Below are 130,083 nucleotides of genomic sequence, written 5' to 3'. Positions count from 1 at the left end.
AAGGCGAGGTGAAACGTTTCATGCCGCAGGCAGCTGCGGCTCACGATAGTCGAGCAAGTTTTGCTACACCTACGTCAGTGTCTGGTAAGACCGTGACAGCAAGATTGATTTCGATGTCAGTAATACGATTAATGATTAATACCCTTGTGTTTAAGGGGAGACGGCGGCAGTCTTGCACTGATATTTTTGTAAATCCATATCTTTGCCATTTTTTGTTCAGTCTCATTGAAATTTTGCATACTTATGTATAGAGATCTAAAATGATTTTTAAAAAATCATAATTTTTAATAAAAATCTAATGCAGTGAGATAATTGTGAATTTTTATTGCATTATTATTTTAAGATACACTTTTTCATAATTTCGAGGCAACTTTGTCAAATTTTTTTAATGGTAAAATAATGTACACTAATAGGTGTACAATTAAGTGCAGTAACTTTTTGGTAAATTAATGCTATTATTTTCTTTGATATTTTGGATTCGAACATTTTTTACAAGCAAACTTTTCAATATATTATCAACTACAAAACTGTGTATAATATCTCGATTAAAATTTTGTTCCACTTACATATTGCTTCAAAGTAAAAGAATAGGTGTGCCAAATTTCATTGCAATCCTTCCAGTAGTTTCTGATATATGTGTTCCTGAAAGCAGAAAACCCTAAGTTGCACAAAAATCATGTTAAAGTTTGGATGAAATGTAAAAAAAAAAATCTATCATACCTTAGCTAAAACTGCCCATAGCCATATTCCATTTCTTCCTCGTCATCCTCTACAGCCCTTTTAGCTTCTCTGCTCTTTTGCGTAGCAATTTTTTGTATGTTCTGGACTGAAGTCTCCACCTTCGCGATTCTTTGCTTATCGATGATCTGCAGTATCTGCTCAGTGAAGACTCCAGGTGTAAAGTCCAACTTGTTGACGATGTGAAGTCTTGCCACAGTCCCATCATTAAACACTGCTCCAGCTTCTAAAGCAGAAATCTTCACCACCAAATTGGAAAAAAACACAGTCTTTGGACATCTCTTCCAAATAAGAGCATTGAAACTTTCATTTGGGTTCTGTGTTTTCCCATGCAGACATTTTTCTAGCAGTTCTGGTGAAGCCAGTGCTCTAAAAGTTGGTTTAATAGCCATTGAAAGCTCATAAGGAAGGTTATTTTTATGGGTATAAGCTTCCCCACTTTCCTTACTTTCACCTTACTTTGCACCATTCATTAGAACAGAGGCCATGTTGAGATGTAGTGTCTATCGACAAGTAATGAAACCAAATGGCCCATACTGCTTTCCTCATACTGTCCTAGCTTGTGAGGTTACTTCTAATTGCAGCACCAGAATAGACTTGTAGGTTGTCATTTCTATTCTTTGTTAATCTGTTTTTACCTCCCAGTGGCGTCCCATCCTCTAGTACCTTGCCTTTATTGTCTGCAGCAAGTCTTCGGAGTTGTCCACCCATCCTCTTCTGAATACGGCCTAAGCACTCAGTTTCTCAATAGTGCAATCTTTTCCATGGGGCTGACTTTCAACTACATTCTTGAAAGCACTAGAGTCCCCATCTCCTAAATACTGTACGTATCTTACACCATACTTTTGCAAATATCTATGGAAAATGAATTTCATAGCTGCAGCTTCCATCCCACCACTGGAGCCTGCATAATTTCTGCTACAAACAGCTTTATGGGCTTCTTGCCATTCTGTTTCTTTACCTGCATCAATATATTTCTTGTGCAAGGAGCATGCAGAACAATATTTAGACATCACCTATAAGTTTAATATTTTCCAGTGTCGACACTAATGCTTGTTGAAGCACCCTGCAGTGAAGTATGCCCCCTCTTCATCCAGGAACTGTCACAGGAAACTGCTATATCGTTGCTATAAGCTGCTTCACAATTTTCTTGAATTGCCCCCAAGGACTGCCATTTTCATGCTCTCTTCACTTACTTCTGCAACTGCATTGAGGAGAGCAGTATTCATTGCAGAAAATTTTAGGGGATCACCAGGCATGTTCATAATGCCACATAAAAGGTTTCCACCATATCTTCCAATCCCTATACATCTTACAAGGGAAGGCCGCCAATTGTGAAATTCAGATTCGATTCATACTGTGCACAATAAAAGCTCATGGCCAGAGATGTAATGTGGCAAAGCACCAAGATGCACTTCTCAGCCGTTGTCGAGAAAATCGACAGTTAAAAGAAACCGTTGCGATGAAATACTCTCTACGATTTACAACTTCCTACAGTGTCGTGGGGCAGCGGTAGCTCGGTCGGGTTCGTAATCCGACGGTCGCCGGATCGAATCTCGCGCCATGCAACCTTTTTTTTAGTATTTGTTTTTTGTAATTAATATATATATATATATATATATATATATATATATATATATATATATGTGTGTGTGTGTGTGTGTGTGTGTGTGTGTGTGTGTGTATGTATGTATATATATCGTCGGGTCTCTACTCTAATTCGATCGTTTGACTTACACTATACGAATTCGTTTCGGAATATCGTTTCTACGTCTTCTGTTAACTACACGTGTAAACATTACCAAGACAATTAATAACATTTGTGAAATACAACTTTGTTTGTGGAAAACATAATCATGTTCGAAGTCGCCAGTTTTTCCACGACAAATGACTTTCAACAACTTATTATATGCACAATTGTTGCAACTGATTGTGGGGAATTTTATATATATATAATAATATATATATATATATATATATATATATATATAACTTTTTTTAGTATTTGTTTTTGTAATTCAAATATATATATATATATATATATATATATATATATATATATATATGAATTACAAAAAACAAATACTAAAAAAAAAGTTCCATGGTGCAATATTCGATCTGGCGACCTTTTGGTTACGAACCCGAGCGCTTACCGCTGCGCCACGACGCTGTAGGAAATTGTAAATCGTAGAGAGTATTTCACTGCAAAGGTTCCTTTTATCTGTCGATTTTCTCGACAACGGCTGAGAAGTGCATCTTGGTGCTTTGCCACATGACACCTCTGGCCATGAGCTTTTATTATGCGCAGTATGAATCGAATCTGAATTTCACAATTGGCGGCCTCCCCTTGTTAGTCCATAAGCAAATCTCATATTGGCTTCATAGATCCTATTACTGACCTTTGATGTCTTGAATGGTCTGTCAGCATCACAGTTTTGACACAAAATGTGCAATGTGCAAACCAAACCTTCTCTCTTTCCATCATCAACCAAATCCACATTTCCTCCACAAACAGAGCACTTGCAGGCTTTTCTAAGTTCTTCTGCCACCATTTCCAGATCCACAAATCTGAAACCTATATTTCTATCATGATTTGTTTCTTCTGACACAATCCGTGTGACAAGTTTTATTTTAGATGCACTTGGAGACAAGCTAATATTTCTATCTGCAGGCCTGACCCTAACCTCAATGTCAGTTTTTCGCTTATATTGGAAACATGGGACTTACGATATTTTTAAATACTTTACCAGGCCTAGGCATTGTAAAAAAGGATCAACAGATTCAACCTCGCACAAAGAATGGCACAATAAATCAAGCGCCACTCGAATTCCACTGAACAGCATGAAAATTGTTTACAACACTCCACAGCCTTGTATACCACACTGATTCAACCAGAAAATAGCTCCACAGCCTTCTTTACAACACTGCTGTTATGTGCAATGTGCAAACCAATCAAACAAAAAAATCACAGCCTTCTAAAGCTTTATTTTCTAAGTTCACAGGCCAAATTCTGCAATACAATTTTTCCTCCATTTGACACATTGAAAAGCGGGCTTGGAGCATTAGACTACTTAGGTTTTAATTTTTTTATGTCATTTATAGTTCGAATTTCAAGGAAAAAATTTGGGATAATAATCTCAATTATATTTACTATCAGATAAGCAAATTAAAATAATTTGTAAATTTTTCATTCTTTCTGCCACCGACTCCACTTAAGTTATAGAAGGCATTCCATTTAGAGGAATTGGTTGTGAATCCATACGTATTACGAAAATGTACACTACTGGCCATTAAAATTGCTGCACCATGAAGATGACGTGCTACAGACGCGAAATTTAACCGAGAGGAAAGATTAGCTTTTCACAGCATTCACACAAGGTTGGCGCTGGTGGCGACATCTACAACGTGCTGACATGAGGAAAGTTTCCAACCGTTTTCTCATATACAAACAACAGTTGACCGGCGTTGTCGGGTGAAACGTTGTTGTGATGCCTAGTGTAAGGAGGAGAAATGCGTACCATCACGTTTCCGACTTTGATAAATGTCGGATTGTAGCCTATCGCCATTGCGGTTTATCGTATCGCGACACCGCTGCCCGCGTTGGCCGAGATCCAATGACTGTTAGCAGAATGTGGAATCGGTGGGTTCAGGAGGGTAATACGAAACCCCGTGCTGGATCCCAACGGCCTCGTATCAATAGCAGTCGAGATGACAGGCATCTCATCCGCATGGCTGTAACATATCGAGCAGCCACGTCTCGATCCCTGAGTCAACAGATGGGGACGTTTGCAAGACAACAACACAAAACGGTATAGGCATGCGTATTCAAATACAGAAGTACGTAAACAGGTAGAATACGGCACTGCTGTTGGCAACGCTTATATACGGCGCAGTTGCTAGGTCGGTTACTGCGGCTACAATGGCAGGTTATCAAGATTGAAGCCAGTTTGAACGTGGTGTGATAGTTGGAGCACGAGCGATGGGACACGGCATCTCCGAGGTAGCGACAATGTAGGGATTTTCCCCTACGACCATTTCACAAGTGTACCGTGAATATCAGGAATGCTGTAAAACATTAAATCTCCGACATCGCTGCTGCCGGAAAAAGATCTAGCAAGAACGGGACCGACGACAACTGAAAGGAATCGTTCAACGTGACAGAAGTGCATCCCTTCCGCAAATTGTTGCAGATTTCAGTGTTTGGTAATCAACAAGTGTCAGCGTGCGAGCCATCATCGATATGAGCTTTCGAAAACGAAGGCCCACTCGTGTACGCTTGATGAATGTACGTCTCGGCCCGTCAACGCTGACATTGGACTGTTAATCACTGGAAACATGTTGCCTGGCCGGAGGAGTCTCGTTTCGAATTGTATCGAGCAGATGGACTTGTATGGGTATGGAAACAGCCTCATGAATCCACGGACCTGCATGTCAGCAGCGGACTGTTCAAGCTGGTGGAGGCTTTGTAATGATGTAGGGCGCGTGAAGCTGGCGTGATATGGGACTCCTGATTCGTCCAGATAGGACTCTGACAAATGATACGTACGTAAGCATCCAGTCGGACCACCTGCCTCTATTCATGTCTATTGCGTATTCCGACGGACGTGGGCAGATTCAGCAGGACAATGCGACGCCCCACGTCCACAATTGCTACATAGTAGCCCCAGGGACACTACCCAGAGTTTAAGCACTTCCGCTGGCCACGAAACTCCCCAGATATGAAAATTATTGAACATATCTGGGATGCCTTGCAACGTGCTGTTCAGAAGAGATCTCCACCCCTCGTACTTTTACGGATATAAGGACAGGCCTGCAGGATTCCCCCAGAAGTGCTTCAGACATTAGTCGAGTCTATGCCACGTCGTGTTGCGGCATTTCCGCGTGCTCCCGAGGAGCCTTGTTCGATATTAGACGGGTGTACCAATTTCTTCGGCTCTTCAGAGCATACACAGGCGCGGCCATGCTTGAAAAGCTCATCCTAAACCCCTGGAACGATTTGAGCGAAATTTGGTACCGACATTAGTTACAATCTGGAACAGGTAAGCGTGGCAACGTGGAGAGAGAAGGGGAGAGGAGGAGATGGACCAAAAGAGGGTGGAGAAGATGGGGAGATGGACAGAGTGAGGGAGAAAAAGGAGATGGACTATTAGAACACTGAAAAAATACATACTCAAGCAACCACTTACTCACTAGTCTACGTATAATGGGCATGTAAATGAAAGAGGAGACAGAGAGAAAAATAGTAACTAACTGTTTATTCTTTGTAAAGTGATCGCCATAATTGTTAATACATTTATCTCATTTGCGACAATAAACATAAGGGTGAAATTTGGCTCATAGATGCGTACAACGTTCCTTTGTAGTGGTGGACAACGGTGCCGTCCTGCGACGTTATATAAATGATATGCCCTCTAGTATTACTGGTAACTCTAAAATATTTATGTTTGCTGATGACACTACTAGCTTGGTACTAAAGGATGCTGTGTGCAACATTGGCTCGGTTTCAAATAGTGCAGTACGTGACCTAAGTTCATGGCTTGTAGAAAATAAATTAACGCTAAATCACAGTAAGACTCAATTTTTACAGTTTCTAACACACAATTCAACAAAACCTGACGTTTTAATTTCACATAACGGGCAAATGATTAGTGAAGCTCAACAGTTCAAATTTCTAGGTGTTCAGATAGATAGTAAGGTGTCGTGGAAAGCCCACGATCAGGATCTTATTCAAAGATTTAATACTGGCATTTTTACTATTCAAACGGTATCAGAAGTGAGTGATAGTTCGACACGAAAATTAGTCTATTTTCATTCGCTATTGTCGTACAGTATTATATTTTAGGGTAACTCTTCTCATTCTAAAAGATTATTTTTCGCTCACTAACGAGTGGTTCGGGCAATAAGTGGTGTTAGTTCACGAACCTCTTGTCAACCTCTGTTCTCGAGTCTGGGTATTTTGCCATTGGCCTCTGAATACGTATATTCCTTATTGTCGTTTCTTGTTATCAATATTGCCGGCCGGTGTGGCCGAGCGGTTTTAGGTGCTTCAGTCTGGAACCGCGCGTCCGTTACGCTCGCAGGTTCGAATCCTGCCTCCGGCATGGATGTGTGTGATGTCCTTAGGTTAGTTAGGTTTAAGTAGTTCTAAGTTATAGGGGACTGATAACGTCAGATGTTGAGTCCCACAGTGCTCAGAGCCATTTGAACCATTTTTTTGTTACCAAGATTAGTTTATCCCCAAGAACAAGCAGCTTTCACTCGGTTAATACTCGGCAGAAATCAAACCTGCATTTGGATCGGACTGACTTAACTCTTGTGCAGGAAGGTCTGCACTATACCACTGCATCCATTTTCAGTAACCTACCGCTTGAATTCAAAAGCTTAGCAGTAATCCACACGCTTTCAAATCAAAACTTAAGAGTTTCCTCAAAGGTCACTCCTTCTATTCTGTCGAGGAGTTCCTTGAAAAATAAAGCTGATTTTTATTGTATTGGTGATAGCGTTTACTTAAACTTATGGACTGACATTTTAAGGTTCATGAACATTTATTTTTATCTGTTATTACGTTTATGTTGTAATTTCATGTACTGACAGGTTCCATGACCTTGCAGATTTGCTCCTCAATTTGGTCCTACGGAACTTGACGAGTAAATGAAATACATAAAAAAATTACAGTAAAAGTCACCGTTCGCAGTCAGTAAACAAAACAAACACAAAAAATATAAATTACCAAAATACTATAAATACTTCTGTAAAACAATTTATAGGAGCCGCGATACAGACCACAGCTACTTAAAACAGTTAGTACACTGGCTCACAACGTCGGGAATGTCAAAATATGACATATTTCAGAAACTAAACATAAGTTGCAGTCACAGTATCATCAGCTATCAGTCGTAAAATTCGTACATTATTTGGACCATTTCCAACAACATACTTTACTCTGATTGGTCGAAATCGACAACCCGTACGAATGTCATGAAACGCACGAAAAATCTGTAACAACATTTCTGAATACATAAATGCCGTAGCTGATTTCCGGTCAATACATTTCAAATCACCCAATACAAACAAAATTTGTTGCTTGACATTTATTTGTTTTCTGATATTTTTATCATGAGTTCCCGATAGATAGTCACAAAAATCTATTTGAAAAAAATTTATAAGCCATAGTTTCTTTCTGATATCATTTTTAAAATGGCGGCTAGCACATTTTAATGAAAAACGTGCTTTTCGGAAAGTTTGCCAAGTTATTTTAAAAGATATCAGAATAATTAAAAACCAGGGCATTGAGCATGAAATGAACTTCAAGCAGACATTTTTTTAAAAATTTTCTATCATCCAAGAGAAGCTACCAGGATAGCTTTTTGGTCGAAGTACATTCGAAAAAGATCATTAATTAGCGAGAAAAACTTAGAAGGTGTTGCAGTTTGTGAAAAACATAGAAATAGCGCTTAATGAAAGCAAAAAAAGAAAAATCTCTGCAGGCCCCAGTCTATACGAGTGAAGCAGCATGCGCTAGGCTAGTGTTTCTATATTTGCTTTTGCTTCGTACAAAACGGAAGCTGGTCTCGTCTAATGGCAATGTGTTATTGCTTACTAACCTGTGGGGGAACTGCACGATTTAAATGAATTTAAGTATAAGGCTTTCATTCTACTTTACTTTTCTTTGGACACGTATTACGCTTTCTCGCATTTAACGCCGAACTTGTTATTAGCAGATTTTCACAGTACTGTTCTTCAGCTTCATTATATCTTGCCACGGAGAGGATATGTAACTCTGCTTTCAAAGATGTTGCTTCTTGCCACTTACTATCATACATTTCACAGTCGCTTGCGGAGGAATGATGAGGATGTAGTTGAGTACGCTTTGTAGTCTTTGTAACTAGATCTTTATTCCTTGCAAATGCTAAAAATGCGACTGTAGTTACGCACGCGTTTACACACAATATCCTCGTCATAGAAAGCAGGCTCCTGTACTTTCGGCCAGTTATCTGCACAGGTCTGCAGCTCGTTGTCTGTGGAAAAATTTTGTCTTCATAGCCAGCGGTTCTTCTGAGCAGAGATGAGACTCAGGGGGAGCCAATTACGGACTGTATCGGAAACGCTGCAGGAGCTTCTTCATTGCCCCTGCAGTGTGCGACAGAGAATTGGCATGAAGAAGGAAGCAGAGAATTGGCATGAAGAAGAAACTGCTCGACAGTTGTGTTATGTGGGCTGCATGACATAGGCGAAATCTCTAACCACGCCCTCATAGTTGGCCGGAGACGCTATTCCCTACGCACTTTTACGTGCTCACTGTTCACTCAAAACTGAAAAGAGCGACGCGATACGATCGATGGGCATATTAGAGACACTGCACAACACATCTGTGCGAAGCTTTACCCGATTTTCCCAGTGGTTTCCATTTCGCAACCGATCGGGACTTATTTTCTGGACAACCCTCGTATAGGTAGAACATAGATTTGGCAATGGAAAGCTAATTTAAAATATTTTTGTTTAGCGATTGAGTGTGTCTTTTGTTGTTACGCTAGAAGCAACTTTTAATACGACGAACTTAGGTCACAGAACACCGAAATATCAAAACGGCAAGGCCCACGTTACAATACAGAAACACAGACCGTCAGTAGCGCTCTGAGTGGCCCAGAAGTGAACTTAAAATTTGGGAAAATAGGCCCGATAATTCATGTTCCTGCTTAGCGAAATAAGAATACTAGATGTCAACATTTCTTATTTCTGCTTCATGGGGGAGGTGTCTAGTAGCCTGGTGGTAAAGCGTATTTATTTGTAAAACCCAATATTGCAATTCCGACAGTGTGACTGTTACCAAGTGACCTTCTTGTGTGTATTGCACCCTTTGACTTGCATTGTAAATACACTCCTGGAAATGGAAAAAAAACACATTGACACCGGTGTGTCAGACCCACCATACTTGCTCCGGACACTGCGAGAGGGCTGTACAAGCAATGATCACACGCACGGCACAACGGACACACCAGGAACCGCGGTGTTGGCCGTCGAATGGCGCTAGCTGCGCAGCATTTGTGCACCGCCGCCGTCAGTGTCAGCCAGTTTGCCGTGGCATACGGAGCTCCATCGCAGTCTTTAACACTGGTAGCATGCCGCGACAGCGTGGACGTGAACCGTATGTGCAGTTGACGGACTTTGAGCGAGGGCGTATAATGGGCATGCGGGAGGCCGGGTGGACGTACCGCCGAATTGCTCAACACGTGGGGCGTGAGGTCTCCACAGTACATCGATATTGTCGCCAGTGGTCGGCGGAAGGTGCACGTGCCCGTCGACCTGGGACCGGACCGCAGCGACGCACGGATGCACGCCAAGACCGTAGGATCCTACGCAGTGTCGTAGGGGACCGCACCGCCACTTCCCAGCAAATTAGGGACACTGTTGCTCCTGGGGTATCGGCGAGGACCATTCGCAACCGTCTCCATGAAGCTGGGCTACGGTCCCGCACACCGTTAGGCCGTCTTCCGCTCACGCCCCAACATCGTGCAGCCCGCCTCCAGTGGTGTCGCGACAGGCGTGAATGGAGGGACGAATGGAGACGTGTCGTCTTCAGCGATGAGAGTCGCTTCTGCCTTGGTGCCAATGATGGTCGTATGCGTGTTTGGCGCCGTGCAGATGAGCGCCACAATCAGGACTGCATACGACCGAGGCACACAGGGCCAACACCCGGCATCATGGTGTGGGGAGCGATCTCCTACACTGGCCGTACACCACTGGTGATCATCGAGGGGACACTGAATAGTGCACGGTACATCCAAACCGTCATCGAACCCATCGTTCTACCATTCCTAGACCGGCAAGGGAACTTGCTGTTCCAACAGGACAATGCACGTCCGCAATGATCCCGTGCCACCCAACGTGCTCTATAAGGTGTAAGTCAACTACCCTGGCCAGCAAGATCTCCGGATCTGTCCCCCATTGAGCATGTTTGGGACTGGATGAAGCGTCGTCTCACGCGGTCTGCACGTCCAGCACGAACGCTGGTCCAACTGAGGCGCCAGGTGGAAATGGCATGGCAAGCCGTTCCACAGGACTACATCCAGCATCTCTATGATCGTCTCCATGGGAGAATAGCAGCCTGCATTGCTGCGAAAGGTGGATATACACTGTACTAGTGCCGACATTGTGCATGCTCTGTTGCCTGTGTCTATGTGCCTGTGGTTCTGTCAGTGTGATCATGTAATGTATCTGACCCCAGGAATGTGTCAATAAAGTTTCCCCTTCCTGGGACAATGAATTCACGGTGTTCTTATTTCAATTTCCAGGAGTGTATGTCACTCGTATCCTGTTTAGTTTTTGCTCTCATCCGTGATATTGAGTGGCGTAAGTGACTTCATATTTTTGTTTCACCTTAAACGGAAACTAGTTTCGTCGCATGGTATTCTGTGGACCCATGTATATACTTACTGTTCACAGATCTATGAGTGAACTGCTATCTTTAAATGTATTGCTCCTATACTTTTGTTCCCACCCATTTTTCGTAATCTCGCATTTAATGGCGGCGACCGAAATTTTCATTGATTTCTGCTAACATACTCACATTGTAGTAACTGTTAATAATGTGTGTAAACGTGCGCGTAACTACAGTCGCATTTTTAGCATTTGCAACGAATAAAGATGCATCTAGAATGAAATTTTCATTCCACCGTGGAGTGTGCACTGATATGAAACTTCCTGGCCGATTAAAACTGAGTGCCGGACCGAGACTCGAAGTCGGGAGCTTTGCCTTCCACGGGCAAGTGCTCTACTAACTGAGCTACGCAAGCCCGACTCACGCCCCGCGATAGGAAAAGGTCCTGAGTTCGGGTCTCGGTCCGGCACACAGTTTTTATCTGCCAGGTAGTTTCAATAAAGATCTAGTCACAAAGACTACAAAGCGTACTCATCTACATCCTCATCGATACTCTGCAACCGACTGTCAAATGCATTGCACTCAGTGGCTAGGACAACATTACTGAAACCAGAATTACATATTTTCTCAGTTGGCAAGATATAATGAAGCTGAATACCAGTACTGTCAAAATCTGCTAATATCAAGTTCTGCACTTACAGTGAGAAAGTGAGTTAAACGGGCGCATAGAAATATGAAGTAGAATGATAGCGGTATACTTAAATGGATTTAAATCGAGCAGTTCCCGCACAGGTTAGTAAGCAATAACACATAGAAGCCTAGAGATCGCCAGTGGACGAGACCAGCTTCCGTTTTGTATGGAGCAAAACCAAATATAGAAACACTAGCCTAGCGCATGCTCCTTCACTCGTATAGACGGGGGCCTGCAGAGATTTTTTTTTTTTTTTGTTTTATTTGATCCTACCTGTTATGTTTTTTCACAAATTGCAACACCTTCTAAGCTTTCTTCGCTAATTAAATCCAAATAAGCATTGTCTTTTCCGAATGTACCTCTGACCGAAGAACTATCCTAGCAGCTACAGTCCAAAGTTTTTGTTAATGACGCCTTTTGCGTTCTTGTGGAGATATTCTTATAGCAACTTTCATCCCCTAACAATTATTTCCACATATCTAACCGATAGCCGCGCGGAGTGTCCGCGCGGTTAGAGGCACCATGTCGCGGATTGTGCGGACCCTCCCGCAGGAGGTTCGAGTTCTTCCTCGAGTATGGGTGTGTGTTGTTCTTAGCTTGAGTTAGATTAAGTTAGTTTAAGTAGTGTACAAGTCTAGGGACCGATGAGCTCAGCAGTTTGGTCCCTTAGGAAATCAAACAAATTCCAAAAATTCCAACCGAGAAGTAAAATACGAATTTTCGTAAATTTAGCTTTAAAATTTTTTTAATGTAGCAAAATACTTTCTAAAAAATTTTCATTCCCTATTGCACTCCCTTAGTGATCGAATTTCCAGAAACACTGGAACAAGTATCTTTTTATTTCTGAGAAGTCAAATACCAGTTGTCATAGATACAGCCTCATAAATACTTTAGTAGTACTTTAGTAATTATTTATTTGCATTCTCAGGACTAAAACTTATGCTGCAGATAGTTATATAAGTACTCGACACAGAAAACACATATTATTTGTGAGTCTCTCTCTTTCTTGATAAAAAATTATGGTCTTCAAAAGTAACGATTGATAAATTTTTTCAGACTTTACAGAAAGAGTTTGACTGATTCTCTTGGATGATAGAAAAATTTAAAAAAATGTATGACTGGAGTTCATTTCATGCTGAACGCACTGTTTTTTAATTATTCTGATATCTTTTAAAATAACTTAGAAAACTTTCCGCAGACCACGCTTTCCATTAAAATATGCGAAGCCGCCATTTTAAATATGACTGCCAGAATAAAGACTATGGCTTATAAATTTTATTCAAACAAATTTTTGTGACTGTCTACCTATGGGGAACTCATGATAAAAATATCAGGGAACAGAAAAATGTTAAATAACAAATTTTGTTTGTATTGGGTGATTTTAAATGTATTGACCCGAAATCTGCTACGGCATATATGTCTTCAGAAATGTTGTTAGAGATTTTTAAGTGCGTTTCATGACATTCGTGCGGGTTGTCCGAATACGACCTATCAGGGTAAAGTATGTTGTTTGTAACTGGTTCATGGTCAAAATAATGTAGGAATTTTACGACTGATAGCTGATAATACTGTGACAGCAACTTATGTTTAGCTTCTGAAATATGTTCCTCGCAGTCAGTTTTACAATTAACAGAAAACAGGAATCTTGTATTTATGGTTTACAATTAAGATAGCACTACGGCATCTGAATCTCGTCCAAAACTTTGTAATCCTGCCCGTTCGCAGACAAGACTATGCGAAATACTGTCACTGAAGCTAATACCCTCATAGATCCAGCAGCAGCTGAAGTCCCTCATATCCAGAGTGCCAATGATCGCAACTGATTTACTCCTTTATTTTAAAGGAATTCAGTTACAAATCCAGGTTACGACATCAATAACAATAAACTAGGTTCAAGGGAGGGGGGAAGTGGCATAGAGGCGGGGAAGAAGTAGAACGACAGAAGGAGGAGGAGGAGAAGGTGGAGAGAGAGGGTGGGGGAGAGGAGACGATGGACAGAGACGTGGGGGGGGGGGGGGGGGTAAGAGATTGGGATGTATATCTAACTGCCATACATGTTTACCAGTGTCGTGTCATTGACGGGTTCGCTAGTTTACGAAAAAAAAGTAGATCGTTGTTACATTAAAGATGCAGGAAAGGATAACTGATGGTAATGAGGTCGGAATCTCGAAGTCCTTGTTTTGTCCGTGAGCAATAAATTGTAGATTGTGACGTCAACCGAGGCACAGTAAACTGGTAACGTGTGCCTGCGGCTAAAACCGGCAGGTGACGACATCCCCGAAGCTCTTGGACGGATGTACAATTTCACCTTTATTAGCGGCTGTGAACGCAGCGTGCAACGTTTTACTTTCGAGCGTTACTTTAGTCAGTAGAATAATGGCAGCTCAGAGACGCTGAAACAGACTGTCTTCGCTGTGAAACTGACAAAAAATGGTGTAACGCGCAAGGCCTTGTTATCTGTTTAAGTAGCGCTGTGGAGAAGAACAGTAGACAGTCGAGGCGCACGTGTGCCATAAACAATTTTACGGTCTGCTAGGAGGTGTTAATGATAGAAGAAGAGCACGAAATGGAGGACGGCGGAAATAAACTACAGACAAAAGCCATGTGCTTGATAGTAAGTTGTTTACAGATTATAAGTCAAAACTTAGTGGGACAAAGATTATATTTCGACTTTTCAGACAATGTCTATGAGTAAGTAAATAAATGTACGTTAAGTATAGCTACACGTTTCCAAGCTACACTTTTTTTATCGTACATACACATTTTCAACTCAGCTATTGTAGCACTCTTGCAGTATTTTAACATTTTACTTGTAGGTTATGCATCGTTCTGCTTCAGGCAGTTTCTCGCTCAATATTTGTATTACCTACAGTTTCTGTCGTTTGCTTTTACGCTTGAGAAACTATTCATTTATCTACAGAGCAATAATTACTTGTCAGCACAGGGCACTACCCATATTGTCGCTTTTTTTCGTGTTATATGTTTTGTACCGCCTGTAGTGTTGCCAGATGTAGTCTGTACTTCATTGGTGCCTATGGTCCATGTTACAGGTGTAGAGTGTGTGTGTGTGTGTGTGTGTGTGTGTGTGTGTGTGTGTGTGTGTGTGCGTGTGTGTATGTGTATGTGTGTGTGTGTGCATGTGTGTGTGTGTGTGTGTGTGTGTGTGTGTTTGATACATCGATTACTCTTGGTATGACGTTCTGGACGAGGTAATTCTACTGCACAGGTGGAGATACTGATTGTTCTGATAACTTCCATGTCTTGTTCTGTAGTTATTGGGTGATGAATACGTCGTCTCAAACGATTTCCAAAAACTGACTAATTTCTGTCATACATACAACATGTGATGTGTTAGTAAAATAATGGTATAATTTACACAGTAGTTACTTTTACTTATAAGGCGCATCGTAATTGCGACGTACTGCTTGTCTGACGCCATGGGAATGACGAGACAAGCTGCTAGTATTTCCAAATAAACTCCACCATGGCTACAACTTGGTGTAAGCTTGCTTCTTGGAATTAATCTCTTCTGGATTTTGAATCGTTTAAATATGGAATTTATGTAGCACGATCTGTTTCCTTTTTCTTTTGGAGTCTGTGTTGTGTTTGTTTGTGATATGTTCCTACATGTTTATCTTTCGCATGTTCTTTGCATTTACTTTATTCAGTCAGTCTACTATCCGTATGAGTTAACCATCGTTCACTACAGTTTAGCAGATCAACGATAGTTGAGAAACAGATGCTGAAACAGTGCTGGAGATACTTTACACAGCTGTCCGTCGTCAAAGGCATTCTCCTCTAGAACAAGAGGCGTCCTGCTATGTGTGCATCATGAAAACCGCCTAAAATTGCTTGGCAGATGGTGCTTTTTCTTGTGCTACACACCCAATTTCCTTACCGTCCCTTTAGTAGGTGAAGTATCAGAAGAATCATTGGATACGTTTTAAAATACCTATCAACCACAAAACTCACGACATATTTTACAAATATTTTGTTTCTTCTTGCCAATAATGGTTTTATAACATTTTGTTCAATATTAGAAGGCCGCACTGCATTTACTGGACGAAGTATTAAATACTATTTGAATGTTGCCGGCCCTACAGCGAAAAATAATTTTAAAATGACAAACATTCGAAATCTAGAATAAATCTAGAAATTTAGAACAAATTCAAGCTAATTCAATAGAATAAATGTGTTTCTCGTGTACCTACAATGAAAATGCGCCACTTATTTCTGAAATTATAATTTTCGTATAGAGTGAAATATATTGCCGATACTATTATCGCGGCATTGCGAGTTATTTCAGCACAATCATGAATTTTGGAACGAGATAAACGGGATGTGGACAGTCAACATCTTTTTCTTCTAAAATGTACAGTGGTTCACCAGCTGGACCTAAATACGGAACAGACTAGTATCACATTATCGTCATGTGTTTTGTGATGAACTGACACCACAGGGAGATGCTTCAAAGCACGTTAGGCGCCAGATCCAGGTCGTAATTTAACATAATTACACAGTTGCGACACTTCCGTGTTATGCAGTGCGATGGTAGCGCGACGAGCGGCTGATAATCCACACTGCTGAGTATGATATATGATACGTCTAATGGTTATCGTTTATACTGAGATCTAGAATAATTTTTTTTTGAAAAAAAGTGAGGGTATGTAGTGCAATAAATTACACCAAAAATATCAGTTATTAAGTTTCCAAAGATATGAAACGTTACATTACCTGACTGTTTAGTTATACGCATCTCTTATACACTGTGGCGACGAAATTCATGGGATCATCCCTAACATCGTGTAGGACTCCCTTTTGCCTGCAGCTCGACCTGGCATGCACTCAACACGTCATAGGATGTCCCCCGCAGAAATACGGAGCCATGCTGCCCCTATAGCGTCCCTAATTGCAAAAGTCGGCAATGCTGAATTTTGTGGACAAACTGGCCTCTCGATTATGTCTCATAAATGATCGATGGTATTCATGTTGGGCGATGAGGGTTGCGAAATCTTTCTCTTGAACTGTCCAGAATATTGTTTAGACCAGTCACGAACAACCGTGGCCCGGTGGCAGGGCGCAGTGTCATCCATAAAAATTTCATTGTTGTTTGGGAACCTGAAGCCCATGTATGGTTGCAGAAGGTCTCCAAGTAGCTGAACATAACAAATTCCAGTCAGTAATCGATTCACCTGGACCGTAGGACCCAGTCCATTCCATGTAAACACAGCCCACACCTGTACGGAGCTACCACCAGCTTGCACAGTGCCTTGTCGACAACTTGTGTCCATACCTTGTTGGGGTCAGCGCCACACTCGAACCGTACTATCAGCTCTTGCTAACTGAAATCGAGACTCACCTGACCAGGATGTCGTTTTCCAGAGGTCTAGGGTCCAACTGATTTGGTCACGAGCCCAGGATGGACGCTGAAGGCGATGTCGTGCAGTTAGCAAAGGCTGAAAGCGATGTCGTGCTGTTAGCAAAGGCATTCGCGTCGGTAGCCCATTAACACCAAATTGCGCCGCAATGTGATAACCGATACGTTTGTCGCATGATTGATTCATGCTGTTATTTCACGCAATATTGCTTGTCTGTTAGTACTGACAACTTTACGCAAATGCCGCTGCTCTCGGACATTAAGTGAAGACCGTCGGCCACTGCGTTGCCTATGGTGAGAGGTGATGCCTAAAATTTGGTATTCTCACCTCACTCTTGACACTGTGGATCTCGGAATACAGAATTCCTTAACTATTTCCGAAATGGAAAGTCCCGTGGGTTAAGCTACAACTATCATTAGGCGTTCAATATCTGGTAATCCCCGTCGTGCAGCCATTATTATGTCGGAAACCTTTTTACATGATTCACCTGAGTACAAATAACAGCTCCGCGAGTGCACTGCCCTTCATACCTTCAATATGTGATAGTACCGCCCTGTGTACGAGGATGAGTCAAATGAAAACTTTAAATATTTTTTTAAATATTATTTATTGTGCACAAGTGGCACAAAGCTGTATCACTTTTCAACATAATCTCCGTCAAGCTCAATGCAAGTCCTCCAGCGCTTACAAAGTGCATAAATTCTTTTAGAAAAAAAATCTTTTGGTAGTCTGCGCAACCACTCATGCACCGCGTGGCGTACCTCTCCATCAGAACGGAACTTCTTTCCTCTCATTGCGTCTTTGAGTGGCCTAAACACATGGAAATCACTTGGGGCAATGTCTGGTGACTATTGTAGGTGAGGAAGGCACTCAAAATGCGTGTCTGTGATTGTTGCAACTGTTGTACGGGCAGTGTGGGGCCTTGCATTGTCATGTTGTAAAAGGACACCTGCTGACAGCAATTCACGTCGCTTTGATTTGATTGCAGGCCACAGATGAATTTTTAGGGGATCTGTATATGAAGCATTGATGACAGTGGTCCCTCAAGGCATCTAACGCTCCAAAATGACGCCTTTTTCGTCCCAAAAGAGTGTCAGCATAACCTTCCCTGCTGATGGTTCTGTTCGAAATTTCTTTCGTTTTGGTGATAAGGAATGGCGCCATACCTTGCTTTCTCTCTTCATTTCCGGTTTGTGGAAGTGAACCCAGGTTTCGTCCCCAGTAACGATTCTTGCAAGGTAGCTATCACCTTCTCGTTCAAAGGGCCGAAGAAGTTCTTCACAAGCATCAACATGTCGTTCTCTCATTTCAGGAGTTAGCTGCCGTGGCACCCATCTTGCAGACACTTTGTGAAGCTGGAGCACATCATGGACAGTGTGGTGTGCTGACCCATGACTAATCTGTAAACATGCTGCAATGTCATTCAGTGTCACTCGGCGGTTTTCCTTCACTATGGCTTCAACTGCTGCAATGTTCTGTGCAAACTCGTTGAGCTTGACCTGGACGAGGAGCATCTTCCACTGAAGTCACACTATTTGCGAACTTCCTACTCCATTCGTAGACTTGCTGCTGTGACAAACATTCATCACCGTACTGAACCTTCATTCGTCGATGAATTTTAATAGGTTCCACACCTTCACTACTCAAAAATCGAATAACATAACGCTGTTTTTCCCTGGTGCAAGTCGCAGGTGGGGCGGCCATCTTTACTGATACTGCGACGATATATGTGCATCTGCACTATGCTGCCACCTACAGGCCATTGTGCACGCTGTTACTAGCACGCTTACCAACTTATAGGATAACGGCGTGAAATTTCGATTTGTTATTACAAATTTAAGGTTTTCATTTGACTCACCCTCGTACATGTGCATATCGCTGTCGTGTGACTTTGGTCACCTCAGTGTGCGTTTGTGTGTGTGTGTGTGTGTGTGTGTGTGTGTGTGTGTGTGTGTGTGTGTGTGTGTGTGTATGTGTGTGTATGTGTGTGTGTGTGTGTGTGTGTGTGTAGTCGAATGGCATTGAAACCTCACTTGGGGAAGTTCTGCAGCAGCGTTACAAGTCTTTGCAGTTGACGCCACATTGGGCTACTTGCGTGTCCATGATGATGAAATAATGGATGATGATGAGGACAACATAACACCCACTGCCCGAGTGGCGAAAATCTCTGACCGGTCTGGGAACTGAACACGGACCCGCTATGTGGAAGTTATAAGTGCTGACTATTCAGATAAGGAGGTGTAACACACATGTACAGACATTTAGTGAAGATTCTTTTTAGGAGTAAGAAATAGTTACTATACAGTAGAATATTTCTCAGAATAATGTCGTGTAACTAAGCAGTAACGTGTTTTCGTCGCTACATTTTGCCCTAATGAATGAATGAGGTAACAAAAAAAATTTTTTTTAATGAAACGCAATACGCACATTATTTAATGTAGCAAATAAGCCGCCGCAACTGTTGCTGAAGACAAAACTGCCACACATGCGTGACAACAAAACGGAAAAACCGTCAAACTATTTCCCGACGCAGAAACTATCAGTTCCACAATTTTTGTTACATCACATCCACAAACTTCAGAGCCGTCAACGCAGACGTCTTTCAATATGAAGAAGTTAGATTAAATAAAGACGACATTATGATAATGATAGATTGCTACTCACCGTAAAGTGGAGATACTGAGGCAGGCACAACAGAAAGATTGCCAAGCAAATAAGCTTTCGGCCAATAGGTCTTCTTCTGAGTTAGATAACATACACACATACGCAAACACAACTAACATGCCGGCCGGAGGGGCCGAGCGGTTCTAGGTAGAGATGGGTAAAACTGTTCTTTTCAGAGATTGGGTCAGAACTGTTCACTCCCTGAAATGAATTAGCTCTTTTTCATGACTCACCACTCATTTACAATAGAAAATAAATGGAAGGCACATTGCCCTTTAAACTTGGTTTATTCCAGTACTATACCTGTATTTTGATCTTATTTTATCCTATTTTGAAGTAACACAGATAATGAGTAAGAATTTTGTATTGTTTATTAAAATTTCCCCGATATGACAAAGTTTTTGATTATTGGTTTATTTTGCACTATCGTGGTTTTTTGGGTGATCGGAAAATGTTGTAACTTGAGATTTACATTAACAATATATTTGGCTATAATGTATTAAAATTTCATTAACCTCATACAAATACATCGCAAGCCATATATTTTTAAAGTGAACGTTTCCTTCCGAAGACGCCTGAAATCGCAAAATCCGTACCAGAATAAGAAGAAAAAATATAAATTTGACTGTAAAACGAAAGTGCTGCATATAGAATAAAACAAGGAAAATATTGGTGTATCACATTTTGCGATACGTTTATCAGTTCCCTCGTAATTAAAGCGAAAATTCGAGTGTCCATACTAAAAATCCTATAGTAAGAGGAGTCATCAGGAACCTAATCTAATCAGTTTAAACAAATAAAAATAAAATAAAAACAATTGATGTATACATAACATAATAATGTAATATACATAGCGGTATTACTACGAAGAACAATATCCAGTAGGGACGAACTCCGATGCAGAGGCGCTGAGTCGAGCAGGTCGAGCCGCGAGCTGTATTACTGCGTGAGCTGAGACCGCAGAGAGCAGAGTGACACCTGAGTCGCTTTGCTCAACGCTCTGGCTAGAGTCGAGACGGTGGGGTGAGCGTTGAGCGGGCGAGTTCCAAGAGTGGGGGGAGCGGTGAACTCACCCGCTCCGAGACAAATCTTCCGTTCCCTTGCGAGCAGGTTGTTGCAAGTAGGTCCTATGTTATCCGCTAGGTGGTTCTCTGCCCTGTTGCTCGCATCAACTGCCCAGAGGGCAGGACGTGCGACTGAAATGATCGCCGACAGAGTGTGATGCTAAGTTAAGCTGCGCCAGACACTGCACGCGGCAGACGACGCACAGAGACGGCACGGCATATGTGAAACACAAAATCCAATGGGGCACTGCACAATGCAGGCAGCCAAGGTAGAAGCAGGGCAGAGGCCGGCGCTGGCTGTGTTGTGTGGCGTGCACTGTGCTCTGAGCAGCAGAGGCGCTGCTGATATGCTCCGTCTCTCTCTCTCTCTCTCTCTCTCTCTCTCTCTCTGCCGTGGGAGACGTTTGGAGCTACCGTTCTTTTTTACTGAATCACTGATTGTTCACTCCTTTGAAAGATTCAACTCTATGAATTAGTTCAAGAGCGGATCCCCCATCTCTAGTTCTAGGTGCTACAGTCTAGAACCGCCCATTCGCTACGGTCGCAGGTTCGAATCCTGCTCCGAGCATGGAAGTGTGTGATGTCCTTAGGTTGGTTAGGTTTAAGTAGTTCTAAGTTCTAGGGGACTGATGACCCAAAAGCTAAGTCCCATAGTGCTCAGAGCCATTTGAACCAACAACTAACACACACTTGATCACTGTCTCAGGCTGTCGAGGCCAGATTTAATAAAATTTTAAAATAAAATTGTTAAAATTATTAAATAAAATTATTCGTTTGTTGGAGAATCAAATGAATTATAAGAATGTGTAAATCATTAAACTCCATGCAACATCTTTGCGTGACAATCACAGTAATAATAAAAGAAAGCAAGAAATGTAACAGAAACAAAGTGAAAAATGACATGCGTACTTTAAAAAAAATTAAATCCAGGCCTTGAAAAAGATGAAGCTGGCCCGTATGGGCGACTAATTTATTAGGTGCATATATAATTTGTTTCTGTTGCCGACTTCCTTTCTTTCTTAACACAAGATGCACGCCCCTTTTTTGCAGGTCATTATTCAATGAGTGAGAAATATTAACATACTATGTACATTTACGTTAATTATAACGTAAGTTTTTTATCATAAAAAAAGTTTTGCGTCATATTTCTATATTTAATAATAGGACGTAATTTCTATTTCTGGCAACGGGCGTCGTAATGATTACAGAGCACAACAAAACATCAAATCGTATGTCAACCCCTTCTACACGTGGAAGTGAATATATCACCTCTTATGAGCGATACACTTTTGTTTATATTCTCTTTCTTTAGTGGGTAAGGCGCATGCAATTCACTAGTTTTCCATACTAACTACATCAATTTTACTATCATTCATGACACTTGATGTTATCCTGCAACTTGGGACGCAAAAATGTGCTAACTATTCGGTATTTTATGTAGAAAAAGAATTAGAGGCTAACGTAATTCTTACGGCAAATATGACTTTAATAAACGGCGGTCTTTCTTACAGCTAGATGCGCTGTCGTCGTTGCATCTGTCAGGTGACAACAGATTTCACAGCAGTGAGTCCCACGACCGCTGGTGTTAGTCGTGGACAGCTTAATAGAGATATCAACAATGTCGATAGGTTGACGACAATGGCACAGATATGACGCAGTGTGATTAAACATACATGAAAAGTACGATATATTTACCAGTACGCTATGATGCAAGCTACGGAGGTCATTTCAAAAGCCCTGCACACTTCAAATGTGCGACCCTTACGGTGGCGTGATCAATTTGGAATTGTCATTTTGTAAGGTTTCAGGCAAATCCAACACCTTCCATGAAAACCCTGACGTGATAAGCAAATCCAGTAGTATGTCACATAGCTCCGAATAAATCGTGACATTAAATTTACCAAAGTAATACGAGTAACGAGTGAGCAAATGGAATACCACAGACTAACACAAGAATGCCTAAATGCATGTCATACTTTCCCACCGTGAGACACATGCAGTTCCGAGGGGAGAAAAGAGAACAGAAGCTGAGAGCAGAACCGTGTTAACCTAGAAGGCCCTACGATAAGGGACGGACACCCACGTCACCAGCTAACTGCTAGGACCGCCCCCCACCCCATGTTAAAAGATAGAGCCCTCCAGAAGAACAGTATCGATCTTACGATAACACTAAAAGGGCCACCCCAGCCGCAAGTTTTAGCGTGAGACTTTTTCGCGTCTCTGTTACATCAGGACCACCCCCCAGCCCATGTTAAAAGATAGAGACCTCCAGAAGAACAGTATAGACCTTACAATAACACTAAAAGGGCCACACCAGCTGCAAGTTTTTGCGTGAGACTTTTTCGCGTCTCTGTTACGCTGCAAACTTTAAAAACATTGCCCCACCACGAAAATTATAACGTTTCTCATTGGATAGACAGAATTTTTGTAGGCGGAGCTTAAGGTTAACATTGAGACCCTGATTTGTCAGATGAAAACACAGCCAGATAGTTTTTTTTAAACCAACTTCGGTAAATTGTAGTAAGGAGAAGTTAGGAAAGAGTTGCTTCCGAGAAGGCGAGGTGAGTGGAGCTGTGCTGTCCGCCGCCCCCTGACGAACACCGACAAGGTAATGAACGCACGCGATGCCGCATAACAGCGCATAAAGCTTCACTCAGAACTGCAGAAGTCTCATCTTTTACACCCCCTTTTTGCGTAATATTAGTATCGATCGTCAATTAAAAAGCTCATGGTGTTCACATTTGCCACTAGAAGTAAAAATCTGAAACACGATGATTTTTCTGTTATATAGTTATTGAGAAGCCACATCAGCCACTGTAATTTACGACAAGTAAGATAAGTAATTAAAGATAATTGAGGGTCACTGTAGACCATTTTGATTGTTTTCTCTTTTGTGAAACTTAATTTAAACCTAGATTATAGATGTGATACGGCATAGGTTATCCTTCGATACATTGTAGAACTTGGAAACCCATTCAGGGAATATTCGTTCGCATTTTTGTTGAACGCAGTTGGTTTTCACCGTCCTGTATTAAAACATTTCCTTTTATCAATAGTGCAATTTATAAACAACATTTTTTGAGTAGAATAAAATTTCCAGTGGTAAACTTAACTGCTTTTTTGACGTTGTTTTACTAGCTAACTAAAAATAGGAAAGCCTTGAACCCCTTCCACTAAATTTAGTTAGTATTAAGATTCTTTTACAGGGAGTGCAATGGAGCTGACGCTGAAATCATTAAGTATTTGGTTATATCATCGCTAGTCTCACTGAACTCTTCTGAACTCTACATGTCATGTATGGTCTGGCGTCTCCTTACCAGCAACAGGTCCCAGGTTCAAACTAGTCAATTCCCTAAAAAACACGCTCAGAGCGTCGTTGCGCGAAAGTGGTAGGGAGACACGATATAGAACAAACAGAGACCACGTAGAATGTTAGAAAATTGCGACCCTGCCAGGATGGTAAAATACCATGATTGAAGGTCGACCACATGCCTAACTAGGTCAGAAAAATATCCTGTTAAAAAGTTTTCATAATAAGAAAAATTTTTTTTGAAAGACCTAAATAGTTGATAACAGTAGCTGCAGCGATAGATAGTGAGACATTATAGCTGAGACAATAACATAATTAAGTTATGAATTTTAAAAATTGTTAGAATTAAGTTTTCTCCTCAATGCAAGTGCACAGGTGGCGGATACATCGTTGTCAAGTTGGTTCTGACCCAACAAGTAAGTGAATGAATTGTCAGTCTTGGGTATAATAAGTGTCAAGTTTTCTGAACAAAAAGTTTATGAAACGCGTGAGATCGTATGAGCGGATGTTGACTCGAAGTACGGCGCGTGAATTGCTTTTAAAACAGAAAATAAGGGATTCGGAAAGATTAGCAATGGCAAATCGAGACCTTGACCGAATTGAGGTAGAGACCCAGCATGAAAATGGACAGAGAATAGCGGACAGTACAACAGACGATGAAGTATCGCGAGAAAAAGGACATATAACGCACCATAACTAGTATAATGTACGTCAAGGCATAGAAAACGTAAGTTAGCATAAGACAGAGGAGCAGGAAAGTAGAGAGACAGTCGATGAGGATTCTAACTTGCGTCTTGAATACGTAGAACCCATAGTACAAGTAATCAGAGCTCCCTCACCACAGAGTACAAGGAATGCGAGCAGAAACGTGTCACAGCACAGTTCAATGCAATCGGTTGCGAACCAACACTTGGGCGAAAACACAGAGCGTAGGACGTCGGAAGAAAACGCAATAGGACCCACCAATCTGGCAGAATTATTACAACAAATTACGGAAACCATGACAAGGCAAAATAAAGACACAGCGAACCAAATTCAAATTCAGAATGCAGAAACAACGAGACAAATGCGTGCGATTAAAGATCAAAACAAAAAAATTCAGTTACACCTAAGTCATATTGAAGACGAGGCAAAAGAATCTCGAGAAGTGATAGGAAACTTAATAACAGGTCACAATCAATTGAGAATAGACATTGACAAGGTACAAGCGGACGTACAAACATTGCGTAATGACATTCAGGACGAGATCAAAACATTACATAATAACACCCAGGGAGAAGTCAACAAACTAGAGAAACAGATAAACGTAATTACTAGACAAGCAGCAGGTACAGCGCGTGAAATTGTTGAAAACAGTGTGTTACACAAACGTATCACAAAAGCAGCGCTGAAAAGATATGATAACCGCATAGTCAAAATGAAGCGCAAACGAAGCGACAATTTCAGAAATTGCGAACAGAGTTGTTGCAAACCATTGAAGAGTGTAGTGAACACGATCGAACAAGCACAGAGTCTGCAACCACATCCGTATCTGTAACAGCACCGGTAAAACAAGCAATTAACGAAGATATTACGCATTTGCGATTCCAATCACAGGCGGAAAGTAACATACGTGAAATCAGACAGCCTGCACAGCAACAAACACGTTTCGAAATTCTTGATCAACAAACGTCATCACAAACACATGCGGAACCACAAATGTATGTTTCAAGACAGTTGGGATCGTGCAATGAAGCAGCAAGGTTAGCCAGACAAGATACCGAACCAATACCTGACAATGGAAAGCCAGGTCGCGAAGAGTACAGTGCAATGCATTCAGCTACACGTTCACAACCGATGGAAGAAAATTATTGCGTACCACTCCAACGATACTACGCAAGGGTAGGCGAAAGTCACAGTGGACAATATCCAATGGATCTACCACAACCGGAAAGAACGACGGGAGAAATGACCAGAAACAAAAGTGGCGAAGAATCGCGAATTTCATATGGAACTATGACGAAGTACGACAACGATCATTTCCTCACAGTCAGAAAATTTCACCACTTTCGAGAAGGAAACTCATTACATCCACGAACTTTTATTGATCAATTCCGAGTAGGATTACCAGAACACTGGACGCTAGCACACAAATTAGACTTTATATGTGCACACATGTCAGGAACAGTCGCAGAAACCATGCAGAATGTTGCAGCGACATGCCGATCGTACGAAGATTTCAGAGAGAAGTTTCTCTCACGATATTGGTCCAGCGAAGCACAGAACAGAGTGAAGTACGAATTATTACAGAACCCATATTTTGAAAATTCAGGAGAGAAGATCCCCGTGAAATTTTTCGAATTAATGGCAAAGAAAAATCAGTGCTTAGATGTACCATACAGTGACGGAGAGCTGATTAAATTATGCGCGATGAAGCTACCATTGAAATACCAGCAATCATTAGTAGGCCGCGGAGGTATGACGTCGAAGCATTTAAAGGTATTCTAAGGGAACTAGAGTTCATATTTTCGGAAGATGACGCAAGAAAAAGGCGAAGCGCACTTGAAAACGAAAGCAAAAAGCGGTTTAGGAGTTGTTTTATTCCAAGAATACGAACAGGCAGGGCTAAGATCATATAGAACAATTGCATTTGCCAGTCGGGTACTCACAAAAAGCGAGAAAAACTATTCAGTCACGGAGCTGGAAGCATTGGTCATTGTATGGGGCTTCCAACGCTTTCGATGCTTCCTATTCGGAAGAAAAACAAAAGTAACCACTGACCACAAAGCTTTAGAATTTCTGTTATCCACCAAACTAACTCATGGGAGGTTAGCCAGATGGATGTTAATACTACAAGAATTTGACTTCACTATTACACACATACTAGGACCAGCGAATGTATTAGCAGATGCTTTATCACGATGTCCACAGGGTGCATCCAGTAACATAGGTTTGGAAGCAGCAGAAGACCAGTTTACAATGTACTATATGAAACAAGTACCTTTTGAAAACTACATTACGACAGCATTGAAAAACATAGGACAAGGATCCCAAAATACTAGGAATCACACACAAGTGGAGAAGTAAGGTTTTTCCAGACATTCGACAGCACTATCTCGTAAAAAACAATGTTTTATTTTGTAGACGAAATGTTGCAATGAATGAATGGTTAATTTATATCCCAGATGAACTAATTAAGAAGTACATATGGTATACACATTTAAGTAATGGCCACTTTGGACCAAAGAAACGCTTTTTAAAAATAAAACAAACAAGCCATTTTCCTAGTATGGAAAGACGAATTAGAACAGTATTAGTCAAATGCTAAAAATGTATGAGGGCTAAACACGTCACTTTCCAAACCAAACCACCTATGTTTCCAATAATCCCTAAAAGATTAAAACAAATAGCTGCAACAGATTTGATGAGGCCCCTCCCACGCACAAAAAATGGATATATTTTCATATTTGTCGTTTTGGAACTTACTTCTAAATATGTTACCTTGACACCATTAAAACGGGCAACAGGTCTTACTATATGTAAAGCATTTAGACAATATTTTCTCACACAAGTAGGTCGAGTGGAACGAATAATTTCGGATAATGGCCCACAATACAAGTCAGTGCAATGGCAGAACACGTTAAAACAACACAAAATAAAACCCATCTACATATCTAAGTACAAACCTAGCGTAAATCCAGCAGAACGATCTATGAAGGACATAGGCACTTTATGCTGATTATATGCAGGCAAAAGACACAACACTTGGGATATATACCTTAAAGATTTTCAAGAAGTAATAAATGAAATCCCACGTAGCACTACACTACTACCTCCAGTTACTGTACTTAAAAATATTGAACCCCCAAACATAACCAGAGAAAATGTTAGATTTCCTATTGTACCACGTAGACAGCACAAACAAATCATAGCAACAGCACTCTCCAACATCAGAAAAGCAGCCATTAAAAGAAAAGAAAGAGGAGATAGAACATCAATTAAAAGAACATTCTCAGTAGGCCAGAATGTATTTGTAAAAACACACCATCTCTCCAGCAAACAGAAACGCAAAACACGTAAGTTTTACACTGCATACAAAGGACCTGTCATAATTAGCTGAATTGCTCATGATAATGCTGTGGAACTAATGAACCCAAAAACAGGCAAAACCTTAGGACTTCACCATGTGAGCTATATCAAAAAGTTCGAAGATTGATTTTATTACTGGTAAATAATCAGCACAATATTTCAAGATTATGTTGCAGATAAGATCGTCAGGCAGAAGACGAATGAGGGGAGAGGAAGGTGGGAAAAAGAAAGTAGTTTCAATAAAAACAAAAACAAAACTAACACCAATAGTACCATAGATTAAGGTGAAGGGATAGTCTAACAGCATGAAGTACTAAAATGCGATACTACACAAAAATAAGAAACGAATTTGAGGATTCTTGTAGATGTTAAGACTCAAAATACCTTAGAATTGTAACATGGAAAGGGCGCCAAAATTTGTAAAGCTTTTAAGAAGGCATAAAACAATGTAGATACTAGACATATGTTAGATGATTGTAAGTAAAACTTTTTGTAAGATCCATTATAAAAACTCCAGCAAGGACGAGATGCAAGACCCACAAGTTGCAACGCAAGAAGTATCAAGAAAGAAAAGGACGTAATTAGCAAGACATGATTCCTATAAGGCAGAAGTGTCGAGAGCAGGGAAAGGACAGCGACACCAACAGAAGGTCCTTGTAGCCAAAGTGGGCAGTAAATAAATCTGCTGCCAAGCTGAACCACAGGGTGGCGGAACGCTGCTGGGACAGAACACAGAACCACACAGTGACGGAACCCTGCAGAGACACAACAGGACACCGAATGCCAGAACGGTCTCCGAACGCCCAGACTCAGCGGAGCGAGCAAAAAACGGCCTCACAAGAAGACCACTTGGGCAAGCCACCACTGGCAAAAAAAAAATGTGTAAAAGTCACACTACTGCTATTAAACAGCACGCTGATGTGCGAAACTGAAGAAAACTTCCACAAAGTAAAAATGACATGCCCAAACAATTTATCAAACTGTTACTAAGAGGAGAACTTCAAAGCGACTAGCTATTGATAAATATTTCCATATCTTGCCCAGAGAAGAACCAAGAAGCAAGTAAGAAGCAGAGAAAAAGCAGGAAGAACAGAACTTGAAGATTCGCAAGATTGACACCAAGAAAGAAGATGAGTGAAGAATAGACGACATACCTTCCCAAATCCCTATCCTATTGTAAACTAGTCGTCTGTGAAGTATTTCAACGAAAAACGACCGCTTTCAGCTACACATAACGATGACTTTCACACATACAAAGCCAGTAAACCATGAGATTCTGCACTCACAGCTCCATTCCATTATGGGACCTCCACAACAGCAACACACTTGCAAAGCCAACAAGGAACGACGAACGAAGCTGTACATCAAATACTTGCCCACATCCATCTCGCTCAAGTCCATCACCTTCATGCAAAAAACATTCGCCAACCTCATGCTTAAACATTCATATGATTGTGCGAATGTGAGAAATAAAATTATGTGATGTATGAATTGTGCAAAAGAAATGTGTGAAAAACTAAATAAGCTAAGCACACCAGACAGCTAATAAACTACAAAATAACAGTCAATGACTATGGACTTAAGTAAAAAATAGACTATCGATAAAAATAAGTCATTAGTTCTGAAATGGGCAGTATATAAAGAACAAAAATAAGGCATAATAAACACTGAAACTATATGCCACTTATTTTCTACTCATAAAAATAAAAGAATAACTATATTTTACTTATTTTCTCCTTATAAAAACAAAGAATAAAAAATTAGCTTGTTGGATGTTTTCCCTTTTTTTAACATTTGTAGCATTTGTTAGGATAATATCTCAATACTTCTGTATGTATCTTTCTTTGTCAAAGCAATTCTTGGAAATAATTCGTATTTGTTAGTGTAACAATGTTGAAATGAGTGTCTAGAAACAAAAACATTTTGCTTGTACATGACATTTAGAAAATGTGTTAGGAATAGATTTTACTTAATTACTACATTTATAAAAACAATATTTCTAAGAAAATCGAAGTGAAACACTCCTCACTTTCGATAACAGACTTCTTGAAAAACAAACTTCACAATTAAATAAAGAAAGAAAATAATTAAAAAATAATGATTATAATAGAATAAAAATATTCTTCCCTTGTCAATATAAACATATTTTTGATAATAATGTGGAAGAATACGAAAATATAAATTAGTAATACAAACTAGCATAGAACAGAATAACGTGGCTGAACAGTAGGCAACAAAATTTAGATAGAGAAATAATTTTTGACTGGCTTCGACAACGATTCAATCATTGCCTAACTTCAGTGCAAAAATTAAGTTCGAAGGGTGGTGATACGTAAGGTTTCAGGCAAATCCAACACCTTCCATGAAAACCCTGACATGACAAGCAAATCCAGTAGTATGTCACGTAGCTCCGAATAAATTGTGACATTAAATTTACCAAAGTAATATGAGTAACGAGTGAGCAAATGGAATACCACAGACTAACACAAGAATGCCTAAATGCATGTCATACCTTCGCACCGTGAGACACATGCAGTTCCGAGGGGAGAAACGAGAACAGAAGCTGAGAGCAGAACTGTGTTAACCTAGAAGGCCCTACGATAAGGGGCGGACACCCACGTCCCCAGCTAACTGCTAATTCCACCCCCCAGCCCATGTTAAAAGATAGAGCCCTCCAGAAGAACAGTATAGATCTCACGATAACACTAAAAGGGCCACACCAGCAGCAAGTCCTAGCGTGAGACTTTTTCGCGTCTCTGTTACGTCAGGACCACCCCCCAGCCCATGTTAAAAGATAGAGACCTCCAGAAGAACAGTATAGACCTTACAATAACACTAAAAGGGCCACACCAGCTGCAAGTTTTTGCGTGAGACTTTTTCGCGTCTCTGTTACGTTGCAAACTTTAAAAACATTGCCCCACCACGAAAAGTATAACGTTTCTCATTGGATAGACAGAATTTTTGTAGGCGGAGCTTAAGGTTAACATTGAGACCCTGATTGGTCAGATGAAAACACAGCCATATAGTTTTTTTTTATACCAACTTCGGTAAATTGTAGTAAGGTGAAGTTAGGAATGAAATGCTCTCGAGACGGCGAGGTGAGTGGAGCTGTGCTGTCCGCCGCCCCCTGACGAACACCGACAAGGTAATGAACGCACGCGATGCCGCATAACAGCACATAAAGCTTCACTCAGAACTGCGGAAGTCTCATCTGTTACACCCCCTTTTTGTGTAATACTAGTGTCGATCGTCAATTAAAAAGCTCATGGTGTTCACATTTGCCACTTGAAGTAAAAATCTGAAATGTGATGATTTTTCTGTTATATAGTTATTGACAAGTTAGATAAGTAATTAAAGATAATTGAGGGTCACTGTAGACCATTTTGATAGTTTTGTGAAACTTAATTTAAACCTAGATTATAGATGTGATATGGCATAGGTCATCCTTCGATCCATTGTAGAACTTGGAAACCCTTTCAGGGAATATTCGTTCGCATTTTTGTTGAACGCAGTTGGTTTTTACCATCCTGTATTAAAACATTTCCTTTTATCAATAGTGCAATTTATAAACAATGCTTCGTGAGTAGAATAAAATTTCCAATGGTTAACTTAACTGCTTTTTCGACGTTATTTTTTGACGTTGTTTTACCAGCTAACTAAAAATAGGAAAGCCTTGAACCCCTTCCACTAAATTTAGTTAGTATTAAGATTCTTTTACAGGGAGTGCAGTGAAGCTGACGCTGAAATCGTTAAGTATTTGGTTATATCATCGCTAGTCTCACTGAACTCTTCTGAACTCTACATGTCATGTGTGGTCTGGCGTCTCCTTACCAGCAACAGGTCCCAGGTTCAAACTAGTCAATTCCCTAAAAAAACACGCTCAGAGCGTCGTTGCGCGAAAGTGGTAGGGAGACACGATATAGAACAAACAGACACCACGCAGAATGTCAGAATTTGTGAGCGAGGCTTTAGGCGAGACGGTCGTACATGTGTTTGCTGATTCGCGTGGCTGTGTGGTGAGTTGAGTGATTCAAAGTGGAAGCTGAAACAGAGTCAGTGTTCCTACATCAAAATCAAATTCCTACGTCGAAAGAACCCAACGAAAATTAACAGTGCTTTCAGAGAAGAGTGTGGGAATAGTGTAGTGTAGGGGATCGTACCACAGTATCATGGTGGTCTGCTCATCTCCGTGGAGGTTGGGTAAGCACTGAGGATAACCCAAGAAGCGGAAGACTATCAACTGCAACAAATTCCACTTCTCAGGTTATTGTTAATGACATTGAGAGAGGATCGACGAAAAGCATGTGAGGAAATTCCTTATGAGGCAGAGTACCTGTCTCTTCGGTTTAAAGAATCACAACTGAAAAGTTAAACGTGAGTTTCGTGTGAAAAGCGTAAAGTAGGTCGCAAAAGAATCGCTCAAGAATTCCTTCAGCGTTATGGAACAGATGGGAAACAGTTTATGAAATGGATTGTTGCACTTGATGAAACCTGGATACGAGCTTTTGAGCCAGAACTGAAGTCACAGTCGTCACAGTTGATAACTTCCGACTCCCCACGCCTGAAAGAATTCGACCACGAACAGTCAAAGTTGAAACTGATTATCTTAGCGTATGACATGGGTAGAATAATAACTGCAAATAGAGCGCCCTAAGGCACGTCTGGAACAGGTGCGTACTACAAGTTTTGTGTTCGGAAATTCGTGAAAGAAGGCCTGATATGGTTATAGCTGGTGTCCTCATTTTGCACGATAATGCAAGACCGCGTACTGCACTGCCGCCGAGACAAAGGCTGGACATATATGGATGAGACATAGTTCCCCACCCACCTTACATTCCTGTTACGAACCCACCACACTTCGATTTGTTTTCCAGATTGATGGAACAACTCCTTAGAAAACTAGAAAAGTTTTTATGTAACTGATGAAGCTTGCAGAGAGGTGACCCAAGTAATCAGGCAACTGAACAATAAAAGTTCCCTATCCAGACTACAGAAGTTGCCAGAAAGTTGAGAAGCTCCCATAAGCAAGGGAGGAAATTATACTAAAGGCCTGTATAGGTATTTTGTAAAATACATTATTTTCTTCAATTCTATCGTACAATGTGAAATTACCAACGTACACTTCTGGAAATGGAAAAAAGAACACATTGACAACGGTGTGTCAGACCCACCATACTTGCTCCGGACACTGCGAGAGGGCTGTACAAGCAATGATCACACGCACGGCACAGCGGACACACCAGGAACCGCGGTGTTGGCCGTCGAATGGCGCTAGCTGCGCAGCATTTGTGCACCGCCGCCGTCAGTGTCAGCCAGTTTGCCGTGGCATACGGAGCTCCATCGCAGTCTTTAACACTGGTAGCATGCCGCGACAGCGTGGACGTGAACCGTATGTGCAGTTGACGGACTTTGAGCGAGGGCGTATAGTGGGCATGCGGGAGGCCGGGTGGACGTACCGCCGAATTGCTCAACACGTGGGGCGTGAGGTCTCCACAGTACATCGATGTTGTCGCCAGTGGTCGGCGGAAGGTGCACGTGCCCGTCGACCTGGGACCGGACCGCAGCGACGCACGGATGCACGCCAAGACCGTAGGATCCTACGCAGTGCCGTAGGGGACCGCACCGCCACTTCCCAGCAAATTAGGGACACTGTTGCTCCTGGGGTATCGGCGAGGACCATTCGCAACCGTCTCCATGAAGCTGGGCTACGGTCCCGCACACCGTTAGGCCGTCTTCCGCTCACGCCCCAACATCGTGCAGCCCGCCTCCAGTGGTGTCGCGACAGGCGTGAATGGAGGGACGAATGGAGACGTGTCGTCTTCAGCGATGAGAGTCGCTTCTGCCTTGGTGCCAATGATGGTCGTATGCGTGTTTGGCGCCGTGCAGGTGAGCGCCACAATCAGGACTGCATACGACCGAAGCACACAGGGCCAACACCCGGCATCATGGTGTGCGGAGCGATCTCCTACACTGGCCGTACAACACTGGTGATCGTCGAGGGGACACTAAATAGTGCACGGTACATCCAAACCGTCATCGAACCCATCGTTCTACCATTCCTAGACCGGCAAGGGAACTTGCTGTTCCAACAGGACAATGCACGTCCGCATGTATCCCGTGCCACCCAACGTGCTCTAGAAGGTGTGAGTCAACTACCCTGGCCAGCAAGATCTCCGGATCTGTCCCCCATTGAGCATGTTTGGGACTGGATGAAGCGTCGTCTCACGCGGTCTGCACGTCCAGCACGAACGCTGGTCCAACTGAGGCGCCAGGTGGAAATGGCATGGCAAGCCGTTCCACAGGACTACATCCAGCATCTCTACGATCGTCTCCATGGGAGAATAGCAGCCTGCATTGCTGCGAAAGGTGGATGTACACTGTACTAGTGCCGACATTGTGCATGCTCTGTTGCCTGTGTCTATGTGCCTGTGGTTCTGTCAGTGTGATCATGTGATGTATCTGACCCCAGGAATGTGTCAATAAAGTTTCCCCTTCCTGGGACAATGAATTCACGGTGTTCTTATTTCAATTTCCAGGAGTGTATAAATAAAACACTCAGTTGTGTGTCGTCTTAACTGTACTATTTTAGTATTATCATTTAAACGTCACTGTTCCAATAGGCAAAATCGTATTGTCGCGACAATGCCTGCAGTGACGTTCACGACTTTAGCTCGCATTAATAAAGCTACAACCTTTCGCCTTCTACCACGGCAGTAATGTAGCGCTCGGATTTACTTTCATTATGATATTGCGCCAGAAGCAGTACCATAAAGTGCATCATATACGAGTGATGGATCATAACGATTCGTCGCCCGTCCCGCTCGATCTGTCTGTAGATTGCTAGTTTGTGGGAAATCGCAGACGACAACGATCAGTCGCTGATTGATGTTAGTTTTCTAACAAGTCGCCGAATTGTTGGCGATCGTGTGTGACAATAAGGCTGACTGGTGAGCTACCATCCATTTAGCTAGGTACTGCGCCTATTTCTCTAGATATTAACCGTGACTGTATAGTTTTGTTTCCTTTCTCTGCGACAGTGTAGATAACACACACATTAATATTATAGAGTTATTCAATGATGCAAACGACACTGAGAACGGAATTTAAAGTAGGGGTTGTCACTTTAAGAAGGAACATAAAGTATTGATACCCCTCCCCCCCTCCTCCCTTCACCCTCCAAATTATTTTGTAACTAGAATTTGGAAGGTTTGTTTTAGAACTAGAAATTCACTGAAAATTAAGAATAACGATCGCAGTTCATGAAACAGCTTCATGCTTTATTAAACTTTTAATATTTAGACTGAATGAGACAATATGAAGCGGAATTTTAATTTTACGTTTCTGGGCATTCCTATTCTTGAGCTATAGTTATGTGTCCTGCCATTTCCTACAATTTATGTCTCCCTCATACAAATGGTTCCTGGAGAGGAGCTGCAGCCTTTCCAGCAGATGGGAGACAACAGTCTGGAGAATGGCCTGATCTGGCCTTGTCACATTATCTGACACTGTCTTCCTGCGCTGGTACTGCAAACGACTAATAGAAAGAGGAAATAACATCCGTTATTTTTCCCGAGGACATGCATCTGCACTGTGTGGTTAAATTATGATGGCAACCACTTGGGTAAATATCACAGAGGTAAAATGGTCCCTTAATCGGATTTCCAGTGAGGGTCTACTCAGGAGAATGTCGTCGTTTGGATAAACAAAGCTGTCATTCTAAGGATTGGAGTGTGTAATGTTGGATTCCTCAGTCGGCTAGGTAGATCACAGAATTTAAAAAAAGAATGAAATTAAATATAGAGCTCAGTGACAAGACGAATAAGTAGTCAGGTGAGTACAGGTCTACAAAGACAAAATCAGGTAGGGGTAATGCAGGAGAAGGTCTAATAATGAATAAAAAATACGAAGGCAGGTAGGCTGTTACGGACAGTATCGTGAATGCATTATCGTGTCTAAGACAGACATGAAGAAGACACGCACTACAGAAGTACAAGATTATACAATAACTAGGTCCGCTTAAGATGAAGAACATGAAAAAACTTGTGATGAGATAAAAGAAATTACTCCGATAGTTAAGGGAGAGCACTGTGATGATGGGAGATTGGAATCCGATACCAGGAAAAGGAAGAAAAGGAAAAACAGTAGGTGGGGGAAAGAAATGAAATAAGAAACCGCCTGTGAAGTATTTCCCACCAACGATCGCCTAACACTTGGTTTAAGAATAATGAAAGAGGGTTGTGTACGTGAAGTGACTAGGAGACTCCGCAAGCTTCATATTCATTATATAATGGTACGACCGAGGTTACGGAACCAAATTTTAAATGGTAAGACATTTCCAGGGGCGGATGTGGACTCTAACCACAATTTATTGATTAATTGTAAAAGGGTAGATAATTAAAGAGGTAGCACCTTGAAATGTTAAGAGAACCATAGGTTATTGAGAGTTTCAGAGGGAGCATTAGGCAACGATTTACTACAGCACAGAGGAAAGGATTACAGTAGAAGACGAATGGGTAGCTTTGAGAGATGAAATAGCGAAGGCAGTAGAGGATGAAATACGCAAAAAGACAAGGCTTAGTAGAAATCGTCGTATATCATCCAAGATACTGAATTTAATTAATGAAAAAAAGAAAATATAAAAAATGGAGCAAATGAGGCTGGAGAAAGGGAATACAAACGTTTAAAAAATGAGATTGACAGGAACTGCAAAATGACTGAGCAAGAATTTATAGATGACAAATCTAAGGATTTACAAGCGTATTTCACTGTGGCAACGATAGATAGCGCCTATAGGAAAATTAAAGGCACGTTTCGAGAAAAGAGTAGCAGCTGTATGAATGTTAAGAGCTCAGACAGAAAACCAGTGCTAAGCAAAGAAGGAGAAGCTGAAAGGTGGAAGGAGTGTACACAAAGGCTACAAAAGAGAAAAGAATTTGAAGGGAATGTTACAGGAAGGAAATGGGACGTAGGTGAAGATGAGATAGGAGATATAATACAGCGAGGAGAATTTGACAGAGGACTGAAAGACTTAAGTCGAAGCAAGGCTCCTTGAACAGGCGAAGTTCCCTCAGAAACACTGAAATGCCTAGAAGAGTCAGCCATAATGAAACTTTTCCATCTGTTGTGCAAGCTGTATGAGACTGGCGAAATAGCTCGCAGACTTCAAGGCGAATGTAATAATTCCAATAGCAGAAAAAGTAGGTGCTGACAGGTGCGATTATTACACAACTATCAGTTTAATAAGTCGTGCAAAGTTTGAGAAAGATTAGTTTGGGTTCTGATTGAATGTAAGAAAACAGTACTGTCCCTGCGAGCTTAGCTTACAAGACAGACTGGATTTAGAGAAAGCTTTTGATAGTACACTCTTTGAAATTTTAGAGATAGCAGGGATGAACCCAGTTGTAAGACTAGGACATGAAAGGGCGCTATTAGCTCAGAAGGGAGTGGGACGGGTTTGCAGCCTACTGCCGATACTATTCAGTCTGTAGAGTGAGCAACCAACGAAGGCAACAAAGCCGCAATTGAGAAAGTAGATTAATGATTGGGATGATGACATTATAATTGTATTAGAACCAGCACAGGACTACGAAAATCTTTAGAACAGAATGAATAGTGTCTCCAAAAGGTGTTTTTCGGCAAAGGACTTGGAAGAGAAGTTGAATCGAATTGACATTGTCTTGAAAAGAGGCAATAAAATGAACAATTACACAAATGAAACAAAGGTAATGGAATGTAGTTGAATTAAATCAGGCAATTTTGAGGGAATTAGATTAGAAAATGAGACAATAAAAACAGTAAGTGAGTTTTGCAAACTGTAAGAAAAATATCCGATGTTGGTCAAGGTAGCGAAGATATAAATGAAGATTAACTACTCGTATAAGAAGGAAGGCATTTCTGTAAAAGAGGAATTTGTTTGCATCTAATTTAAATCTATGCTTTGGCAGTTAACTCAGAAACGGCGCAACGTATCGAAATTTTTCTTAATAATTATTTCTCGTCCCAACCTCTCCTGCAACACGCCTACTATCTTGTCAGACTGTTTCTGTCCTACCTGTTTATTAGCATAATACTCGTGGACGGCAGTGTCAAAACCGGCGTGAATAATAATAGTTCTTAGGTCTTAAACTTGATCCATTTGGTGAATATCATGATAACCGAGCTCTGAGTTTGATGAAAAGTGGGTACTCCAGTATGATCCCGGACAAGTAAAATTCATTTCGTGATAAACAGAGCCCAAGACAAAAGTCAAAGGTAATACTGCGATGTTTTTAGTAAGGGCCTAGTTTTATGTAAATGTTGTAGAAGTGTAATGGTCTGTTCTCACTTTAAACAGGATCTTTAACTTTTACAAATTAATGAACACAAACACAAAGAAATAGGATTACAAACTAATCAAGGGATAAACACTCAGAACTAAATTTGTTATAACAAACTTGACTACTGCAATAAGTAATAGTACATCATGGCAATTGATATTCAATCAGTTATCCTCTTTAAGCTATTGTAAGAAAGAAGTGCAAGAAATGAACCTCAACGATCACAAAGAGTGACAGAGATTGAAAAGTACAAGATGATGTTTTGACTGAGGGAAATGGGAGATTCATCAATGGATCCGTTCCCGCAGTTAATAAAACTTTCAGCAATTGTCCACACGCCTGAGACATTTCTCCGGTAAGTGCGACAAGACCAATATTCTAGCTTTTGTGAACTAGAAATATTTCCTTTACTCTGATAATGTCAGCTTTAGCGTATCTGATGGACTTTCTAACACGTCCTTCAATATTTTGTCACATGTTTCAATACTTTAGAACCGACTTACAGCAAAAAACTACGGAATCTACGACAATATCACATAACAAGATAGTAGATAACAAGAAACAATTATTCTTACAACAGCGAATATTACGTTCTTATAGACAATAAATGACTGACCGACTGCTGCATTTACATTCTGGTTTATCATCTTTGAAGTTAACAACATTTTGCTGAATAATGTATATACGAAGTGGTCGGCGGCTTGCGGCGTTCAAAGGAGACGTCACACCACCTCTGACTGTCAGCACGGTGGCCATTGTCACAACTCCCATTGAAGCAATCAAGCTGCTGACAAAAAGAATATACATATGATTGGAAAAGAAAATTCCAGATCTTTTTAATGCTGATTGGTTTGGTTTTGGAGAAATAATACAAGGGATGCCATTTTCAGATAATGGAGGCAAAACTACAGAAAAATGGACACTCTCCTAGAATTTTTTGAGAACTAGAAAAATTGTTCGACAGCGTAATATAAACTATAGGGAAATGCAAGTAACGTACAATATCTACAATAACCAAGAGGGATAAAAAACGACGAAACACTTACACGGAATTGCTCGGATTAAAAGTGTTGTAAGGTATGGATGATCAAACTACACGTCAAGGACCTCCTGGACTAAATAAAAGATAGCTCCAGGAATGGGATTAAAATTTTAGAATGATAGGATATCAAGATTCGCTGATGGCATTGTTGTTCTCTGTGAATGTGACAACGATTTGCGAGTCCTGTAGAATGAAATAAACTGTCTAATGAGCACATACGGTAGACATTAATGATGAAGAGTTGTTGTTGTTGTCTGTTGTGGTCTTCAGTCCTGAGACTGGTTTGATGCAGCTCTCCATGCTACTCTATTCCGTGCAAGCTTCTTCATCTCCCAGTACCTACTACAACCTACATCCTTCTGAATATGCTTAGTGTATTCACCTCTTGGTCTCCCTCTACGACTTTTACCCTCCACGCTGCTCTCCAATACTAAAATGGTGATCCCTTGATGCCTCAGAACATGTCCTACCAACCGACCCCTTCTCCTAGTCAAGTTGTGCCACGAACTCCCCCCCAATTCTCTTCAATACCTCCTCATTAGTTATGTGATCTATCCATCTAATCTTCAGCATTCTTCTGTAGCACCACATTTCGAAAGTTTCTATTCTCTTCTTGTCTAAACTATTTATCGTCCATGTTTCACATGGCTACACTTCATATAAATACTTTCAGAAACGACTTCCTGACACTTAAATCTATACTCGATGTTAACAAATTTCTCTTCTTCAGAAACGCTTTCTCTGCCATTACCTTTCTACATTTTACATCCTCTCTACTTCGACCATCATCAGTTATTTTGTTCCACAAATAGCAAAACTCCTTTACTACTTTAAGTGATGAAGAGTAGCAGAAATAAAATTTGCAATAATTTTAACATAGAAATTAGGGGACCACACAGTAGACGAAGTACAGAAATTCCGCCTCGCAAGAAAGTGAACAAGACATTCCTGAGGATGTAAGTCTGGAGCACAGCATTATCAGGGAAAGAAGAGGTGTGAAGCGTGTGATGTGTGGTGTTAAAAAATGACCGCGAAAATTACAGAAGAAATGACAAAGTTTTGCACAGAGTGAAGGTATATTTCCAAATCACTGACTAGATGAAGATCTACAATGATGGGGAGCTTTAGAGGGGAAAAACTGTAAGAGAAGACAGAGACTGGAATGCTTCGGACAAACAACCGAGGACGCCGTGCCTAAGTACTACTCTTGAGATAAAGAGGCAGACACAGGAGAGCAGGGCGAGGCGGGACGCATCAAACCAGTTTGAAGACTTACGAAATAAAGAAGTATATATTACAAGACAAACTGAACGAATAAAATAAGCGATTAAGACAGAGAGATTGGTTTACGGAGGCATAGCCATTTTCCTCCCGGTCAGTATGCTAAATGATATTGGCACGAAATAACCTCTGAGACGCAATGCACTATACTGCGTCAAATGTGCACGTGCCCTCCGCTTCGGAATTCAGAGGTCATCAGTAAACACAGAATTATCGCTGGGTCGACACAGCTGTCAGATAGTCGGTCGTGGCTCGGCAGCTGTTAGGTCCAGGCGTCTTCAACACTAGCAGTATAGCAGCCATGAACACCACAGCCTCCGTATTAGTCCTCCTTTTATTGGCGCTGGGGTCTCTGGTGGATGCTGAGAAAGGTACAGTAGATATTGCTAAAGTAGTGTGTAGATAATGCATACATCAACACACCTTTCATACTGTCTCTTGCGCTGAATGTTGCCTCCTACTGCTTCACAACGTATTACAATCTTCCATGGGGAGAAAGTTCAGTCAACATCTACATTCGTACTCCGGAAGGCACCTTAGGGCTGTCGCAGAAGGGCAGTTTGTATAGCACTATCATTCTAACCCAACCCCCTTCTCACCCTCCTCCCCCCCCCCCCCCTTCCACTTTCATTTTCCTGTGCTACTCGCGTACGACTAACTCACCAGATAAGCTTCAGTTTCTGTTATTTTTGTGTCGTGATAATTTCGCCACATGCGTGTGGGGCGGAAGTAATTTGTTGCCAGCCTCCTCTGGGAACATATACTCCCGGAATTTTAACAATAAATCTTTCAGTGAAGGACAGGAGTCTCTTGAAGCGTCTACTAGTGGAACATGATGTGAACATCCTTAGTGCTACCCCACTTACTACTTGTCAACCATATCCTGTTTAACCCACCCACAATAAACCAAAAAACGTCACAGCCTCGGTCGTAGGAGATCTGAAAGAATTCATTACAGCAAATCGATTTTTGTCACTGTGTTACCATCTTCAGTGCTACAAAACTATTGGCCATAAAATTAGATATGAAGACCGTCTTATGTCACAGTGCCCAATTTTTGCAAACAACCCATTACACTGGATATATTTCATTAAAAAGGGTACCAAGATTTTACAGATAAGAACCAATTAAAAACGCAGTCTCTGTAACCCGAGAAATCAATAATATAAATAATACAAAAATATATCAATACTAGAAATTACGCTCTCAGTTGTACGGAGCTTTGCTGCACGCTATTGTAAGCTGCTAGCTCAGTTCGAAATTTGTTTATTAGCTGCTATGTTCTTCTGTATTGACGCCCTGTTGAAGTTGCAATATGTGTTTTTATTGCGTGAAACTTCAAGACTTAATTTTTTGTATATGCTGTATGTTATAACTGTAATATATTCGACGTGACGTATGCCTACGTTACATAATACGATCTTCATGTCTACTTTCATGTCTTAGAATATCACCGAAGATCGTCACAGAGTGGCTGAAATCGATTTGCTGTATCAAATGATTTCAGACCTCTTACGATGGAGGCTGACATTTTCTTTACAGTACTAATATTGCCGTCGCTGAGCACGTGGTTCCCAATGGAATCTAACGTCAAGGAGTTTTTTCTTCTACATCACAGAGCACGTCACATTTCACGAACTAGCTTCGACAGTGTAAGGAGATAAGTAGAAAGTGTATTTTACACATGCGAGCAATTTAGTGGGCCTGAACTACAAGTTAATACTTTGAAACACAAACGTATTGGCGCGTTCTTGTTTTTCGACGCTGGTTCATATAACATTTTTATTGTGTGGTGGTAATTTCCTGGCTTCTTCTTCTTTAGAGAAGTTATGTACGATATTAATTTTTTAGTTCAGCAGAGACCAAACGTGGTTAGTCAATGAGTAGCAACTGCTTTGTGTTCACATATCTACGAGGGCGCTTCAAATAGGAAGATATAAATTATTACAGCTGGCGGGCTATGTTTTATTGAATGCTGCACCACACTTGAAAGTGACACAGACACATTACACTATTTTTCGTCATTGTCATCAAGCCTCTGTAAATAATGGACAGAAGGTTCTGCCAATCGTTCAGGTCCTCGACATAGAAATCCGTTCCTTGGTCAACAGAGCCATTCGAGAACCGCTGTGTGAGCGACCTCATGGTTGGAAAATCTCTTCCCACCACCTATTCTTTCAGCTTGCAGGAAGGATGGAAATCCCCTGAAGAATAATGTGGAATTCCCTATCAGCAACACAGATGTATGCGCGGCCTTGGCAACATTTCACAACGGCCAGAGGCTACTTTGCCTTTTATAGATACAGGGCCTGAATTTCACCCAAAAAGGGCAAAAATTTCAGGCTGAATCTGTGTGCAGTTTAGATGTTTTGCCCACAAGAACTGTACTGTCCCGCGTTCTTCAACTCTTCCGGTTGCCACGCCGTTTCAGTGGTCTGAGGTGAAACGACATGAGTAACTTACTTTCTAAAGTCCATAAAGTACATATTGCACCGCAATAGTGTTTGGTGGCACCGTAATGACTCCAAACATAATGAGTATGCCAAACTGAAGTTTCTCTCCAAGTAACTGGAATGCATACACAACAGTTGTCATCAGAAACACTACATCTGTGGAATAAAACGTCGTTTTTAATTTTGTGATGCTGTAAAATTTATTAAGGTGGGTTTTGTGTAAGGAGAGTTTCTATTTTATGCCGCCTTGGCTCTGCATCTTACACATCTTTACACATACCAAAACAGTATTGTCTGTGCTGTGTGTCTTTCATTAGTAAAATTCTGTAGTCAGTTATCTGTCCTGTTAAATCCGAAAGATCAGTCAGTCATTGCGGTAGGCACGACAAAGCGTCAGCCACAACATTAGTCTTACATTTTATACACATTTTGTCGAAAATGTATTCCTGTATGAAAGCTGTCCACCTCGTAATCATAGAATGTAGTAGCCAACAGGTCTACAAAAAGCTCAGAATGTGGTGATCACAAAATACCTAACGTGTTATAACTGAACTTCTTAAATGCCCATATTATGGCCAGAGCTTGTAACTGAGTAGCACTCTGAAAGGGTTCTCCTAGCAAAACTAATTGTATTAACTTCTGTCCTTTTCAGACGTTTGAAATGGACATGCACCAATTCACAAAATCGATGCGTCAGTGGCAACGCAAAATTCTACGTTCATGCCAACATGACATAGGATTTCAGAATTAGTTAAAGCATTCTTTACAGCGTTGAAAGCTATTTGATATTTTACTGACCATTTTCATCGGACATTCTTTTTTAATAGTCTCAATAGTGGTAGACTGTTAAGCGGTTGTCCAGGAAAAAAACGATGAAAAAACGATTTATTGGTCAAGAAAAGCTTCAAAATGCCGTTTTGTGTACGGAGCTGAAAAATTCATCACTGTACTTATCAGGATTAGGACTTACTCCTGAAGGAGATACCACATGCCCCAAAAATTTTATTTTCTCACGACCTAACTTTGACTTCTGCAAGTTAAGTGAGACTCCAGTCTGTGAAATTTCACGAAATGTTCCTGTATAACAGCTAAAATCAAGAGATAATCAACATATAGTGTTACTTTGTCTAGGAGATCTGGTCTGAGAGCAGTATCTAGTGCCATAGTTAATAAACCAGAAATTACGCTAAGTCCAAATGGTAAAACACACAAAACTGATAACTTCTACCAGCATAGACAAAAGCATTTCCTAGACTCATCTAACAATAAGACCTCCCAACAGGAGCAGGAGAGATCTACCCTTGTCAAGTTATGTACTACATGAAATTCCACTAACTGCTCTTCTAGATTTTCTGGTTATTTGCAGACTGTTATAATTATTTCATTGATACCAGGCACATCCAGAATGAGACGTACTTGGCTATTATGTTTATTTACCGCTAATAATGGACTGCAGTATTGTGAATGTTATGATTCAATTATTTTTCACTGAACAGTTGACCATATTTCTCGAGCAGGAGCGTCTCGTTTCATTCACGGAATGGAGTAAGATTTATAGCACAATTTGTCCTATGGAATCATGTCCACATCTATTTCTTACGCCAGGTTTCGCCTCAACAACATGTAAGTATTTCAAAAGTATGTTTCTTAAATCTAATTACAGTTGTGTACCCAGATAAGAAGATTCTATTGTCTTACCTTGTAAATAAGCTATTTTATTGTCATTTTTACCATGGTGAGTTGAGAAACAATCTTGTAGAACACTCTTGGGCTTTAAAACTTTTACTTTAATCCCCTGGTAGTACATATCATGCACCATTGCTGATTGTATTAAAAGTTGCTTTGATAACATTGCCCTCGATTCGTAAGTAGAACTGTAGAACTTACCCAAATAAAAGTCTAATTTTACAGAAAAACTCCATACCCAGCAAGCAGTCGACAACAAGACTTTTTGCAATCAGGAACAGGATAAGACCTCTCCATTTCCAACGACGACATTTACTTTTGTCTGAGGTTGCAACCTATCACCTAGAGCTCTCACAATTTTGTACCAGCTAGATTGGTACTTTGTCTACTACTTTAATCTTTTTTAAACAAGTTATGTGGTAAAACCTAAATAGAGGACAAGTGTCTAGATTTTTGTAGGAATTTTTCCCACTATGGCAGATACCGAGGCTAGCATTAAACCCCATGATTTCTTACTGTGCAGAAGCTGATCCAAAGTAAACTTGCCTCTAATATCGGTACCGTCGTCATACCTTAAGAGATTGACATGATTGTCTTGAGAGCCCGTACATCATGATACATCTGTCATCAGAGGGCTTAATGAGGTCGAAATTAGTTTGATTAAGCTTCTGTGGAGATAGCTGGTGGTGCTTCATTGGTGACTTCCTCGGTCTTTAGCAAATGACTTTGATTTTGCCAACTGCTAACAGGCGCACCCTGTGGTATACAGCTATTTTGCTGATAAGTATTGTCTTCACTTCCTTGTCTCTGGGCTTCATAATTGAATTCCAAAACCTGCTATCGTTCTTTCTGGAATTTTGTCTGCCTATTTCCCTGGTACCCGGCGTCTTGCAAGCTAATTTTCAAACCTTCCTCTGTAACTATTATCCGAATACCGTACCTGTGCCATTGTGCAGCATACATCACACTTGTATGACGTAGAAAGTGACGTCATAGGAGCACCACAGTGCTCTTTAAGATTACCCGTGTTATATCCTGCGCGCCTGGCTGACCTCAATGCAGCGTGCTAGTCTGGCCGATATGGTTTCAGTTATAGACCTTCATATCCTCGTCAATAAGACCAGTAGAATCTAGAACAGACATAAAAATGTTCTAAATCCTCTTCTGGTACGTGTACAAGTTTCTCACGAATATCGAAGGAGAACTTTGACTTCAGAATTCTTAAAACACCTTTGTGAGAAATCCGTTCGTCCCATTAACAAGTTTTGTTTAAATATTTCTCACAGTACCTGCGAAGAATATCCTGGAGTTTAGCATTGTCTGTGGCCCAAGGAGCTCCATGGCTTTCTATGTAGTCTGTGGTTAAACGGATGTTTTGATGCTCAGTCCAAGACAGTGGTAACACTCCTCTGGAAGCTAGTATAAACACGATTCTACGCGGAATATTTTTCTGTGGTATAAAGACTTTGACTTGTCTATGATTGAGCAGATTATCCTCAAGCAAAACAGATGAGAGTGATGATGCAGTTATTACCACATATGGTACATGAACTACCGACTGGTTATTATACTTTGTGTCTTTATTGTATGTTGTACTATTTGTTGCAGTAGGACCAGTGTAATAATCGCATACTTTATAGACTGTCGGTAGTGTACATGGAACCACGCAGCTGACTGTAGACAATTCCTGTTATGCGGTCGTGATTAAGCAACTACTTGGTCATGGCATTCTAGCAGAACTTTGTTTAAACTAGCTTTTATTTGTTGAGATTAGGATTTTATAGATTTTCCAGCGTTGTCTAATTCGGACATAGCGGCTGTGACCGTTTCTTCTACGACTCGCTATAGTTCTGAATTTATCTCTCATACTTTTGCAAAAACGATTGAGGAAAACCATTCACAATGTGTTTGCACTGTTCACTGAATTGTTTTTGAGCCTTCACGCTTTATTCTTCAATGAAAGTATCGACTTTTTTTATAACTGCACAACGGCATTTTTAATTGTTTTTGATCTTCATATAACGTCCGTAGATCTTCCGGAAGGCCTTGACAAGCATTCATCATTTGCTAGAATATCTTACTGTAATGACAATATGTTGAAATTAGCAATCAGTTACTCTTTGTTATTAGATTTTTTTTTTTTCAAATAAGTAGACTGTGTCGCAATTCTTTGTACTGGTTTCGTAATTCTTTGGATTGGTTTTGTAATCATTTAGATTGATTCCCTAACTATGTGATTATGTCACCTCAAAATTTTCTAATAATAGGGCAATGAGGTCATTTGGTTGACCGGCTGTTTGCATTTTCGTTTCACGTGAAGTATTGCCACCATGAATACTTACTTCAAGTGAAACTTATCATCCGATTTATGAATTACGCTACTCGAAAGATCACCTAAATTAGTGTCATTTTCACACAACGAATTATTTGTCATAATATGGGGATTAGTTTCAGAGCACTTTTACACTCAGGTTCCGAAACTCGTGTGTGTTCAACTTCCGAGTTAGCAGACTAGTTCTGTTCAAAGTTAATATCTTCCTATATAGTCATTTTAGGAATCTTACCTAATTTTACCATAACATTAATGTAAATCAAAAATATTTTTGCAAAAATGTTTAATGAATACAATCTGAAAAACATCTACAAGGTAAAATATCCAGCTCAGGAATGCCATGACAGATAAAAAGTTACGTAGACAGTCATCTTGTGACTTACATTCCTGTAATCTCATTGACAGTGCCAAGCGTTATTAAATGACTTGGATGAAAATTTCAGTATAACTTTTTTAAATTTTTTTTCTGATTGGTTTGATGCGGCCTGCCACGAATTCCTCTCCAGCGCCTACCTCCGTTACAGAGGACCACTCACACCCTATGACCTCAGTTACTTGCTGCATGTATTTCACTTTTTGTTTACCTCCAGAGTTTTTGCGCCCTACGCGTCATATGTTAATAGGTGTCCTAAAATCCCGCCCCTTCTTCTTGACAACGTTTCCCATACATTTCTTTTTCCGGAGAACCTCCTCTTTCTTAACCTTATCAGTCCACCCAATTTTCAACATTCTTCTGTAGCACCACATCTCAAATGCTTCGCTTCTCTTCTTTTCCGGTTTTCCCTCAGTCTGTTTCCTTACCGTACAACACTGTTCTACAGTCGTACGTTCTCAGAAATTTCTTCTTTAAATTAAGACCTATGTTTGATCAGCAGACTTCTCTCGGTCAGGAATGCCCTTCTCGTCGTTGATAGTCGGTTTTTTTGTCCTCCTTTCTCTGTCCGTCGTGGACTGTTTTGCTGCCTAGGTAGCAGAACCCCTTAACTTCTCCTACGTCGTGATAAAAAATCCTGATGTTCAGTTTCTCGCTTTTCTCATTTCTGATATTTCTCATTACTTCCGTCTTTCTTTGATTTACTCTCAATTCATATCCTGCACTCATTAGACTTTTCATTCCATTTAGCAGATCCTGAGAATAGCAATGTCGTCACCGAATCTTATCACTGTTATTCTTCTACAATGAACGTTAATTCCACTCTTGAAACTTGCTTTTGTTTCCGTCATTGCTTCTTCGATCTATAGATTGAACAATAGAAGTGAAAGACTACATCCCTCTCTCACAATCTTTTCAATCCGAGCACTTCGTTCTTGGTCTTCCACTCTTATTGTTCCCTCTTGGCTTTTGTACGTTGTAACCTCCCCACAGAAAAAATAATAAATAATATGAATAATATTCTAATTTAGTGTAACCTCAAAACAGAAAAATTCCTGAACTTCTCAACAGTAAAAATTATAATTATGCCGTTCACATTCAGTGTAACGTCCCAAAAAAAAAGAAAAATTCAGTAACCTGGTAATAATACAATGTAACTAACCTCTCAATTAAATTGTCGCTCACTTATAACTTTTCAATGATTGACTGTGAATTTAACCTGGTAGATTTTGGACGTCAGCAGTGCTGCGTCATGGCCCTGAAAGATCATTCTGAATAAAAAAGAGAAATATTGTTACCTCAATGAAGTCGCCGGATAACGCATATATATCTGCTCTTACAATAAATTATTCTGGGACAAGCCTGTGCAATGCTGGCCGATAGATTTGTCATTTATGAAAAGAAACAACTGATTTTTCTTTTGCAATAATCGGGATGATCATGGATTGGAGAAATTAGTAAATTCTTTAAATTGAAGTGAATGGTTGTTTAAAGTTACTTTTTATGAGAAAGATTACTATTAGGACATTTTTTAAAACATTTACATGGGACTTGAGATAACAATACTACATATGCGCGAGGCTGCTTTTACCTTATACAATAATGCTCAGGCTCCGGCATCGCTGCACCACAACCGGCCCAGCCAACACGATACACCAGACCAGACTGCTCGCAATCAACAACTTACTCCTACAGCTACACAGTTCCTACTGCAGTCAACACTGCTCTCTGGTCTGAGATTCTCTTATACCTTACACATCGCAGGCAGCGCGTGAGCAATATATCGAAATTACATCTGCTCGGACCTCTTACATGATCCTCCACTGGGGGGTCAAAAATTTGGCAGCGATGGTGAGTCAATTGGACTTTCCATGAGCAACAAATTTTTCTAAAATCTATTTAGTTACTAAGTCTACAGTCACAGAGTATATACATTATTGATAAGTGCAGAACATATTAAGTAATGAAATAGAGTGCACACGCACTGAGTACAGAATATATCAAGAAATGACAAAAAGTATACGCAATGAGTACAAAAGATATTAACAAATGACAAAGTGCACATGCACTGTATAAGTCTTTAGGAATTTTTACATAACATATCATGGAGTGAAATAAAGTGCACACGCACTGAATACAAAATATATTAACAAATTATATAAAGTGCACATGCACTGTAGAAGTCTTTAGCATTTTTACAACATATCATGGAGTGAAATAAAGTGCACACGCACTGAGTACAAAATATATTAACCAATGACATAAAGTGCACACGCACTGTAGAATTCTTAGGATATTTAGAACGACTGCTCATATTAACAACTGAAATGAAGTGCACATGCACTGTAAAAATCTTTAGCGTTTTACAAGAACTAGGAAAGGAATGGGAAGGATTACATCATGGTTGTAGCACAGTAGGTTGCACATAGTTGCACCGAAAGTCCATATCTTTCTACAGAAGCACAACACCAAGTGAGACTATCTGAAGTTCTCTTCCCTGAAGTATTTATCAGTGTAGCCAAGACACTGAAATGTTGTATTAATATTCAGTGTTATCATTTTGGTAGTACATTAGGTACACCAAACAGTAGGACCATAATAACATCTCCATCGTTCAAGGTGGTGGACAGCTTGGTATGTCAACACCACATTCTTGTAGAATCCATGCTCTTTCACCAACGTAGAATTAATGCAAAAACCAAATATAGTGCTCCATGATCACGAGCATTGACAGCTCAAACGAATATTGCAGTAATTTCTGGTAATTAGGTCAGAAGGTGAAGGACATTAAGTCTTATGCTAGTCATAATTGAGAATTACACTAGTCTGTCAACCGATTTGAGTAATTACTGGCATTCATCGGCTATTTACACACCATTTAAGTAATATGTATGGAGTATTACAGAACATTATTCGTAAGTCATCTCAATATAGTAATTATTGGCACTCATTGGCCAGTTACAAAGCATTGTTTTATGCATTATTCAGAAGTCATCATTCAAAATGAGTTAATTATTGGCATAGCATTTATACATAATTCATGTAATTATAGTAATCATTGGCATTCATTGGCCAGTCACTAAACATGTAGCAAGTATTGAATATTACAAAACACTATTCATAACTCATCTGATTGCGGTAATTATTGGCACTCATTGGCCAGTTACAAAGTATTCATATAGTTTTACAAAACTTTATTCAGATTTATTCAGAAGTCATCATTCAAAACAAGAGTTAATTATTGGCATAGCATTCATAGAGTATAACAAAAACATTATTTACAGAAATTATGGGCATAGCATTTATGCATTATTACAAAACATCATTCAGTATTACTCAGAACTCATCATTCAGATGACATAGGACATATTTAAAATGTAACACACTGTAACTATTACTCAAGGTCTGTGGGCCAATAATACATACATATAATGGATTCAGTACAACAGAGAAATTTGTATTACATTTAGAACTAGAAATATATTTTAACTGGTGGCATTATTTGGTTGTATACTGGTAATAGTTGGGACTGGTAATAATTTCTCTTTTTTTGTGTTAGCAATGCATTGCGTTGGGATCGATAATTGCTGAGGGCATGAAAATATATGCTTTTGACTTATTGCTGGAAATACGGATTAATAACGTCATTCGCCATGAGTCAGCTGTAGGAAGGTTATGAAAGAAGTAGAGTATATGTGATCACATTCATGAATGATACACACAATGGATAAAAAAATGCAAGTACTAGAACAGGTTTAATGAATAACTGCTGCTAGCACATTAATTTCATGAATAGCTTCTCCTGGAAAAAATACAAAATGGATTATTGAGCTGAAAGAAGAAACGCATATTATGTTGAAAAGTAGTGAACTTCAAATTAACAGGTAATGAAACGTGTACTCAATATGTATGTACTCTAGCTGTCTTTTCCAAAACATTCAGTCATTATACCATGCAACATAAGACATACTGTCAAAAGGAACTGCAACAAATACTTAAATAACTACATAGCATTTCTTAACTAATATTAAATATATAAACTTCATCATTCTCATCTGCAAAGAAAAACTTCATTATTCATATTACCATAACTTCATCACTATCATAACCTGCAATGAAAAACTTTATTATTCATATTACCATATTCTTCATATAACTATTCATCATCATTTATTATCATCTGCAAAAAAGGACACTTCATTATTCATTATTCATTTTTCCATTTACTTCATATGATTATTCATACTATAGAGTTTCTTATTTCTAGCATATTTCATCACTAAAACTAAAATGTGTAGTTCTGTCTGACAGCCTGCATCAATCGCCTCGTATTCTGAAAGAAAAATAATTAGTCAAGACTGCTATCATACGATGTGTATAGTATATTCTGGTTAATGCTTGTTAATTCTGAGCCATTTACTCTTCATGAAAAGATATTGCATTTTCTTTTGTTCATTCCGAAGGAGAAATTCCCATTTCATAGTAAGCCACTGTGGATTGTTTAATTTATTTCTTTTACACATTATTGCTTTCTGAAAATGATGAATAAGGATTAATATCTTGCCTTTAAATCATATACTCATAAGATAAAAACTCGTTTCTAGTGATACAACTAAGCATACAACATAGCATGACAGAAAACGTATTATGTCAAAAACATAGACAGTTTTCAAGTGCAAAAAATGTATACACAGTATCATAATGCAGTAGCAAAAAAATGTAGAATAGTCAATATATTGAGATGATATAAGGAAAAAATGTCAAAGTCAACTGGTGTTTGTTATATCTTAAAGATTACATAGTGCATACAGACAAAAATTCTACTTTCGATAGGAAAACGACATACATACACAAAAAATGAAAAATGTTCACGGTCTGATATATAACGACAAGAAAAGCGACCTGCAAACCTTACCTTGCCGGGCTCTTGCCAAGAAAAAATATGATAATCATCAGTAAATAGTCACATAGATAGAATTGCATAAGTGGTCATATAATATGTAAGTTTATCTGGAAAAATGAGCACAGTCTGATGTGTAACGACAAGAAAAGCGACCTGCTAACCTTACCTTGCCGGGCACTTGCCAAGAAAAAAATATGATAATCATCAATAAGTGATCATATAAATATAATTGCATAAGTGGTCATAAAAAATTAAAGGAAATGGCATTACAGTGTGATAAATCATAAAGTATGTTATTTCAATAAAGGGTATAATATTGGAGACATGGTGATTGCCATTACTTTTTCTGGTTCAACGAGATGTAGGAAAGGATACTAATTCTTTAATTTTGTTGGGTGGTTCAACATTTTTCAATATAACAGTCGGAGATAGCATAGTAGATTCATTTGGTATGGAGTTAATTACGTCCTGGAATGAGAGTATGTGTGTGTCCCAATCAATATGTTTTTTATGGCAGTATATTCTACATAGTTTACCGATTTCTTTCATTAGACGTTCACAAGGGTTCGAAGAAGCGTGACACTTGGATTTATAGAACGGGGAAATGTTCCTTGCTCGTAACATACGGATCCATATTGCAGATCGAAATTGTGGTCCATTGTCGGAAATTACTTTCAGTACATGCCCTACATGAAATAGAAAATGTTTTACAAATGCGTTCGAAACAGATTTAGATAACCTTTTCGTAACGGAGTGAAGGTAACAAATTTCGAAGTGAGTTCAACAGCGACAAAGATGTAGCAAAAACCTCTATTAGATCTGGGAATCGGACCAAAAATGTCTACAGCGGCCATGTGTCTCAATTTAACGGGTACAATGGGATGTAACGGAGGAATATGTGAAGTCGTGTCTGATTTAGCTTTCTGGCAGATTTTACATGACGCTAAAACTCGTCGGATAAGTTTCTCCATGTTGGCAAAATAACAGTTCTGTCTAAGTATAAGAAAACATTTCCTGGTTCCATAATGTGCGTAACTTAAATGAGTGCACCAAATTAATTTGTTAACAAGCTCGTCAGAAATACATATTAACCAATTGTTGCTGTCAGGGTGAGAGCGGCGAAACAGAATGTTATTGCGTACAGTGTAATGGTAACATTATTCGTATCTTGCCAAAGGCGTTTAATTTCTTTCCATACATTGTCTTTGCTCTGCTCCTGTGCTATGTCTCGTAATGATGACGAAATAAAATTTTCGAAAGCAACTTGTTGAATATACATGACCCTAAAATTTGCTTGGCAGAAGTTGGTTGCGATGTCTTGCTGATTGTTGCTGAGAGAAATGGATAGTGCGCCTTCTACAACATTTTGTGTACTTGGAATGTGAACAATTGTAAAATTAAATTCCTGTAAATAAAGTTTCCATCTGCTTAATCTGTCATGTGAAAATTTTGCGGAAAGTAAAAACTGTATAGCTCTATGATCTGTGTAAACGTTAGTATGTCTTCCATAAAGAAAATGCCTAAATCTCGTAAATGCCCGTACAACACATAATGTTTCAAGTTCTGTAACAGAATAATTGCGTTCAGCAGGTGACAGAATGCGACTTGCAAAGGCGATGTTTTTAATTACTGTATGACCGTCTTCTTCAATTTCCTGAAAAATGTGTACGCCTAAAGCTGTGTTAGAACTGTGGATGGCAATGGAGAAATTTGTAGTATGATCTGGGTGTGATAAAAGAGGTGCATTCAGCAAGGCATGTTTCAAATTAACAAATTCAGACTGTGCTTGGCTATCCCAGGACCAAATAGCGTTTTTACCCGTCAATTGGCATAATCTAGGGGTGTCTAAAGCAGAGTAATGAATAAATTTACGGAAAAAGTTAATTAAACCCAGAAAGCTGCGTAGTTATTTCTTCGTCGTTGGAACAGTAACGTCACGTAAGGTTTGAAGTTTTTCCGTGTCAGGCGCAATGCCTTCTGCTGATATTACATGTCAAAGAAATTTTGTGGAAGTTTTACAAAAGTGCGATTTGCTAAGATTAATTGTGAGTCCTTGTGCACGAAAAGTTTGTAACAGTTGTTCAAGAATCAGATTGTGTTCAGACCAGTTAGCTTCTGCAATGAGAATGTCGTCTACATGCATTGTGATTCTGTCTTTAAGTTCTGTCGGAAGTATACAATTCAAACCGCGAATAAATGCTGCTGACGAAATAGTTAAACCGAAGGGTAATTTGCAAAATTGATAATTGAATTTGCCAAAATGCCGATTTCAAATCTAATGTGGAATAAATAGCAGTACCATGAAATTTCTGTAGAAGTTCTTCTAGTGTTTGTGGGCGATCTGTTTCATTAATAATAATGTCATTGATGTGGCGCGAATCAAGTACAAGCCGAAGTGAGCCATCCCTTTTCTTAACAATATGGAGCGGGTTTATGTACGGACTAACTGCCGGTTCAATAATTCCTTGGTCAAGTATAGCTTGCAATTCTTTCTTAACTTGTTCTCTGTGAATATAAGGAATGGGATAATGTTTGGCTTTAAATGTGTCGTGCTGTTTGACTTGAAATTCATACATAAAACCGGACATAGTACCAGGGATGTTGTCAAAAACTGGAGCTTGCTGTAAAAGAATATTGCATAGTTCAGTACGTTCGTTGTCTGTATTTGCACTCCTTTGTTTTACTTTATCAGAAATCATTTGCATAACGTCATAGTCGGCTTCGTCTGGTGTATTGTAGTTGCGTATGTTCGTATCTGTGAACAATGTGGAATGACAGTCTGTATTACGCGATGTCGAAATGACCTCTGTCCGATTAATTGTTTGTTCTTCTGCAGATAAAGCGTGCTGAAATTCTAATGCCAGTTGTACATTCTCATCCTTTAACATTAAACAGGAATTTTGAAAGTCAAAAACTGCGTTGTGTTGTACCAAAAAACTCGTACCTAGAATAGCGTCTGTTGTCAATAAGGGAACAATCCAAAAATTTGAGTGGAACGTATGACCTGCAATACAAAATGATAAGTGTGTCTGTAATTTTACATCTACTCCTTTACTAGATACTGCTCCTTTTACTTTAGTTTTGCCTAATGGTACCGTAGGATAGGTATTCTTTTTGTTACATTCGTTGAAAGTTTCCTCATTTATAACTGACATAGGTGATCCAGAATCGATTACTGCTGAAAATTTGGATGATCCAATCTTTACTTCAATGACACGGTGGGAAATGGTTTTTTGAATAACTGGTTTTTCCTGCAAAAGAGTGTCTCGGATGTCGTCAAAAGTAATAACATTTTCGTGAACAACATTCTACGTGTCAAAAGTATTGCTTACGTTGCTGAAAGATTCAGTCTGTACTCTACCTAGTCAAATTATTTCTGACGTGTTGTTATTTGCGCGAGGATGCTGTGGCATTTCGACTGTTTGTACTGTTCTGTTATTTTGTCCTGACGTATTAGGTTCGGGATGATACCGACTGTCTGGTTCATTCATGATAATCTGTTGTTGTGGTTGATTCTACTGCTGGTAAGACCGACTGTTATTAAATGTACGCTGAAAATAGTGCTCATTACTTTTACGTCTGTCATGATAGTCATTGCTATACGGCGCGTTGCGATAGGAATTGAAATGATATGTTTTCTGTACGTAGTTATTTCCTTGTTGCTGTGCATTACTATTTGGTGTAGCCGACGCTATACGTGTAGGCGGCGAAACATTAAAGTTTGGTTGACCTTGCACATTACATTGTTGGTTGGGTATGCTAACCAGCTGGTTTTGTTGCTGTTGTTGGGAACAACCTCTATTGTTACCAAAATGTGGTTCTTGTTGCTGATAATTTTGACGATACTGATAATTAAAATTTTGTCTGTTATTAAAGTTCTGGTGGTTGTCGTTCCTGGAGCGTTTATTATCTTTGCTATTGAAATAGCGTGGCTGATCGTAATTACTGTATGTTGGTTGGCCTTGGTTATAATGTGAAAAATTTTTCTTTATGAAGGAATAATCTGATTGCTGAACTTCCAAAAGCTGTAACAGATCTCTGAATGCCGAAATATTTTCTTTCTGCTGACCTGTCAAAAGTGATACTCTTAATGATCGTGGTAATTTAGAAATACATAATTGGATAAGTGCAGATTCACTGTATGGTTCACTTAAGTACTGGTTTTGTTGGACCATGTGTTCAAAAAATTGCGTGACAGTGGGAAAATTTGAGTTCTCATAATTCGGTAAACTAATTAATTGATCCTTGATTCCACGCTGTGTCGTCTTCGACCAATACGCTGACAGAAAAGCGTTCTGAAATTCTTCTACCGAGTAGCTTTGTCTCGCGATCGGTCTCATACGAGTTGCCGGTTCGCCTTTCAAAAAACTGCAAATAAATTCAAGTTTGTGTGTTACGGGCGAGGTTGGTGGAAAAGCAAAGCTAAATTGTTGTATCCAATCCAAGGGGTGAATCCGTGTTCTGTCATTTTTAAATACCTTCAATTTTCTCACGGATAGAAAGTGCTTATAATCAAAATTATCGTCTCTGTATGTATGAACAGGTTCAGGGTTGAATGATAATCTGTTTGTCTGTGACTGTTCGGATTCTAAGTCACGTAGTCTCTGCAAATTACCTAAATTATACTGGCTATGTGAGTGTGAGAAATGTTCGGAATGTGGCGTATGCTGTGCCGTGTTAGAGGTTGAAACATTTTTCATCTCTGTCACTTCTTGCTGTATCGATGACAATTTTCTACGTAATGTATTATTGGACGAACCTATCTCACTGATCGTCTGCTGCAAATTTTGGAATTCGGGTGTTTGGTTAAACGAAACTGGTGACGTAACGTCTGATTTGGTGTCATTATTATTTTCGATAACATCAATACGACTGGCCAATTCATCACACTTTTCAGTCAGTGCTTTTACCTCATCATCGTTTTTAGTATCACAAGCATTAATTTGTTTTTGTATTTTACGTGTGGTTTTGTTCAATTTCTTAACGTCTGCTTTGATGGCATCGGGATCCTGTATTAATTCCAACTTTTCAAGTCTGTTGGTCATTGTCTGAAAGTCTAATGTGTGTGTGTCTGTTTTTGTTCTAAAATCGGAGATTTCATCATGCAATTCGGTGTTCAACTGTTTGATTTCGTCTGATACTGTAGCGATATTGTTGTCTACGTATGTTTTTGCTTTCATAAACAGTTTACGCTTTTCTTCCTGTCTCTGTGCAGTAGTTGTTTCCATGACTTGTTGCTTTACTTTATTCTCTTCCTGTATAAATTTACGGTAACGCGTTTCACTGATTTGCAGGTGGTGATTAAAACGTTCGTCAATTAGGCTGTTTTGCTGTTCAAATTTCTTGTCGAATTTCGCATCCAGTGTGCGTGAAAGTTCTGCTGACATTAATTTAAACTCGTCGCGTAACTGTGTTGCGTTTTCGGAACATTGTTTAGCGACTGCACTAATTTCATCTCTAAGTAATTTAGTTGTGGCTGCATGTGTATTACTTAATTCTTGTGCCACAGATCTAATTTCTTCACTACTATTCCTGGCACAAGCATTAATTTCCTCACGTAATTGTTCTTTAGTATCATGACGTTGCACGGCAACGGCTGTAATCTGTTCACTAAGTTGTTTGTTCGGTTCTTTAAGTTGTTTGAAATTGTTGTCTTGTTTTTCATTCGACTGTTTGAGATTTTCATTAAGTTGTAGCAATAATGCCATAACTCGATCCGTGTCAAAATTAGCTGCTGTACTGCACTGACACCCTTTGTTTCCTGTTAGCGAGGTATGACTTGAACCATTTTGCAGAACTGCCCGTCACACCATAGAATTCCAATTTATTTAAAAGGATGTTGTGGTTCACACAATAAAATGCCTTTGACAAACCACAGAAAATACCCGCTGCTTGTAATTTTTCACTGTAGGTGTAAATAGCCTACTCGATAGCAGAACCCTTCAGAAATCCAAACTGTGTTCTTGATAATATGTTATTTGTGGGCAGATGGTTGAGAAGCAGCCTGCACATTACTTTGTCTAAATTTTTACGATTCCAGTCGCACGATGATGTGCAACAGGCGGTTGCGGACTTCTTTATACAACAGGATATTGTGTTTTACCAAACGAGTGTATCTTCAACCTGGTTGTGGGGTGATTGCCTCAGTGCTCAGGGCGATTTTATATGATTGGCTTACCGATTCAGGAGCGTATGGCATTAGAACGGAAACGTTTCGATCGCCCCTTGTAAAAGTTGCTTTGTTCCACACACTAAGCAGGCGTTTGCAGTGCAGCAGTTCACATTTCAGGCCGATGAATGGGATTTGGAATGGCGTACAGGCTATACTGATATCCAGAATAGGAAGAACAATCTGTATGGAATACAACCTTTCGGTCCCTACAGGTCTAATGGGCTGCTGCGTTACATTTTTTCACAATGCGCTGGAACTGCTAAGCTCCGTCAGTAAATCTACATCTACATCTACATTTATACTCCGCAAGCCAGCCAACGGTGTGTGGCGGAGGGCACTTTACGTGCCACTGTCATTACCTCCCTTTCCTGTTCCAGTCGCGTATAGTTCGCGGGAAGAACAACTGCCGGAAAGCCTCCGTGTGCTCTCGAATCTCTCTAATTTTACATTCGTGATTTCCTCTGGAGGTATAAGTAGGGGTAACTAATATATTCGATACCTCATCCAGAAATGCACCCTCTCGAAACCTGGACAGCAAGAGCTCCTCTCTTGGTGAGTCTGCCACTTGAGTTTGCTACACATGTCTGTAACGCTATCACGCTTACCAAATAACCCTGTGACGAAATGCGCCGCTCTCCTTTGGATCTTCTCTATCTCCTCTGTCAACCCGACCTGGTAAGGATCCCACACTGATGAGCAATACTCAAGTATAGGTCGAACGAGTGTTTTGTAAGCCACCTCCTTTGTTGATGGACTACATTTTCTAAGGGCTCTCCCAATGAATCTCAACCTGCCACCCGCCTTACCAACAATTAATTTTATATGATCATTCCACTTCAAATCGTTCCGTAAAGGTCTAAGAGATTTTTACCTTCTTCGCGGAGGATTGTGCACACTTTAAGGTGGCTGCACTGAAGGAGGTGGGTTGATAGGGCTTTCCAGCCTACATAGCTCCTCCTACCCCGTGGCCCTCTATATGGAGGAGGGGGGAGGGGGGGCTGGGGGCTTACATCGCACGCACCCCACAGCACCCTCTGGCAGCAGCGCCAGCTTAGGAGTTAACTGAAAGGGTGAACAATCGCGAAGGAGGAGGAGATTAGTGTTTAACGTCCCGTCGACGACAAGGTCATTAGAGCCGGAGCACAAGCTCAGATTAGGGAAGGATGGAGAGGAAAAACGGCCACCCCTTTCGAAGATGGCCGGACATGGTTTGAACTGTCGTCCTCGCGAATGCGCGTCCAGTGTACTAACAACTGCGCTACCCTGCTCGATGTGAACAGTCCTAACAATGATGCTGTTTTTCAGAATGCACTCCTGGCGAGACGAAGCAACTGGACTGCAACACATGCTTCTGCACCAATTCCGGCTTGTGGGGATGCACGCTCATGGCGTGCCGCCCTTATACTCTGCAGCCAGGTCTGTATTAGTGGCTTTACATCTCATGTTGCTCAGCGACTTAGCTTTAAGTGGAAGTTTTGTGGTAAAAACCAAGAAGATACTATCAATTGATTCGAAATGTTCTGTGTTTTCGTATCATTATACTTATATGTGAAACAATAGAGGGCAAAAATCCAACGACTGACTCAAGCTTTTCGACTAGACGCGAAGTTTAGCATCCTCTTTGTTTTTCAAACGGTTCAAGTTATCGAAAAGATGTTTCCTGCCAATGACAGTACACAGTGGGGCATGTAACTCTATGGGGCAGTGGAAAGAAAACGAGACACATGGAAAAAAGTAAAGAAACTATTTATTATTTCAAAAGTAATCACCATAATTGTTAATATATTTATCCCACTGTGACACAAGATGGCCAGTTTCTTCAATGGAACAATATTTGGGGTGTCTACGGAACCATGATTGCGCCCAAGCGTGCACCTCTTTGTCTGAAGCAAATCAGCGGCCACGAAAGTTTTTCTTCAGGGCTCCAAAATCGTAAAAACCTCAAGGGTAGAGATAGGAACTGTATGGACGATGTGTAAGAGCTTCCCAGAGAAGTTTCTGCAAAGTAGTCGACACAGCGAGACCTTCAGAGGTAGTGGTCCGGATTGCTGTACACACCGGCATCTCTAATACCCAGCAACACGTTCCCTTGCACTGATGAATGCCTGTAATCATCGTGGCATACTATAGACAAGTTCATCAAGGCACCGTTGGTCTAGATTGTCCCACTCCTCAACGCGATTCGGCGTAGATCTCTCACAACGTTTGGTGAGTCACGTAGTCCATAAATATCCCTTTTAATGTACCCCACGCATGTTCCATAGGGTTTATGTCAGGAGAACATGCTGGCCACTGGAGTCTAGCGATGTCGTTATCCTGAAGGAAGTTATTCATGAGATGTCCACGATAGGGGCGCGAATTGTCGTCCATGAAGACGAACGCCTCGCCAATATGCTGCCGATATGGTTGCACTATCGGTCGGAGGATGGCACTCACCTACCGTACAGCTGTTACGGCGCCTTCCCTGACCACCAGCGGCGTACGTCGGCCCCACATAATGCCACCCCAAAACAGCAGGGATCTTCCACCTTGCTGCACTAGCTGGACAGTGTGTCTAACGCGTTCAGCCTGACCGGCTTGCCTCCGCTCATCGGTGAAGGGAACGTGATGTCAATCCTGAACGGTCCATTCGGCATGTTGTTGGGCCCATCTGTACAGCGCTGCATGGTGTCGTGGTTGCAAAGATGGACCTCGCCATGGACGTCGAAAGTGAATTTGCGCATCATGCAGCCTATTGCGCACAGTTTGAATCTTAACACGACGTCCTGTGGCTGCACGAAAAGCATTATTCAACATGGTGGCGTTGCTGTCAGCTCCGAGCCATAATCGGTAGGTAGCGGTCATCCACTGCAGTAGTAGCCCTTAGACGGCCTGAGCGGGGCGTGTCATCGACAGTTCCTGTCTCTCTGTTTCTCCTCCATGTCCGAACAACATCGCTTTGATTCACTCCGAGACTACTGGACACTTCGGTTGTTGAGAGCCCTTCTTGGCACCAAGTAACAATGTGGACGCGATCGAAACGCGGTATTGACCGTCTAGGCATGATTGAACTACAGACTGGGCCCGTCAACACCAATATTGGGCTTTTGGTGACTGGGAACATGTTGCCTGGTCGGAAGAGTATCGAGCGGATGGACTTGGACACTGCATGTCAACTGGGGGCTGTTCAAGTTGGTGGAGGCTCCGTAATGGAATGGAGCGTGTGCAATTGGAATGATATGGGTCTCCTAATACGTCTGGATACGACTCTGACAGGTGACACGTGCGTAACCATCCTGTCTGGTGATCTGCAGCCGTTCATGTCCATTGTGCATTCCGACGGACTTGGGCAACTCCAGCAAGACAATGCGACACCCCACACGCCCATAATTGCTACAGAGTTGCTCCAGGAACACTCTTCTGAGTTTAAACACTTCCACTGGCCACCAAACTCCCCAGACATGACCATTATTCAGCATATCTGGAATGCCTACAACATGCTGTTCAGAACCCATCACCACCCCTCGTACTCTTACGAATTTATGGACGGCCCTGCAGGATTCATGGTGTCAGTTCCCTCCAGCACCACTTCAGGCATTAGTAGAGTCCGTGCCACGTCGTGTTTCGGCACTTCTGTGTGCTCGCGGAGTCTCTACACGATATTAGGCAGGTGTTCCTTTGGCTCTTTCTTTAAAACTACCAAGTAACACCACGAATTTATATTAGTGTCAGTCGTAGGAAGGTATGCTAGTGTGTGGGTTCATAGCCGCCAACTTCATTAGGAGAGTTCAACAAGGTTTTTTATTGAGACTAAACGATGCATAGTGTACAAATCCCATTGATGCATTATTGATGACTCTACAAATATATCCGCTGGACTCTGAAATCAGCAACAGATGAGTCTTATATTCTTTAGTGAAAGACAGTTTAATGTAAGTACAGAAAATACTTCGAACTGAGCCAAAACGAATTAGTAAATATAGGATAGCGTCTTACAATTGTGACAGAATAAATGGGACACATCAGACTCTGTCAAGATATACTATCAGTTTCTTTTTAACATCAGGGATAGACTAAAACTAAGATTTCTGTGCCTATGGAACAGACTGATATGTTACCTGATCTGTCATAGCCTGTATGCAGCGGGGTACCGTAGGTCTCTAGAAGAGCATAGCGTACCACAGGATTGGAAAAGGGCACAGGTCATCCCCGTTTTCAAGAAGGGACGTCGAACAGATGTGCAGAACTATAGACCTATATCTCTAACGTCGATCAGCTGCAGAATTTTGGAACACGTATTATGTTCGAGTATAATGACTTTTCTGGAGACTAGAAATCTACTCTGTAGGAATCAGCATGGGTTTCGAAAAAGATGGTCGTGTGAAACCCAGCTCGTGCTATTCGTCCACGAGACTCAGAGGGCCATAGACACGGGTTCACAGGTAGATGCCGTGTTTCTTGACTTCCGCGAGGCGTTGGATACAGTTCCCCACAGTCGTTTAATGAACAAAGTAAGAGCATATGGACTATCAGACCAATTGTGTGATTGGATTGAAGAGTTCCTAGATAACAGAACGCAGCATGTCATTCTCAATGGAGAGAAGTCTTCCGAAGTAAGAGTGACTTCAGGTGTGCCGCAGGGGAATGTCATAGGACCGTTGCTATTCACAATATACATAAATGACCTTGTGGATGACATCGGAAGTTCACTGAAGCTCTTTGCAGATGATGCTGTGGTGTATCGAGAGGTTGTAACAAGGGAAAATTGTACTGAAATGCAGGAGGATCTGCAGCGAATTGACGCATGGTGCAGGGAATGGCAATTGAATCTCAATGTAGACAAGCGTAATGTGCAACGAATACATAGGAAGATAGATCCATTATCATTTAGCTACAAAATAGCAGGTTTGCAACTGGAAGCAGTTAATTTCATAAATTATCTGGGAGTACGCATTAGGAGTGATTTAAAATGGAATGATCATATAAAGTTGATCGTCGGTAAAGCAGATGCCAGACTGAGATTCATTGGAAGAATCCTAAGGAAATGCAATCCGAAGACAAAGGAAGTAGGTTACAGCACGCTTGTTCGCTCACTGCTTGAATACTGCTCAGCAGTGTGGAATCTGTACCAGATAGGGTTGATAGAAGAGATAGAGAAGATCCAACGGAGAGCAGCGCGCTTCGTTACAGGATCATTTAGTAATCGCGAAAGCGTTACGGAGACGATACATAAACTCCAGTGGAAGACTCTGTAGGAGAGACGCTCAGTAGCTCGGTACGGGCTTTTGTTAAAGTTTCGAGAACATACCTTCACCGAGGAGTCAAGCAGTATATTGCTCCCTCCTACGTATATCTTGCGAAGAGGCCATGAGGATAAAATCAGAGAGATTAGAGCCCACACAGAAACATACCGACAATCCTTCTTTCCACGAACAATACGAGATTGTAATAGAAGGGAGAACCGATAGAGGTACTCAGGGTACCCTCCGCCACACATCGTCGGGTGGCTTGCGGAGTATGGATGTAGATGTAGATGTAGATATGCTACACATCTGTTCAAAACATAGATGAATGATAGTTGCACCTGCGGTAGTGTGGGCACTCCAGAGCACACGTTGCAGGATTGTGCACACTATAGAGGTTCAGTGGGGTAATGGTTGGCAGGCATTAAGGAGACTGCATCGCAAAAGAGCACTGTGGAATGGGTCGACCTGACGATTCTAGGAAGATCTGCAGCTACAGTGTCCAGAAACGTCAACGAGGGCTTCACAGGGCAGAGCGGTTTCATCCAGACAAGATAGCATTCTTTACACATGGGGAGAATGCAATTGAGGTCGGCAACAACCGGATGAAACGGTTTTCAGGAATGTGCAAGCTTTTACGGAAACGGGTATTTAAAGAAGTTACAGTGAATGGTGTAATAGATTGTCACTGTGGAAATGCTGCTTACCCGTTGTCCTACACCCAACGAATCCATTCGATAATGGCTGTTCCCTGTGGTAGGTTGTGGGCTGATCCAGTGGCGGAAACAAATTGCCGTGACCCACCTCGCAGCCCCTTTAAGCATAGTCTACCCGTTAGCAGCAGGTAGTATCGGTACTGCATATTCACAAGGCGAAGCCCTGACTACAGGAATCGGGCGACTCTTCGCAGAGGTTACCAACGTCAAGGGATTACGTTACACATCACTCGCAAGTACAGACTATCACGTAAGGCTCGATCCCCGTGATTCATTTGGCAGTCATTTCTGAACTGCGGCTCGCGAATGAAGGCCTGGAGTTCAGGAGGAGAGTGAGGTTTCAGTCTGAGTCTTCGAGTGGGTCACCAGCCGACCACGACAGCTCCAGCATCAGACCGAAGCGAGACACTCTTCGAGAGTGTCTACAACAGGATAGATATTCACTGTAAAACTGCATTTCATCTCTGACAGGACTGTTATGGACTTCCGTATATTTACGTTCTTGTAATAAAATATGTCTTTCGATCAGTGTGGTGTAATCATTTCGGCAGCGATGTTACTGGAAGGCGTGCGTGATGTGGAGGTGACTGATATGAAGATAGAAGTAGCGCCTCAGTGCCACTGGCATCAGCGGCATCATGATGAAGTAGACACATCAGTATGGATATATCAGAATGTTCACTGTGAAGTGGGCAAAAATTGTATCAGTTTCCCTTATAGAATCAGAAATTCCCAACATTGATACTAGAAGCTGCGTAATTTGTTAAGGTGATATAGTTTTGTAGTGTCAGAAAGTAGATTTTTTCGATTTTCCTGTTTTTTTGGTTGTAGTATTAGTTTTCTTTTCTAGTATTTCTGAAAAATCAGAATGTTATGGCTTTGTAGTATTGTAAGCACCAGATAGGAATAGTGATTGTATTTTTTCTGCAGGAAAAAGTGAGTTTTTTGGCCTATATTAGCATTCCATACAACAGACTAATCGTGAAGATCAAATCACTAGTAAATAAGTACCGATAATGTAAAAAATACCTCATAACCATATCAAAAATGGATGTAAGATTTATTTTGTTCATTTTTTTCTGTCCTATGTTGCAGCTCACGTCTCATCAACAGCTCTCGGCTGTCGACCTGTAGCTAACAGAAAGTTTTCTTCATCTAGTTCCGACACCTGGCGAGGAGGCAACCAGAGTGAGACGGTCTGAGGGACACTGCACGCCCAACACGACGTTCAAGAAGGAATGCAACACGTGCTCCTGCAACAGGGACGGCACAGCGGCCGTCTGCACGCTCAAGGCCTGCCTCTCGCGCTCCAAGAGGGGTGAGTGTCTCACAGGGGCGTCTCGACAGCTAACGAGGTTGCCGCAGGTCTTACCTCTACACTCTGCGAAACGTTACCAAGGGCGATGTAGAATATTTTTTCCACCACCATGAACGTGAAGAGGCCCACTGCTCTTTTTCAAATTATTTTTAGTTCAGTTCCCTTCAAAGCAGTATCTTAGGAGTTGTATGCAAAGCTTTCAGCTACACTACTGACCTTTAAAATTGCTACACCAAGAAGAAATGCATATGATAAACGGGTATTCATTGGACAAATATATCATACTAGAACTGACACGTGATTACATTTTCACGCAATGTGGGTGCATAGATCCTGAGAAATCAGTACCCAGAACAAGCGCCTCCGGTCGCAATAATGGCCTTGATACGCCTGGACATTGAGTCAAACAGAGCTTGGATGGCGTGTACAGGTACAACTGCCCATGCAGCTTCAACGCGATACCACAGTTCATCAAGAGTAGTGACTGGCGTATTGTGACGAACCAGTTGCTCGCCCACCATTGACCAGACGTTTTCAGTTGGTGAGAGATCTAGAGAACGTGCTGGCCAGGGCAGCAGTCGAAGATTTTCTGTATCCAGAAAGGCCCGTACAGGACCTGCAACATGCGGTCGTGCATTATCCTGCTGAAATGTAGGGTTTCGCAGGAATCGAATGAAGGGTAGAGCCATGGGTCGTAACACATCTGAAATGTAACGTACACTGTTCAAAGTGCCGTCAGTGCGAACAAGAGGTGACCGAGACGTGTAACCAGTGGCACCCCAAACCATCACGCTGGGTTCAAAATGGTTCAAATGGCTCTGAGCACTATGGAACTCAACTGCTGTGGTCATAAGTCCCCTAGAACTTAGAACTACTTAAACCTAACTAACCTAAGGACATCACACACATCCACGCCCGAGGCAGGATTCGAACCTGCGACCGTAGCGGTCGTGCGGTTCCAGAATGTAGCGCCTTTAACTCTCGGCCATCACGCTGGGTGATACACCAGTATGGCTATGATGAATACACGCTTCCAATGTGCGTTCGCCGCGATGTCGCCAAACATGGATGCGACCATCATGATACTGTAAACAGAACCTGGATTCATCCGAAAAAATGACGTTTTGCCATTCGTGCACCCAGGTTCGTCGTTGAGTACTCATCGCAAGCGCTCCTGTCTGTGATGCAGCGTCAAGAGTAACCGCAGCCATGGTCTCCGAGCTGATAGTCCATGCTGCTGCGAACGTCGTCGAACTGTTCGTTCAGATGGTTGTTGTCTTGCATACGTCCCCAGCTGTTGACTCAGGGATCGAGACGTGGCTGCACGATCCGCCACACCCATGCGGATAAGATGCCTGTCATCTCGACTGCTAGTGATACGACGTCGTTGGGATCCAGCACGGCGTTCCGTATTGCCCTCCTGAACCCACCGATTCCATATTCTGCTAACAGTTATTTTACCTCGACCAACGCGAGCAGCAATGTCGCGATACGATTAACCGCAATCGCGATAGGTTACAATCCGACCTTTATCAAAGTCGGAAACCTGATGGTACGCATTTCTCCTCCTTACACGAGGCATCACAACAACGTTTCACCAGGCAACGCCGGTCAACTGCCGTTTGTGTATGAGGAATCGGTTGGAAACTTACCTCATGTCGCCACGTTGTAGGTGTCGCCACCGGCGCCAACCTTGTGTGAATGCTCTGAAAAGCTAATCATTGGCATATCACAGCATCTTCTTCCTGTCGGTTAAATTTCACGTCTGTAGTACGTCATCTTCGTGGTGTAGAAATTTTAATTGTCAGTGGTGTATTTACCCATTCTTGGAAACAGTGTTACAAATCGTCTGGTTGAATCGTGTTCAGAGTTAGTTACGATTTCACTTGAATCTCTTGTACGGAGTCAACTTTCAACTTGAGTTTCATTTCCAGGAAGACCAGAAATCGAAAGTGGCTAGATCAGGCGGGTAGGGTTTGGTATGAGAAAGTTGTCATGACTTTTTTCGCTCATTCCCTCACAATGAGCAAACAGTCTTTGTTCTCCCATCTCACAAGCCGTTTGCTTCAAAAAGCCTCCTCAAAACATTTCAGAAGAACTTCGCTGTGACTGACTGACTGACCACAGGGAAGAAATTCCTTAATGCCAAGTGCATGCATGTAAAAAAAATCGTAACATCCACTTCGTTTTGCTAGGAATGTGGTACGCATTTTTAGGCCATGGAGAGGATGGTGTATTTGCTTCATTGCCATAACCACACGTCTGTGTTTGATCGGCAGCTATGACCCTGTGCCGGAAATTTCGACCACCTCGAATACTTGCTCGCAGTTCACACCTAAAACCAAGAGTCTCATTCTTCAGCGTTGAAAAGAGGAGAAACAGACGTCATTGCAGTTCTTCAGTTTAATTCATTAGACAGAATGTGTTGACATGTACTGTTTACAATTCCAACAATTTCACAAATGTTACTTACGGATTGTCTGCACTCGTCCCTTTGTGTCAGTCACTTTAAGCACTTTCACGATAGTTTACCGAGTTGTACATGATGACGGTTCACCCTAGATGTTGTCATACTCCACAGGCTCCCGACCATCTTCAAATCGCTTAAACCACTCAAATGTACTAGCTTAGCTGAAATCTTGATCACCAAAAACCTCTCTTAGAACACGCTGGGTATCAGCTCAGCTCTGCGGAGCTTAAAAGGAAACTTAATGCACATCACTTGTTCCTTCAAGTCAGCCAATTCGAAATTCGCAGACATGGTACGATACAGTGTTAAGGAATTAGGAACAAACATTACACCGATGCACACACGATGATGCCGCCTGGCAGACTAGCATTTGAAACCACAACTAGAGCCACCTAGCTGCAATTGTTTGGGCTCAGTACCGAAATTTTCGGAAGCACCTTTTTCGTGAGAAGATTGTGTATGTTGCTAGATTCCTACAAGAGTATTGGTTAATCGAGTTCTCTGCATAGCCTTATTTGGGTTACTGTCCCTGAGAGTTTTCGATGTTTTATTGACATGCGCCAATCTATTTGCCCGATACCAGTGACAATGTCCTGTGTTGTATTACTCTCTGTGATTCCTTTTAGTAGATATAAATCCTCTATACTTAAGCTGCTGATTCTAGTACCACATTCGCAAGCTTACACGCATTTCTCTATGTGTAATTGGCAGCCGCAACCACACGCTTTGGAAACATCAGTGTAGAGTAGGACACTGCAGAAGAAGGTAAATACAGACCTGTCAAAAGGAGAGCACGTGGACACCCTGGTAGTCAGATGCATGACGCAGATAGGAGAAAATAAGTCTGAGTCTGGGAATGTGGAAATATTTGAGAACCATTCTTACTCCATGACCACGGCTTATTAGGTCGTACTGGAGAAAGGCAACAAAATATGGCCAACTATTACATTCAAGAAATTCAGAGCTACGCTGCCGAAAGGTCATACACAATAACCAGGAGTACCAAATTGATCGCGGCACTGAGAGGAATTCATTGCTGCAAACCAATCAGTGTGGTGTGTTTATTACAGGAGTTATATTCCTGGCAAATATTTGAAAACTGATACCTGCTTAGTTTGTTGAGATATCTAAGCAAACAGTATAAAAGATGTCAGCTGAAAATTATGTTAGATTAAGTCATTATTCATGTAATAAAACGAAAATCATTTGAATTGCACTCCTGAGGTTTAAAACATAAACTCACTACCATCAAGTGTGCCGAGAAACATTCAAGTAAATATATGTGTCTTAATAGATCATACTCGTAAGTATTTAACCATCACTTACACGTTACATAATTTAATTAGTTATTCATATATTGTTTAACATACGATGTCGCAAGGTCTCAGAAGAACCAGACAAGGGAGGCGCTTCTCTCAGAATCTGTAACTATGCTCTAAATATGATTAAACTTGAATGGCGGTCCATTTTATTAAATTGGTAGTTTAAGTGGAAGAGGGGGGCGAAAAAGGAAGCATACATGGCAAAAGACTGTGGAAGCTGAACGCACTAGGTCGCATGTCTGTTGACTGCTAGCTCGAGAGGAACATTTGTTAGTCGGGAGCTGCAATGTTCAAGTGGTTCTGTGCATCGAGTCAGACACTCACGTGAAATACTGTAACTTACAGTCGGACTCAGAGTAATTTCGGCGAGTTCGGGGACTGTTAAGACTAACATTTACGAAGGGAGCTTCGAACTTAGTTTTCGCTGCAGTAGTCGGTTTGGATGTTTGGTTTGTGGGGGATCAACTGTGCAGTCATCAGCGCCCGTACAAAGTCCCAATGTTTTCGCATTCCAATTTTTACACAGTCCACTCTAAAAACTGTCCCGAATGATGATGACAAGGAGGAAATGATGAGGACAACACAAACACCCAGCCCCCGGGCAGAGAAAATCCCCAACCCGGCCACGAACAGAACCCGGGGCCCTGTGATCCAGAGGCAGCGATGCTAGGCACTAGACCACGAGCTGCGGACATCGGTTTGGAGGGTGGTACAGATCTGAACTTTAAATAGTGCCAGCCAGGATATAGATTTTGTGTATGTCCGTCACGATCTAGTCAGTTTGTGCAAACGTCTTATACTGTTTGCACATTTTGGTAAAACTGAACTGCAGTTTAGGTTTTATTTGCCACACTTCAGTGTGTAACACGACACCATTTACACCATGTTTTCTGATTGTTTAAATAGACCTGAGGTCATTTAGAACTTTTATGTTTTGGTTTGGCCTACTGCATTAGTCATCTGGGATTTATACCATTCACTCTCTTATAATGATTTTATGTATATAAATTCGCAGTTCTGCCATACATGGCAGTCTTTTTTTACCGTAAGATGGATATTTTTTTTAATTGCAGCTGGCGTTGCTGGTGTTTCAGTGAATGATGGCGGTGTGTGAACCACCCCCAAGGTCGAGAGTGAGCCAACATTAATAATTAGGACCATACATTTACCCACAAAACACAGTACATACAGTTCCACACATTAAATAGAATGACACCATTAATAAATATAGACTTCGATTAGAAAGTGGTAGCTACAGTAGAATATTCAAAATTTCTCGGTGTATGCGTTGATGAGGGGTTGAATTGGAAAAAACAGACTGAAGATCTGCTGAAACGTTTGAGTTCAGCTACTTATGTTATTAGGGCCATTGCAAATTTTGGCGATATACATCTCAGTAAATTAGCTTACCACGCCTATTTTCATTCTCTGCTTTCGTATGGCATCATATTTTGTTGTAACTCGTCATTGATTAAAAGAGTGTTCATTGCACAAAAGCGTGTAATCAGAATAATTGCTCGAGCTCATCCAAGATTATCCTGCAGACACTTATTTAAAGAGCTACAGATCTTCACTGTAGCCTCACAATGTATATATTCACTTATGAAATTTGTTATTAACAATCCGAACGAATTCAAAAGTAATAGCAGTGTACATGGCTACAACATTAGGAGAAAGGATGATCTTCACTACTCAAAGTTAAATCTAACTTTGGCTCAGAAGAGGGTAAATTATGCTGCCACGAAAGTCTATGGTCACTTACCTAATAGCATCAAAAGTCTGACAGATAGCCATATAACATTTAAGAGGAAATTAAAAGAATTTCTTAATGGCAACTCCTACTCATTAGATGAATTTTTGGATATAGTAAGTGGGTTATTTCCCCAATCCCCACCAAAAAAAAAGAAAATTATAAATATTAGGTGTCATGTAATATTTTGTGTAATGTAATATCTTGTAAAGACACTTTTATTAACCTGACACGTTCCACATCATTAAGAAGTGTCTAATCTAATCTCCAGCCATCCAGGTATTATATTAATCAAAGTATTTCTGTAACTGAAAAAAAAAACAACAGGAGGCTTTCACGTAACCTATATTACGAGTAAGTATACAGCGCAGCAGAATTAAAGGATCACTTTTCTGTACCCTATAATTGTGTCCGTTGTTGACGTATAATTTTGAAATTTTGGATCAACGGTGCCTAAAACCTTCCAGTGTAATGATGCAAAAGCGTGACGACGTGTGATGCACCCTCGGACTTGACGATGCTACAAAAGGCGAGGTGTGAACACGTTCTAAAAAAAGACTAGATCTCAGAAGTTTATGTGACGTGCAGAGTGCGTTAATGATGTCTCAGTGGCACCAAATTACACCACAATTTCTTCTAACGATGAGAAGCTCGTCACAGCTCTTCTTACGGAGATTTAACCTCTTCTTTTGATGTCTCTGCGATGGAGGTCAGAACTGCTACACCCAGCGTTGGAATCACGCTGTTTTCTTATGAGTGGCTGACAAAAACATTCCAGACGCGTCACCGCTCAGAAAAGAAACAAAAAGGCCTCAGGGGGGTGGCATAAAGGGCGTCAGTAAAACGACTCCTTTGCTTTGGATACTGATTCCCACACATTTCGCAAAACGACAATTACCAACGCATTGAGCAAGGGGAAGACGTTCTTGACAGCCTTTGACACTACTGATACCCTTCTCTGTGGACACTGCGGGGAAGCACTGAATGTGATTGCAGCCCTTTGGAGTCCAGCGCGATCCCAATTTTTCCTCTGGAGTACAGGTTGGAACCACTACATAAAGTTCAGAACCATTCGACAAAATGTGAGCATGATCCAAAGCAGGTTTAGGTTCTCCTGCTTTTTCAGTGCCCCTGTTCCACGCCTTCCTGTAGGAGAGATCATGGAGGGGTGCAACATTGACTCACACAAAAGTAAAATCGCTGTGGGTCTCCCTAAGGCACCCTAGTTTGTCAAAACCCTCGTTGGCACGCATCCACATTTATTGAGAATTATAAAAATATTTCTTTACAGAGAAAACCGGAAAAGTATCCCTACGTGCCTGCAGATAGGCAACCATTTGACAAACCTCTGAGAGCACTTGCCTACCTGAAGGTGCCTACAAGTATTCTGTAGATTTTCTCTTTAAAGGCACATTTTTAAAAATCTCAATAAATATTGGCTATTGCCACTCAGGATTTAACGCAGCAAGTTATCTCAGACGATCCCTTTGCCTTTTATTCACGCATGTGTTAGTATCACATCGGCCGTTCACCACGCGACAGTACGGCGTGAAACAGGAGCACTGAAACAGCGTAAGGAATATTTGCTGCTTCAGAGAACGTTCAAATGTCATCGAATGGATTTGAATGGTCCCTAGTGGTTCCACCCCGTAAACCAGAGCAAAATTGCGGTCGCACTACACTTCAAACGGGTTAGATCACTTTCAGAGGGACTGTAGCCCCGTGATGTCCGCCGAGGAGGGTTGAATAGCCCAAGAGGTTTCAACAGTGCCAAAAGTTGCCAAGAACGTCACCCTTTTGCTTCGTTGCACTGCGAAATGTAGGTTTCGACTGTGAAATGTGCGAGAATCTACGTTCCAGGAAAGAGACAGCTTCATTGAGGCCCTTGACGTCACTAGCTGAGGCCTTTTCGTTTCAGTTCTGAGCAACGGTGTGTCTGAAATCTTTACCTGGACCACACACAAGAAAATCGCGTGAATTCACCGCTGGGCCTTACGGTCCTGATCTCCATCAGGCAGGCATAAAAAAAAGAGGTGAAATGTCGATACGAGGGGCCGTGAATACCTTCCTATCGTGAGACACATCCACGGTGTCGTTGTGTAGATTTGTAGCGGCATTTGGTCTCACTGAGACGTCGTTAACCAACTTTACACGTCACGAGAACTGCTGCACCCTGGCCTTTACTCAGCACGTGTCGTCACCTTGCTGCTTGAAGCGTCATCGAGCCAGGTGATGACGTCACAAGGTGCCACGCTTTTACATCTTTACAGAGGAAGTTTGTAGGCACCTTTGAGCCAAATTTCGAAGTTATGCGTCAGAATGGAAGACAATTACGTGTTTCGAAACAGTGATCCTTTAATTTTATTGCGCAGGGTAATTTACTATGCAAAGCTAGTTAGTTAGTTACGTGTTCCATTGATCAATAGCACGGAAAGACCGTTATGATGTGAAACGTGTCAAATGCACAAGAAATGCTCACAGGAAACAAGGTTTCTTTTACATTATAGTGTTATATCTAGATATTTCTGTTATCTATCCCATTCCCTTAAATGGCACAAAATGCATATATTATATCCCCAGATTTATTTACTCATATTTAAGAATTCATGTATGGTATAGAAGGAGTTGTAAAGGAGGTATGATTTCAATTTGTTTTTGAAACTATTACTGCTGTCTGTCAGACATTTTATTTTATTTGGTAATTTATCAAAATGTTTTATAGCAGCGTATTTTACCCCTTTCTCTGCCAAAGATACGTTAAGTAAAAGATAGTGTAGGTCTTTCTTTTTTCTGGTATTGTAGTCATGAATGTCACTATAGAGATGGGGCCCCTCCACGCCCGCACCAACGTGATGACCAAACCAAAAGTTCTACTGTCACCTCCGTAAACATGTTAGTTGTCTAGTAAGTGGATCACAGGATGCTGGGCTGTGATGTTGTCCGTGCGTCTGGGTAAGGCTACGCATTAACACTGTCCATCAGGTGATAGATAGTGGACGAAACGCGAGTGAGGGTAGCGATTTGACGAGCAGAGGGAAAAAAGTGCCATGGCTCGTGCCGTGGGAAAAAAATCTCTGCGAGAGTGGGATGGGTAGTAAGAGCAGTAGTGGCTTACTAGCTGCGATAGTTCATGCAAGGTTGGATTTGTTAGTATAGGTATCATGCATCATTACCATGACAAGCGATGGCGATGTGTCCCAGTTGCTGCTGCTGCTGCATTCCTGGAACAATCAAGATCGTTATACAGTAGTGGGAGATCGGCCATAGATCATCTCACTGTGTGGGGGATGTGTGGAGCTTGTTTGCATGCAATGTACGGTACTGCTTCCCTGTGTGGTGCCAGTTGTTCGGCAGTGTATTCCGAATGTCATTGTTGATTTTAAACTGGTCCATGTTGTTGAGAAAAAATTTCATTACTGAGTAAATGTACTGTGAAGCAGTTGTAAGAATTCCTAACTTTTTAAGCAGATGCCTACAAGATGTGCGGCTATGAACCCCACACATTATTCTAACTACTTTCTTTTTAGCCCTGAATACCTTTTGCCTAAGTGATGAGTTGCCCCAGAATATTATTGTGTATGACATCAGAGAGTGGAAGTATGCAAAGTATGTTAGCTTACTATTTTCTACATCCTCAAAATTGGCAATTATTCTGATTGCAAAAGTTGCTGAACCCAGTCGCTTTAGGAGATCCAAAATATGAATTTTCCAATTAAGATTCTCATCTACACGTACACCCAAAGACTTAGTATGCTCTACCCTAGCTACTCACTTCTTTTGGTGTGTTATATTTATTCAAGGAATTATACTTTTTGCAGGAGAAAATTGGATGTACTGTGTTTTATCAAGGTTCACAGAAAGCCCATTCACAGAAAACCAATTAATAACTTTTCCAAAGACCTTATTTGCATCATTTTCTATCGGACTTTCTTTTACTGGATTAATAATTAGGCTTGTATCATCAGCAAACAGTGTTAGTTCAGCTTCTTGTTTCACATAAGAAGGGAGGTCATTCACATATATCAAGAACGGGAGAGGACCCATGATCGAACCCTGTGACACACCTAATGTAATTTCACCCCAGTTAGATGAAGTGGCAAACTCCTTTCAATCACTTGAAGCATATAAAGAGACTTTTTGCTTGCTTGTTCTTGCTTGTTGAATATTGTGGATTATAATAATAATAGTCCCATACTCGGACAATGAGTGCAGGAGAATAGATGCAGGAATCCTGCACAGCTGCTCAGGCCTAGAGGAGCTGGTTTGCCATTCCCTTCTTCCGACCTGTTAAGAAGTATCAAATGTGTTACGGTGTCTTGTGGATGATTTGCATAAGTGCTTGAGCGTGTAGTGTTACGTTTGTGTTGTCATGGATGAAGTGAAGGGAGAGGGTTATGTCCGGTGCCGCCACATAGCCAGCTCCTCTTGGAGAGCACCAAGGGGCCCTCCCTAGCTTAACGTCCCCATCCGACGTGCCCTCACTTCGTGAAACACTGTGGAGAAGTTTGGAATTTAATCCAGCACTTTGGCGCAAAGACTGGTGGTCAGAGTCTTTATACTACCACCTCCCGTTGCCTGGCAAATACTGGCAGCGAAAATTTCTTCCCACACCAGGATTCGAACCAGCTTACCTGCGAATGAGCGCCACTGCACAGGCGTGGGTTAGCGACCTTTGTTATGGAGGGAGGTCACTGTGTGGTGTAGAGCGTGTTAAAAAAGTATTCCACATTTTGAGAGGTGATAGCAGAGACTGAAACAAGGCAAAGGTGCCCAGTAAACGTGGGCTCTGAAATAGACTAGGGGTATCTCTTTGGTTAGTAATCAAAACGTCCTTAGTCTCAGGTTCGAAACCCACCACCACTTAAATTTTGACTAATAATCAGCTTGGCGGCCGAAGACATCCGGCATAAGAAGTCACCTTCATTCTTTTTACAGAGGGTGGAAGAGTGGACAGAGGTTCAAGGCATTCTCTTGTCCTTGCGGTGGGAAACTACCCTTAAAGGTGGCAGAATCAGCAATGGCCAATGGCATAAGGATGCAGAAGGCAAGGGAAACCACTATGTTACAGACACACAACGCATATCCACAACATGTGGCCTGTGATTAAAAAACTTCTAACATTCTGCGTGGTGTCTGTTTGTTCTAAGTCGTGTCTCCCAACCACTTTCGCGCAACGGCGCTCTGAGCGTGTTTTGTAGGGAATTGACTCGTTTGAACCCGGGACCTATTGCTGGTAAGGAGACGCCAGACCACACATGACATGTAGAGTTCAGAAGAGTTCAGTGAAACTAGCGATGATATAACCAAATACTTAATGATCTCAGCGTCAACTCCACTGCACTCCCTGTAAAAGAATCTTCATACTAAGTAAATTTAGTGGAAGGGGTTCAAGGCTTTCCTATTCTTAGTTAGCTGGTAAAATAACTTCGAAAATTTTTATTCTACTCGAACTCGAATTTTTATTCTACTCACAAAACATTGTTTATAAATTGTACTATTGATAAAAGGAAATAATGTAATACAGGATGATAAAAACCAACTGCGTTCAACAAAAATGTGAACGAATATTCCCCGAATGGGCTTCCAAGTTCTATAATGGATCGAAGGATGACCTATGCCATATCACATCTATAATCTAGGTTTAAATTAAGTTTCATAAAAGAGAAAACTATCAAAAATGGTCTACAGTGCTCCTCAATTAACTTTAATTACTTATTCAACTTGTCGTAAATTACAGTGGCTGATGTGGCTTCTCAATAATTATATAACAGAAAAATCATCGCGTTTCAGATTTTAACTTCAAGTAGCAAATGTGAATACCACGGAGTTTAATTGAGGATCGACACTAGTATTACGTAAAAAGGGGATGTAACAGATGAGACTTCTGCAGTTCTGAGTGAAATCTTATGCGCTCTTATGTGGCATCGCGTGCGTTCATTACCTTGTCGGCGATTAGGCAGCATCAGGGATGGCTGGCGGCGCAGCTCCACACACCTCGTCGTCTCGGTGGCAACTCTCTCAAACTTATCCTTACTACTGTTTACCGAAGTTGGTTTAAGGAAAAGGTATGTGACTGTGGTTTCAACTGACCAATCAGAGTCTCAATGTTAACCTTAAGCTCCACCTACAACAATTCTCTCTATCCAATGAGAAACGTTATACTTTTTGTGGTGGGGCAATGTTTCTAATGTTTGCTATGTAACAGAGACGTGTATAGTCTCACGCTAAAACTTGCAGCTGGTGTGGCCCTTTTAGTGTTATCATAAGATCTATACTGTTCTTCTGGAGGGCTCTACCTTTTAACATGGGCTGCGGGGATGGGCCTCTTGGCGGTCGGCCGGCTATGCGGGTGTCCCATTGTCCGGCTTTTATTGTAGGGCCTTCTAGCCTACACAGCTCTGCTCTCGGCTTCTGTTCTCGTTTCTCCCCTTGGAACTGCGTCTGTTTCACGGTGGAGAGGTATGACATGCATTTAGACATTCTTGTGTTAGTCTGTGGTATTCCATTTGCTGACTCGTTGATCTTATTACTTTGGTTAATTTAATGTCAGGATTTATTCAGAGCTATGTGACATATTGCCGGATTTGCTATCATGTCAGGGTTTTCAGGGAAGGTGTTGGATTTTCCTGACACCTTACAAACTATCACGATGATCTCTCCATTGGCAAAAGATTTCAGAGTAGTTAACCATTCGGGTCTCCCGGAGGGGACCGCCAAGGATGACGTGACAATGAGAAAAAGACTGAATAACCGACCCAAGGATAACATTCCATGAGTCGGGGCATGCAATGACAGAAGTGTAAATGTGGTATGGAAGCTAGAAAACCTGATGGAGAGAAGACAAGAATTTCTGGTCAGATGAGTAGAGGGTAATACCAAAAGCAGCAGAAAATGGTATAACGGGAGTGGGATTCGCTATGAATAGGGAGGTAGGCCAGAAAGTATGTTACAGTAAACAGTTCAGTGATAGCGTTGTTCTTATCAGAATCGACAGAAAGCCAACAACGACAACGGTAGTTTAGCTGTACATCCCGATGTCGCAAGCTGAAGATGAGGAGACAGAGAAGGTATATGAAGATATTGAAAAAAAATGGTTCAAATGGCTCTGAGCACTGTGGGACTTAACATCTGAGGTCATCACTCCCCTCGAACTGAGAACTACTTAAACCTAACTAACCTACGGACATCACACACATCCATGCCCGAGGCAGGATTCGAACGTGCGACCGTAGCAGCAGCGTGGTTCCGGACTGAAGCCCCTAGAACCGCACGGGCACATCGGCCGGCAAGATATTGAAAGGATAATACAGTATGTAAAGGAAGATGAAAATCTAATAGACATGGGGTACCGGAACGCAGTTGTAGGGGAAGGAACAGATTACAGGATAATATAAACTTGGAGCAATCAATGAAAGAGGAGAAAGGCTAATTGAGTTCTGTAGTAAGTTACAGCTAGTTATCGCGAATATTCTGTTCGAGCAGCACAAGAGGAGGAGGTATACTAGGAAAAGGCCGGGTCATACCCGAAGATTTCAGATTACATCATGGTCAGGCAGAGATTCCGAAATCAGATACTGGATTGTAAGGCGTACCAAGGAGCGGATATAGCATCAGATCACAATGTAGTAGTGATGAAGAGTAGGCTGAAGTTTAAGAGACCAGTCAGCAAGAATCAATGGGCAAAGAAGTGGGATACAGAAGTACTAAGAATTGACGAGATACGTTTGAAGTTCTCTAAAGCAATAAACATGGCAATGAGGAATGGTTCATGCAGTACACTTGAGTAGGAATGGACATCTCTAGAAAGGGCACTCACAGAAGTTGGAAATGAAAACATAGGTACAAAGAAGGTAACCGCGAAGAAACCATTGATAACGGAAGAAATACACTAAAGAGCCAAAGAAACTGGTACACTTGCCTAATATCGTGTAGGGCCCCCGCAAGCACGCAGAAGTGCCGCAACGTGATGTGGCATGGATTCGACTAATGTCTAAAGTTGTGCTGGAGAGAATTCATACCTGAATCCTGCAGGACTGTCAATAAATCCGTAAGAGTACGAAGAGGGTGGAGCTCTCTTCTTAACAGCACTCAGCAAGGCTTCACAGATATGCTCAATAATAATCATATCTGAGGAGTTTAATGGCCAGCGGAAATGTTTAAACTCATAAGTGTGTTCCTGGAGCCACTCTGCAGCAATTCCGGACGTGTACGGTGTCGCATTGTCCTGCTGGAATTGAAAAAGTCCGTCGAATGCACAATGGACATGAATGGGTGCAGATAGTCAGACAGGTGATTACGTACGTGTTACATGTCAGAATCGTATCTAGACGTATCAGGGGTTCCATATCACCCGAACTTCACACGCTCCACACCATTACAGAGCCTCCACCACCTTGAACAGTCCCCTGCAGACATGCAGGGTCCTTCGATTCATGAAATTGTCTCTATACCCCTATATCTCCATCCGATCTATACAATTTGAAAAGAGACTCGTCCGACCGCGCAGCATGTCTGCAGCCATTAACAGTCCAAGGTCGGTGTTGACGGACCCAGGTGAGGGGTAAAGCTTTGTGTCGAGCAGTCATCAAGGGTACACGAGTGGGCCTTCAGCTCCGAAAGCCAATATCGATGATGTTTCGTTGAATTGTTCGCACCCTGACTCCTGTTGATGGCCCAGCACTGAAATCTGCAGCAATTTGAGGAAGTGTTGCATTTCTATCACGTTGAACGATTCTCTTCAGTCGTCGTTGGTCTCGTTCTTGCAGGATATATTTTCAGCCGCAGCGATGTCGGAGATTTGATGTTTTAGCGGATTCCTAATATTCACGGTACACTCGTGGAAACATTCGTACGGGATAATCCATACTTCATCGCGACCTCGGAGATGCTGTGTTCTCTCGTTCGTGCGCCGACTGTAACATCACGCTGAAACTCACTTAAAGCTTGATAACCTGCCGTTGTTGCAGCGGTAACCGATCTAACGACTGCGCCAGACACTTGTTGTCTTAGATACGCGTTGCAGACCGCAGCGCCGTATACTGCCAGTTTACTGTATCTGAATACGCATGCCTTTACCAGTTTCTTAACACTTCAGTGTACTCAGTTGATAGACGAAAGAAGGAAGTAAAAAAATTTTCAAGGAAATTCTGGAATACAGAAATACAAATCACATACGAACGAATTAATAGGAAGTGCAGGGAAGCTAAGGTGAAATAGCTGCACGAAAAATGTGAAGAAATGGAGATAAATTGGAATTCAATTGTTATACGCAGATAGCGGATAGGAGGAGAGAGTACAGTGAGGACCTCTGTGAGGTGAAGGGTTTGTCTGAAGACGTGACAGAAGAAGAAACAGGAATCGATATAGAAAAGATATGGATCAAGCAATAGAATAAGAATTTAGAAGAGCTTTGGAAGATTTAAGATCAAATAAGGTTGAAGTGATTGATAACATTGTATCAGAATCCCCAAAATCATTGGCGGAAGTGGCTTTAAAATGACCATTCACGTTGTTATGTAGAATATATGAATGTGGCGACATACCATCAGACTTTCGGAAAAAATAGCTACATAATTCCGAAGACTGCAACAGCTGATAAATTCGAAAATTATCGCACATTCATCTTAACAGGTCATGCATCCAAGTTGTTTACAATAATAATATACAGAAGAATGATAAAGAAAATTCAGAGTGTGCTAAATGACAATCAATTTGGCTTCAGGAAAGGTAAAGGCACAAGAGGAGCAATTTTGAATGGTTCAAATGGCTCTGAGCACTATGGGACTTAACTTCTGAGGTCATCAGTCCCCTAGAACTTAGAACTACTTAAACCTAACTTACCTAAGGACATCACACCCATCAATGCCGGAGGCAGGATTCGAACCTGCGACCGTAGCGGTCGCCCGGTTCCAAACTGTAGCGCCTAGAACCGCCCGGCCACCCCGGCCGGCTAGCAAGCCTGACATTGCGTGTGGTCAACACACCGCTCTCCCAGTCGTTTTGTTGGTTTTCTTTCACCGGAGCCGCTACCATTCGGTCGAATGTCTCCGCAATCGGCATCACGAGGCTGAGTGCACCCCGAGAAATGGCAACAGTGCACGGCGGCCTGGATGGTCACCCATCTAAGTGGCGACCACGCCCGACAGCGCTTCACTTCGGTGATCTGACGGAAACCGGTGTACCCACTGCGGCAAGACCGTTGCTAAGCTATGGGGAGAGAGTTTATATACAATCTTCACAAGAGCCAAGATAGCCAAGAGCGAATGACCAAGAACGACGTGATCGGGTTAAAAAGTGTGTAAGACAGGTATGTAGTCTTCCGCCCCTACTGTTTAATCTGTACTTCGAAGAGGCGATGGTGGAAATAAAAGAAAGGTCCAGGCGTGGAATCAAAACCCAAGGTAAAAAGATACTGGTAGTCGCGAGCTCTATCTTCTTATCTCGTGTTTTCTACGGAAAATCGCGTGCTTGTACTCTTGTTAACTTTACTATTACAGAGATCGTCAAACTATTTTTTTCTTTTTTTTTTCCTGTGCACTACAAGTAACTTATTTGGTCTTTCTACTACCACTGCTTGATCTGCTGCATTCCATTATTTAACAAAAACATGAAGAAACCTATTACTCATGCTGGGTGCAATGCATGTTCTGTATGGCGGCTCCTGCTGTTAAGCGGCGGTTGCTGCTGCTTACTACAACTACATTTAATTCAAGAGAAAGGGTTTGGTCAAATCTAAACTCGATAAATGATAACCCAAACACGTAATTCTTTTTTTTAAAAAAAAAACTTTATTCTGAAAGCGATTCTTTCTCATTCAATTAACAAAACGCTAGAAGCTCTTTGAACAATCGCTTCGTATGTAAATCTGCCTGCAGTGGAATTAAAGCAATATTACAAATTAATCAGACTCTTGAGACAGACTGAAATACTTCTCAATTAAATACATAGTGAAAGTATTCCTGACAATTACAAAAGAAATCAATGACAAAAATCAATACTTAATCTTTTCGGCTGACAATGGTTTCCCTTAATAATTCAACTCGTATCATTATAAAATTACCGTCTGCTGCTACGCACATACACAAACCCTTTTCTTTAAATTAATAAGCGAGCTGCAAATTATAAAAAATTTCGTCTCAATACCAAATCCTGTGTCGCTGCTGGCGTACACGGCAGTACAACAGCTCGGCGACGACCCCTCGCCTAACACACGTGCGCACCACAGCAGGCGGGCTCCTACACTGGCTTCAAAACTGCCACTAGTTAATCTGTGCTCTGCGAAGTGCGACAACAATATCTTAGATTCCAAAGTTTGTGTATGCTCGCTGTAGCCAACCTTTAAATCCTAAGAGAGTATTGCCAACTCTCATAAACCCCAACCTCATTTTTGAAAATTTTGCGGGTTTATTCTTGCCTGACATATTGGCAAGAAACAAACAGTAAAATTTTTTACAAAACGACGGAAAAATTAGGCAAAGAGAATAAATGTTATAATTTATCCAATGATTAAAAGTATTTCTTGCTTAGCATCTAAGTAAAAATTTTTGTTTAAACGACGAAAATTTTCTTGCATGGCATATAGGCAAGAGAAAAATGTTAAAATTTTATACAAAATGGCAGAAATGTTGCTTGCCTAATTGATTGGAAAGGAGAAAACATGGCTCCTTTTACAAAAACAATATGAAAATGTCGCTAGCCTAGTATGTATGTATGTAATAAGAAAACATCAAAGGAAATATAACAAGTTTCTTACATAAGTAGATAAAAAAGATCATATAAGTTTTAACAGATGTGTAACAATAACTACTTAAGCATTGAATAATCTTCAATAAGCTAACATAACCTACTAACCAGTAATAATAATATTTTATTTTGTGCGTTTGGGCACTTACATTTCCTTGACATTAGTCAGTAATGGCCTGACTACATGATATTTTATGTTTTTATGCTCGCAGTTCCCTCTGGTCAAAAGAAACCAGGTCTACATGTTTTAAGTGCAGCAGACTCAGGGACTTCATATCCACTGACAACCACACTAATATTCCAACATCAGTTAATTTATGGTGTAAGCAGACTCAGGGACTTCGCATCCACTGACAACCACACCTGTTTTCCATCATCAGTTAATTTAAGGTGTAGACAGACTCAGGGACTTCATATCCACTGATAAACACACCTGAAGTCAAATTTTCCTTTGGTTAGACAGTTTGACAATGTAAGCAGACTCAGGGTCCTTGTGTCCATTCTCCCAAGATGACACAGTTTGACAGTGTTGGCAGACTCAGGGACCTTGTGTCCACTGACAACCACATGTCACTGCGCTATTGCATAAGTACTTCCTCAAACTTATGTAGTACAAGTCTCGGTCGAGTATTTCTCTATACTGGAAACGTCATATTTTATAGAAAATAGATTCTCCCTTTAAAATACGATATCTCTAACCTAATTACAGAAATTAAGCAAAGAAGAATATTATATCATATAAACAGGCATGTGAGCTCTGAGCTCATTTAAATGTTTTCTTTAACTCTATTGCCACAGCAATTACAGATTTTTGGCATTTATCTCAAGTCATGAACAATGTGAGGCTCACCACACGGTGGAAAAGTCAATTTTCTTTAAATTTCTCGCCACATCTATCACAGATTTGTGGCATGTACTTTTCAATTCAGCCATAATAAGAGGCTCACCATACGGTGGCAAGTTAATTTTCTTATGATTAGTTTGCCCAATAACAGTGGCAAAGTTTTGATTGTGACCACGAATCATTACAAATGTGGTACCACACAAAAAATATTATTTTAATTTCAAGACATAAATCCTGTGCCATCGAACTCTAATTACCTACTATTTTTACATTACTAGTGATGATGAAAAATAATGTTAGAATATTCGTTGCAATAATTGTTATATACATTTTGGTTATAAAATATTTAAATAATCCTACAAATAGAAAAGTAATTCCATAGTGATGCTATTATATATAATAAACGTTACAGAATCATTTAGAAAAAGTCTAGCCAACAGCTTGCCAAATCAAATCATGAATATGTACAAAATTTAGTGAATAATAACGTGACTTTAGGGGCAGAATTTTTACACTCTCATGACTAAGTTATACCAAATTTATAATTATCAGTCTGTAATGACTGTCAATATTTCTGATGTCAAACGTCAATGTCTGTGGTATAGCGTCTCAATTGTTTTTATATGGAGTCCTCATTGTCTCTGTTTGGAGGCCTCCCTAGTCTTTGTATGTATCTGTGTGGCCATACCTTGGATGGTCACAAAAAAAACAAGATAAAGAAACAACCTACAAACCTCATAATAAAAAAATAGGTTATTCACAAAATACAATACACAAACCCCTCTATCTGCCCAGTAGAAACTGAAAGAAATGGTTTATTCATCAAGGTGACAAGAAATAAATTTATGACATGACAAGAGAAAAATCATCACTTTCCAATTAACCTCGTGCTGGAATCGGCACTGCATCACTAAATGACAATCATGAAATAGAAAAATACTAGATAAATATTAAATTGACTTATTTTACACTACTATTTACACATTCTTAAAATATGGCAGATACTCTCGCCTCTTGGCGTAAGAGTCATTTCACTTTGGAAAGAGAAAAGAAATCGTTTAATGCACGACATAATTATCTAGGTCATAACTCAATGTCTTTTTTTTTTTGTCACGGTCGACTGTTTCTGGAACGTCCTTCTTCTCGCGACCCTTAACGGTAAGTGTGCTACGCTCCGATCTGAAAATATCGTCTACTACACAAAATTACGTCACGTTAAGTGCTTTCGTTTCTGCAATGGAGAAAACTTCCGTTGCGGTCATGTTTCCTGTAAGAAATGCAATAAAGTCAACCTTAACAACAATAAGGAGAGAAACGAAACTATCATTCTTAGCGTTACACAATTTCACAGAGCAAAAAATATTCTTGACACTCATTCATCACATAATTTAACACTTTGTTGTGTATTTGTATCAGAACTCCTTTCGTGACTCATAGCTATGTCTTAAATTTACTGTGACTTAGATTTTAAGTAAGTGTGTACTCTACCTTAACATTACTGTGACTTAAATTTTACACAAATTTGTGTAAGCTGTATCTTCTTTCATAGAATACCGTTGTGGGTTTCTTCGTTTAGAAGTGTATCTTTCTTACTTTCTCTTGTTCTATAAATGTCTGCAAAGTGCTTCCTCATTGTGTCACACTATTCATGAGTGGTCCATAAATCCTAATACGCCTTACCTAGCAAACTAATAAACACGAAAAATCCACATAAATCATCACTCTTCAAACTACCTCATAAATCAGAACAAGTGTCAGTTCGAAGGTTTCCTAATTATACTATTGCCCATCAAATATACCTTCTCAATTCAGAGCCACTTATAGACTTATTTTACCTGAAGATAATGTCAACAGTTTCTGTTATTTCATGTTATTTCTCCCTAAAAAACGTACATAGTTATTTCTTGCATTTTCCTTCAAATAAGTCACGAAAATTTCACTGTTTCAGTGAACAGTCGCAAGATGTCAACAGCTGGTATAATCCTCTCGTCAGAAATGTCCCTTTGCAAAGTTCTCATTCTCTCAAACAATACAAATCATTCATAATCATTCATTCTTGGTCTTTCATACAGGATAGATTGATAGTAAAAGATTAATAGATAAACAGGTTGGTCAAAGATTATGAAACAACACTGAAAACTAAAATCGGAAGAATATATTGCAACGGCTGGGGCACCTATGCTCGCCAAACATATATTTACTAAAGATCAGTAAACCCCATAGGGCCTTATTCCTTGAAAATTTTAATGTGTGATAAGTGATGAAGATCTCGCGATTTATGTGTTCGTATTGTCTCAAGGTCCACAGCGGTTGTGTGTGCAATGCGTCGTATATGGAAGTGTCCTTCATACACCAAGAAAAGCTTCCTACTCAAATATTTTCCCTTATGAGATAGTCGATGTGAGCTAAGCAATACCTTTTGACCTACCTGTAAATTCTTGACGTTGACTCGTGGATTATGCAGTTTCTTTCTTCTGTCTGCAGCTTTCTTGATGTGCTGTAATGCTTTACTTACCACTTCATGGTGTTTTTGCAATAGTTCATCTAGGGTCTGTGGTCTATCGGTTTCAGGTTGCATTACTTTGTTAGTTTGTCTGGAATCAAGAACCAGTCTAATGGGATTATCCCTTTTCTTTACCATGTGTAATGGGCTGTTATATGAACTCACAGCAGGTTCGATGATTCCCTGCTCTAACATGGATTGTATTTCCTGTTTGACTTTGTGTCTATGTGTCAATGGGATGACGTATGGTGGTACAAAAAATGTATTATGTTCCTTGACCTTGAATTCATAAAGAAAGTTACATATTGTTCTTGTCTTGTGAGAAAAAACTTCACATTTTGTTTGTAATATTTCAAATAACTCAACAGCGCCTGCATTAGGATCTACTTCGTCCCGGTAAACTTTCCTTTTAATTAATTGTTCTGTACTAATGGGTTGTTCTGTTTCACAGTAAAACGTAGTGATGTTATCCGTGCAACTATTAGACAAATTCAGTGATTGTTGTGCCTCAAGCGGAAAGAGAAAACGCAGATAATTTACTTCCTCATCCTCCTTTGTTAGCCATCCTTGAAATTTAAGCGTGACTAGCATTTGATTTACTCGTAACAAGACTTCAGCATTACAAAAGTTTAACATTGCTTTATGTTCACGTAGGAATTCCACACCCAAAATCATTTCTGTTGATAAAAGAGGGACCACTAAGAAATTTGCAGAAAACTCGTGTCCTTGACACCTGAAAACTAAAGAAGTCTGATTACGTACGTCTACACTCTTTCCTTGAATGACTCCCTTCAATTTGGTCATTAATAATGGCAAGGTTGGACAAACAGATGCCTGTTCACACTTCTTAAACATTGTCTCGTTAATTACATTCACAGGGTTGCCAGAATCAAGTACAGCTGAAAGTAGAATATTTCCTACCGAGATTGTTATAATTGGATGATTATACATAATTTCGCTGTTGTCATTTTGTTGTAGTAATATGTCCTCCACTCCAACAAAGTTAACATAATTTGCGTGTCGGCTTTCCGCCGTTACAAACGGTTCCTTTGTAGTCCTTGTTGCTAGGAATTGTTGTGCCAGCTCGTGTTGCCGCGAATTATTGCTTTGTTTGGGTGGTCTGATTTCTACATTGTCGTCACGCTCTAAATTGGAATTTCTGTGATCCTGCCAATTTTGATTTGTCCCCTCATCATAACTGTTTTGGTTCTCATTATTGTTATGACCGTAATTGTCACGTGGGCTCAATGCTCTGTATTCTGCATGAGCACCGCGTTCCGAATTGTAATTTGCGTGTCCGCGCCAATTTCGGTTGCCTCTACCGCGACCATTCCTTCTAAAATAATTTTCATTTCCATAACGCCTTTGCTCTCGCGGTCCGCGATCTCTATTACTGTACTGAGAGTTCCTATGACCATAAAAATCATTTCTCTGGCGTCTATGATCTGTGTTGTACGGTTGATGTCCCATATCGCGCCTATCTTCTTCCGCCCTGTACTCGTGAGGTTCGTCCGAGTTCCATACGCGTTTACGGTCACGCCGCGGATTATTATTTTTCCAATACTGATTACTATTATCTCTTTGTGTGTTTTCATAGTTCTCAAATTCTAATTCTTGCAAAAGAGCTTGGAATGCCTCCTAGTCATCTTTGCACCTATCTGCCAAAATTATGTGGCGTAATCTGATCGGCAGTTTTGTCAGACAGGTACGAATTAATTCCGACTGACTGTACGGATTCGTCAAATATCTGTTCATGCACATCATGTTTTCAAAATATTGCACTGGAGTTGAAAATTTCGACTGCTCATAACTTTGCATCATAATGATGTAATATTTTACACGATCTTGTGTAGTCTCTGACCAGTAAGCAGATAAGAATGCGTGATAAAAATCACCATATGTGTGACATTCACGTACTATTGAGCGCATTCTTGTTGCAGGCTGTCCTTCAAGATAACTGCAAATGAATTCCAGTTTGTGGCCATTTGGCCATGTTGGTGGTACAGAATAGTCAAATTGTTGCAACCACTCTCGATGGTGGATTTCGTGACTAGCATTCCGAAAAATTTTAAATTTTCTAACTGTGAGAAAATGCTTATAGTCAAACTCGTCTTTTTTCTTAGCGCATGAGTTTTCTTTTACAGCATGATTCACGTTTCCTTCATTACGTCCCGCAAACGTGTCATATTCACGAGAAAAGTGGTCGGCATTTCCATAATTAACGCGCTCATTGTCGTTACCAATTTGGTAATTATCGGATCTACCCGTGTCATTGCTGCGATCGATCTTTTCTTCGAAGCTGGCAAGGTGTTCCTGTATATTTTTTACGTCACGTTTGTTTTGCTGATTGTCATCTGCCCTTGTTTAAAGCGTTGCAGAGTCTGAAATTCTTCGGTATCCGCTATCGGTACCGGCTGAGTGTCATCTGACCTCGTATCTAACCCACTGCTCAGTTCTGTCACTTTCATGGATAATTCATCTACCTGTTTAGTTGCTGTCATTAATTGAGTTTCTATCTTTGAAACTTCATTGGTGGTCTGTAACTGCAGTACTCAACATTTTTCGCTAATTCCTCTACTTGCAGTTCTTGTTGTGACGTCTGTCGTTTCACTTCAGCAATATCAACATTTTGTACGTGATCAAGTCGGGATACAAGATTATTAATATCTGATTTGAATTCTTCACGTACTTGACTTTTCAACTGACTGGTCATTTCTTCAAATTTACTATTTAAATTGTCATTCACCTCACCCCGAAACAATGTGAGATTCTCGTTAATTTCGATCTGAAGCGATTTGAAATTCTTTGCGTTATTGTTGTTAAATTCAGTGAATTTACTTTCCTGTCTGTCATTAAATTCAATGAGTTTACTCTCCTGTCTGTCATTAAATTCAGTGAGTTTACTCTCCTGTCAGTCATTAAACTCAGTGAGTTTACTCAGTAATAATTGTAAAACATCAAAACTGGGGGCAGGGAGTGCAACGTTACTCTTCTCTGTTAAAGCAGAAGCAGTACCTGCATTTCCACTAACAGAAGGAAAGGCAAAATTACTCCGCTCTATCGGAGTGGCAACCAGACCTGAATTTCCACCGAAAGTGGGGAAAACAAAATTACTCTGCACTTTTGAGGCGGAAGCAACGCTGGAATTTCTCATAATGAGATCGGTTTGCGTCACTGTATTGTCATGTCCTAAAGTTGCGTGTAGCACACAGTTGTTCATCACGCATTGTTGGCAAATGTTCGCCTACATTCCGATTCTCCGCAGTATTGTTCGAAAATTCTGGATCTCAGTATTCTCAAAAGAATTTTCTACTCTCTGTTCCGAATTTTCGTAAACTGCGTTTGAAACCGCTCCTACATTCATGTTCGCAACCGTATCTACGTTCGCGTTTGCAGTAGCATCTGCATTATTTTCCATTTTCTTTTGTGCTCTCGCGCCCATTGTCGCAATGCGAATGAAAATATGTCACTAAAATTCACCGCTATCCTAAAAATTCCACTGTTCAATTAACTGTTACACAATGCACCAACAAATTCAAAGCCAAAACTGCTGAAATAAAATTTTGTGTTAATACAAAGCAGTGCGCAAGCGACCAAAATGCTGTGCTTCCACTAATGATTACTGTTGCGTTAGCTTGCAGTTGGCAGTAGAAAGACGAAGCATATCTAACTACGACTCATCCAAAAAAAAAAAAAGTATCCTGGCAGGCATGTCGACAGGTGAAAGTCGCGAGCTCTATCTTCTTATCTCGTGTTTTCTACGGAAAATCTCGTGCTTGTACTCTTGTTAACTTTACTATTACAGAGATCGTCTAACTATTTTTTCTTTTTTTTCCTGTGCACAACAAATAACTTACTTGGTCTTTCTGCTGCCACTGCTTGATCTGCTGCATTCCATTATTTGACAAAAACATAAAAAACCTATTATTCATGCTGAGTGCAATGCATGTTCTGTATGGCGGTTCCTGATGTTGCTGCGGCTGCTGCTCCTTACTACAACTACATATAATTCAAGAGAAAGGGTTTTGTCAAATCTAAACTCGATAAATGATAACCCAAACACGTAATTTCTTTTTTTTTTAAAAAAGCTATATTCTGAAAGCGATTGTTTCTCATTCAATTAACAAAACGCTAGAAGTTCTTTGAACAATCGCTTCGTATGTAAATCTGCTCCAGTGGCATTAAAGCAATATTACAAATTAATCAAACTCTTGAGACAGACTGAAATACTTCTCAATTAAATACATAGTGAAACAATTCCCGACAATTAAAAAAGAAATCAATGAAAAAAATCAATACTTAATCTATCTGCCTAACAATGGTTTCCCTTAAGCATTCAGGTCGTATCATTATCAAAATTACCGTCTGCTGCTACGCACATACACAAACCCTTTTCTTTAAATTAATAAGCGTGCTGCAAATTATAAAAAATATCAACTCAATACCAAATCCTGTGTCGCTGCTGGCGGACACGGCAGTACAGCAGCTCGGCGACGACCCCTCGCCCAACACATGTGCGCACCATAGCAGGCGGGCCCCTACACTGGCTTCAAAACTGCCACTAGTTGATCCGTGCTCTGCGAAGTGCGACAACAATATCTTAGATTCCAGAGCTTGTGTATGCACGCTGTAGCCAACCTTTAAATCCTAAGAGACTATTGCCAACTCTCAATACGAATGATACGATTCGCTGATGACATTGCTATCCTGAGTGAAAGTGAAGAAAGTCACATGATCTGCTGAATGCAATGAACAGTCTAATGAGTACAGAATATGGAGTCGGAGTAAATCGAAGAAAGACGTAAGTAATGAGAAGTAGCAGAAATCAGCACAGCGAGAAACTTAACATCAGTATTGGTCGTCACCGAAGTAGATGAAGTTATGGAATTCTTCTACCTAGGAAGTAAAATATCCAATGACGGACAGGGCAAGGAGAACATCAGAAGCAGACTACCCCTGGCAAAAAGCACATTCCTGGCTAAGACAAGTCTACTAGTATCAAACATAGGCGTTGACATGAAGATGAAATTTCTAACAATTGTATGAATGAGAAACATGGACTGTTGGAAAACCAGAACAGAAGAGAATCGAAGCATTTGAGATGTGATGCTACAGACGAATGTTGGAAATTATGAGGTCTAATAAGGTAAAGAACGAGGAGGTTCTCTGCAGATACGGGGAGGAAAAGAATACGTAGAAAACACCGACAAGGAGAAGGGACAGGTTAGTAGGACACTATTAAGACATCAGGGAATAATTTCCATGGTGCTAGAGGGAGCTGTAGAGGGCAAAAACAGTAGAGGGAGACAGAGATTGGAATACATCCAGAAAGTAATTGAGGACGTAGGTTGCAAGTGCTACTCTGTGATGAAGAGGTTGGCACAGAAGAATAATTCGTGTCGGGTCACATCAAACCAGTCAGAAGACTGCTGGCTCAAAAAAAAAATGCGTACCTTACGGCCACGTCCTCATTCAAAATGGTCGAAAATTCGATATTTTATTGCATTTTTGAAAGAAGTATGTGTCTAGAATGTTAGTACGCGGCGGTTTTTTAATCCCTGTCTTACAAATGTTTCTACAGCAAATTGTTCGAAGCAGTGTAATGGCCGGCGTGGGAACTTTCTCAGCCTGAGACGTCGTCCGTCTCAGGTAGAAAACTTGTCGTGCCATGACGCACATTCACAAAATAATTTATGTAGCTCAGCCGGATCGGCTTTTTCCGCCAAAAAGAACGACAAAATTGCACTCCAGCAACAATTCGAGTTAGATGAGGGGTTGATATATGATCCTGGGATTACAGACTAAACATAACTAATGTGGGTCAAATTTTGGTCAAAACTCGTCAAGAAGTAAGTTTTGGACTAACTGTTTTGAATTTTCAAATTCTAACTTCAGATCTGTGTTCAGCGACATCAGAAATACATAGTAACGTTTAGTTTTTATGCAAATTGAACTAATAATACATATGAAAGTTTTCCCTAAATTTCATATGCGTTTTCTCTCGAGAAGCCATTTAACGAAACTGCCCGCAGCATGTTAACTTTTCTTGGGAATTTATACCTATAATATATAAAACTTGTTAATACGAGGGTTGGAATTTTAATAGTGGCAACTATTTATTTACAGCTCGTACAAATTAGATACGTGTTTCAAACTTTTACTGACCTTCAAAGTGGTCATCAGTATTGTGTATAACCCGTTGCCAGCGATGTGGGAGTCGTAGGATGCTCTTAGCACTACCAGTTGTGTTGACAGTTCGAGCGGCGCGGTCTATTGCCCGTCGAATCTGTAGCAGTTCTGAAGCGAATGTCTTGAAGTATTTCCTTCAGTATAGAAATCGAGTTGAACTCACGAGGGCTTAAGTCAGGGGAGTGCACTAGGTGGTATAGCACTTAGCAGCCCAATCAGTCAAACAAATCAATAGCATCTCGCACTGTACATGCTTGAGCATTGTCCTGCAGAAAGTGTCATCAATTCTGTCTCTATGCTATTCATTTTTGGAACACAACCTACGACCAACTTAGAGACAGAAGAGACGACACTTTGTGCAGGACCTGACCAGCATTTTGCAGGACAGTGCTTAAGAACGTACAGTGCAAGCTGTTACTGATTTGTTTGACTTATGGGGCTGCTAAGTGCTATATCACCTACTGCACTCCCCTGACTTAAGCCCTCGTGAGTTCAATTCGATTTCTATACTGAAGGAAATATTTCACGGCATTCGCTTCAGAACTGATACAAATTCGACGGGCAATACACCGCGCCACTCGAACTGTCAACACAACTGGCACTGCTAAAAGTATCTCTTTGAAGATCAGTAAAACTTTGAAACACGTATCTATTTTCTACGAGCTGTAAATAAATAGTAGCCACTATTAAAATTCCAACCCTCGTATTAATTTCTTTTTGTAAAGCCATAAAAAGCGAAGAAAAACCCGAACTGAAAGTTCGAGTTAGCACTACATCATTAAATTTAAGGATGTTTCATTGTGGTTAAGGTATAAGCTCCCATAAATTTAATGTAGTACTGACCGATGTTATCCATTTTTTATTTCAAATAACTCCTGAGAGGCTAAACTGCACGCAGTTTGCGTACTTCAAACTCGCAGGCCCTCGATCATACCATAATCAAGGGCGCACTTCTGTTTTTTTTTATTGAAAATATAAAAATTTCATTTTCTCAAAAAAATTTCCTATCTTTGCTTTTTTTTTTGCCTATTTGAATGTGAACCTGGTCTTACGGGATATGAGCAGTTGTTCATTCCGCTACTGTGAAACACTACTCTTCTACCACAAGTTCTATGCTGTTATAAACGACCTACAGAACGCAGTAAACAGACAGGACTCATTCCTCTCTTATTTTCCGTGGATATAGAATGTAGTAAGCATCTGTTAGTATTGTTATTGTAAACCGTATTCACGATTCTGCCTAAGTCCTGGGCATATGCAAGCAAGCTGCGGTGTTTCAGACTAACAGAATAATATGTTGTCATTTGTTTACTGATTTTCTTGCTGTATTCTACTGGTCGCTCGTAACACAAAATAGCTTACAGTATAAGAGACGTTTCTCACACTAATGACAACTAACATGTTCTCGTAGCTCTGAACGTACGCTTTTTAGAACACACATTTGTTACTTGTTTTGGTCCATACTACCACCTCTCGAAATATAGTATATTTGAAACACACTGTATAATAGGTTCTGTGGCATTATCACTGACTGAACAAGTTGTGAACGAGCTAAACAAAGGACACAGCAGTAATGGTAACTGTTTTGTCTTCCAGAAGTGTCCTGCACCCCCGGGGCTACGTACAAGGAGGGGTGTAACATCTGTCGCTGCCGGTCAGATGGAAAGTCCGGAGCCTGCACAAGAAAGACCTGCCAAGTGGACTCCAACTGAGGACACCCCTCAACATTCAACATTTTCTAATAACAGTTTGAAGAAACATGTATAACATTTCATTTATAGCCTGTTCACTCCTGAGATAAAAAAAAAGTTGCACCAAATTTTTCTTTTCATATTTTCCAGCAAACCAATAAATAAATGTGACACAAATGTAAATGAAATAATTTTATGACGATTCACTAAGGCATGAATGGAGGTCCACGTGTGTGGCCTCCGGTCTTACTTACCGTGAAAACGTACTAGATTTTGCTTTGTATTTTCTTTCACCTTTATTTAACAAGAACATTTTATTCAGCATTATACATATTTTATTTGAAGCAGTAAACTGTATTTGTTAATGCACACAGAAAATAGGATTCTTAATGTTAACATTTTTAACTATATGATTTCCAACACAAGTTCCTGTTCAATTTCTAAAGCAGATTCATTTATACAAGAAAATAATAATTATACAACAATTTTGGCAAGTAGTAATTTGCCACTGCCGATACATAAATCTTTACTGGTTTATGATAAGCTTAGAGACAGTTATGCGACAAATGTGGACTGTATTTATGCAGTGTGAAAACACTGTATAAATACATTCCACGTTTGACGTACATGTCTCTCATCTTGGAATTGCAGCCATATTTCGTTCACTTTGGAGGCATTTCTTTCTCCATCAAATTTTGATTTTCGGTCAGCATTGTAAACCAAGCTTCTGAAACTGACTGCAGCAGAGCTATTCATGGCTTTTTATTAACAAATTCTTCATCATCTGCATCTTCGCTATCAGAAGAAATCACTGTACGCAAACGTCTTCTTCACCAAACGACTGGCAAGACATATTAACTGTATTATTATTTACCAGTCAGTTTCATCAAGCTCAGCAGGACAACCTTCAGCCAAAAACGAGAACTCATCATATTCCCTTTCAGATAATTCCACATGGATAAATTGCCTATTGAATTCTGTCTCGGGTTCTTCAGCCGCCGTTTATCTAATGATTTTACTGGCGTTTCGCAAGCACGAGTGGCTGGCATTGTCAAAGCTTCACCCTCCATTGCCGATGGTGAACTGGAGCCGAGCTTTTTTTTAAAGAAAATAGAGATGGGGCCCCTCCACGACCGTACCAACGTGGTGACCAAACCAAAAGTTCTACTGTCACCTCCGTCAACATGTTACTTACCTAGTAAATGGATCACAGGATGCTGGGCTGTGCTGTTATGCGTGCGTCTGGGTAAGACTACGCACTAACACGGTCCATCAGGTGATAGATCGTGGGCGAAACGCGAGTGAGGGTAGCAATTTGAAGAGCAGAGGGAAAAAAGTGCCAAGGCTCGTGCCGTGGGAAAAAAACATCTGCGACAGTGGGATGGGTAGTAAGAGCAGTAGAGGCTTACTAGCTGCGATAGTTCATGCAAGGTTAGATTTGTTAGTATTTGTATCATGCATCATTACCATGGCAAGCGATGGCGATGTATCCCAGTTGCTGCAGCCTCCTTGATGTGTGGAGCTTGTCTGCATGCAGTGTCCGGTACGGCTTCCCTGCGTGGTGCCAGTTTTTCGGCAGTGTATTCCAGCTGGATATCCAGTAATGGCGTCTGATTAATAGGGGCTCACCTGTACCGTTGTGTTTGCGTGCACTAGGCCATAGATGTTAGGTCCTTACAAGTATGTCTTTTGGTCTTGTATGTTTCCATCTATGGTTGTGGTCGTAGTTCCCCAGATTCAGAATAAACGAGTTCTGCGAATGTCTGGAGTTTCTGTACAGTCTTGTGGTGAGTTTGTGGATTACCTCCTTGAGAGTCTCAAGTCGGTATTCCCGGTGAAGGTCCACGATGCGTGTGTATCGTGGAGCATTGCTTATGATTTTGAGTACTTTGTTTTGTATGAGCTGCAGACCCGACATTGCAAGTGGGTCCGTTTTCTCCTTTACCGATCTAAGGCACTCTTTGATCTTCCTTGTCGGTTTGAAAATCGTCTTTTGCCGTGTTTGTGCAATATGCGGCCGATTCTGTCCGTCATTCTGGGAATGTATGGCAGAAAGGCCGTACCCGACATTTCTTTTTCTGATTCCTTACTTCGCCGAGTGTATGGCTCTGATACACTTCTAATATAACTAGTGGAGTACCCACTGCTCCTCAGAACATTTTCCAGGTGTCGCATTTCACGTCCGAGGTGCTGCGGCTCACATATTCTTCCTGCTCGCGTTACGAGCGTATTAATTATGCCTCTTTTCTGGCTCGGGTGGTGGTTTGATAGTTTGTGCAGGTATCGGTCCGCGTGTAACGGATTTCGATACACGCTTTGTCACAGATTTTCACCATCCCTTGTGATCAGCACTTCTAGAAATGGCAGTTTTTGTCCTTTACTACTTTCATGGTAAATTTTATGTTGGCATGGAGGCTGTTCAAGTGTCTTAAGAAGTCACCGAGCTGTTCTTCACCATGGCTCCACACAATGCAAGTATCATCGACATACCTGTACCACACCCTAGGTTTGTAAGTCGCCAAGTCCAGTGCCTGTGCTTCGAATTGTTCCATGAAGAAATTGGCCACCACTGGACTAAGAGGACTACCCATGGCGACGCCTTCCAGCTGTTCGTAGAAATCGCCATTCCACGTGAAATAGCTCGTGGTGAGACATGCACGGAAGACCTTTGTGATGTCTTGCGGGAAAATGGAACCGATGTGCTCCAGAGCGTCACTGAGAAGCTGTAGAAATACAAAAACGCGCGAACAGTTTCAACAAGAAAGAGAAAAGCCTTAAGGTAAACGGATCCTGGCTTCCCGTACTGCAGCGAACGACCGTCGCCGGTGGCAAGAGGAGAACCGCACCGGAAGTGACCGAGGAGAAGCACTCGGACGTTGGCACGCCAGGTACTTACAGTCTGCGGCCGCGAGCTCGGCTCCAGTTCGAATGCCGGACGTTTGCCACGCCGAACATTTGCCACACTTGCCCCTTCGCCAGGTAGCTTGAGTAGCGATCCATCAGGTAAGGAACGCCCGTCCCCGCACTACCTGTGTCCGCTTTCAACCCGCCGTCACCACACCTTACTCGATACAACCAGTACGTAAGGGACCTTCTTCTTCGACATCTTGGCCAAATACAGAGCTTCTTTTCCGAAATCGAAATATTTATAACTTTTGGGAAACTAAAGCAATACCGACGATTATGTCAGTATGTAATTAGTTCTGCCAAGTATAAATATAGATTCCTCTGTCTGTACGGTAGCTTCCTTCAACGCTTACTGATTGCGATAGAAACAGTCCATCGGCATGGGAGCAACAAGAAAGGAACGATGAAACGAGAATGCGAATGTACACTAATCATTTCTTTTTGATCACTGCATTTGTGCCTACTTTAATTACTACAACTGCATACCCAACAGACAATAGGGAAAGAATAAATGGGTGTGTGAATGTTTGAAAAGAAGAACGACATACTCCATATTAATTTACTCTCTAAAAACATTATTTAATGAAGTGTAGTGGGACAATGTTCAATACGTAACTGAAAATACGTGCACTAAATTGAGATAAGAGCATCTATGATTGACATGTCATCTAAAGTCGACTTACAATTTTAAAATGTTAGAAATAAGGAAATGAAGTAATACAGAATGCTATGTTTGTAACGTACATTGTTGTTCTACATTGTTTAGCTCTGGTATTTACAGAGTCACAGAGAAAGCATCTGAGGTTCTGGAGGGAAAAGCCGTAATTGTAATCATCTGCACTACAACGGAAACAAGAAGGGCAACTTAAGTAAAAATAATGTAAGCTCATAATCGACTTTGAAGCAGATAGTTCCTGTGACTTAGTGTGGGCAGAGGCTGTATTTGACAACCGGAATAAATTAATAACTGGCTCCTTTTTCCTGTCTCAGATGAAACAGTTGCTGAACAGTTCAAAGAAAAGAAAACTCGAGTCTCATCATAAATAGGTACCCTATTCATACAATTCCAGTTGGCAGTTAATTCAATCTACCTTCCGCATGTTGACAAAAATACATTTTCATACCCTGTTGTAAATAGAAAACAAATTCTGTAATTGTTCTAAATGCTTTTTTTAAATTATTTTTAATATTTAGTTGACGAGGCCATTCAAATTGTAAATGGTTACGAAAACACACTTGACCTCTTAGCCACAAATAATCCTGAGCATCACGATGGACACAGGGATTAGTGAACATGCAGTCGTAGCGAGGCTCACTTCCGTAACAAAGAAATTCACCAAAACTAAACGCGAAATATATCTATTTATAAAAGCAGCTAAAAATTCGGGTGACGTCTTTCTAAGAGATACTCTCCAATCCTTCCAAACTATGTACATGAAGACCATATGTGGCTTAAGTTCAAAGAAATAGTATCAACAGCACTAAGAGCGGTGAAGACATGCGCTGGAAGCATCAACTCGTTGATGCATGTGGTCCTCAGTCAGCATGCGTGGCACCCATCTTGCGCACACTTTCCGGTAGTTCAATGTTTCCCTCAAAATTCTGTGAGCGGTGCTTCGGGGAACCTCAGGAACCAACGTGCAGAGATCATCCAGGTTGATCCGCCGATCATCACGCATGCTTTTCTCAACCTTCAACACTATCTCCTCAGAAATTGACGGTCTCCCGCTCCTTTGTTCGTCGTGAATTTCGGTCCGACCAGCTGCAAACTCTCTACACCACTTACAAACATTTTTGACATCCATTTACGACTCACCATACACTTCCGTCAATTGGTGATGGGTTTCAATCGGCGCAGTGCCCTTTGCGTTCAAAAACTGAATAACTGCGCGCAATTCGCACTTGGCGGTTTCATTCTACGGGAGCTCCATTCTCAACGGCTGCCAAGCCAAGACTGAGCGCCTCAGCACGACGTGCGCACGTTTGCACACAGCGCGTGAAGCACTCTTCATAACAGTGTGACCAACTGCCACACAAACAGAATTCTGTACTTGTAAAAAATAAGAGACCTTACTTTTGGGATTACCCTCGTACTAGATTTTGATAGTAAAGTTAAATGGAGTTACTGGTTAAATAAATGACTGGCTTTGTCGTGTAAAAATCGACTTTCAGTAACCTCAGTGTAACGCAATGCAAAGTTTAGAAAAAGCCAAGCAATTTACTTTCAATTTTTGAAAGTGTGAGTTGAGTGAACTTTAAGCAAGTGAGCAACTGATTTTACTTTTAAATTAACAGCAATGGGATACATACCAAGCCATCAGAAGTCACTCGCTGAACTAAATACAGAATAAATGATACTGCGCAGTCTTAATATGTGTTGTATCTTTAGTTATTAATTTTTCCAGCGAAATTTTACGTTACTTTAAGTAAATGAAGTTAATACTAAAATTTGCATATTAGTTTTTGCCTGTGTTATGCAATACAAGAATGTACAGTTACTGAGGCAGAAAATTTAGAGTGTAAACTGGTCACTAGGAAACACACAAAACTGGCAGTAAATAGTTAATCAGTTTTCACATTCTTACGACACTCGGTGATTGCATGGAAAGGAAAAGGGTTAACGTCTAATGACAATGACAACACAGGTGCTCCACAAGTCTTAACTATAGCAAGTTAGTCATACTTTGCGATAAAATTGTAACTGGGTAAATCCTTTACATTGCTATATCTGTCAGTTAACAGTCTTACGATGTTTTAGCTGTGCAGAAGACCAAGAATGTAGCCGACGACAAAGCTGAGCTGCCGTTGTTGCTGCTGCTGCAGTTTGATAAGCCCGAATCGCCTGGAGAGCCACGGATAATCATGGGACAGGCAACAGTTAGATTTGCAGCTTCCTCCGCCAGTCCACTCCTACCGTGCTCTCAACACTCGCGGGTTAACGAATCAGGTGCACCTACACTGGCGCGAGCATAGCTGCACACCGCGTCGGCGAGAGCGCCCAACAAATACTTCCACGATCTTTCATCACTCAAGCTACTCTGGCTCCTCTCTGCTCGCAACGCGACAGAGAGTCTCCATACGCAAAGATAAACAACGGCAAACAACGGCACAGCTACTGCCTTTTCGTCTTTCCTATCGATGCATTAAAAAAGTTCCCTTGGCTATTACCCAGCAATTTACAATATTTTCATTATAATTACAATCAGTCACATACAGTCAGAAATAAATACACTATTACATCGCTCACTTATTAAATATAGTTTCGTTAATACAGCTTACAGCTTCAGAACAAGATTTATAGTACACGTTATCAACGGATATTAAACGCAGAAAATTTTTGGATCGTGCAGAAAGTACATTACTGGCCATTAAAATTGCTACACCAAGAAGAAATGCAGATGATAAACAGCTATTCACTGGACAAATATATTATACTATAACTGACATGTGATTACATTTTCACGCAATTTGGGTGCATAGATCCTGAGAAATCAGTACCCAGGAAAACCACCTCTTGGCCGTAATAACGGCCTTGATACGCCTGGGCATTGAGTCAAACAGAGCTTGGATGGCGTGTACAGGTACAGCTGCCCATGCAGCTTCAACACGGTACCACAGTTCACTGGCGTATTGTGATGAACCAGTTGCACGGCCACCACTGACTAGACGTTTTCAGTTGGTGAGAGATCTGGAGAACGTGCTGGCCAGGGCAGCAGTCTGAAATGTAACGTCCACTGTTCAAAGTGCCGTCAGTGCGTACAAGAGGTGACCGAGACGTGTAACCAATGGCACCCCACACCATCACGCCGGGTGATATGCCAGTATGGCGATGACGAATACACGCTTCCAATGTGCATTCACCGCGATGTCGCCAAACACCGATGCGACCTTCATGATGCTGTAAACAGAATCTGGATTCATCCGAAAAAATGACGTTCTGCCATTCGTGCACCCGGATTCGTCGGTGAGTACACCATCGCAGGCGCTCCTGTCTGTGATGCAGCGTCAAGGGTAACCTTTTCGATTTGTGGAGGTAACCATTACCTGTTGCGACCAGCTATGTAGTAACGCACAAATCGTTCCTTGTAAGGTGCTGAGCTGCCAGCCCATGCTGCTGTAAACGTCGTCGAACTGTTCGTGCAGATGGTTGTTGTCTGGCAAACGCCCCCATCTGTTGACTCAGAGATCGAGACGTGGCTGCACGATCCGTTACAGCCGTGCAAATAAGATGCCTGTCATCTCGACTGCTAGTGATACGAGGCCGTTGGGATCCAGCACGTCGTTCTGTATTACATTCTGAACGCACAGATTCCATATTCTGCTAACAGTCATTGGATCTCGACCAACGCGAGCAGCAATGTCGCGATGCGATAAACCGCAATCGCGATATGCTACAATCCGACCTTTATCAAAGTCGTAAAAGTGATGGTACGCATTTCTCCTCGTTACACGAGGCATCACAACAACGTTTCACCAGGCAACGCTGGTCAACTGCTGTTTGTGTCTGAGAAATCGGTTGGAAACTTCCCTCATATCAGCACGTTGTAGGTGTCGTCACCGGCGCCAACCTTGTGTGAATGCTCTGAAAAGCTAATCATTTGCATATCACAGAATCTTCTTCCTGTTGGTTAAATTTGGCGTCTGTAGTACGTCATCTTCGCGGTGTAGCAATTTTAATGGCCAGTAGTGTATTTTAACTGCATTTTCAGTGTAACACAATACATTTTCGGAATTATGAGGGGTTCGATTCGTTCAAGGGCACACAAAATTGTATGAAAAAATCTTTTGAATATAATTTTCAGTAATTGTCGTAATCTCATCTACATTGCCTTTGTTGTAAAATGCTTTCAGTAAAGCGATAATCTCTATTTCAATAACCCACATTAAATAAAATTTTGTTGCCAAATATCTAATCACAGTGGAATTAGTCCGTCTGTGATATACAATTTTCATCAGTTTTCCTCTGGTAAATCCATTTTACGCTACAGCTAGATTATCTCGTATGAAGACACAGTAAATATTCGAGAACTAAAATCAAGAACAACCGTGAGTAACATAGAAGTAGATATCCTCGGTGTAGTGAAGCAGCTTAAATCTCTTACTAAAGGTAAGTCCTCCAGTCCAGTTGTTTACCAATTAGGTTGTTTTCAGACTAAGCTGATACAATAGCTCCAAACTTAGCAGTCATACACAACCAGTAATACGCTGCAAACGTCGTTTTTCAGTAGGATTTTGGAACACATACTGTGTTAAAACATTATGAGTCATCCTGCAGAAAACAAGGTGAAACGTCCCCTTAGAAAAATTAATGAATTGACTGTGCTGATAAACCTCTACGTTATATGCTTTTCAAACAGTTGAGCAAAACTGAACGTTCTCAGACATTTCTCTCTTTACTTATTCTGATCAACACTAAACTTACACACAATAGCCGACCACGGTGGTCTCGTGGTTCTAGGCGCTCCGTCCGGAGCTGCGCGACTGCTACGGTCGCAGGTTCGAATCCTGCCTCGGGCATGGATGTGTTTGATGTCCTTAGGTTAGTTAGGTTTAAGTAGTTCTAAGTTCTAGGGGACTGATGACAACTGATGTTAAGTCCCATAATGCTCAGAGCCATTTTTTTTTACACACAATAGTTTTAGCGCAACGCAATCTGACTTTCAATAATCTCTACAAAAGAATGGCCCTGACTAACCTATACTTTTCACGAATCACTTACCTCACAAAAATCTTCGTTACTCGAACTACTGAAATACAGCGAGCGCCACTACTGCCAGCTAAATAAAAGATTCTAACTACTGAAGGCACTAACTACTGATAGGCATAGTTAGCAAATGAAAGATTTTGGTAGAGAACAAACAATGTATTTACCTTAATAGTGTTCAAAAGTCATAATATATGTATATCAGTTCATGACATGCAGTATTAAAAATTTACTCTTTCAATGTGGACGGACTTCCAGATCGTCCGATCTTAAAATTCCGCCATCTCTCTCCCTACATCCACCACCGCTGGTGGCTCACCTCCAACTGCGCAACGCTACGCGCTGTTAACAGCCAACTGCCCAACACTACAATAGCGACTATTGCAACAATGCCAACCCGCCACAGACTTCACACAGCACAGTCAGTGCTTTTCATATAGAGCGCTACGTGGCGTTACCAACATAAAAACCTTACAGCCTACTTACAAAGTTGTTGAGAAACAGCCAAAACCGATTTAGAAAATGTCGTTCTTGTGAAACACAACTAGCTCTTTATTCTCATGAGATAAAGAGTACTACTGACAGGGGATGTCAAACTGATCCCATATTTTTAGATTTCCAGAAGGCTTTTGACATTGCTGCTCATTACTGACTTCTAATCAAACGGCGAACCTATGGAGTATCGTCTGAGTTGTGCAACTGGATTCGTGATTTCCTCTTAGAAAGGTCATCGTTTTTCGTAATTAACGGAAAGTTGTCGAGTCAAACAGAAGTTCCCCAAGGAAGTTGTAAGGGGTTCGTTATGTAAGAGGAATACTGTTCACTAGCCTACTGGAGCAAATGTAATTTCGATGTATTTACTCCCGCGCTGCCTGCGATGTAAAACATCTCTGCTGCAATAGAATCGCAGGACAGAGCAGTGACGGCAGCAGTAATGATCGCTCGCTCCTACAGAGCAGATCGTCGTAGCTCACCGCTACAGTACAGTTGCTAGCCATGTAAGAGCTGTAGCAGTCGCCGCTGGTGCAACGCACTCATTGCCATGTAGTGTATGGTGAACTTTTTTATTCTTCATCGCCATGCGCATACTTAAATTTGTTGTCTGAGATGTTAATAGGAATTTGTTTCAATCTTTCGTTATTTGTCAGCACTAATTAAGTCAGACTTGTAATGTTCAATTTTTTATGTAATGTTCTGCAGAAATGTTTGTAATAAGAAGTTCTGTCAAATTTTTCCAGATCATAGTCATGTATTGTTTAATAATCAGAGGACCAGCTATGCAGCTGTGTCAACAAGCAAAGTCAGGTTTTTTTCTATTAATGCAAATCTCAGACAAATGTTGTTTAGTAGTAGTAGATAGGCCGCATTGCACTAAGCTGAGCCATTTTGGAGCAGATATATAGGCAGCGTTCTCAGGGGACACCATTATGAGGTAAGAATTTTTCAGTTTATTCAGGCTGATTTCACACGGCCATGACGTAGCGCTGCTTACGTCCAGAATTTATCAGTTTCAATTGTTAGTCAATTTTGCACCGGAAATTTTTATATAGGGGAACATTACAAAGGGTCACTCTGCTTAGAAGACAATCTGAGCAGCCCACTCAGACTGTTTCCAGATGATGCTGTCAGTTTCCGTCATGTAAAGTCATCACGTGATCAAAACCAATTGCAAAATGATTTAGACAAGATACGTGTATGGTGCGAAAAATGACAGTTCCCTAAAGAATGAAAATTGTGAAGTCATCCACATGAGTACTACGAGGAATCTGCAAAATTTCGGTTACAGGAAAAAATACACAAATTTAAAGGCTGTCAATTCAACCAAATACTTAGGGATTACATTTACGAATAACTTAAAATGAAACGATCCCATAGGTAATGTTGCAGGAAAAGCGAACCAAAGACTGTAATTTACTGGGAGAAGACTCTGAAAACGGAACAGGTGTACTAAAGAGACTGCTTTCACTACGCTTGTTTGCATTCTCCTGGAGTATTGCTATGCGGTGCGGGATTCGCATCAGATAGAATTGACGGACGACATCGAAAAAGTTCAAAGAAGGGCAGCTCGTTTTGTATTATCGCGAAATAGGTGACAGAGTGCCTCGGATATTACATGTGAATTGGGGTGGCAACCTTTTATTATTGTCTAAATAAAATGTCATTTCGGTTCGTGTCAATTGACATTTCTCTCTACTTCCTTCTTTACTCTACCACACCGTAGCAGTTCTTTCTACGTAGGAACGCCGTTCCATCGACCCATGTTAGTTAGTAGTGACACATCTCGCGTGAGTCACTTCCGTTGTTAAATGTTGCACACCAGCATTTATTACAAACTCGCTAACCTAAGTTTATGATCAAATAAACGTTTAATGCCCTGTTTTAAATATGACACGTGCCTGCTAAATTTCCAGAAGGTTCTGAACCACCGAGGGTTATAAAATTTTAAACAAAGACGCATGTAGAGAACGAACCCGTGGAAACGTTTCTCGGTGGGGCAGGAATGGTGGAAGCGGCACGATAGCAACACAGAAGCGGGCAAGGGGATGCGTGCGATGGAAACTCGACAGTGTGTGTAAACCAAGTGCGAAATTAGTGACTTAACTGAAGAACTATTTATCAACCGCCATTAACTGTGTCCAGGACTGATTTTGTATATTAGCTGGGTGTAGGACTCTCGAATAAAACTTATTGAATCATTTCTTTGTCAGCGGCTGAAGCTTTGAAAGCTACTCACTCTGCTCATTATAAGAATTTCTGCAAAATAGTACACAAGATAACTGAAAGAAGTACACAAGGAGACGAACACAAATGAGACTTTATTACGAAGACAAGAACTGCGCTGAAGTCACCGCGAATTGTGATGGTTCCTCGTACATTACAAAAGGCGGAAAGGGATTCTTTGTAGGATGTGTGTTCAACGCGGATGGCGGTGCTTTCTGTAACGTGCTCCCACGCTGGCCGCAACATTGGTAAGGAGTTCTTGTGGTAGGGTGTTCCGATCTTCCACCAGCGCGGTTGACAATGGCCGGGTTGTCATTGGTGCACGTGGGCGTGCTGGGAGACGTCCCCACAGCGCATCCCGTACGTGACCGACGGGAGTTCAGTCGGGGTAACAGGCAGGCGAGTCCGTTTGCCCAGTATCCTCTGATTCCAAGAACTCCTCCACTTAGCCTGTTCGATGAATTCAGGGTCGATCGCTCGTGGGCAAGGAGTACGGTATCACAGTAATGTTGACCAGTGTTGTTACACTAGAGTCTCGATACTTCGAGGTGAATGGGACCGGAACCACCTCGAACTATCGAAAACTCATACTACTGAAATTTAAATGGGAAAAAGAAATATTATGATATTGTAAGTAAAACAGGTCAAAATATGAACTTTATGTTGTGTACATAGTTCCGCTTAGTCAGCACATACACAACTTTCCCACTAGAGCGCGCCCCGCTAAGCACAACAGCACAGGCGCAGCGATCGTCCGTCTCCGCACTACGAGATGGCGCTGCCATAGAGACGGACCAAATTCTGCTTCCGCCGATCTGCGTATTAATATGTAATGCATCCAATGAGATTGTGTGCTAACGTAGAACCGTTTCTCCTCGCAGATCACACTTGCGCAGTGATACCTGAACGCGCGAGGTATTATAACGAGTGTACAGACCTCCGATTAGTCAGTCTGCATTAGTCTGTACCAGTCTGCATTAGTCTGCATTAGTCTGTACCAGTCTATAGTCAAGTTTCAGTCTGCGCCTAATAAGATTATCATATTCCTGTACATAGCCATGAAGATAAATGAATAGACACTTTGTCGAGTATCAGAGATATGTGAGAATAAGATTAACGTATCAAGACCAAAGGAACTTCAGATTGTCACTTGTAAATAGCATCCAGAACCAAGTTAAGTTATTTTTATGCTTGTTATTATTTTAATAAATGTGTGTGAAAATTAATCAAGTTCTGTTTAAAGTTGGTCACCGTCAATCTGCTACTCTAAGCGTGTTAGTAGCATTTCTATCGTCTGACCTAACGGCAGGAGATAAACACGCCACGATAAGACCACGAGACATATTGCTCACACTCGCCTACTTCGTTAGAGTGACAAGTCAAATAATCTGATGGTGTGTGTACCGAAGGTCTTACAGTACACACACCACACTTTATTAAAGTAAAAGTATTTACACATGCATTTGGATTGGCAGAATAACAATAATTATTTATTTAGACAAGTAATAGTGAAGTGTCTTTTGTTTGGCGAAGCTGCCACGTTTCCACGCGGCAATGTCACGCCACCATCTCAGGAGCAGTAGGTCAGTTGGTGTCTCCTCAGGCTGTTGTTCCATGTAGCATATGGTGGCCTCGAGAGCAGCGTAGCCATCGGTGTGACTCAATCATCGGTGCAGCCTCTGCCTCGTCATCCCCGTCACTCTCACACTGCGATGGAATGTTAACCATGTCTGTCACTTCCAACTGTTCGTCCGAATTTAACCAGTCGCCTACTACCACCTCTTCTGTCTCTTCACACCCTGGCAATGTTCTGATTAAATTACACAATGGTTGATCGTCCTCATCTGCTAAATATCCAGTTTCTGTGTCTGGCATACTTTCCTGTAGAATTTTCCTCCATGACTTAGAAATTGTGTCTGACTATATTTCGCTCCAATATTCGCTAATCCAGTACACGATGTCCTTCAAAGTCACTTTTTTCAAAGCTCCTACAATCCTTTCGTTGTCTTCGGAATGCAGGATTGACTGTAGCAATCGCCGTTGATACTATTTTTTAGACATTCCAGAACGCTCTGATCCATGGGCTGAATGAGACAGGTAACGTCTGGTGGGAAAAACAAGGTGCGGTTACCATCGCACTGCGGTTCTCCTGCACTTGGATGTGAAGACGCATTATCCATGAACAAAATTGCTTTCCATGGCAGTCCCCTTTCTTTTAAAAAATTCTTGCAGTCAGGTACAAATGAGTTAAAAAACCAGTTCTTGAAGATTTCCTGATTCATCCAGGCATTATTCTGATGTGTATAGACAACCGGAAGAGCTGAGATGGATACATTCTTGAATGCTCTGGGCTTTGCAGACTCCCCAATCACAACTAGTTTTAGTTTGTGGTTTCCAGTTGCATTTGAAGCAGCCATAATTGAGAACCTCTCTTTACTTTTTTTGTGCCCAGGAGCACGTTTTTCTTCACAAGAAGCAAGTGTTCTCGCTGGTAACATTTTAAAATTTAGCCCAGTTTCGTCACAATTAGATATTTGTTCATTACACAAATTTTCGTCAGTTAAGATTTTTTTAAACTCGACGATAAATTTTGAAACGGCCTCAGCGTCACCAGAGAGTTTTTCTCCACATACGTCTAGTTGACGCACTCCATACCTCTTCTTCCACTTGTCGAGCCAGCCCACACTAGCGGCGAAATTGTCATCTACTTTCTGCATTTGGTTTCTCAAAAAAAAGCTTTTTCTTGCAAGATTGGGCCAGAAATCGGAGCACCTTTCTGTCTCTGTTGGGTAAACCACATGAACCGTGCCTCACTTGTTTTTTCGAAGTCTGATTTCTTTATACTTCTTCGACTGAGAGATTCGTGTGAGCATTTCTGTGAAGAAGACTGTTCCAATTTGAGTCGGTTTCCTCTCTAGTCACCAACAGTAACTTCACCGACACCATATTCGAGAGCAAGTTTTTTTATTGTTTCTCCTTTGTCAAGTCGTCTTAGTGCTTCTAATTTTAGAAGCAAAGGTAAAAAGTTCCTCTTTTTTGTTACAGCACTCATCTTTGTAGGGTGTACAACGGAACACACAGACAACAAACAAAACGATACACAACACTGTACAGTACAGGTACTGGGAACTACAGCAGCATATGAACTCCCCAATTTTGATCGGTAGCAGCCGGCAGCAGTCGGGGTATTTCTTGCCGCACTGACAACAGATGTTCGTGCAACAGGGCAGCGAGCTAATCGTCGGGGTTGATTGCATTGTTGTCTGCTTCGTCACTGAGCTGTACTCTCCCTATCTATCTCTTGCATTATTTATCATGTCAGTAAAAAAAAAAGTAGTTCGTTGCAACCTGTTTTTTTTAAAAAAAAAAGGGGCTCGGTTTATTGGAAACTCGAACTATCGAGACTCTACTGTACCGTGTTCAATGGTTTGTTGCCCATGCAACAATATGCCTTGAATTAACATAACAGCTGGACCATCAAAACGATCATTTTCTACAACGTTTCCCGTTCATTACATGTTCCCGTTTCTCGTGATACGACTGCACGTCAAGCACTGTCGAATATGATCGTTTTGTTACTCGAAGTGTTATTGTGCGGGAAGAATAATGTTGGATGTGCGTACTGACAAAAATGGTTCAAATGGCTCTGAGCACTACGGCACTTATCATCTGTGGTTATCAGTCCCCTAGAACTTGAGAACTACTTAAACCTAACTAACCTAACGACATCACACACACCCATGCCCGAGGCAGGATTCGAACCTGCGACCGTAGCAGTCGCGCGGTTCCAGACTGAGCGCCTAGAACCGCAAGACCACCGCGGCCGGCTGCGTACTGCCCTCAAATCTTTGAACACGGTGCACTCACAGTCAGCGCTATTGTGAGCCTGTACTCCTCCCCCATGGGCATGGCATATCTTTAGGGGTGCATTCGGCCGTGACTTAATTCTTATGGATGACAATTCGTCATCACTTTGTGCGCGTTGGTAGAGGATCTCTTTGGAGAGAAAGGATATTCGGCGAATAGATTGTCCCGCCCTTTCCCTCGAATTAAGTGGCGTTGAGCAGTTGTGGGATGAGTTAAGAAGAAGTGTAGCAACACGTCTACATGCAGCAACGACCATGCAACAATCATTAACCGCGCTGATCGAGAAAAGGAACGCCCTGCCACAACAATTCCTTACCAACTTTGCGGCCAGTATGGGAACGCATTCCAGAGCGTGCATTGTCGTCTGTGGTGGACCCTTTCTTTTGGATCATCAGTCTTCTGACTGGTTTGATACGGCCTCCCCCAAGATTTCCACTCCCGTGCCAACCCCTTGATCTCGTAGTAGCAATTGGTGGTCCCTAAGAAACCGAAAACTTATGTTCCGCCTTTTGTAATGTCCAGAAAACCATCTCGAATCACGTCTCCTGTATAATGATTCACTTTGAATGAAAGTGTAATTTCTGTTTTTGTAATTGCCTATTTCTTTCCCTTATCTTCTATACTATACAGCAGCATTTGTTTGTATACATGGTGACTCAGCTGCCCCTACCACTTGGATTTATGCAACCTGCAACGCCTTCAAAAACCATGCACAGCATTTTCATATTCTCTCGCTCACTACATGCAACCTATTTAGTCCTACAAAAAAAGGAAGAGGACCTTTCTGTACAAAATTTATCTTAGTTAATCTGATTGATGCGGGGTATGTTTTTCGCTGGAGGCCACATTATACGAGTTATTCGAGTTATTCCTCTTGAATAATTCGAAAACTACAGCTTCTAGCACAAACGTATCCCAGTGCAAAATTTAGCTACATTAAATTTACACTACTGGCCATTAAAATTGCTACACCAAGAAGAAATGCAGATGATAAACGGGAATTCATTGGACAAATATACTAGAATTGAAATGTGAATACATTTTCACGCAATTTGGGTGCATAGATCCTGAGAAATCAGTACCCAGCACAACCACCTCTGCCCGTAATAACGAAATTGATAAGCCTGGGCATTCAGTCAAACAGAGCTTGGATGGCGTACATCTGCTCATGCGGCTTCAACACGATACCACAGTTCATCAACAGCAGTGACTGGCGTATTGTGACGACCCAGTTACTCGCCCACCATTGACCAGACGTTTTCAGTTGAAGATCTGGAGAATGTGCTGGCCAGGGCAGCAGTCGAACATTTTCTGTATCCAGAAAGGCCCGTACAGGACCTGCAACATGCGGTCGTGCATTATCATGCAGAAATGGAGGGTTTCGCAGGGATCGAATGAAGGGTAGAGCCACGGGTAGTAACACATCTGAAATGTAACGTCCACTGTTCTAAGTGCCGTCATTGCAAACAAGAGGTGACCGAGACGTGTAACCAATGGCACTCCACACCATCACGCCGGCTGATGTGCCAGTATGGCGATGACGAATACACGCTTCCAATGTGCGTTCACCGCGATGTCGCCAAACACGGATGCGACCATATTGATGCTGTAAACAGAACCTGGATTCATCCGAAGAAATGGCGTTCTGCCATTCGTGCACCCAGGTTCGTCGTTCAGTACACTATCAGAGGCTCTCCTGTCCGTGATGCAGCGTGAAAGGTAACTGCGGCCATGGTCTCCGAGCTGATAGTCCATGCTGCTGCAAACGTCGTCGAACTGTTCGTGCAGGTGGTTGTTGTCTTGTTTACGCCCCCATCTGTTGACTCTGGGATCGAGACGTGGCTGCACGATCCGTTACAGCTATGCCGATAAGATGCCTGTCAACCCGACTGCTAGTGATACGAGGCCGTTGGGATCCAGCACGTCGTACCGTATTACCCTCCTGAACCCACCGACTCCATATTCTGCTAACAGTCATTGGATCTCGACCAACGCGAGCAGCAATGTCGCGATACGATAAACCGCAATCGCGATAGGCTACAATCCGACCTTTACCAAAGTCGGAAACGTGATGGTACGCATTTGTTCTCCTAACACGAGGCATCACAACAACGTTTCACCAGGCAACGCCGGTCAACTGCTGTTTGTGTATGAGAAATCGGTTGGGAACTTTCCTCATGTCAGCGCGTTGTAGGTGTCGCCACCGGCGCCAACCTTGTGTGAATGCTCTGAAAAGCTAATCATTTGCGTATTACAGCATCTTCTTCCTGTCGGTTAAATTTCGCGTCTGTAGCACGTCATCTTCGTCGTGTAGCAATTTTAATGGCCAGTAGTGCATTTTTCTGAAGGACTAATAGTTTGCTTATAGCGAGCGAGAGAATATGAAAACCTTCCGCGTGGTATTTTGAAGACGTTGCGGTCTGCACAAAACGCGGTGATACGGGCAGCTGTATCGCCCTTTGTATCATCCAAGTGTCATCCAACTATCTTGCTTGGCAGCGACACACTATGCAAAAATTGCTTTCGCACATATGTTTTAGTAATCACTGTGTAATCAAGATCCGCTTAATCAGTCTCGTCACTTTTGTAGCTTCATTCTGGATCCATGAAATACGAAGTTTACTAGCAGCAAGCAGTTCGTCACTAACGTTACTAGTGACTTTTATTATTCACGTTTTTCGTTCTTGTATTTCATGTCTCGGCTTCTTCCATGAAGCAGCTTCCACCCTTTTTGCCCCATAAATTGTGTTCAGAGCTCATGTCAATGTGAAGTAGTGGTTTTAACAAAATTATTTTCACCTCGTGGGAGACTTTGCTATCGAGTCTGTAGCCGAGAGATGGAGGGTCGGCTTCAGTAAAGGGAAGTCGCCAAAGTAAAGGGCGGCTGGTTGCTGAGGGCTCACAGACGCGGTGGGGACAGCGAGGCGCCTACCTGTTCTTTAACGCGTCGTCTTCTGCCGGTAAAATTTGTTATTCAGTACATGCAGCTATTAGGATAAAGGAGCTTAGCAATGCTGGTAAACGAAGTCCAATAGCCACAAACCGTCGTGCGCTATCGAAAAATAGAGGGCAGTTTTATGACATCTAGAGCTTGACGCATTATAGAACGTTAAGTAAAATCTGTAAGTAATACTGAAGCGTTCATTGCGATCACTGACACTACTCAACGATTAGCTGTTTACATTCCATAGCTGCGGTATGTTATTTGTTAGGTTTAGCGATTTTAAGTTCAGTTTACAATAGCTGATGTATTATTTCATTGGAGGAGCACAAATTTTTCTCAGAATCTGTTGGTAATTGGTAATCATTTCCCCATTCTACAACAACCTTTCCAGGTGGTGAATGGTGCGCTGTTATATCCACTTGTAAATCCAGCGTGCTTCTTCCTTTACTTGGTCGAAATCAGAAGCGTTTGCAGTTAGTGATAGGTGAACATCTATTACATTGCATGCAGAAATCTGTTTGGCATGTAGCTTATGTCTTTCTTCTCAAGTGACGGTAAAAAAGTGTAATATTTTCCCAGCTTACCATCATTATCCTCCTCCACAGATATTCGAAATAAATGTAGTTACGCAATTTTTTTCAAACTTATTTCACATCCAGAATTAATCTTTTCTCTTGAACTCCCATTATCCGCTATGTTCTTACCTATCACATACCTGAATGCCTTTAAACATATCATGTGGCATTATTTTCGAAATTTAGCTATTCATTATGTATGTATCTGAATCATTTACTCAACTCTGTAATCCCAAGGTCATTCCATCAGACTCCTTTATTAATGTTGGTTCATCTAAAAAACTACAACTTCTTTAATAACGAGAATTATTACGTCTATTTTCAGTTCAATAGTAACACCTTTGACACTAAAATTTTAAGCCAATCTATGGCCAGGTTGCCCGTGGCCAACTTCTACCAAGGAATATTCATCACTTTATTTTCCCTCAAATTTTATTTCCAAAAGCAGATTTTCTTCCGCTATAGTTTATGCAGATTTGAATATCTAAGAGCGAAATGGAATTAACGAGAAACAGGAAAACAATGGAATAAAACTTGGTTTCCGTTTTCAGTAGGGCTGATCCACTTACATTACTATTTGCAAGTGTGAACAGAGTAATCAGCGGGTCCAGGTAATGAAGAATACAATAACGGAAAATGAAAGGCAAGATATAAAAGTACATTCCCGTACACAATTCCAAGCGTTTCCTGTAGAAAACAATGAAAGCAACTGCTGGGTGACACAAGATCGGAGGGAAGCAAAAGTTACAAGTAGGAAGCTGCAGACCTGATGGGATGCGAGAGAGGAAGTTGTGAAACAGATCAAAATGAATTCCTTTTATTTCTGTTACTCGCACTCTAAATGACACAGGCTTCAGAAAGACCTTTCAGTTTGGAATTCTTCGTTTTAAAATCAGCTCAGACCTACACTTCTATTCACGTATTCTTACGTTGTGTAACTGAGGAGCTTTAGTGCCTCCTGTTGTGTGCTGACACTCATTGCCCCATCACATGCGCTCAGTGTCTTATCTAGAAGAGTCATCACGGCAGTGCTCACTGGAGCTGGCCATCGCGACAGGAAAGCGATGAGGCATCCAAGGTCCCCCACGTCCGTCGGGTCGGGTAATGGCGTTTCGTTGTACCACTGTGCAGTCCGACCGCCTACCTGCCTCTCGTACACTAAGAGTTCCCAGGCTTAGTTCCACGTGACTCTTGGTAAGCTACTGCAACTCTGCAGAATACATAGCTATCTACGCCTCGAATATACAACGACCAGCTGTAAGACACTTTTTACTATATATTATTCTACTCTCCTGTCTATGTACCGACTTGACAGAAAATCCTAGGAAGTTCTGGTCTTACGTTAAATCAGTAAGTAGATCGAAACAGCATATCCAGACACTCCGGGATGATGATGGCATTGAAACAGAGGATGACACGCGTAAAGCTGAAATACTAAACACCTTTTTCCAAAGCTGTTTCACAGAGGAGGACCGCACTGCAGTTCCTTCTCTAAATCCTCTCAAGAACGAAAAAATGGCTGACATCGAAATAAGTGTCCAAGGAATAGAAAAGGAACTGAAATCACTCAGCAGAGGAAAGACCACTGGATCTGACGGGATATCAATTCGTTTCAACACAGAGTACGCGAAAGAACTTGCCCCCCTTCTGACAGCCGTGTACCGCAAGTCTCTAGAGGAACGGAATGTTCCAAATGATTAAAAAAGAGCACAAGTAGTTCCAGTTTTCAAGAAGGGTCGTCGTTCAGGTGCGCAAAACTATAGGTCTATATCTCTGACATCGATCTGTTGTAGAATTTTAGAACATGTTTTTTGCTCGCGTGTCATGTAATTTCTAGAAACCCAGAATCTGCTCTGTAGGAATCAACATCGATTCCGGAAACAGCGATCGTGTGAGACCCAACTCGCTTTATTTGTTCATGAGACCCAGAAAATATTACATACAGGCTTCCAGGTCGACGCCATTTTCCTTGATTTCCGGAAGGCGTTCGATACAGTTCCGCACTGTCGCCTGATAAACAAAGTAAGAGCCTACGGAATATCAGACCAGCTGTGTGGCTGGATTGAAGAGTTTTTAGCAAACAGAACACAGCATGTTGTTCTCAATGGAGAGACGTCTACAGACGTTAAAGTAACATCTGGTGTGCCACAGGGGAGTGTTATGGGACCATTGCTTTTCACAATATATATAAATGACCTAGTAGATAGTGTCGGAAGTTCCATGCGGATTTTCGCGGATGATGCTGTAGTATACAGAGAAGTTGCAGCATTGGAAAATTGTAGCGAAATGTAGGAAGATCTGCAGCGGATAGGCACTTGGTGCAGGGAGTGGCAACTGACCCTTAACATAGACAAATGTAATATATTGCGAATACATAGAGAGAAGGATCCTTTATTGTATGACTATATGATAGCGGAACAAACACTGGTAGCAGTTACTTCTGTAAAATATCTGGGAGTATGCGTACGGAACGATTTGAAATGGAATGATGATATAAAATTAATTGTTGGTAAGGCGGGTACCAGATTGAGATTCATTGGGAGAGTCCTTAGAAAATGTAGTCCATCAACAAAGAAGGTGACTTACAAAACACTCGTTCGACCTATACTTGAGTATTGCTCATCAGTGTGGGATCCGAACCAGGTCGGGTTGACGGAGGAGATAGAGAAGATCCAAAGAAGAGCGGCGCGTTTCGTCACAGCGTTACTTGGTAAGAGTGACAGCGTTACGGAGATGTTTAGCAAACTTATGTGGCAGACTCTACAAGAGAGGCGCTCTGCATCGCTTTGTAGCTTGCTGTACAGGTTTCGAGAGGGTGCGTTTCTGGATGAGGTACCGAATATATTGCTTCCCCCTACTTATACTTCCCGAGGAGATCACGAATGTAAAATTAGAGAGATTCGAGCGCGCACGGAGGCTTTCCGGCAGTCGTTCTTCCGGCGAAGCATACCCGACTGGAACAGGAAAGGGAGGTAATGACAGTGGGACGTAAAGTGGCCTCAGCCACACACCGTTAGGTGGCTTGTGGAGTATAAATGTAGATGTAGATGTAGAACCTGCTTACTGTATTCATCCGTTGGTCTATCTCTACAGCTTTTACCCCGCATACTTCCATTCATTACCAAATTGTCGGCTCCTTGGTGGCTGATTGCGTGTCCTGTTAACCGATTTCTCCTTTCAATTAAAAACTAAACTAAACTCTGCCCGAACCGGCCCAGAAGGAACAACGGCACCGACCGGCCACCGTGTCATCCTTGGTCCACATCTCAATCAAGTAGCTCCTCAGTTTGCCTCACAAGTTCCGAGTGCACCCCGCTAGACAACGGCGCTCGGCAGACTGGATGGTCACCTGTCCAAGTGCTAGCACAGCCGGACACCGCTCTACTTCGGTGATCTGACGGGAATCGGTGTTACCACTGCAGCAAGGCCGTTGGCCTCTTTTCACTTAAGGCGAACCATAAATAAATTTTCTCTCCGTTTGAATTAACAACTTCTTTATTACTTGCCCAGTTTACCTACATAATACCAGCAAACTACTTTCGCACCATTATTCAAAAGCTTCTAACGACTTCTTGCATGAACTATTTATCGACGCATTACACTTCAATACGTCGCTAGTCCCTAGAAGATATACCTTTAAGGAAGTACTTCTGACATTTAAAATTATGTTCATTGTTAATAAGTTTCTTTTCTTCTGAAAGGTTTTTCGCGCTACTCGCTGTCTGCGTTCTATATCCTCCCTATTTCAGCTCTCATCAAGTATTTTACTGCCCAAATAGCAAACCGATCTAGCACTTTTAATGTCTCGTTTTCTAATCTAATTCCTTTAGCTGCACCAGTTTTAATTCCAGTTTATTTCATTAACCTTGTTTTATTTTTTGTGAAGAAAGCTTCAGATATGAAGTAAACCTTGTAAATCTAAGATATAGATACATCGATGATACCTCCGCCTTGTGGAGCCATGGTGAAGAACAACTCGGTGACTTCCTAAGACACTTGAACAGCATCTATGCCAACATAAAATTTACCATGGAAGTAGAAAAGGACAAAAACTATCATTTATGGATGTACTGATCAAAACCTGGGACACGATGTGTATGGAAAACAGACAAACACTGAGCGATACCGGCACAGATTGTCAAATCACCACCCGAGCCAGAAAAGAGGCATGATTAATACGCTCGTAGTCCGCCAGCTTATCTGGGTGATTGCGTGCTTGACTACCACACAGTAGGCCCGGGTTCGATTCCCGGCCGGGTTGGGTATTTTCTCCGCTCGTGGACTGAGTGTTGCATTGTCATCATCGTTTCATCCTCATCAGCGGCACGCAAGTCGCCCAGTGTGGCGTCGACTGAAATAAGACTTGCACACGGCGGCCGGACGTTCCCGGGTGGGGCCTCCCAGCCAAAAATGCCAAACGCTCATTTCCATTTCCAATACTCTCGTAAGGCGAGTGAGACGAATATGTAAGCCGCACCAACTCAGACGTAAAATAAATAAATGTCGTGTGACTAGGGCCTCCCTTTGGGTAGACCATTCGCCGGATGCAAGTCTTTCGAATTGACGCCACTACGGCGACTTGCGCGTCGATGGGGATGAAATGATGATGATTAGGACAACACACCACACAGTCCCTGAGCGGAGAAAATCTCCGACCCAGCCGGGAATGAAACCCGGACCCTTAAGATTGACAGTGTGTCGCGCTGACCACTCAGCTACCGGTGGCGGACAGACGCAAAATGTAACACCCGGAGAGTCTTCTGTGGAGCAATGGTACTCCAGAAGTTATACTAAAAGTGTAACGGAGCCAGACACTCGGAGAAGTGACGAATGGAAAAAGGAAATTTTGGGTACGGCCTTCCTGCCATACATCCTAGAGTGACAGACAGAAACATCCGTACATTGCACAAACATGACGTAAAGACTATTTACAAACCGACAAAGAAGACCAAAGGAGGAAAGGAACCCACATGGAATGTCGAGAAAATACTCCATACCATGCACATGCGGAAATGTTCATGTTGGAATGACTGGACGATCAATCAACACCAGGATCACAGAACATAAGCGACATTGCAGGTGGAGAAATCGGCCGTGGCAGAGCACCTGCGCTGTTTGAGACCGACCACGTAGTAAAATTCGCTGACACGGAAGTTCTAGCTGCAGAGAAGAATTATGACACCCGCTTGTTCACAAACACGAGAACAAAAAAATGGTTCTAATGGCTCTGAGCACTATGTGACTTAACTTCTGAGGTCATCAGTCGCCTAGAACTTAAAACTAATTAAACCTAACTAATCTAAGGACATCACACACATCCATGCCCGAGGCAGGATTCGAACCTGCGACCGTAGCGGTCGCTCGGTTCCAGGCTATATTGACTAGAACCGCACGAAACACGAGAACAGCTTCAATAAGAAAGAAGAGAACCTCAGGGTAAACGGCCCCTGGCTTCCCATGCTGTAGCGAACGACCGTCTCAGGTAGCGAGAGAACGGCACCGGAACTGATTGTGGAGAAGACCTTGGACATCGGCGCGCCAGGTACATATAGTCTGCGGCAGCGAGCTCGGCTCCAGTCCACCACCGTCAATGGAGGGTGAAGGTTGGACAATGCCAGCCACTCGTGTTGACGAAACGTCAAAAAAATCATCAGACGAAAGTCGAAATGATTCCAATGGATTCTGGACTGTAGCGCCTAGAACCGCTTGGCCACCGCGGCCGGCGACGAAAGTCGGACGAAGAACCCGAGACAGAAGCCAACAGGCAGTTTGTCAACAAGTGGCCACGGAAGTCTTAACAGTTATTTTCAAATTGTTTGGAAGACAACTTTATCCCCTTCAAAATACTCTCCACTCCGACTAATACATTTGTCCTACCGGTGTTTCCATTGTTCGGAACATTTTTTTGTAGTCATCTTTAGAAAAGGCTCACAGCTCCTTCCTGGTTTTTTGCTTGACTTCTTCATTGTCGTCAAATCTGTGTCCTTTTATTCTCCATTTCATGCGTGGAAATAAGAAAAAGTTGCACAGAGCCAGGTCAGGCGAGTAAGGTGCGTGGGGTAACGGAACCAAGCCATTTTTAGCCAAACAACTGCCAAACAGAGATGGCTGTGTGTGGAGGTACGTTGTCGTGGTGGAAGAACGAGACTCCTCTCTGTCACAATTTCGCTGAACCGAGCTCCAAGATAACCCACTAGTCTCAGGCAGTTGATCAATTATATGTCGACGGTCTGTGAGCACAAGCTCTAGAATTTTTTAATATTTTCGTCGATTCGAGCCAGACGACCAGAACGAAGTTTGTAATCAATTGATAGGTTGCCATTTTTAAATCGTGCAAACCATTTGTACACTTGAGTTTCTGACATAGCATTATCTTTGTAAGCTGTTTCAACATAATGGCTTCAGCAGTATTTTTATCGAGTAGAAAAAATAATTCCCAGCTACACCTCGTTCACTTAAACTTGTCTCATAAGAAACGAAACAGGAACAAAGCAGCGCTAACAAGAAAAAAATCACTTCCGAATAGAACAAGCCTGGTCGACAACATAGGCGCGACTGACCTGCCAAAAAGTAGCGCTATACACTCCTAGCGGCAGAAATGCGTACTACGTAAGCTCCGTCAACGGTACTGTTACTCCGGCTTTTTTTTATTGTTTTTTTGCCGGGGGTGGGCGGGGGGTACCCTTTCGTATGTCCTCAGGACAACACAGAGTCCTAGACAAGTGTGGCAAATCAGGAAGTTCCGCTTATGCCTGAGTCAATTGCACACTACATATTGCCCAAATATGGCAAGCATCGACACACCTTAACAGTACTGCCGTCGGCCGTCATTTTTCAGTCTGCATTTCTGTCGACCTACCTGCTTGCCTAATTAGAGGTACACTCTCAATCAGCGTTCTGCTCGATATGGTTGAACTACGTCGTAATGCTGAGGAGAATTTAAGACGACCAGCAAGACCAGAACCAAATATGGTATATGACCGTTTATTGTGGAGACCCAGCAGACACCTTATCGTAAAGAGACAATACATAAAACCGTGAAATCAGAAAACGCCTTTCCTATATGTTTTACGGCCGGTTATGCAAAATACCCACAATAGTGAACAGGGGTCGACAAGTGGCTCGCGAACGTACACCACTTATTGCCCGAATTGTCCGTTTCTGAGAAGAAAATATCCTTCTAGAATGGGAAGAGTTACCCCAAACTACACTACTGGCCATTACAATTGCTTCACCAAGAAGAAATGCAGATGATAAACGGGTATTCATTGGACAAATATATTATACTAGAACTGAAATGTGAATACATTTTCACGCAATTTGGTTGCTTAGATCCAGAGAAATCAGTACCCAAGACAACCACCTCTGGCCATAATAACGGCCATGATACGCCTGGGCATTGAGTCAAACAGAACTTGGATGGCGTGTACAGGTACAGCTGTCCATGCAGCTTCAACACGATACCACAGTTCATCAAGAGCAGTGACTGGCGTATTGTGATGAGCCAGTTGCTCAGCCACCATGGACCAGACGTTTTCAGTTGGTGAGAGATCTGGAGAATGTGCTGGCCAGGGCAGCAGTCGAACATTTTCTGTATCCAGAAAGGCCCGTACAGGACCTGCAACATGTGGTCGTGCATTATCCTGCTGAAATGTAAGGTTTCGCAGGAATCGAATGAAGGGTAGAGCCACGGGTCGTAACACATCTTAAATGTAACGTCCATTGTTCAAAGTGCCGTCAATGCGAACAAGAGGTGACCGAGACGTGTAACCAATGGCACCCCAAACCAGAAAGCCGGCTGATACGCCAGTATTGAGATGACGAATCACGCTTCCAATGTGCGTTCACCGCGATGTCGCCAAACACAGATGCGACCATCATGATGCTGTAAACAGAACCTTGATTCATCCAAAATAAATTACGTTTTGCCATTCGTGTAGCCAGGTTCGTCGTTGAGTACACCAACCAGGGGCTACTGTCTGTGATGCAGCGTCAAGGGTAACCGCAGCCATGGTCTCCGAGCTGATAGTCCATGCTGCTGCAAACGTCATCGAACTGTTCGTGCAGATGGTTGTTGTCTTGCAAACGTCCCCATCTGTTGACTCAGGGATCGAGACGTGGCTGAACGATCCGTTACAGCCATGCGGATAAGATGCGTCAGTGTGCTCCCTGCCGCCGTTGGATAAGCAGCTGCAGCAGCAAGTCGTATACTCCTAGCTCACTCATTTGTTACATAGTTTAATTCTTAATTTCTTTGTGTGTTTTTGGTACTTGCATTGTTTAATTCATAAATTTCGGGCGTATTATAGTATTTGAGAGTTGTAGCATCGCATTTTAGTACCTGAATTGTGTAAAATCGCCTAGTCTCCTTCCGCCGCCGAGCAGTGTGTCAGCAGTGCGCAAGTAGCAGCATTGTTGCATTTACTAGGCAATCTCGTATTTTAATAACCGTTTAAATTTTGTCAATTTGTTTGCGCTCTCTGTAGATTAGTTCAGACGTTATTTGCACAACAGTTTTTAGCATGTATAGGGACTGCAACTGCTGTGTTCGGATGCAGGCTGAGTTGGCATCCCTTCGCTCCCAGCTTCAGGCAGTGTTGGCTTCGGTCACACAGCTTGAGGCTGTTGCCAATGGGCATCACTGTGGGGGTCAGGATTGGGGTTTGTCGGGGACGGCCAGCTTGTCCCACACATCCCCCGATCGGACTACGATTGTGGTTGCCCGGGATACTGCCCGCATTGAGGCTGATCCCTCACCTGTGGTAGAGTGGGAGGTCGTCTCAAGGTGTGGCAGGGGGCGAAAGACATTCCGGAGGGCTGAACGGAAGGCCTCTCCAGTTTGTCTGACGAACCGGTTTCAGGCTCTGTCTCAGGCTGATACTGATCTTCGGCCTGACATGGCTGCTTGTCCTGTTCCAGAGGTTGCCCCTCAGTCTGCAAGATCCGGGCGGTCGCAGAGGGTGGGCTTCCTGGTAGTTGGGAGTTCCAACGTCAGGCGCGTAATGGGGCCCCTTAGGGAAATGGCAGCAAGAGAGGGGAAGAAAACCAATGTGCACTCCGTGTGCATACCGGGAGAAGTCATTCCAGATATGGAAAGGGTCCTTCCGGATGCCATGAAAGGTACAGGGTGCACCCATCTGCAGGTGGTCGCTCATGTCGGCACCAATGATATGTGTCGCTATGGATCGGAGGAAATCCTCTCTGGCTTCCGGCGGCTATCTGATTTGGTGAAGACTGCCAGTCTCGCTAGCGGGATGAAAGCAGAGCTCACCATCTGCAGCATCGTCGACAGGACTGACTGCAGACCTTTGGTACAGAGCCGAGTGGAGGGTCTGAATCAGAGGCTGAGACGATTCTGCGACCGTGTGGTCTGCAGATTCCTCGACTTGCTCCATAGGGTGGTGGGGTTTCGGGTTCCGCTGGATAGGTCAGGAGTCCACTACACGCAACAAGCGGCTACACGGGTAGCAGGGGTTGTGTGGCGTGGGCTGGGCGGTTTTTTAGGTTAGATGGCCTTGGGCAAGTACAGAAAGGGCAACAGCCTCAACGGGTGCGGGGCAAAGTCAGGACATGCGGGGACCAAGCAGCAATCGGTATTGTAATTGTCAACTGTCGAAGCTGCGCTGGTAAAGTACCGGAACTTCAAGCGCTGATAGAAAGCACCGAAGCTGAAATCGTTACAGGTACAGAAAGCTGGCTGAAGCCAGAGATAAATTCTGCCGAAATTTTTACAAAGGTACAGACAGAGTTTAGAAAGGATAGATTGCATGCAACCGGTGGTGGAGCGTTCGTCGCTGTTAGTAGTAGTTTATCCTGTAGTGAAGTAGAAGTGGATAGTTCCTGTGAATTATTATGGGTGGAGGTTACACTCAACAACCGAGCTAGGTTAATAATTGGCTCCTTTTACCGACCTCCCGACTCGGCAGCATTAGTGGCAGAACAACTGAGAGAAAATTTGGAATACATTTCACATAAATTTTCTCAGCATGTTATAGTCTTAGGTGGAGATTTCAATTTACCAGATATAGACTGGGACACTCAGATGTTTAGGATGGGTGATAGGGACAGCGCATCGAATGACATTATACTGAGTGCACTATCCGAAAATTACCTCGAGCAATTAAACAGAGAACCGACTCGTGGAGATAACATCTTGGACCTACTGATAACAAACAGACCCGAACTTTTCGACTCTGTATGTGCAGAACAGGGAATCAGTGATCACAAGGGCGTTGCAGCATCCCTGAATATGGAAGTTTATAGGAAAATAAAGAAAGGGAGGAAGGTTTATCTGTTTAGCAAGAGTAATGGCAGATTTCAGACTACCTAACATATCAAAACGAAAATTTCTGTTCCGACACTGACAATGTTGAGTGTTTATGGAAAAAGTTCAAGGCAATCGTAAAATGCGTTTTAGACAGGTACGTTACGAGTAAAACTGTGAGGGACGGGAAAAACCCACCGTTGTACATCAACAAAGTTAGGAAACTACTGCGAAAGCAAAGAGAGCTTCACTCCAAGTTTAAACGCAGCCAAAACCTCTCAGACAAACAGAAGCTAAACGATGTCAAAGTTAGCGTAAGGAGGGCTATGCGTGAAGCGTTCAGTGAATTCGAAAGTAAAATTCTATGTACCGACTTGACAGAATATCCTAGGAAGTTCTGGTCTTACGTTAAATCAGTAAGTGATTCGGAACAGCATATCCAGACACTCCGGGATGATGATGGCATTGAAACAGAGGATGACACGCGTAAAGCTGAAATACTAAACACCTTTTTCCAAAGCTGTTTCACAGAGGAGGACCGCACTGCAGTTCCTTCTCTAAATCCTCACAAGAACGAAAAAATGGCTGACATCGAAATAAGTGTCCAAGGAATAGAAAAGCAACTGGAATCACTCAACAGAGGAAAGTCCACTGGACCTGACGGGATATCAATTCGTTTCAACACAGAGTACGCGAAAGAACTTGCCCCCCTTCTGACAGCCGTGTACCGCAAGTCTCTAGAGGAACGGAAGGTTCCAAATGATTGGAAAAGAGCACAGGTAGTCCCAGTCTTCGACGGGTCGTCGAGCAGATGCGCAAAACTATAGACCTATATCTCTGACGTCGATCTGTTGTAGAATTTTAGAACATGTTTTTTGCTCGAGTATCATGTCGTTTTTGGAAACCCAGAATCTACCCTGTAGGAATCAACATGGATTCCGGAAACAGCGATCGTGTGAGACCCAACTCGCTTTATTTGTTCATGAGACCCAGAAAATATTAGACACAGGTTCCCAGGTAGATGCTGTTTTCCTTGACTTCCGGAAGGCGTTCGATACAGTTCCGCACTGTCGACTGATAAACAAAGTAAGAGCCTACGGAATATCAGACCAGCTGTGTGGCTGGATTGAAGAGTTTTTAGCGAACAGAACACAGCATGTTGTTCTCAATGGAGAGACGTCTACAGACGTTAAAGTAACCTCTGGCGTGCCACAGGGGAGTGTTATGGGACCATTGCTTTTCACAATATATATAAATGACCTAGTAGATAGTGTCGGAAGCTCCATGCGGCTTTTCGCGGAGGATGCTGTAGTATACAGAGAAGTTGCAGCAATAGAAAATTGTAGCGAAATGTAGGAAGATCTGCAGCGGATAGGCACTTGGTGCAGGGAGTGGCAACTGACTCTTAACATAGACAAATGTAATGTATTGCGAATACATAGAAAGAAGGATCCTTTATTGTATGATAATATGATAGTGGAACAAACACTGGTAGCAGTTACTTCTGTAAAATATCTGGGAGTATGCGTGCGGAACGATTTGAAGTGGAATGATCATATAAAATTAATTGTTGGTAAGGCGGGTACCAGGTTGAGATTCATTGGGAGAGTGCTTAGAAAATGTAGTCCATTAACAAAGGAGGTGGCTTACAAAACACTCGTTCGACCTATACTTGAGTATTGCTCATCAGTGTGGGATCCGTACCAGATCGGGTTGACGGAGGATATAGAGAAGATCCAAAGAAGAGCGGCGCGTTTCGTCACAGGGTTATTTGGTAACCGTGATAGCGTTACGGAGATGTTTAGCAAACTCAAGTGGCAGACTCTGCAAGAGAGGCGCTCTGCATCGCGGTGTAGCTTGCTCGCCAGGTTTCGAGAGGGTGCGTTTCTGGATGAGGTACCGAATATATTGCTTCCCCCTACTTATACCTCCCGAGGAGATCACGAATGTAAAATTAGAGAGATTAGAGCGCGCACGGAGTCTTTCAGACAGTCGTTCTTCCCGAGAACCATACGCGACTGGAACAGGAAAGGGAGGTAATGACAGTGGGACGTAAAGTGCCCTCCGCCACACACCGTTGGGTGGCTTGCGGAGTATAAATGTAGATGTAGTTGTAGATCTCGACTGTTCGTGATACGAGGCAGTTGGGATCCAGCACGGCGTTCCGTATTACCATCCTGCACCCACCGATTCCATATTCTGCTAACAGTCATTGGATCTCGACCAATGCGACCAGCAAGCGCGATAGGCTACAATCCGACCTTTATCAAAGTCGGAAACGTGATGGTACGCATTTCTCCTCCTTACACGAGGCATCACAACAATGTTTCACCAGGCAACTCCGGTCAACTGCTGTTTGTGTATGAGAAATCGGTTGGAAACTTTCCTAATGTCAGCACGTTGTAGGTGTCGCCATCGGCGCCAACCTTGTGTGAATGCTTTGAAAAGCTAATCATTTGCATATCACAGCATTTTCTTCCTGTCGGTTAAATTTCGCGATTGTAGCACGTCATCTTCGTGGTGTAGCAATTTTAATGGCTAGTAGTGTACATAAGCGAATGAGAATAAGGAAAGTAGAGTAATTTTCGTGTCTGAGTGGCTTACGGTCAAATGAGTAGTTCCCCAGGGATCAGTGTTGTTTGCTGATGACACTAGCTTGCTAGAAAAGGATGTTGTGTGTAACATTGCTCGCTTTCAAATAGTGCAGTTCATGACAGACGTTCATGGCTTGTAGAAAATAAAATAAAGCTAAATCGCAGTAAGACTCAGTTTTTACAGTTTCTGACAAACAATTCAACAAAACCTGACGTTTTAATTTCACAGAATGGACATATGATAAATGAAACTGAACAGTTCAGATTTGTAGGTGTTCAGGTACATTATAAACTGTCGTGGAAAGCCCACGTTCAGGTTCTCGTTCAAAGACTTAACGCTGCCATTTTTACTATTAGAACGGTATCTAAAGTAAGTGATCGTTCGACACTAAAATTAGTCTGCTTTGCTTATTTTAATTCGCTTATGGCGTATGGTATTATATGCTGGGGTAACTCTTCCCATTCTAAAAGGATATTTTTGGATCAGAAACGGGCAGTTCGAGCAATAATTGGTGTAAGTTCGCGAACCGCTTGTCGACCCCCGTTCACTAGCCTGGGTATTCTGACATTGGCCTCTCAGCGTGCATATACTATTTACTGTCGTTTCTTGTTAACATCACTTTATTCCCAAGAATAAGCATCTTTCACTCAGTTAATACTCAGAAGAAATCCAACCTGCACTTGGCTCGGACAGAAAGGTGTGCAGTATACTGTTGCATCCATTTTCAATATGCTACCACAAGAATTCAAAAATCTTAGCAGTAATCCACGCGCCTTAAAATCTAAACTGAAGATTTTCCTCATGGGTCACTCCTTCTATTCTTTTGAGGAGTTCCTTGAGGAATTAAGCTGATTCTTATGTTATATTGGTGATTCCGTTACTTAAACTTTCTGGGTTCATAAACATTTTATTTTTATCTCATATTATTTGCATGTTGTAATTTCATGTACTGACGCGTTCCATGACCTTGTAGATTTGCTCCTCAATTTGTTTCTACGGAACTTGACGTATAAATAAATAAATAACAGTTCGTCGCAGCATGGGACTCGATTGGTCCTGAAAAAAATTCATTCAGTTCGTTGAGAGCTCTTGACCTCAATAACAGTTTCCGATTTAACTTTTCCGATGCCCATACAATGTAGATACTTCCACAGAAACGCGATTTTAGAGCTGCTGCACACAAATACACGGCTGTCACTGATTGTCTCATTGCAAATTCATTGCTGTATGCTGTGTCGTAGGTTTCTGTATTCTTCACAGGTTCTGGTTTCGGATTTGCTTTGAAACATTTGGGAGCAGTATCCCCGTTGTTCATCATTTGTCAGTTGTCAGTCAAGAAGCAAGAGTTTTCTTCTCAATCCCCTTTCGACATCATTTGACGTAAGTCAGTTATCAGCCAAGAAGCAAGAGTTTTTCTCACAAGGATTGTACGTATGTCTGATTGTTTGTCGTAGAGATCTGCGAGTTTATCACCGAGTTCACAATTTTTTTTATCAGTCGTCGCCGCTCTAATTGTTTGATGCCATTGTGTTCACGGTAAGTCATCTGTTATGGCGTCACGATCTACATAATTAATGTTTCTGCAACCTGATGGTACGCTGGCACGTAGCTCTGCGTGTTCGGTCAGAGAGGCGGTGGCCCTCTGTAATAAAAAAACTGAGTAAAGGACTCAACGATCAACTTGAACGGATGTCATGTAACGTGCACCTAGACCAAACGCAACGAACAACACCGAACAAAATAAAGAAAAGGAAAAAAAGTAAGCAGGAGACCCAGATTCGAATCCCAGCACTGATAAAAATTTAAAAAAAAAGAAAGATGGATGGAGCGTCTGCCATTTAAGCAGGAGATCCCGGGTTCGGGTCCCGGTCGGGGCACACATTTTCAGCTGTCCCCATCGAGGTATATCAGCAACACCTATCGGCAGCTGAGGGTTTCAATTAATTATCATTTAAATTTATATCGATGAATTTTGAATATTTTGAAACTGATTACATGGCATCCGGCTCCGGTTCATCTGTATTTGGCTGAAAAGCCCCCGACTCAGCAAGTGGCCATTACTTGAACAACTTTCTCTAGCCAAAGTATAATAAGAAAAAGTCAGAATGAAATACATTACATTTGATAAGATGATTAATCAGAGGAAACAAGTTTTACGATTCTGTTGTGTCATTCAGTTCTACACTCGTGGAGAAATCAGTGGGTCTGGTCCTCCAAAAAACGTCAAGAAATGCTTCTCATCTGTTCTGAGTTATAGGAATGTAGCGTGTAAAACTTCATTAGTTTTGTTTTGAAATATTTCTGTGAACGAAATTGGACACATGCGTTTCTGGTTGCCTTTAAACGACATCTTTACCCAGGAATTATGTTAAACTCCTCTCTATTAGCAACATCAACTATATTGCATAATTCGTCTTTTACAGTGATCGTTTTTTCAAGTACAAGTAGAAAAGTTTTGTAGTTTTGTGCACTTTTATCCTGGATAAAGTCGTAAGAGAAAGAAATTGCGGAGTGTTACGGCCTACGAATAGAAGGTGGCAGGTTTAGGGTGTCTGCTAACGCAGACGACATAGCGTTAGTGACCAAGAGCGAACAAGATCTTAGGGAAATGAGCAACAGGGTCACCATAGCAGTCAGTAAAGAAGGATTACTCATCAACCAACAAAAACAGGACATATGCAAATGGTCAGAACTAAATATGTAGAAGAGCACTTCGCAGTTAATGAAGAGCAGTTTGTCTTCTGATCACTTCAGGTACCTGGGAAACCGGTACAATTGCTATAATCCAGTAATCCAGATGTAAATGAATGTATTTCTGATGGCTCCAGATGTCTATATGCCCTCAAAGATACGTGTAAGTCTAAAGACATATCTCATTCTGTCAAAAAAAAAGAAATACTACAATACCTTTATACGCCTGATTGTCCTCTGCAAATGGTTCAAATGGCTCTGAGCACTATGGGATTCAACTGCTGAGGTCATCAGTCCCCTAGAACTTAGAACTATTTAAACCTAACTAACCTAAGGACATCACACACATCCATGCCCGAGGCAGGATTCGAACCTGCGACCGTAGCGGTCACGCGGTTCCAGACTGAAGCGCCTAGAACCGCACGGCCACACCGGCCGGCGAAATGAAGTCTATCTATTGCCCTAAACTATGTTAGTCGGCGATCGAGTGTCAGTCCGAGGTATTTTAGTGTGTTAGTTAACCGGGTAGGGCAGTCGTAAATGGTAAGATAAAAGTCATGGGGGTGGAAGCTGTGGGTGGGTCAGGCTGTAATTATTGCCTGCCTTTTGGCAGGGTTGTTTTTTAAGATCCACTCGTTGCACCAAAAGGTAAACTGATTGCGATGGAGCTGGAAGGGTCGTTGGGATTTCAGGAGGGCAAAGAAGGCAGTGTGATCGGCATACTGGAGGAGATGAACAGGAGGAGGCGGCTTGGGCATGTCAGCAGAGGACATACAGGGCAGGTGAGAAGCGCACCTGAAGTACGATGGAAGATGCGGGAGTTTGTGTTGTTCAAGGCGACATAAGTCGATCGGTTAGTGAGAAAGGAGGCAATGAGGCGGACGTAATATATGGGAAGTGCACAGGTCTAAATTCGTTTTTCCTTGCCAACAATGTAAACGAAACCTGTGCAGCGAAGGAAAGCAAAGTCGCTAGGTTTTAACACACAAAGTGAAACCAGTACATCGTATATGCTAGGTAAGTACATCCGATGTCAGTTTGTATTCGTAAACATAAGATTGCGGAGCCTAATTCTCGCACTGACGTAAAGTTCCGAAAATACATCTTTCAGCGAATTAAAAAAAAAAACCTAACAGTGCCAACTATTGGTTCCTTGGTGTACTACTCCGTGACGGTTTACACATTCGAACTATAAAGCT

General features: G+C 41.6%; 1 protein-coding gene across 1 annotated transcript; it reads left to right on the top strand.

The window, feature by feature from the left end:
- Positions 1-41,144: 41,144 nt before the first annotated feature.
- Positions 41,145-94,799, top strand: LOC124544997 (pacifastin-like protease inhibitor cvp4). Its single transcript, XM_047123753.1, has 4 exons — positions 41,145-41,301; positions 60,155-60,265; positions 65,947-66,105; positions 94,522-94,799. The coding sequence occupies exons 1-4, from the start codon at positions 41,232-41,234 to the stop codon at positions 94,635-94,637; spliced, it is 456 nt and encodes a 151-aa protein (XP_046979709.1). The 5' UTR covers positions 41,145-41,231; the 3' UTR covers positions 94,638-94,799.
- Positions 94,800-130,083: the final 35,284 nt, after the last annotated feature.

This window comes from Schistocerca americana, chromosome 8, assembly GCF_021461395.2.
Source record: "Schistocerca americana isolate TAMUIC-IGC-003095 chromosome 8, iqSchAmer2.1, whole genome shotgun sequence".
NCBI lineage: Eukaryota > Metazoa > Arthropoda > Insecta > Orthoptera > Acrididae > Schistocerca > Schistocerca americana.
The sequence above is the reverse complement of the archived record's forward strand: the minus strand, read 5'-3'. Positions and strand labels throughout refer to the sequence as shown.

Bases quoted from the DNA above. Each gene is read 5' to 3' on its own strand.
- LOC124544997 (XM_047123753.1), top strand. From the start codon at position 41,232: ATGAACACCACAGCCTCCGTATTAGTCCTCCTTTTATTGGCGCTGGGG. The intron at 41,302-60,154 runs GTACAGTAGATA...GCTGTTTTTCAG, and splicing joins TCTGGTGGATGCTGAGAAAG to AATGCACTCCTGGCGAGACG. The intron at 60,266-65,946 runs GTCTGTATTAGT...TTCTTCATCTAG, and splicing joins CCCTTATACTCTGCAGCCAG to TTCCGACACCTGGCGAGGAG.